Genomic DNA, 111545 nt, shown 5'->3' on the forward strand with positions numbered 1-111545 from the left:
TTTCTTATAATTATTATGGCTCCATTTAGTCACTATCACATACGGAATCGTTACCTGATGCCCATAAACTGAGCCGGTATTCTTGACTTGCCGATGCAATTTATCATCAAATATCATCGTTCCTCGGCAGTCAAACAAGTTCCTATTGATGATTTAATACAAATATCAACTTATTTTCATGTTATCACATAAAACTTCACTTTATTCTAACATTGGCTCTTCGGCTGTAATCACGAACCCTCACTTGTCAGCAGAATTTAAGCATTTTCTTAAATCAAAACTGGGAAAATAATATTTTCATGACATTCCTCAATTCCTGTTCTACCAGGTTCACAAAATTTCTCATCAAAATCGGCTACAGGTAAGTAATAAACGACAAAAGTATACAAAAAGACACGCTCCGCCCATAGCCCGTAATGCTAAAATAGCGCCAGCGCCCTCGCCGTCGGGAAATCCGCCGCCGCCGCCGGGTGGTCGGAAAATCGGCGGAGTGTCCCATCCAGGAATACCTAATCCATGATGAATCGAAGACGGCCCCGGCCCGATCCTCTGATAGAGGCTCATCAACACGTATCTCGTTGTGGACCATTTCGTTTTCCTCCACCGTAGTTTTTGCACCGACCTGAACGGGTTGGAAGATTACGATGTTCAGAAACCATTAAGGTCGTAATTGTATATTCGTTGAGTTAGGTTAGCCTTTCCATTCCATGAAGACTACTTTATAATTATTGGATGATAGGATGAGGTTTTGACTGTGTTGAACCTGTCCTACCTGTTCAGTGAACGAATATACAACGAATATACAATTACGATCTTAATGGTTTCTGAACATCGTTACCTTCCAACCCGTTCAGGTCGGTGCAAAAACTACGGTGGAGGAAAACGAAATGGTCCACAACGAGATACGTGTTGAACCTCTATCAGAGGATCGGACCGGGGCCGTCTTCGATTCATTATATGATGTCATTACCTGTCCTTTGTATCTATCCTCGGGACCAGCCAACAGTCATCCTGCCTTGTTCTAGACTAAAGGTCACCCTAATCATTCGAAACGGGGGGATGGGGGGAGAGCTCCATTGGATGCATTTCCCAGCATGAGCGGCTGAGTGCACTCAGAACACCCCCGTCCCAATGGGATGGTCTCAGCCGCTCAGGCGCATTCCAGCCTCCGCGATGCTGCCCTTTCAGCCCTTCGAATCGGCGCAATGTCTTGCTCCTACACCTGTACCTTACGGTTCAAAGCCCGAAGCTCTGGGCCTGCTGCTGAATGGTGACGAATAACTGAGGGTGACGATATCAGTGTAAGACTATTGTGCCTGTTGATGCCTGCCGGCCAAGCTGACTTACCGACCGTGAGTTCGTACCCTGACCATCCGACATACCATCAATCGCAACCATGCCATCATGACGTCTGGCATGACGTAAGCAATACAGCATACAGGAAATCGAAAATATGTGGATTCCTTTCGGTATTCGCTTTAACTTACATTACAGACATTCCCAAATGTTTCTGTAAAACTATAATATCTCCAAACCCAGTCTGGGAACTAGGAAGTGGAAAATTGCATCCTTATAAAGATAAAGTCGTGAAAATTACAATGGTGACAACGGCTGCTGGTACACACCAAGGCTCACACATTTTGGCATACAAAACGCATGGCCACATTGACTTTTTCTCTGCGGTTGTGTGCTGAGCATTGCTGTCCCGTGACGCCTCAATATAGCTCAGGAGACATTTAGCGAGAAAATATAATATAGCGGAATTCCATGCATAAAATCCACAGCCGAATCAAGAACGTAGAGTCAATAGGGGTACTTCGATTACTAAAGCAGGCACGTAGGAAGAAGGAGGATGAGTAATTTCCAAAAGAAATGTGTTGTTCTTCCACAATCTCTTCCTTTAAAGGAGGCATTAACCAAAGCATCCCCTTCTCCGATGTGCCGACAACCTGCATGTCAATGTTCTATGCAGTTTGTGCGATATTCTTGCTCAATAATGAGCTGCGGGGCAGAAAGCTTCTTAGGAAAGCTTAGAATAATCACCTCGACCCGTCAGTGAACGCTAAAACACGGCTGACCGGGAACGCGGCGGCACGGCGCCAGCCGCCGCGTGGTGCTAGTGTGCGCGTAACTAACGGGGAGACTTCAACGCCTGGCGCCGCCCCGAAAGGCTTCCGTTCAACCTCTCGCAGCAGGCTAGGTTTTCGTCCCAGATTTTTTTGATTGGTATCCTACGGCTTCAAACATGCCAGGGACCAATAAAATTTAGTAGTGAAGACGATTAAAAAAAAATCAAAATTCGACGATACACCCTAATATTTACCCCCCAGTCTAACTCGTCTCCGGACATGGGCGCGGGAACCGGGGGGGGGGGGCAGTGGGGGCAGCTTGCCCCCTAACTTTAGGGCCGTGGGGCGGTGCCCCCACAACTTTAAGACGGAATACCGCACTTTTTTGCAAATGTTTTCTTTTTTGTTGAAAAAGCCAAGGGATGAAAAATAAGTGGCCTAAAACCGGCGAGAAAACTAGATTTGGGGGTACCCTAGGTTGATCTCTATCATGGTGTGCCCCCCCCCCCCGCAGTCTGAAAGTAGTTCCCGTGCCCCTGTCTCCGGACTCCGGGCACGTAGCGACATGCGGTAAGCGGCGCAGTGGCGGATCCGGGGGGGGGGGGGGCAGGGGCCCGGGAACGATTTTCAAGTTGGGGGGGGGGGCGAGCCTAAAATGCCTGACATGATGCATATGAAACAGTGGCGTAGCTAGGAGTCTAAGGGGACACGTACCCTCCCCCCCCCATCGGGTTCAAAGGGACCCTCGGGTCCGAGGGGCCCTGCGGCGCCATTTGACCGCTGAGAGTTAACGATGGCCATATTTCTACTCAGAAGGGCCCCATGGGGCTCGTTAGAGCACCTCATGGACCCTAAATAGCCACACTAAGATCTCCATAAGGGCCCCACGCTGGCTTCTGAGGGCCTTTTGCAGACTTAAAGGGCCCCTCGGTGGTCTCCAAAGGCCCGTTACTGGCCTCTGAGAGTTCTTACCGGCCTATGAGGGGCCAGTTGTAGGGGCATTTCCCGCCTGAGATGGTCACACACTTATTTTTCTGCGGGCCCCATAACGGCAACTGTGGGGGCCCTCATCGGCGCCTATGAGGGCCCACACCGGTGCCTCTGAGCGTTTCACACCCCCAACTCTGAGTGCCTACACCAGTGCCTATCAAAGCCCTATGTCGGCGGCTCTGAGGACCCAACCAACACCTGCGCATCTAAAGGCCACCCACTGGTGACTTGAGGGCCCCACACCGGTGACTCTGAGCCCTGAGGGCCCCACCGGCGTCTGACAGTACCATGCCGGTCTCCAAGGACCCCACAGGACTTCTTCTGCCGGCCTAAGGGCCCCTTGCCGATCACTGAGAACCCCCTGCCGCCTTGTAGAGGGTTCGCGTCAGCAGCTCAAAAGACCCCACACCCGTCTGTAACGGCTCCACACCAGCGTCTATGAGGGCCCACAGCAACGCCTGTAAGGACCCTCACCGGCGCCTCTGAGAGAATCACACTAGCACCTCAGCGCCCACACCGGCACCTGCATAGTGCATGGCGGTCCCACACCATGATCAGTGCCTCTAAAGGCCCCTTACCGGCGGCTCTGAGGGCCCTTACGCCGGTGATTCTGAGGGTGCTACCGATAACTGAAGGCACCACATAAGCCCTTAGTGTCGCTGAGCTTTAATCCCATACCGGCCCTCCGAGGGCGCCACGTCAGTGCACTCATTGCCCCACACCCCTCCATCTCACCCGGAGCGGGTAAACTGTGTTATACCTATAGCAACGATTTTACCACTGTTGTACGTTATGTATTTCTCAAAGCTGACTCAAGCTGGTACAGTATAAAATCTGGCCTGCCAAACTTATGGCCAAGGTCAGGCCCAAATCAAAGCGGGATGACAATAGCAGATGTTGTCAAATCGACATTGTATCAGCAGAAACCATTCAGATGGCAAGGAAAATGCCGTGTGTTGATGTTTAGATGCATAAAAGAAACAAGAAGGAAAGAAGTCCGGAAAAGGGAGGAAAGATCTTTTCTCGCTGCCTCAATGTTGAGGGGGCGCCGCCCCCTCGGCTCCCAAGTTGGGGGGGGGGGGGCAAGCGCCCCCGCTGCCCCCCTGTTCCCGGGTCTATGCGGGGGGGGGGGGCAAAATGGGCATTTGCCCCCCCTCAAACGGCATAATTTTAACATTACGCCTATGGACGAGGCATGGAAAGAATCGATAACTTGTTATGGTTTGCCCCCCCCCCCCCAAAATAAAACTGAGCTGGATCCGCCTCTGAAGCGGCTTTCGAAAGAACGTCAAAATCATGAAAGAACTTCGGTAATTTTTAAGTCAGGTCAAAAGTCGGTTGGAGATCAGTTCATTCTTATCGATCAAGGCCAAATTTCGCCTATTGCATTTTACGGGAATTGGTGCATAGCTATTTCGGGAACGAATAGAGCTACCTACAGCGCCCATTTGAAAAATGTTGTTTTTTCGTCCTTTTTGCTTAGTGTGCTCACGCCTCACTGCTCAGATTTGACTCAGGATCAACGAGCAACAACCGTCAAAATCGACGTTTTATTCATTTTCCCGTAATTTTCCGTTTTAATCCGTTTCCGAATTCCGACGCCGCCAAAGATCCCCTCAACCCCTGATCCCGTCAAAGATCAATTGATTTTTTTGCGTCCAGTGAAGGTTTGAAAATTTGGCGTAGGGTATACCCAAGTCTGGCCTAAAAACGCCGAGTTGCATATATGAGTAGGTAAATCAAAATAGCGAAATGAGCCCCTAGTCTCCAGTGGAGACTAGGCACTGTCCTCGCGGTGCCAGGCCAGGACGTGGACTGGACATCGATAATTACGCCGCTTCTCAGCCCCCCCCCCTCCCTTGTCTCGGGAGGCCTTGCAAAAAAGTGCATTGTTTTCGCCGAGCTTCTATGTGAGTGAGAATGGATGGGTAAGCATAAATATGCATTATGCATGCATACTGATAGCTTTGTGGTTGCAGACACAGAAATACGTTTTCACTTGCACTAGGCATGTGTATTGTGTATTGTATATACTCGTACAATACAAGTCACAGTTGACATAAAGCATACCCATTCGGCATTCGTTACCTTCTGATAGCCATAAATACACTTAAATAGGCGTAATGTATTGCGTAGGTAGGTAGGTGTAGCGCCGGGCGTGAACACCACACCTACATGATGATACCTTCATCATGTAGGCACGTTCCTTCAAGTTTCCTATAACAACTCATTTCATATACCACATTGAACGCCTAAGAAACTAAAGCGTTTCGCTACACTGATGACGTGGCAATTGTTTCGTCCGTTTCGTGCCGCTCCAGATGACCCACTGGCGGATTAGGAGTTTCGTAAGCTTGCTGCCCATCGTCAATCTCTGCTGCTATTGCTGGAGGGTTGGGGTCTTCATAAATCTCCTGAACGGCACCCACCTCCGACGGCCCTGCCGGCGGGTTCGGATCCTCGTAGACCTGTTGGATGGCAGGCGTTTCCATGTTGTTCATCTCGATGTTGGCGGCGATGGCCGTCTCCTGGGGTCGATTCAGCAGCCCCTGGTCTGTGTAGGACGCCATCTTGCTCTTCGAGACGAACCGAGTGACCAGCGGGCTGATGGTGTCCTGGCGCAGATGAGACGTGCGCCGACATCCTGCAACAATCGCGGGTGAATTCAGCAAGATATTGAAAGCGTAGCCTCAGCGTTTCATTTCTCACCGGGGGTGAAAGCTTTAAGCTGAGACGTTTTCAAAGTTATGGTCCTGAGGAATTGTTTTTTATCAACATTCTTCTGCGTTCTGCAAGGCTCTTCGAACAATCATTCAGTATTCAATTTCTACATAAATGAATGATTTTCAAACCAGAAAGGAAACGAGATTGGTGGACGTATGCCGTCTTTTGACGGATCGAGAGAGATGATAAGCCACCAGACTTAGGTATATGTACATAGACCGGTGGGACATTGCACTTATAGGCACTCGTATTACCAGTGCCGTCATTCAGAAGTCACTTCTGGCTCACCTGGCAGCAGGGAGGTGCCGATGCCGACTAGAACGGTGACGACTGTGGCCAGCAGGCTGATGAGCAGGAACGACAGCGAGTACCAGCTGTCCAGCGGCGACCTGCGGCGCAAGTTGGCCTGTCAGTTGAGACCGCAACATGGGGTGGAGACGCTCGTCCAGTTTGCTTTCGCACGTGCGCATATTCACGTTAGAATGAATGTTTAAATATATCTATCACAATTCACAAGGTTCTGCGGTTGGCGCATGCTGTATAGTGCCATTTACTCTTGCTTGGGTGATGAGCTTGAGCTTAAGAGTGATGTTCGAGCCTCGAGGTCGTATTCGATGCGAGCATTTTTTAATTGGAAGAAAGGCCCTTCGTGCCGTTTCCATGCGGATTGTATCATTTTCTTATGAACTTGATGGTAGCAAAGTGACTTTTGGACACTTCAGCTTCTCTTACGCCAACGGCAAGCATAAGTCGGCAATGCTACTCCGTACCATACCAATGCCCACCTGTGACCGATGTAGTCGGTCGGACCAGGTGCACCGGTCTCATCCCCGCCGCTGATGTTGTAGCCGGTGCCGTTCGCGGTGCTGTCTGCCGCAGCGGCCAGCTGGATGTAGGTTCTGTAGGCCCCGCTGGTGACGTTGGTCGGTCCGAGGCAGCTGCTGTCGTTGGTGGGTACCGACAGCAGCTCGGCGTCGGGTACGGTGAACAGGGAGCCGACGGCCGTCCACAGCGCGAGGATCAGACCGAACAGGTAGCCGGTCACGGCGCCCTGTGGGTGCATAACGGGTCACATTTTGAGAAGAGCTACTAAAGCTCGTCTGGTTACTGTCGACGCCTCCAGGCACGTCGCTATGAGGGTGAAATGAATGCAAATTCATTCATAGTGGAAGTGTCAAGTGCCCTGGCAAAGAAGCATGTGAGTCACAGCGTGATAAGCAACAGGAAACTGTAGACGAAAGACGCCTTGGCGTGCAGTTCACAGACACTGATCAAGCATCAGGCATGTTCATGTTCAGACATCATTGCTAGACAAACATCGGGTGCATTGCAACGACTCCGTCCAGGAGTTCAGATTAGGACTGAACTAGTTATGGAAGGCAGGTCAAAACCAACAACCTTTAACCAGTCATTCAGGTATTCATGAGCGTGAAAAGTGCGACAGGCGTGTTGTGAAATGTGGACCATATTTAGTGCCGCCCGCCCCCCAGCGCTACCTGGTGCTTGTTTGGTCACCTCCCCAGCGCCACCTATTGGCTCTGTTTTAGGATGGAGCAGATTGCGGGTCAGATTCTGTGGACGGTGGCGCGCCTCTGGTGAGGAAGGTGTGAACCACAGGGCACACGTGGCACACTGACCCAGTTTTGCATCAGCTGATCGCCGCAATAAACCAGACGGTCATCGTGTTTGGGCCGTGGAGGTGCGCCGATTTAGCCGCATGATTTTGAAACTCGCAGATATAGCTCAATTTATTGTAACCAGAGCAGCATTCAGAGTGACTAAACCAATCAGGCGAATTAGTTTTCGTAACATTGGTGCCGAAACCGCCGGGAAAAGTGCTTTGAGTGATCGGTATGTCTCTGGAAGAGCTCAAGCGGGCGAGGACAGCGGCGCGTGGCTGGCTAAAAAGGGCCACAGTAAAGCTTGAATCTGTCATTGCTGATGAAGACAGTGATGGGGTAGCTATTCAGAGCTACCTGGATGATTTTGATCAGCGCCTGGCTAACTTGGACTCTGCTCAAGAAAAGCTAGAGCTAGTGCTTCATGATGATGAGCTTGAAAGTGACTTTGAGAAAGCAGCTGAGATCCGTGATGCTGCGCTTGGCATTAGGGTCAAAGCTGTAAGGCTTAAAGTAGCTCGTGAGAGAGACTCAGCTCAAAGTGACAATGGCAGTAGCTGTACTTCTCAAGTAAACCTGCCTAAGATCGAGTTGCCAAAGTTTGGTGGCGATGTGGTAGATTGGTCGACATTCTGGGACCAGTTCAGCGCCACTGTTGACCAGTCTGACTTGGCAACAGTCTCGAAGCTCGTGTATTTGAGATCTTTGCTCTATGGTGAAGCTAAGCAGGCGATAGATGGTCTTGCGGTGACTGCCACCAACTATGCGGTGGCCTGTGACATTCTCAAAGCAAGATTTGCCAGACCTGCTAAGGTTATTTTTGCTCATATCGAGAAGTCTCAATCTGGGCAGTGGTTCTGATCTTAAGCCCATTCAAGATGAACTCTTGGTGCATATTCGAAGCCTTGAGAGGCTTGGTGTCGGTGGTGAGAGGTACGGTGTAATACTTACCCCACTGGTACTGAGCCGTCTGCCCGAGGACTTCAGGATGGAATGGGCACGGGACTGTGAAGGAAGAGAGAGTGACTTGGACTACCTTCTGCAGTGTCTGAAGAATGAAATAAGCCGCAAGGAGAGATCTCAAGTGCTGGAGGGCAACAGTGTTTCTGTGCAGTCTGGGGCACAGACTCGGATCACCCCAGGGAGGAGAGGCAACAGGTCAGCAGCAGGTGCTGTGCCATCGGCAGCAGCCCTGCAGGCGACGACAGCTGCAGCAGGTGCTGTGCCATCGGCAGCAGCCCTGCAGGCGACGACAGCTCCAGTGGACAGATGTGGATTCTGCCAGAAACCCCACCATGTCTCAGCTAAGTGCAGGGGATTTCTGAAGCTAGGAGTGGGGAAAAGGCTCATGAGAGTAAAACAGTCAGGGCTGTGCTTTCAGTGCTTCAGTGCTGGTCATAGAGCCAGAGATTGCTCAGTCAGATGCGAGTGTTGTGGTGGCCGCCATCATGTTTTGTGCTGCTACAAGCAGCAAGGCCAGACTCAGGGTGATCAGGGTTCTACTGAATCCCACCGTCAGATGAGCAACAGTGCTGATGTGGGAGCTGTGAGTAGAGGAGTGTCTGATGTGTCACTCTCATGCAACACTGTGCAAAAGAAAGACTGTATTGTGCTGCCTACTGCTAGGGTCACCGTCATTGGGTCTCGGGGGCCAGTAGAGGCCACAGTTCTGTTTGATAGCGGATCTGATAGGACTTATGTGTCAGAGTCACTGGTACAGCGTGCCTCACCGAAGTGGACTGGGTCTGAGGACACATCGTATGTGGCTTTTGGTGGTAAGAAGTCATGTGTCTCACAGCAGAACACTTATGATGTGACAATGCAGAGTGCCTGTGGTGAAAAGGTGTCTGTCAAAGCTGTGTCAGTTCCTGTGATCTGTCAGCCCCTACAGAGACCTCGTGTGACTCAGGACGTATTGCAGCAGCTGGGCTTAGCTGGCATTGAGATGGCTGATGTGTACCAGAGTGACCGTGAAGTGTCTATTGATATCCTGATAGGATTGGATGTGTACTGGAGCCTAGTGAAACCTGGCATTGTTCGTGCTGTAGATGGCCTGGTAGCTCAGATGACTGTGTTTGGCTGGGTCATTTCTGGAGCTGTGGCTGGCAGTGGCGGCTCACTGTCTGGTGTGGGCTGCCAGCTTCTGACGTTAGGTGATGTGCACAGCACTTCACTCAGGAACCTCTGGTCTCTGGAAGGGGTAGGCATTGCTAAAGATGATGATGCCATGCCTGATGTTCTCGCCGAGTTCGAATCGTCTGTTCACATGAGGGAGGGACGCTATGAGGTAAAGTTACCCTGGAAACCTGGTGCAGTGGGTAAGCTTCAGGACAACCTCGCGTCTGCCAAGGCTCGGTTAGCGAGTCTCACACGTAAACTGTCAAAGGACCCTGGACTGTGTGACCGGTATAACAGCGCTCTGCGAGATATGGAGGAGGCTGGTGTGATCGCGGAGGTGCCTGCTGAGGAGATGTGTACCTCAAAGCCGACTTTCTACCTGCCACACAGACCGGTGGTCAAGGAGAGTAGTAGCTCCACGAAAGTCCGACCTGTTTTTGATGCATCGTCGTGCGGACCAAATGGCGTGTCCTTGAATGATTGTTTAGAGATAGGGCCATGCTTGCTCCCTGACCTGGTAGAAGTGCTTCTAAGGTTTAGGAGGTGGCCTGTGGCTGTGACAGGTGACATCACAAAGGCCTTTCTGCAGATATCCCTCTGCAAAGAGGATCAGGACACACACAGGTTTCTGTGGGAGCGTGACGGGGTTGTGCGCGTGATGAGGGCACAGAGAGTGATTTTTGGTGTGTGCAGCTCTCCATTTCTATTGAACGCTACCATACGCCACCACCTGTCTCACTACCCAGACTCTGCAGTGATCACAGAAATGCGTGAAAACTTCTATGTAGACGACCTGCTGTCAGGAGCAGACACAGAGCAGGAGGCCGCTGAGCTTCTGTCAAAGGCTCAGGAGGTGATGTCAGACGCCGGTATGACGCTCACTAAGTGTAGGACGAATAGCCCAGTGCTGTTCGAAAAGGCTCAGACTGTGATGGGGACAGGTCTGAACGAGAGCTGCAAAGTGCTTGGTGTGATGTGGCAGCCCACAGATGATGTGTTTACGTTTCAGGGCGTAACACTGCCTGATGATATCGTGCCCACGAAGCGAGTGGTGCTCAGTTTTGTAGCTCGTATGTTTGACCCTCTCGGCTTCGTCGGCCCGTTTGTGATGACCTTGAAATGTTTGTTTCAAGAGCTCTGGCAGTTGGGTCTACACTGGGACGAGCCGCTTCCTGAGATCTTCTCTGAGACCTTCAGCCGGTGGCTGAGGGAGCTGGAGCTGTTGAAAGAGTTCCAAGTGCCGCGCCGCTACTTCGAGACGGCGTGGAAGGGCACCCAGCGAGTGGAGCTGCTGGCTTTCTGCGATGCCTCGCCAAAAGGGTATGGTGCAGCCGTCTATATCCGTGTGCCCCTGGATGACGGCTCGTTTGATGTGACCCTGGTGATGGCGAAAAGTCGCGTGTCGCCTCTCAAGAAGCTCACGCTTCCTAGACTTGAGCTTTTGGGGTGTCTGGTGGGTGCCCGTCTGGTTGTGTTTGTCAGACGAGCTCTCCGCCTCCCGGAGGACACGCGCATTTCATGTTGGACAGACTCTATGATAGCGCTAGGGTGGATTCGAGCAAATCCACTAAAGTGGAAGCAGTTTATAGCGAACAGGGTCTCTGAAATCCAGAGCCTGACCAGCCCAGCGTGTTGGCAACACTGTGCAGGTGTGGATAACCCGGCTGATTTGACCACCAGAGGGGTGTCGGCCGAAGAGCTGGTCGGTTCTGATCTGTGGTTGTCTGGTCCGCAGTGGCTCTCCAGCCCAACAGGTCAACCTGTCGCAGCTGCGGAGCCGGAGCCAGAGGCGCCACGGCTACTGGGTGAGGAGGCTGTTCTGACAGCGACTACTCCGGCCCCGTGTTCGCTCGACTTCCAGCGCTGTGGATCCTTCTCCAAGGCGGTGCGCGTCACAGCCTGGGTGAGGAGGTTCATTCGGAACGCCAGGACGCCTGGTGCAGGCGCTCGAGGTAAGGGGCCCAGAACGCGGCAGAGTGCCGCTAAACGGCTTCAGCTGGAGTTAGACCCTGACGAGATTGTGCAAGCGAGACGTCAGCTGCTAGTCCTGGTACAGGGTGAGGCCTACCCGGACGAGCTGAGAGCACTGCGATCGGGCAGAGACGTCGCGAAAGGGTCGTGCCTGTACCGTCTCGTGCCATTTGTTGATGATGACGGACTGATCAGGGTGAACAGCAGACTGCAGATGTCTGATCTGTCCTACGACGAGGTTCATCCCGTCGTTCTGCCGACCTGTCACGTGTCGGAGCTGCTAGTCCGTGAGCAGCACTTGCTGATGCGACACGCTGGCGTGTCTGCCCTAATCAGCTCACTCAGAGGGTCGTATTGGATTTTCGGACTGCGACGCCTCGCAAAGAGAGTGAAAAGGGGATGTGTTCCATGTCAAAGGCAGGATACTCGAGCATGCAACGCGCCAGTGGCGCCGCTTCCGAAGTCGAGGGTGACTGAGGCACCCCCGTTTGCTGTCACCGGCATAGACTTCGCAGGGCCGGTGTTCTGTGTAGATGAGCCGCGCAAAAAGTTGTACGTGTGCCTGTTCACATGTGCGGTAACCAGGGCAGTGCATGTAGAGCTGGTAGACTCCCTGTCTTTAGAGGACTTCATGCTGGCGCTCAGGCGTTTTGCAGCCAGGAGGGGAATGCCTACTGAGATTTACTCCGATAATGCTGCGACGCTGAAGGGCGCTGATTCTCTCTTGCAGAGACAGTTCGGACATTTGGCACCGGCGTGGAAGTTTATCGTCCCACTGTCCCCCTGGTGGGGAGGATGGTGGGAAAGACTGATTAGGTCGGTTAAGTCGGGACTGAGAAAGGCGCTAGGTAAGCGCTGCCTGACGAGGATTGAGTTGGAGACGCTTCTCAGCGAGGTCGAGTCCTGCATAAACTCGCGTCCATTGGTCTATGCTGGTGATGATGCGGATGCGACCGAACCCTTGACTCCCAGTCACTTTCTGATAGGCAGGGGGTCCGGCTTTCAGCCGGGAGAGCAGTTAGATCCAGCTGCAGCAGCGCGACAGTCGCTGCCGGCTCGCGCCAGACTTCGTAAGGAGCGCATGGATCGGTTTTGGGAAGTTTGGTCGTCCGCCTACTTGCGTCAGTTACCCACTTCCGTTCGCCAATTCCGCCATCACGGTAGCTTGAGGGTAGGCTCAGTCGTTTTGATTCATGAGAAGAACGTTCCGCGCTTGATGTGGCCGGTTGGTGTGGTTGTGCGGCTGTATAAAGGGTCTGATGGTGTCGTACGATCCGCTGACCTACGTACAGCGAAGGGTGTCCGTACTCGCGCGATTCAGTGTCTCCACGATCTAGAGTGCGATTAGAGAGTGGAGCGTCTGGTTAGGCTTTCAGACAGAGTCGTCTCTCTTTCGTTGTAGTTAAGTGTATCCTTGTGTGTGTATACTGACCGGGTTTGTTGATCAGTTGTGTGCTAATGCACTCGTCATTTCTGGCCAAGCTGATGTGTTTCGCTATTTGATCTCTGTGTCATGATTGTTGCTAGGCCTAAAGTGTGTTGGAGTATCACGTATCGATGTTCTCTATACTCCAACGGGGCGGAGAATGTTGTGAAATGTGGACCATATTTAGTGCCGCCCGCCCCCCAGCGCTACCTGGTGCTTGTTTGGTCACCTCCCCAGCGCCACCTATTGGCTCTGTTTTAGGATGGAGCAGATTGCGGGTCAGATTCTGTGGACGGTGGCGCGCCTCTGGTGAGGAAGGTGTGAACCACAGGGCACACGTGGCACACTGACCCAGTTTTGCATCAGCTGATCGCCGCAATAAACCAGTTGACGGTCATCGTGTTTGGGCCGTGGAGGTGCGCCGATTTAGCCGCATGATTTTGAAACTCGCAGATATAGCTCAATTTATTGTAACCAGAGCAGCATTCAGAGTGACTAAACCAATCAGGCGAATTAGTTTTCGTAACAAGGCGCACGCCCGAGACAGATTGAAGGCGACACCAGAGCCATGCGCTCGATATTCGAGCCGCGAACGGCACAGAAAGTGACTAAAACACGCCCGTTATCTCAATATACCGTATTTCAGTGACCTGATAGTAGTGCGCATAATAGCCGTTTTCACGACGGGCTATCCGGTGAATGCACCTGATTCGACCAAATCTGCACTCATTTCTTTTACAGCAAATATCTTCATTTTGTGAATTTATTTCAGTGTTTTAATCGATGATGCTCTCTGGTAATATGACAAAGCAGGCATATAAGCAATTAGTGCAACCCTAGCTGATAGCTGCTAAGAGACACACTGAACCTAATTTGACCAAATCTGCACCTAATCTGCACCAAATGTGTACCAGATGGCCGTCGTGAAGACAGCTTATACCAACCTGAGCGCTGGAGAAGGGCACCAGCATGCCGAGGATGAGCAGGCCGAGCACGGGCCCGGCCGCCGCGCCGTAGACGGCCACCCAGGTCTGCAGGAGGCCCCCCTGGGCGCCCGTGACGGCAGCCAGACACAGGGCGCCGATCCCCAGCAGCACAGCTGGTGGGAAGAGGGGAGGGGGCGCAGCTAGGGTTAGGTGCCGTCTGCTAGAGAGTACTAGCAGCCAGACGCAGGGCGCCTATCCCCAGCAGTACGGCTGGTGGAAGAGGGGAGGGGGGGGCAGCTAGGGTTAGATGACGTCTGCTAGAGAGCTAGCAGCCAGACACAGTGCGCCGATCCCGAGTAGCACGGCTGGTGGGAAGAGGGGGGGGGGCGCAGCTAGGGTTAGATGACGTCTGCTAGAGAGCTAGCTACCAGACACAGTGCGCCGATCCCCAGCAGCACGGCTGGTGGGGGGAACACGGGTAGGGGCCAGGGGGTTAGATGGTGTCCATTGGAGATCCTTGGTGGCAGTAGGATGAGGAGGTAATTTGAGCCAGGACTCGGGAGGCCAGACTATGCATGTTGGTTCGAGAACATTGTTCGTCGTCCTGCATGCATTTCGCTAAAAATCCAAACGGCGTCATTGAGTTATGAACAATAAAATATTGAAATCTGAGCTTAATTGTTTACGTTAATGAGCGTTAACATAAATCGTTTATACAATGCTGCTCGCAAGGGGAGTCTTACATAAGGGCTAAGTGACACCCTACAGCTGCCCTATCCGCGCATGTCCTGGGCAATATATATTATATGTCTATGACATTACAATTGTCATGTTGGATATCTGACGCTGCTCGTCGACGTTTTGCGAGATGCTGTTTAGATTTTACTGCCATTCGCCTCATTGGCCGGTCATCCGACTGCTTACAGACGGATGCTTAAATGTGCTTATGGATGTTCTGGTCGTATTGCACTGAATATATGAAGAGGGATCGTATCGTAAGTCGATCGATGAAGTCGTGCAGAAACTGATCTCTTCTAGGGTCATGTTCACTGACATTTGCTGGAAAACTGCTCTCGTATATGCTATCATAAAAATGCGCCTTTGGGGTTACGGAGTTTTACCAAAACTTTGCAGCCCGACATTCTCATAAGTCATACGTAATGGAAACTCCATGAGCAGGGTGAACTGGGCTTGTGGTGTCGTACATCTTTCACACATATGCATGAACAATGAACACGTTCCGGCCGTCGGCGCGGTGCGGGGCGCACGGTCGACCAACTCACTGATGAGCCGGACGGCGCGGTGTCGCCACTCGTGGCGCACCCGGTCCGACGCCAGCTGGTCCCAGATGACAGCGGCCTGCGCGGCCAGCTGGGTGGGACCAGCGGCCAGCGCGCCGCCCAGCAGCGCGGCCAGAAGCAGGCCGGCCAGCCCGGGCAGGTAGCCCAGCCGGCGGCCGGCCCAGCGCAGCAGCAGCCCGTCGGCCGGCCAGTCGGCGGGCCAGCAGCCCGCCCAGCTGGCCAGCAGCGCCAGCGCGGCCAGCACGCACAGCGCCGTCATGCCCAGCATCAGCGACACGGAAACCAGCAGCGTGCTGCGGCAGCAGAGCAGAGTGGTAAGCGGGCTGTCACAGCGAGAGGTGAACGGCCGAGTATCATAGCGAGAAGCGTGGACTTAGGTACAAAGCGAGAGGGTACACGAGCTTCGGTTAGGAACCTGTCCATCGATGATGCAATCACTGGATGCACGGCGAATGAATGCTTCAGGGTCATCCTTGAGCCGGGATGTCCCAACAAGACTTGGACGGGGATTAAGAGCGATGCTTAATCAATTGTTGGCTGTTGCCAATGAGCTTCCGGCCGATAGCGTTTTGTTGAAAACAGCGCCGAGCTTACTGACAAGTTCATAGGCACTACCGTTTCTTCATCAGCTTTGAAGAGTTGGCAGTTTCTGCTCACTGCAGTCTATCTCGCAAGTCGCAGAAAAATCATGTTATACTGCACTGTTATCTGACCGGGCTGGCCACTCACGTCCTGGTCCTCTGCACGGTCCTCAGACTGGAGTACTGCTGCAGCATCTCCGGGTTCACCACAAACCAGTGTGTCCACATCATCGTGCTGCCGACCAATACGTTCAGTACGTTGTACCGCTCGAACGGGTTGAAGGAGAAGCTGGAAGTGTGAGAACGTGAGTCATTGCTTGAAGCTTCAGCAGCCGTTTTTTGAAGTACATGCCTACATAACTACATTTGGCTTCTCAGTAACGCCATTTCAACGTGATTGGTACATACAGCCATGGGAATTCGAGCTACACTGCACGGTTAGAACCCCAACCGTTAAAACTGATACCATTGCAACTTGCTAGACTACCACGATAGCCACCATCCAGTTATTTCAAGCCTCCTACCTACCTTCGATTTAGAAAAAATATCAGAATGTCTGATGACCTTACCGCAGCACGTCCAGCCGTCCCTGGTGTCCGCTGATGTTCAGCAGGTTCTTAAGTCCACCGACGCTGACGGCGCCCTGTATCGAAACGGCTGCCAGCCCGATAAACGTCACAGCAAAGTGGATGCTGTCCGCAAACAGTCTGTCCTCGGGCACGGCCTAGACGGAAACGAAATGCAAATTACACAGTGGTCTCACAGATTATGCGTGGTACAATGTAAAGGCCTGCGATGGTCATGCAAGACATTCAGTTGATCTTCATGTTCGGTAACGTTTTTCTTCCTTTGTCAAACCGTTACCATCTATGCCATGTTAGCAGCTCCCGCCATCATTCGGGTACACGATATCAACGTGGACATTTAGCATATGCGCGACCTCCCGTCTCCAGTTTTCACCAGCCCCGTTTAGAGCACATCTCACCATAGCAGCGTACGTGATGCCGATGGCTGCCGAGATGAGCAGCGCCGGGGTGCGGGTCAGGCCGGTGATGGCTGAGGTGACGATGGTGGCCGCCTGGAGGAGCACGGAGACGTGCACCACCGTCTGTAGCAGGGCCGCGACCGAGCCGACCGCGGGGCTGAGACGGTCGCCGTACCGCAGGCACAGGTACTGAGGGAGCGCGAGAGTGACGTTAGATAGGAGTGAGGAAACAGCGGGGCTCAGACGGTCGCCGTACCGCAGGCACAGGTACTGAGGGAGCGGGAGGGGCGTTAGAGAGAAGTCAGAAAACAGCGGGGCTGAGACGGTCACCGTACCGCAGACACAGGTACTGAGGGAACGAGAGGGGCACCGCGGGGCTCAGACGGTCACCGTACCGCAGACACAGGTACTGAGGGAGCGGGAGGGGCGTTAGAGGGAACCGGGAAGCGTGGCAAGGAGCAGGGCGGCTAGGCTGGCTGAAGTTAACCACAAATAACACTCAAGAAACGTCCTGAAAAGCTTATTTGTAATGTCGATTGGTGCCTCTAGGAGTGGCAAGCATCGCTTCCAAAGACATAGAAAATATAAGTTACTCTGCCCGTATCAATGCTAGAACTTTGGTCATTCTGGGGGGGGGGGGAGGGAGGGAACTGCAAACTTCATCTGAATATTTTATTTCTCAATGAAGATGATATTTCAATAGCAAGGCTAAAACAATTTACCTCGTGCACGCTGCCGACCTGTAGCCTGCTGAGTACCGGGATGAAGATGAAGGCGACTATGGGGCCGGCCACGATGCTGCCCACAGAGGTGAGGAGCCACGTGGCGCCATACTCGGCCACCTCGGCTGTCACACCTGCCGGGGGACGCGAAAGGCGGTGAGAAATACAGGAGGCTGGTGTAGATATCTACATAGGAACTATTCGGCAGAGTGACAAGTGTATGCATTAGGTAGATATCCAGAACGTTAGGTATAGGCGGTGCGCAAAGTTGTTTTCGATTTCGCACATCGCACGGTGCGTTATCTGCTCTTTTTTTCAAAAGCACGTAAGTAAACTTCATTACTGCTCAGCTCCAGCTTGAAGCTAACTCATGGACAGTGGCATAGCGTCATCGTGGACAGTGGCATAGCGTCATCGTCGTCAGTGTTTTTAGGTTTTCACCGGTTGCACGTACTGCACGTGCTGCAAGCAGCAATCAGCTGCTTGAGACGCGAACAGTTGATGTCTCTGATACATTTTGACGTCCACGAGTCCGTTCAAACCGGTTTCATCCAGATTCCAGCCTTCTCTAACCGGGCACAATCACTGCAGACCAGAGCGTCAGCTGCCTAGATAGTAGATACATCCAGACCACCTGGATGACGTGGTCGCTCTGGGTAGTAGGTCCTGGGGCAGTCGGCACTCCTTCGCCACATGCTTTGGGTGCCATATAGCCATCCGCCATCCACCATCCACCCGTTCGACAATTTCTTATTCTTGGCCAAAAATACCAATTTATTCTATATCCAACTTGCCTGCAGAAACGGATCGTTATTTAGGGCGAAGAGACTCTGAACGGTGAGCCTGGTAGCGTTCCCACTTATAGTGCGTTTGATTTAGATATCAAATGTTTTTAGCAGCGCAGATCGGTCAATATACCTAATCCCGCATGTTTTATTTAGACCTGCAAACTGCTAAAGCTGACACTTGACGGGTTCCGGACAAAAAGTCAAATGATAAAAGGTAAAAGGATGATTAGTCAACAGATATTACGTCAAAAGCAAGAAGTCAGAAATCTTAAAAGTCAACAGGTAAAAGGTCAACAAAGAGGAAAGTCAAAAGGCAAAAAGTCAAAAAGGATAAAACGTCAAAAGATAAAAAGTGAAATTGCCAAAAAGTCAATGAACAAAAAGTCAACTAGCATAGAAGTCAAAAGACAAAAAGTCAAATGGACATAAGGTCAAAAGACAAAAAGTAAAAACGGCAAAAAGTCAAATTACCAAAAAGTAAAAAGGACAAAAGTCGAACGACAAAAAGTGAACAGGACATAAAGTCAAAATCCAAGAATCCAAAAGGACAGAAAGTCAAAAGGACAAAAAGTCAAAAAGACATAGTCAAAGTCCAAAAAGTCAAAAGGACAAAAAATCAAAGGGACAAAAAGTCAAAAGGACAAAAAGTGAAGAGGACAAAGGTCAAAAGACGAAAAGTCAACAGGACATAAAGTCAAATTACGAAAAATCCAAAGGAAAAAAAAGCCAAAATCCAAAAACTCAAAAGGACAAGTCAAAGAGACAAAGTCAATGACACCTGAATCATCAGTCATTACATACATGAGATAACATTAACAAACAGCTGTACACAATTAAGCAGGATGCTGCACAATATAACCTGCATCATTGGACATTTATCGGGGTTACATGAGCACAGTAAATACGTATTTAGCCGCTAATTCGAATTAGGAACGCATTACCGACTCATGTAGCCACCTACTAGTACGAATCGGCGATCCGATCCGCGGTTACATGAGCAAAGCAAATACGTATCACGATCGGATTCACCGCTAATGCGAATCAGGAGCGTACTACCGACTCATGTATCCACCTGCTAATACGAATTGGCGGTCCGAACAAAATCCGCTGAGAAAGAGGCTTAGAAGCGAATAGGACCAAGATACGTATTACAGGAACTATTTCTTCGCAAAAAGGAACATTAAAATGCAAAATAATAGGTATTTTTTTCCATTTTCTTCTTTTGAAATAATATTTAAAAAAAATATGTCGGTATTTTGCCAAGTTTTCAACAATAAATATAGTGAAAACCAAATAGTAAATATCACATAATTTCAGTTGAAACATTTTTCTGACAGCACTACAGACGAATCAAGAGAGGCAATTGCCCAATGAGTCAAAGCAAGACAACTTTATGTTCAACTTTTTTTTGTTAAGTTAATTGAGAATGTTTTGAGCAGATTAAATGCAAAAAAGACATAAGATAATAAATTTTTAATTTAGTCACCTCTATTGCTACGGAAGTGCGCCACATTTGTATGCTATTCCGTTTGTAATGCGCATCGGGCCGAGAGCCAAACTAGATCCGTTTGACGTCACTGATACGAATTTGCTCATGTAGTCGGTGCACTGAATGCGTTCTTGGGGAGCTGATGCGAATTACCGTAGTGCGTATTTGGAACGGATCGCTCATGTAACCGAAACGTCCGAGGCACACGATTCGGGCCGTATTTCACAAGAACTATTCTTTGCTGACTGGAAGCGTCAAAATGCAAAATACTTAACAATTTTTTTATTGGCTGCCTCGTAGAAAATAGCAAAAAAAATGTTGGTATTTTGGTTTAGTCTTTGCATGTGAAATAAAATGAATGAAATATTTTGATAGATAATTTTTTTTCTGACCACCCTGCTGTCGCTGCATGGCGAATCAGTGCCCACTGACTTAAAACAAGAAAACTTTGTTTTCATTTTTTGATTTCATGTTAATTTTAAATGTTTTTGAGCCTATCAAATAATATAATTATTTAAAATTTAGCTCAGTCGTCCCGGTAAATGCCGCAACTGCGCCATGACTGTACGCTAATCCTATTCCGTTTGTGATGCGAATTACCGGCCGTCGAGGAGTCAGCCCGGGTGAGCCAAACAAGATCCGTTTGACGTAGATAAAACGAATTAGTCTCATGTAACCGGTGCCGTAGATCCGTTTGTGGGGAGCTGATGCGCATTAGCGTAGTGCGTATTTGGAACGGATCGCTCATGTAACCCCGGTAATTGAAGCGAGACTGCCTCCATTGCGCGACTGATGGGGATTCCCATGGCCCGCAACCGCGACTCAGCTGGTCACACGGGCATGCTTGGCTGAAATCTGACACACATCCGTTGACACTTACGTGCTAGGTGGGAGTTCGCTCGCATCGTAAGGTTGTCATGAGGCAGCGTTACATGATCCTTCGAGACAACTGGCTGTCCCAGGCGCAGTTTACTGCAATTGTTTCAACAAATATAGTAACCCGGAATGTTATCGATACGAAAGGTTCGCTTGTTCAAATTTCCTATATTGTGTAGGGAGACGTTTCTCATCAATTGATTCCGTCACGGGTTCTATTAGCGATTTCACACTTTTATTATAGTTCAAGCGTATTGTATGGTACAATTGGTACATTAGTAGAGCGCGTCGTTTCTTTTAGATAGGTGGAAGTTGGAACGAGAGGCAATTGTGTGATTGTCGGATTGTCCTGCCTTGAAAGGAACGCTCATATCAGCATCAACAGACAACAACCTGTTAATATTCATGGACTGCATACAATTAAGGTGACCAATTTTCATCGAAAGGTACGGACTGCATACAATTAAGGTGACCAATTTTCATCGAAATGTATAGGTCAATTAAGTTATCGAGATGCGATTGCTAAAAACACATTTTTTTTAGGACCTCGGAGCTGTGACGTCCAAAGAGAGGTGACAAGTATAGCGCATTGTGGCCACCAGTTACTATCCATCTCCTTCATCTTCGCCTCCGCTCTACGTCTCCTTATCGGAACTGCCCCCCCCCCCCCCCCGCCACCAGCAGGCACAGTACAGTACGCCAACTTTATAAAAATAAGTTTACATTCCCAATATACTTTTTAAAGCAAAGTAAAAATAGGTAGGAGCGTTCTTATCGGTAGTGTCGGGGCACGCACGGGGACGCGCCGAGACGCACTATGCGGTGCAGCCGGTGCCCAGCGGGCGGCGGCCGGGGATCAGGTGGCCCGGCGCGGGTCAGTCGCCGACCGGAGACGCGGGCTGCGGCGTACTTGTACCGACTTAGTTAACGACTGCTGTTAAAGACTACTTTTTGCTGTTGACTACATTTTGCGCATCAACTTTTCGCGCACCTATTAACTATTTGCTTGTTGACTTTTTGTTTGTTGACTTTTAGCGTGTTGACTTTTAAGCATGTTGACTTTTAGCGTGTTGACTTTTAGCATGTTGACCTTTCGCGTGTTGACTTTTAGCGTGTTGACTTTTAGGCGTGTTGACTTTTAGCGTCTTGACTTTTTGCGTGTTGACTTTTTGCGCGTTGACATTTTGCGTGTTGACTTTATGCGTGTTGACTTTTAGCGTGTTGACTTTTAGCGCGTTGACTTTTTGACATGTCGGCTTTTTGTCTATTTGACGTTATGTCTTTTGACTTCTTGCGTGTTGACTTTAAGCTTGTTGACTTCTGGCGTGTTGACTTTTTGGCAGGTTGACTTTTTGTTCATTTGACACTTTGTCCTTTGACTTCTTGCGATGTTGACTTTCTGTCTGTTGACTTAACCTTCGCCCCAGTGGGGGGGGGGGCATATGTTACCACCCTGTCGCGTTTTTCGCGTGTGAATAAAAAACCGCGGCGCGTAGCGCCGCGCCGCTTGGGGTAGCTTTTGGTACATCAATTTTGGACAATGTGTGAAATTTTTGACCCCAGGTCATGTCAGGTCAGGTCACCAGGTCAAGTTAACTGACCAAGCCTTAAAAAAAGTTTGCAATCATGTCCAGCCTGCAGTGTTTGTCAGAAAGGTTTTAAACTTGGTGGATTGCATGCTGTTATGGGATCCTACAATTTGTATATCTCGGATTTTTTATATCCGTGACCTAAGGTCAGGTCAGTGGCATGACCTTTCCATTACAAGTCAATGGAAAAAATGAAAATGCCTCTAGATCCGTGTGTACGCATAGGAACAGTCCAACTATTTCAGAATCACAATGATTTAGTCCACTCGTGATGACCAAGGTGTCATTTTTGCTGATAGCCTCTAGAAAGGTCATCCGAGGTCATTTGAGGCTACAAACAGTTTTTTGCCAATAACTCGCGATTGGAAAAGAGATAGAACGCTGGGGATGGTCTCATTGTGTTTGTCTTGTTGAGACGCATCGACTGATATGCAACATGACCTTTTCCAGTCAGGTCATGACCTTGACCTGAGGTCAAATTTTTAAGTTGACCTTTCAAGGTCAAATTATAGTTCATTCGACGCGTCTCGGTGAGAGGAACACGATCCTGGCAATGGAAATGTCGTGGCTTTTTGAAGTCGAAAGTTATTGTCGAAAAACATTTTTCGTAAAAACAGCTATTTTTGGAGTTTTTGCCCTCTGGAGGCTAAACCGTTGACCTGAGGACAATATTGATAATGACCTTTTCAAAAGAAGAGTTCAAAAGCTATCGATTGCTCTTCCATGCGTTTTTCTAGCTACCATAGTTCCTGAGATAGCGGCATGTTTTCTGAAAAATATAATGACAATTGGCAAATTTTGACCTTTGATGACCTCTGGTGACCCCAATATTGCTCTAAGGTGAAAAATGACAGAAATACTTTCAAACGTACGTATTGAGAGCTATCGACTGCTTTTTACCGCGTCTTTCTAGCCCTCTTAGTTTTTGAGTTAGAGGTGGGTGGTAGCATATGCCCCCTCTCACTAGGGCGAAGTTGGCCGAGACCGCCACTGGGGCGCGGGTTAATGTCCTTTGACTTTTTATCCGTTTACTTTTAACGTTTTGACTTTTCATCCGGGAATCGACACTTGACAGACAGTGGCATCCGGCTACAAACGTACAATGTAGGTACATGCATACATTTCCGCGCTATATAACACAACTCTGTTTTCAGCGTATTTTTTTTTTTATAAATTTAGCTCGAATGTTTGAATGGACGGATTGACAGAGCCGGAGCCCACGCTAAGCAGAGCTTGTTGCGTAGACCCCAACCCCTACCGTCCGATCGCGCAATTCCGGGTATCGGGAGAATTTAGATGCCAAAGTTTAACGTGCCCTTCAAAGCCGGACACGGCCTGCCCCACTCAACTGACTTCAACTGGCTGCGGCTGCTCCCACCAACCGCAGACCATCCCCGTCAGGAGTCTCAAATATCGAGCGCCGGAGCGTCTCGAACCCGGGCTCTCACTACCGGGAGCCCAATGCTCTACCAACTGAGCTACGGGACAGGTATATGTAGTAGCCTGGTGCGCCGTATTCCTGAGGGCACGCTGGACAGTGGACATCCTTGAGCTCCCCGCGGACGGACGGGGCCGTGGGCCGGACGCTCGACCAGTGCAGACGGTGACAGCTGCCGCCCGATCAGCCGACACATATGTATGACCACACGTCCCCGGAGACGAAATGGGCTGCATCACTGCATAGACGATACGGCGGTGGGCCGGCGAACTGTGGAGTAGCCGACCGCGTGCTGGACTGGCTGAGAAAATTTCATGGTAGCGTTTTTTTTTTTCGATGTAGTGTGGGACGTGGGCTCGCTATTTTATTTTGTTGTCCGTTCTATAACGGGAAAGATGCAGACTATGACCAGTTCTTGTTTCGAAACCGATTTCATTAGTATTCAAGGCGTGCGAGTGAACCCCAGTTGCGTGAGAAAAAGCAAGCCAGCCAGCGCACATTCGTGATTTACAGACACTTCAGGCTTCTGAAGTGTTGTCCTGGGTTGACTGACATACTACAATGCTCAGTTCGTTATTGATGAAGCTGTCTCTCCTCTTGTCACGTTATCGCCCTGGTGGCCACTTTGAAAGTTTGCGATCTGCCGCGATATCTTTCAAATGCAACGCACGTAACATAACAACAGCTCGTGCGAGGTACTACGCCACCGGTTCTCCACTGTCCGCAAGCACTGTGTGCACGGTCACAACACATCCCTCAGTGAACCGCGTGACTCACCTAGTGCGAACACCGCCGACATGAAGGTAGCCACGACGGAGATAGCTACCGACATTACGCTGGTATGGGCCGGAGCGTGACCGGGACTCTGACCGGGCGCTGGGCCGGGCCCCGAGGTCATCAGGGTCGCCTGGGGCCGGTGGCGCCGCCGCAGGCCGCGGTGCACACTGATGCTGAGCGTCACAATCAGGTACACCGCCAGAACAGTGTCGTCGATGGCGTGAATGAGCACCATGGTGGCTGGGTCCTGAGGAGTGCTATCGTCCGTTGGACGCCGCTGGATTTGGACGGGCTGTCACCGATCGCTGGCGATAATATTGCACACCATCACACTGGAAAAACGCACAACTCTGGAGGCTTTCACAGTTCCCGACTGCTGCGGCGGGCAGCGCTGGCGACACAACCACCAGAGTACCATCAACGGGGACCCGCCTCGCCCTCGCTCCGCGTCTTCACAACACCACTCCTGAGCCAACTCCCGCAGTGTTCGCTCACAGTCGCCCGACTGTCCTCAGAGGCCGGCTCGCGGCAGAGGACGCGCCTGCCACAGATCCCATCGCCGTGCACCGGCGGCCGACCAGCCCCGGCGGGCCGGCCCGCGAGGTGGCAACAGGCCCGCGACGGCTGACCCGTCTCATTATGCGGTGCCTACTGATGGGTCGAGGCTGGAGGGGCCCGGCCAGGGAAGGATGAGGCATGAGTTATAAGGAGAGTTTCAAGATATGATATTAAGCTGAATGGTACTTATATTAATGACCGTTATGATTAATGGTGACAGATTCATTTTAGAACTTGTTCATCTAAGCTGAACTTAGCAACGTACGAAATATATTGTCCATAGTTCGATCGATCGTGATAAGGAAATTACTTTTAATGATGTTTATATCAAATCAAATGTCTTTCCAGTCAGGATGGTCAACAATGCCTTTACGGGGTAGGTACTCGTATTGGCGCTATCACTTGCGCCGTTACCGGTCGGAATCAGTTCTAACGACACTCTTGTCAGCCCAGTGTTCCAATTTTCAGACTTTTTGGTGGCAAATCACACTTAATGGGGAAAATATTTTCATCCCTAAAATATAAATGGCCGACTTTACTTCATCTCTGAAAAAGTTTCATGTATTCCCAACAGCCAGTTTACATGTCACTTGACAGTTGATGCACCCACATCCTTTTGTTTTACACCCTGTCAAGATTCTGACATGAAATCCTGGTTTAGCAGTTGGCATACAAATTGGCATCACACCATTTTGCAACTATACTTCGGTTATTAATTTCCTTTTTTCTCATCCTAGGATTTTTTTCTTCATCGGCACACCCAACCAAAATCCAATTTTAGAACACTGTGTCAGCCGTTCTCCCGCGTCATTCGCAGCTTAGGAAATTGCATTGCTCAACAACTTGCTAATGATTTCTAAGTTTTTAAACGTCTCGGTCTCGGAACGGAATAATAGGTATACAGTTACATAGACAGCTTATTATTATCATTAGCCACACTTGGAGATCGATTGATCATTGAATGTGTTTTTAATAGGGAAAGGGATCCGAATCTGTCAACTCTTGCAAACGAATTCACATTCACAATAATCGATCGACTTTTAATTAAGCATGAGTTATGATCAATGCTCACTTAGTGCATTTTCTTAAGATAGATAGCTTATCTGTCAGTTAAGGAAGGCATGCGAGGTTTTCCGTTCCCGATCTGGTTCACTATCACACCCTGACGCAGGCACTTTTCGATACATTGGCCCGACGAGACGCTGGAAAGCAGTCTATTCTGTTTCGTCAGTGTCGGTATATGTGCGTGACTAGCAGTCGCGACAGGATGGGGCTGCAATGTATGTATATGTAATATGTATACGGCCAAAGGCGCTTTGCTTCGCGGTGGCATGCAAACCATGGCCACGTTGACCTGACCGGTCGACCTATCGGACCGTTGTCATGAGTCTTATTTCGTGTCTTATTGTAATGCTTTTGACTTTGTGTTTTATAACAGTCAGTAAACACTTTAGCTCTTGAATCGTGGACATCTGAGATGAATTCACCGACCACTTTTTGATCCCTACGAAGAATTTACGGAGTTGAAAATCGTGTTTCACGCATGCTTATGTGGCTATGAGCATGCTATGAGCCCTGACTTATGGTCATTATTTGTAACGCTTTTTACCGCATATGAGTTAGTTTTTACGCTGCTCCGATTCATATTCATCAAAGTAGAAACGTGAGTCATTTATTTACACAATAAGTACACAGTTGTTACAGTTTGCCTCCATGCAGTGGCTGGCGCCTGCGCGAGCCCCTTGCATGGGTCTGACACTGCTAAACGTTCCACTCTCGTAATGCGACGACGATTGCACCCACCGGCGGCGGCCTCTTCCGTTTCCATAAACGCAATACCCCACCATTTGAGCCCACGAAGTCATGCTATGCGGGGAATCTGTCCGCATCTAACAATTACCTCGAAGCACTATAATGATATGACAATCGTTATGCGATTGTAAGACACCCTGACAGTCCCGAGCACAAAGTACAGCTGCATATTGGAGCCAACGACTGATGAGAAGCCCCTTAATGTTCACAACGATTCACAAATGCGTCTCCCTTAGCCTCACACGAAACGTAAGCAACAAGTGTTCGTATAGCACCATCTCATCCTTATTCTCGCGTTTTGAGCTCGTGGTCGCTGGAGCTCTGTACGTGAGACTGCGATCGATGCATCCGCTGGCCTATGCTTACGGTGCGAACCGTCACCAGCTTTGGCGCTCTGGATGACTGAACAGACTGCGCTCGTTTCAGAGATTTCTCATCAGTCCTCGGCTCGAAAATCAGCTGTGGTGCGTGCTCTAACTTTTCCTCAGGGGTTTCTGGATCCATATCCAGGTCGCCGAGTCCGTTTCTCATCTCCGTCTCCGGCTCCGGGTGGGGCTCCGGCTTTCTCTGGATTTCCAGGTCCGACTCTGGCTGCTTCGGGTCCGGCTGACGCTCGACCGTTTCCGTCTTTATTTCCAGCCTCCTCTCGGGGGTTGCCGTCCGCGACCGGGTCATTGTTTCCCCGTTCATCTCTCCGTTTAGCGCCAGCCGCGGTACCGCTGAGGCCGTGCCGTTCGTCGTGCCGTTCGTCCTGGCCGCCTCGAAGAGCGCCAGGTTGTTCAGCTTGGTCTCCGTGGCGCGCAGCACGTCCAGCTCCTGATCAGAGTCGGTGGTGCCACCCTGCTGCTGTCGCATTGAGCGCCGCGACAGGGACGGCTCCGGCTCAAAGTCCAGACCGTTGCTCGGGTCGTCCTCGCTCGGCATGTTGCGGCACTCCTTGTACTTTCGGATCAGGAAGGAGACGATCTCCGAGTTGCCGCCCATTCTGGCGTCGTCTAGGGGAACGTTACCCCAGCGGTCCTGGAGGGAGAACAAAATGTAGGGGGTAAGTCGGCTGTGCTTTTATTGTGTGCGTTAGATAATATTCCGGTCATGCAATATTTAGTTGTTATGATCGTAACGCATTTGAGTAAGTATCGAAGCAAAGGGGACCATGTGCTGACTTCTTAATTAAATACGTGATAGCAATGTTGGGAACTTGTGAGGCTGCGCTGCTACAATAACATTTCGAATGACATGAAATCTTGGTGTAGGTATCACAATCTTCCGTCAAGAAGATGTTAAAACTGTGGATATTGAATGATTTCAAAACGTTGTCGTTTCCTAAAAACTCGTATCTAGCGTACCTTGGGGTCGACGAGTACGTTGCACTTTTCGACCAGGAACTTGACGACCTTGAGGTGACCCTCTGCCGAGGCCAGGTGCAGCGCCGTGCGCCCGTCGTAATCGCCGTCGTTCAGGTTCACCTCCATCATGCTGCAGGGGTGAGTTGAATGTGTTAATTTCAAACGTTGTGCGTCAATAGCCGTGCTAAGTGTATGCCGCCGCGCGGCGCATCGGTAATTAAAATTTTGCCGCAAGGTGGCACTGGTAGTGAGCGCCTGAATGTATACTGTACCGCACAACACTGGAGGTCGCGCGACTGATTCGCGCTATTAGCTAATGTAAACAGTTACTTCTTCTGCTCCTAGGTAACATCAACACTCTCTTTTTTTTTACAAAACTACACTTCAATTCAGTTATTTTTGCATAATAAGCTAGTAAAGACTAGGTAAAGTGAAGCGTAAAATACTTTTGCAATGTAAAATGAATGTCGAGTTTGTTTCGCATCACTCCCGAACCGTACCAGTATCGGCGGATGGCGGTGAGATCGCCGGCGGCCGCCGCGAACAGCACCCTGTACAGAATGTCGGCCCGTTTCTCGGCGCATGTCCGCCGTGGGTCCAGCTTGGGCGTGCTGGCCGACATGTTGTCAAAGTGGTGGAAGTTGAACTTCTGGATCAGCTCCTGTGGGCAGGCAGGCGTAGATGATCAGCGGGTTAATTGTATGAGAAGGGTTGCATGAATGTGATATATTACGCACATTTTTATCATATTTGGTTTAGATAATGGTTACATGCATAGTGAACGCATTATCATGATTTTATGAAAATTTTCATAAGATAAATTTCATAAGATGTATACAGAGGTCTATGGATCGATCTTCCATGTAACTGGTGACAATTGACCGTTTCTATGTGTGACGCTTGGTTGACTGCAAACGAACATAAAGCATGAATTAACTGAATAATTGAAAGCCCATTCACACCTTGACCTATTTGAGCAGATTATCAGATTTAAGCTGTGAGGTGCGTATTACCTTGCAGAACTTGACGCCTCTGACTGAGTTGCCCATGGCGTCGAGACGAGGCGAGTAGAGCGCGAATCCCACCACGTTAGGGATGACGACGATAATGATACCAGAGACACCCGACTTGGCCGGTACACCGCACTGGAGAACACAAACCAAACGGATGTCAACACTCGTCATGGTATAAGGCGATTTACACTATAAATATAGTGTCATGGTAACAAATCTTATGAATCCCGTCATTTATGATAAACCAAAACTACTCATATGTTTATAGTTGTCAGTTGGCTGAGTAGGCATTAAGTAGGTTGACTGCGCAGCTTGTTACACAAAATCAATATCACGGATAAGTTGGCGTTGAGTACAAACTTCCTTGCCGCGCACGCACTCTCCTTAATATCGCGTTAGGTAAACATTTACGTTTTCGCGGGTAACGACCTGTGACGAACCTTGAATGCGAACTGTCCGCTGTAGTCGTACATGCCGCAGCTATGCATCAGACAGAGCGTGTTCCGCACGGCCTCCGGGTCCAGCACGGCCTCGCCGGTGATGGGACACACCCCTCCGTTGGCCAGAGTCCCGGCGATAACGGCGGCAGACTCGCACGTCACCTCCAGAGAGCACATCTGACGGCACGCAAGACAACGTAGGTGATGTGGAATGGGTGTTGTGGTGAGACGAGTTAGACTAGAGTCAACTGGGCCATAGATGAGATATTCATGGTAGGGTTATAGAAAAGTCGGCTTTGTATCAACCCAAGCCCCTGTGGCGCGATTGGCGATATTCTAATTAATAGCAGCGTATCATTGTAATTATGCAATTAAGCATGGCGTTTAAATACATTCAGCAGTACTCAAGTCCTGAATGTAAAACTGACAAAGGCCAGGACTGCGCATTGCAGACCCTGGCACCGGTCTTCGCCCTGCTATCTGATCAGAGGGCTCTAGGAATTCTAAAGGGGATATGGGTCGACGCCCCGATCTACGCGTCAGTTCGGCGACCCTGAGAGCTCCGTCAAGGGTCGTCACATGTCGTCAAGGGCGATTGCATGGCGATCGCCGTAGTTCGGTTGAAGACGGACGGCACTTGGTGAAAGCAGTGAGGCGGCGAGCAGTGCGCGAGGCGTTAATTTCGGGAAGGGAAGGATCGATATTGGGAGACTAAGGTGCGTTATAGGAATGGGTCGTGCATATGATGTGCATTAATTAGTGATTCTCGAGGGGATATGCAGATGCATGGTTAGCACACCTTAATTACAAATGAAGTGCATAAGATGTTTAATTGAGACAGCATACATGTCGACTTCCTAACCGACCTGGAAGTAGAAGTCGAGCGTGCTGACGAGGTCAATGTTCTGGTTGGCGAAGCAGCCGTACTCGCGCATGAAGTAAGCCAGCGCGAAGTTCCTGTCGGCCGCCTGCCTCTCTGACAGGAAGATGGCGTTGTTGAAGCCCAGGTACTCGCCGCCCGTCATCTTCTTGTACTTCTTGAAGATGTAGTCGAACCGGTCGGCAATGTCCAACTCCGGCTGGAACATTACAGCAGGTGCAAGGTTGGTCAGCAAAACTTTGTTTTTCGAAGTTAACTTCAAGGGATGCTTTATTACCCTAAAGACAAAATTAATGGTGATCTTGTGTCTCTTTCGGAATTATTAGAGTGATTCCTAAGCGACTCACCCTAAGCAGAGTGGAGACCATGATAGCCCCCGAGTTGATCATCGGGTTGTGTGGCTTGTTGTTGTTGTCGAGGCACAGTTCGTTGAAGCTGCGACCACTCGGCTCCTGGCCCACATACCTGGTAACGCAGACATAGTGTTTGTTATGGTACAGGGCGTTCCCTTGACACAATCCGGCCATTTTCTTTTTTAATGAGTCAAGGATGTTAATTACATGCATTTAATAGCAAAATGTAAAATGAATTATTGTTTTTATCATTCTCCCAGCAGTCAGCAGTGTGGCCAAATTGGTGATGTTGCGGGGAAAGTCACCCCTAATGAAAAGTATAATGACATCCTCAGAAATTTTAAAATTACATCATCACCACGTTTTTGTCGTGAAAGCATACCTAGTGTAGGAATAAAGACTAAAAATGTTCCAATGTACGATTCGCACCGTCTGTATGTATGTATGTATGTATGTATTGACGATCAAGAGCAATCCACAATCGGCGTGGCGATTACACTCCGAGTCCGAGCGTTAGCGCGCCTTGTAGGCATTGTAGCGCCGTCCAAACACCGTCATACTCGTATTGTCGCGCTTGCAATGTTGTTTTTGTTACATCTTTAATGACAATATTTGGAGTTTTTTTTTGTACTTTCCACCAGAACTTGATGTCAGGTATAGTTTTTCCACATTACCTGTAAAAACTGCACCTAAAATGAGGCTGAAGACGAGTTTTTTTTTTTTAAAGACATCCTCGTACGACTTTTTAAATACATCCTCCCCCTAACGCTAAACCAATTTGGCCACACTGGTCAGCCAGCACCCACTTGTGAACGAAGTCGGGTCCGTTGTCGGCGCAGGCGATGGCGTATCCGATGGGCTTGCTGACCGACTGGATGGTGAAGGGGACCTCGACGTCGCCGACCGAGTAGCGCTGTCCATCGATGGTGCACAGCGAGACGCCCCACAGCTCTGCATCCACCCTGTCCAACTGCGGGATGTAGCAAGCCGCCTGTAAGGGCGGCCAGTCAGTGGGGAGGTGCGGCGCTACGTACAAGACTATATTTTTATTTTTCATATTTAAGAATTTGTAAAATACACACGCAGACCAATTAGAGTTTTATAAAAATTCACAGCTTCATCGTTAGAGAGTTACGCCAATAAACACTAAACACGTACTTTGCCGTCCTGGAACTCTTGGCAGGTTTCGTATATTTCCTCGATGTGCGCGCAGAATGTCTCGAACTGTGGAATCACCATCTCTCCTGTCAGCGCCTTGTTGACGATGTCGATGTTGTCCATAATCATCCTGGATTGGAAGAAGTGTGGCATTAGTGAAGTGAATAGTCATATTGCGTACGGTTCCAAATGTAGTTCGCTCGGTGTATCGCTATCCCTCGATGATCATAATAACGACAAGGCAGCTGATAAATCATCACCCATAAGATATACGGAACTTGCACTTGGATTAACGTGCCATCTGGGGATACAAATAGAAGCAGTGTGCCAATTGTAAATGGGATAACTACGAGCGATAATGAAAATGTTATCGTTGCTTGTACGACACTTTTATGAAGCTAGCTCCGCAAAAGCTCTCCGAAAAGCTTCTCGACCAGGCTAGCACTCAGCTGCGCACCCTTTGAAGATGTCCTCGTCGAAGCAGAGGCCGTTGTTGGACCAGAATCGCGAGTCTCTGGCGCACGAGGACTGCACGCTGAGAATGGAGCGCTTCATTTCTGTGAGGCGCGGGTCTGTCTGGCGCAGACCCACGGCTGCCAGCGCCTGAGACAGTCACACGCAGGTAGCGAGGTGTGAGCTGAGTACACTGGCCAAGCGTCTCGACAAAAGAAATGGTTGACCATCATTTACAATTGATGGGAATACGTATATTCCAAGGAACAATAATAACTGAAGCATTTTACTTTTTCATAAAAAAGTTAGCAATGGGCTGGGCATTTTATGGTAAAAACGGCGGTATACGCTTGGAGTGTGTCATTCTGAGATATTGTGAGAACAACATACCTCCAGGAATTTAGTGACGTTTACTCGTCCGGAATCGTCAGAGGCGCGGTACATTTCGCACAACTTGTCCTCCACGTGGGACAATGTGTGCCGGTTTTGCCTGCCGGACGCAAGAGGAACAAGGCATGCTCGTTGGCGACAAATACAACATCTGAGCGCAAAAAAGCACACGAAATAATAGCGAACGGTTTAAGCAAATTATTCTCTCTTTTCCTGTTCCTCCTTTCTCCTCTTTCTTTTCTCACCCTTTCTGTTTGATGCGCTGCAGCTTGGACTCCATGTCGATGTTCATTCTCACGGGTGGCGTGGTCTTTCGCTCCACGGTTGATGTCTTTCGGGAGGACGACTCCAAGAAGAGTGACGACCATGATAGCGATTCCTGTTGGCAATAAAGAATTGTCTTGTCCTCAGTGACGGCGGAACGTGAAGGTGATTTCTAAGAAAAAGTCAAAATAAAGCTGCAGACATAATGCAATGTATGTAGCTTTTTGTATGTAAGCCAGTTGTGTTGGTGGGTGTCAAAATGCTGTGTTAATTGCTGTGTTAAAAAAGCGGACTTCAAACTTTTTGGAAGCTATGCAGGTTTTTTATTTGAAATGTAATGTTTGACTAAAAGCGTGCGCCTTTGCCCAGCATCAAAATCACCAGTTCGGACCACGTCTACATTTGTTGAACTGCAATATTGCTATAGATCTCGTGCATTGGTCAAACCAACTTGCGAGGGATGTCAAAAGATAAACAGTCAAGACGATTTAATGTGAACTGTGCGAAGCGTGAATCCGCTTGATCGATCCTTTTGTAACTTCTTATTTGGTGAAAGAAACTTCGGTGTAAACTAAACGAAGTGGAAAACTGAAAATGACCTGAAAATGACACTAAAATCAGGAGTTTTAGTTTGATAAATTTTTAGTGTATTATGTAAGCATTACAATAACGGTACCTTAACAGCTTCGATCGCTTACAAGTGGCCCCAATTTTGCTTTGCAGGGTTAATACTTGATAGTATCAGCCTACTTTCCAATAAAACCCGTTGAGCAAGCTATATAAGCCTGTCCTTTCACAAGGGGTCACAAATATGTAGTGCTGCGTTCGATCAGAGCTCGTAAGCATGCCAGTGATGTCGCCTGAATCTGAACGACGTACGACACGCGATATCGGGAGCGCGGACACGATGACAGCCAGTCTCAGATCACCTGATACATGGTTATGGATGAAGCGCTGCTCGTTTGCGGCTGTCACAGACTCTGATGTTGGTACGTGTCCTGCATTTAATGAACGCTATAGACCATGGCCCGTGAATAGTCCATTAGAAACATCCCCATGAGAAACATTCACAGCGAGTGTAATAGCTTTATTACGAGCGAGCGAGCGAAGCGAGTCTTTTCAATATAAGGGGAAAATCTCAGTATGAGCGGCCCGGCCCGGCCCGGCCTGTAACGCTTTTGAGAGGCTTATATCTCAGCAACCGCTGGACCGATTGGCATGCGGTCTTTTTTGCTGAGTAGCCCCATCCCTTCTACCCCGTAATTGACTACTTTTGATACACCTCAGTGACCGTCGTGGCACGTGTCACGTGAAAAGTCAAGGGTGTTCAAGCTGTCCTGCAAAAGTAGTGATTTTGAGAGGCCCATATCTCAGCAGCCGCTTGGGCGGTTGACTTGCGGTGATTTTTGTAGGGTAGCAGCATCCCTTCTAACAAAAATAGGATACTCTCGATGCATGTGGGTCACCCCCAGCGCACGTGCAAAATACAACAATAAGAGGTGTCAAATTTGTTCCCATTTTAATATCTCGGTAATTACTGGGGCGATTTCGCTGACACTTGGCATACAGGTAGGCACCCACCAGGCAATGCATTCCCATGTGTTGCGGTTAGGGTGCTACTGCACGTGCGCACGTGCAGGGGGCGCTTCCAGATCTCGAGAACGGCTGGGCCGATTGCGCTCAAATTTGGTACACGGTTGGGGACCAGTTAGTAGGGTGCCGTGCAAAAGTCAGTTTGGACCCCGTTTGCACGTGCGCACGTGCAGAATGCCGCTTCCAGATCTCAGGAACGGCTGGGTCGATTGCGTTCAAATTTGGTACACCGCTAGCGACCGGTTAGAGGGGTGCTTTGCGCAAGCCCGCTGGATGTACCCTCTCGCCCTTCCGCACGTGCAGGGCTCACTATCTCGCTCGCTCGTTCTTCGCCCAAAAGGCGTTTTACTGGTTTGATAGAAAAATATTTCAGCCTTTTCACTTGCAATTAGAAATGAGACACTAAGACGCGTTTTGTCTTGACAGATATTTTTACCTTCTCACCGATTATGATGCATGTACAGTAAAAAAATCAAATATGAAGGAAACTGTAGTTGGTGGCTAGTGCTAACAAGCTTTAAACTGCTACTGCTCAAACAATACAGGCACGGTACGCATGTATATCCTTCTTTAATATAACTTCTATAAGCAAAGTTGTGGGCTCGCCCTATCGAATGCTCTTCTAGCCTTTCTCTACATATATGTTTGATGCAACAGCAGAGCGTCTGACACTCATCGCCCACGTCCTATGGGACAGGCTCTACTACACGCTGTTATTCAATTCAATTAGGCACCGTGTAAAAAGCAGCACGGTGATCCTATCGGAACGTTCCACAAACATGCTCTGTGATTTTAGTGCCCACAAAAACCGGCCTCTACTCAGTGAGGCCCCGACCTGCCATGAACGTTGAAATAACTACACCGATGCGATGTACAGAAACACGGAATGAGGCACTCTTAATTAAGTTTAGTCAACCATGTCACTTATAAGCATGAGTGAGTGCCTACATATATAACTGTTAATGAATTGGCTGCACTCTAGGCTATATTCTGCGGGAATGGGGACAACGCATTTAATTAGACGACTTGGTTAGGTACTGCTGTATTACTAATATATGTAGAATGGTAAGTAAAGAATTTCGTGAAAAATGAAGTCGTTTTGCATCAGTTAGAAATAAACCATTCCGAAAGAAAGATGCAAAATAAACGCGAAAGACTTCAAAATGCGTCCATGTATTTCTCATTTATTTATCTGGCTCCATCTCAAATAAAATTTGTTATCAAATGTGGGATTATCTCCTCATAACTTAACCCGCGCCCCACTGGGGGTGGGGCTATTCTTGGGCTATTCATAGCCCCCTCTCGTTTTTCTGCAATAACTTCTAAACCGCTGAACGTATCGACGCCAAACTTTCAGTACCTTTGGCTGCATCGATTTAACACATTGTGTCAAAATATGAACTTCGTAGCTACCATGGATCGGCCGAAAATGACGTCAGAGTGACGTCATGCTCGGCCGATTTAGACGCAAAACATTGAACCACGGCAATCGCTCTCAAGAGCTCAGTGTTTAAGCCAGATCCAATTTCTTTACATGAAATGACTCAGAATAGACTGCGTTATGAAACTGCTATCTCAGAATTTCAAATGTTTGAAAATTTCGAAAATTAAATTTACTTAAATTCAAAATTTATATATTTATCTTCTTTCAAAAAGTTGACTTAACAAAAAAACGAAATATATGTGACAGAACACATGCTTATGATATACTCTAGCAAGCTGTGGCTAGATATCTTTAACAGTAGCCAAGTTATACACATTATAGCAAATATTTCACAATTATAAATTTTTTAAATCAATTTTTCAGTACGGGTTCGACATCGTACACCAATATAAATAACACCATCGTGTTCCTGAGCTCAAACTTCATCCGATTAACACCTTTTTTGTTGAAAAATGAAACTAAAAATGACCTTTTAATTTTGACCTGAAAGTGGCCGTCCTAAGCTAAATTCAACTCATAATGACCTCGAATGACAAACGACATCGAATTGGAAATCTATGGCCTAAATGGACCATAAAACATGTGTCACGTGACTAATGCATGATATAAGATTTCTGTGACCTGTGATGACCTGACCCTGACCTGAAAATCAAAGTGCAAGTTTGGTACCCTCAGGGTATATAAAGCATCTGTTCTCGTGTGTGTAAACCAAAAATGAGCCTGGTATGGCTTGTACCAAAATGTGAACAAGCCAAACATCGATAATTTTTACTTTGACCTGACCTGTGACGTCATCGGTGACCTCGAGGTAAATGAAATTATGTTTCGCATGACAGTTTTTCCGGGTATATCAGACGCCGTTTGAATTTTGACGATTGGCACAGTAGTTGGGGCATTCCACGATAGATCGACCAAAGCCGTACACCCTCATATTTTATTTTTTGCTTAAAATTGGTCTAATGGGTTGTTATGGGCCAGGGCCTCGGCTAAGGAATTTTGACTGGTGGGCCACTTGGGCAGCGACATGGACTGACCTTCGTAGCCATAGCCCATCCCCCCCCCACAATTTTCGATTTCTCCCCAGATTTCGGCCACTTTATTCTGCAAAAAAACGTCAGGATGGCATTAAAAAATGTAAAAAACGGGGCTCGACCCCCCCCCCCCCCGACTCTTCAGAGAGAGCCACAACCCTCTCAGCGGTGATACTCCGGCAGTGCACATAAAATGGCACAAGTATGCACAAAAATTGACGCAGATTATAAAACTTTGGACGATAACTTACGGCCGGTCGGATGTTAAAAATCAGCGAGCCCTGAGTGGATCGCTCGCCGACTAGTCGGAGATTCGGAAGCGGTCGGAAGAGATCGGGCGTTGTCAGGTGGATCGGGAGGAATTGTGAACAGCACGAGTGCAACTTTATATATAAAGTGGGTTGTAGCAGGAACCCCAAAAGAGGGTTGTAGCAGCAACCCCAACATCTCTGAAAATGATCATTAAGCCTATTGGTGTCGCATGGAAAAGAATTATCTCAAAAGCCCAAGCGCACTGCGCGTGAGTGCGCAACCCTAACATTTTCTTTAAAAAAAGTTATGTAGGTACACTTCTGGTGAACAGTGTCACAAACTTCCGATTTGTCTTGGGTGTCTGAGTGGAAAATTCTAGCCACCCAAAATGTGAGAGTGGAAAATTATCCGTTCTTATTCTTGAGTGTCGCCTTCAGCCCAAATGAGAAATTTTTGGAACGGTGACTGTGAACGGTTCGAAATTCGTCCGACTGGTCAGATGTGTGACTGCAAGCATCATACCGGTCGTGAAGACGCATAAAGCCGAATTTTGGTACACGAATGTGCACGAATATGCAAGTCATCTTATGTCGCGGACCGATGTGGGATCTTTCTTCCACGGTCTTGGCATTTCGCAGACCAGTCGGTGTCCACCGCGTGACTTTTACGGTTCATCACGACCGCCACGAATATTTCATGAAAAATGAAAATTTCGTGGCCGTTAGCCGAATTTATAATAAACGAACATGATCGCCAAACAGCAGGGCATATTTTAACATACTGACTGCGTCCCATTTTGGGACGCAGCCCCCTGCCTTTGGGACGTAGCCCTCGCGAAATTTGGACCACTGCGTCCCACACTGAAATGCCACGGTTTCAGCCGAAAAGTGCGAGCAAAAATAAGTAATATGCCTCGGTGTTTTACTGTGTAAAAGATGTTGGCTTTCCGATTGCTTTGTGCCCTGATTTACTATGTACCTAAGCACATACATGCCCTCTCCAGTCCTTGTGCCCTGCCCTACCCTTGGTCATACACCTTATTATGTTCTTCCCTACTATACCCCTAAGATATGTGCCCTGCCCAGTGCCCTGTCCTTAGGTCTTGTACCTTGCCCTGTCCTTTCTTCAGGCCCTGTGCCCCGCTCTGCCCTGCCCTCAAACACGATACTTTATATATTCTGCCTGGAAATTTGATGCGCTGCCTTCCCGTCTTTTGGCCCCGTGCCCTGCCCTACCCTAGTTTGGGGCCCCTGCCCTTCTCTGCCCTCAAGCCTTGTGACACGTCCTGCCATCAGACCCCGTGCCGCTGCCTTGTCTTCAGGTACTGTGCCCTGCCCTGCCATCAGGCCTTGTGCCTTCCTATGTCCTCATGCCCCGGCCCCGCGCCCATCCTCGAGCCTAATGCCTTGCCCTGCCTCAGGCCCTGTCCTGTCATGTTCTGCTTCCAGGCCTCATGTGCATTGCCCTGCCCTTAGACCCTGTGCCCTATTCTGCCATTAAGCCTTATGCGTTATATCGCCCTCAGGCCCGTGCCCTGCCTCGCCCTAAGTTGCTGTGCTCTGCCCTGTCGTCAGGCCTTGTGCCGTCCCATGCCATGAGACCCTGTCTCCTACTCTGCCCTCAAGCCCTGTATTCTGCATTGCCCTAAGGTCTCGTGTCCCATGCCCGCTCTCAGGCGCTGTGCCCTGCCCTGTCATCAGGCCCTGTGGTGTCTCCCGCCCTCAGGTCCCGTGCCGTTTCCCGTCCTCATGCCCCGTGCCCTTACCTGTCCTCAGAACCCGTGCTTTGTTCTGCCTTCATGCCCTGAGCCTTGCACTGCCCTCAGGCCCCATACCCTGGCCCTGTTTCACCGGTGATAGCAGCACGCTGCTATTACACGTGTCAATTTGGGTTTCCATGGAGACATCAACAGGCCCATTGCTCAAACACTACCACAAGTATGACGTCAGCTCGCGGAATTTGATAGCAGCGTCCGTGAAACACCGCCCACGTCTTGTCATACCTTCGGGGCCCGAAGGTATGACAAGACGTGGGCGGTGTTTCGGGCCTTGTGCCATACCTACCTGTGTCTTATGTCTTGCTCTACCTTGGCTTTAGGTACTATTTCTTGCCCTGCTCTGAGATCCTGCGTGTTGCCCTGCCACCAGGTGTGTTGATCATCAGGTGTTCTAAGGCCCTGTGTCTTACACTGCTCTCCGGCCTTGTGTAATGATAGCCTCAGACCCGCGCCTTGCCTTGCCCTCGGACCCTGCATCCTACCCAGCCCTCAAGTATCCGTCTTATCTTAGCTTCATGGCCTGTGCCTGCCCTGTCCTTAGGGCTCAGACTCTGTGTCCTGCCCTTCCCTAAAGTCCTGTTTAGAGATGTCAAGTTGGAGCCCGCAGGCCCGGAGTCTGGCCCAAAATCCGGCCCTACAGGGCTTTTGCATGCACAGTGGATTGTATCATTGTTTTGAGGTACCTCATCGAAACGCATCGACTGATATGCGACATGATCTATCTTGGTCACGAAATGACCTTAATGTGAGGTCAAGTTCTGACCTTGACATTTCGAGGTAAAAATGAGAGAAGAACGATCGTGCAAACGAAAATTCTCTGCCTTTTTTTAGTTCAAAAGCTTTTCATGAAACCTATATTGACAAAAATTGTAATTTTACCCGTTTTTGGCTATGGATCCTTAACCGTTGATCTGAACTCAATTCTGACGAAATATTGACGAAAGAGCTGTTCAAGATATATCGATTGCTTTTCTCCTATCGATTGCGCCCTCCTAGCTATCATAGTTTTTGAGACACCGGCACGTTTTCCGAAAAAAAATATCGCATCATTGCGAAGTTTGACATTTGATGGCATACGGTCAGATCAGGGCCGTCATGGCCGTCTGGCCATAGGAGGATATAGAGGGGGCCACGGGGCCATGCTCCCCCCCCCCCCAAAGCGCCCGGAAATGGCACAAAATCGACACATTTCTGGGCATAATAATTAAACAAAGGAACTTCCATTGGGAAAAGTTTGGGTTATATTACGTGATAGGCAGTAAGGAAGCGAAATCCGAAGCATCCAAAGCATCCGTTCATCCAAAGCATTAATCTATGATGGATTTTTTATGTAGCTTTAAAATCCGATGATTTCTTGTCACAAAGTGGGTACTGGTTGACCTTACGTCATCTAATTTTTTCAAACACATAGTATCTTCAATGCAAATTGGCAATGTTTCACACGTCAACCTCTATTTTGAATCGATTGATAAGGGTGAAAAACGCATGAAGAGACGTATGTATCACATTTTAATCATGTGCATATTCATTTTTATTCTCTAAGCATAGGTACAATTTGGTGCGTCAAGGGAGGTCAAACACGCCCAACGCCGTTCAGGAAAACGAGTGACTAACAACAATATAAATGTCATTAAATCGCCGGTCCGCCCTTTGAATGCGGATAAAGAACGCACTACGACTGGGCGAATTTCGAGACTGGCCAAAAGCAATCACAGCCCGCTCCCAATATCCCGCTTGCAGTGCCCCTCCACCAGCACAGTACACAATGTATCTGTATGTACATTATCTCACTTGCATTATATACTATTTCGCTTGCAATGTGCCCTTTCCGATCAAAGCGTGTGCCCTATGCCACCTTTGGGACGCAGTGAAAAATCCTTAAAATATGCCCTGCCAAACAGTCGCCGAGTCGCCGCCGACATGTCGCTGCGTGCGTCGACTTGTTGCCAAGGCATCGCCGACTATTCGCAACAGATTCGCCATTCATTCGCGATGTTCGCCGAAACATTGATCAGCTTCGACCTGCGCACGATTAGGGGGGCCCCACCCGTTTTCTGCAAATCGGGCTCTGTCGGCGAACTGTTCGCCTCTGTCGGTAAACTGTTCGTCGATTTCCTACACACACGACGTGATTCGGCGACAGGGTCGTGGCCAAAATTCGGCAGCATTAATATCGCTTGCAGACTTCAATCGGCTGGAAGTCGCCGACACTACCTCTAGTTTGACTCTGGCTCGTGTCTATCGGCCAGCCGTCTGAGATCGCTCGCAGGCTTAAGGCCGTGTTACACTGCCGAATTTTGGTCACGACCCTGTCGCCGAATCACGTCGTGTAGGAAATCGGCGAACAGTTCAACGACAGAGGCGAACAGTTCGCCGACAGAGCCCGATTTGCAGAAAACGGGTGGGGGCCCCCCTAATCGTGCGCGGGTCAAAGCTGATCCATGATTCGGCGAACATCGCGAATGAATGGCGAATCTGTTGCGAATAGTCGGCGATACCTTGGCAACAAGTCGGCGCACGCAGCGACATGTCGGCGGCGACTCGGCAACTGTTTGGCGATCATGTTCGTTTATTATAAGTTCGGCGAACGGCCACGAAATTTTCATTTTTCATGAAATATTCGTGGTGGTCGTGACGAACCGTAAAAGTCGCGCGGTGGACACCGACTGGTCTGCGAAATGGCAAGACATTGGAGGAAAGATCCCGAATCGGTCCGCGACATAGGATGACTTGCATATTCGTGCACATTCGTGTACCAAAATTCGGCAGTGTAACAAGGGCTTTATCCCCGACCGTCTGAACTGGTCTGTTCTTCCACTTTTTACCCCAAGAGGATATTGCAAACAATAGGTTGAAGTTTTTTCACAAGAATATGTTTCACCGATGGGTACTTTACAGCCTGAAAATGTACGAAAAGATCTGCTAGTTCAATTTGAAATGTGAAAACTTATTTTTCGGAAAATTACTGGTGGGCCAAATCTTTGAGGCTGGTGGGCCATTTCGGGTCACTGGTGGGCCATTTGGCCCACCAGTTAACATGTTAGCCGAGGCCCTGTTATGGGCGGGGAAGCCAGCTGTGCCAGTGGCGGCGGATTCGATTTTGGCGTGGGGGGGCAAGATCCCAGTCGAGATGATGTCATAGGCGGATCCAGAAAGGCGTTTTCAACGCTGTAAGAGACATACCCCCCCAAAAAAGTGTCCAAAATCCAAAAAACTCCTCGGATTTCGATTCTTTACGGACTTACTGCTGAACAGCATAAAACAAAATAAAATCCTGATAAAAGTGTTATTATTAGGAAACATAAGGTACGTTTTGTCGATTTCGGGCGATGCAGGGGCCAGGGGGAGGGGGAGTAAATATTTGCTTTAAATGCCCGCTCCCTGGATCCGCCAGTGGACGATGTAACACTTTTCGTATTGCTGTATTAGAAAAAAAGCTCCAATGGGAAAAATTGTGCCATAACCCGATCGCATATCAGATGTTGAAGAACGGTGCCAAACCTTTTGAAGTAGGCGCGCGCTATTCTTTGCAATGAGGTAACTCGTTACCATTTCCTCTGTTCATTTTACGTTCGATTTCCGTTTAACCTTCCTTTAAAAAGTATTTCTGAGACAGATATCAACTGAAACTAGCTCACAGCGGGAGGAGACCGCTCAAACATTCAAAGACAGTCGGTCGCATCTAAACATATTGGGACAGCGATCCGCCAGGAACCCTCCCCAAGGCAGTAATTCGCCAAATAAGCTCACCGAGACGGGCTGTCTCGATGGGTTTATACAGTAAGCCTACAGCAAGGCTTAACTAAGGCCCAAACGCTCGTCAAGCTGGGAACGGAGGGTGAGGGAGCGCGGCGGCGGGCTGAGGTGAAGGAACGGTGGACTGGAACGGGAATCCAGAAGCTCTGGGTGGGGCGTTTCTTTATTAGGGCTTTAGGGTGTGCTGACTGCGGTAAGGTCCAAATTATCACACCAAATTTTGCCACGACATCTACCGGTTCAGGCACTCGAGAATCAGTGGCCAGTAATATCTGCAAAGACGAAGCATTTCCAACCCAGCTTCAGCCTGGTGTCAGGGCGCCTCAGGTGGCTTTAATTACAGTTGCACATACCAAACGACCTCAGTGCAGCCAGTCTGTGGCCGAAACCATTCGGAACAGACTTCAACGAAAAGTGAGACCAGGTTAGTGCTATCGTTAAGTGCCATTATAGACTTGGGCCCCGTTGGCTTGACCCACTGGAAGGTGGTATTATCGGACGCTGCGGGGCATACTCATTTTTCCAAAATGCCTTAGATTTTGCTTTCGTGTTCATAGGCGGCGGAACGGGGAGGGCACCGGGGCACCGCGCCCCCCTTTGATTTTGGCATTTTAACGTTAGCCCTATGGGCGTTGCATGGAAAGAATGGGACCAAAAGTCGGCAGTGCCCCCCCCCCCCTTAATTGAAGGTGTTCCGCCGCTACTGTTCGTGTTTGATGCTCTTTATTCTATAGCCAGCCTTTAGACAGAGGGGGGAGGGGCACTAATGATCAGTGCCCTAACCCTCAAAAGTTTCCATCATTAATTTTTACTTTTTTAATAGTGAAAACTGAAATAAAGCGGATACTGAACTGTGAACATCCAGTTTTAACACTGGCCCCACACAAGCCTCCGAATGCCCAAAGCAGATCTATGATGACTGGCCTTTGGGTGCCATACCATACCGTGCATTGGTCAATGTGGTCAATGCGTACGACCGTGACTTATTATGAGCGCTCATCAGTCCTAACTACCCGCAAGCGAATGGCTAGCCCTTCCGTCTCCACTCGCTTGCGATTTGGCATTTATGTAGGTACAAAATAGCGGCAAACGACCACTGAAGGTATGAGTTGCGTCTCTTGCACACTTAAAATATCTCTAAATCGAATCTAAAAAGACAAAAAATGATATAAAGCGGAAATGGTTAGCATTTACACATATTCAAAAGGCACCGTTGGACAAACTGTAGGAGCGCATAGCTGCAATATCAGGTTATGTAAATTTTCCCCATGTTTAGGGCACAAATTATGGAGGGGCAAGAATATACGTTTGCCCCTCCTTCAAAAGTTTCTTAGGGGACGATGCCTCCTCTGCCACCCCGTATCTGTCGCCCCTGTAAGCGGTCACTGAAGGCCTGGGTTGCCGCTGCGTCACGTTGACGCTTATAATGCCTCCAAAACTAGGTTGAAGAGAGGAAAACTTCAATTGAACGCGAACGCTTGCCATTTAAGAAAGGCAACGTATGAAAGTATATGGGCATCTGGTTACATCTTCAGATGATCGAACAGAATAATCAGGTATATGGTTTCTTGTCTATGCTTTGTCACAAATTATGGGGGGGGGGGGCAAAAAGATACTTTTGCCCCCCCACGATTTTGCCAGGGGGGGCAGCTGCCCCCCCTGCCCCCCGAATCCGCCGCCCCTGAGCTGTGCCAAGGATTTTTTTCTTCGAACACCGGTTTCCGAGATATAGCCTCAGGCAATTCCTGGAGGTCACGCTGCAACCCTATGTTTGGCGGCTTATAACTCAGAAACTATTGGTTTTCAATGGTAAAAACTTTATACGGTTCAACTCGCAATCAACCAGCAAGCGTTTTGGCTATCTCGGATTTTCGATTTTTGAAAATTTTGATCACGTGACATCTTGATCTTTTTTTCGAAGAGTGACCTTGATATTTTCCCAACTGAAAGTCGCAATTTTGTCTGATGACGATTAAAGCCTTATCAATTGTCATTCATATGCGACAATAAAAAAGTGGCTTTCGGCCTGCATTGACCTGAGATGGTCATTTTTATGACCTGTCCATTATTACGAGCGGGAGCGACAGCGAGATCTCGAGACTAAAGCAAGATAGCGACAAGTGGTAAACGATACAGGATTCACACGGATAAGGTCTACAATTTTTACTGAGGTCATTTTCAGGTCAGGTCAAAGATGACGTCACAGGGGTAAAAAGGAAGTTAAAATAGTTTTGGCTGTACCTTTTGATCTAATAAAGAAAGAGACGTAGAATAGGCACCAATCCGTTTGCTTTCGCCTAGCGCCAGTTCGTTTTGAATTTCGATACCGATGACCTGAGGTCAGGTCAATTTCTTTTCACCCTATTATAAGTCAATTGGGGAAAAATCAGCTCCCTTATTTTTACACTAAAACGCGTCGGAATTGCCTGATATACCATGAGTGACTCCATATGCGACTAACTTTGACTACCTTGAGACATTTTTTTGCTCTTGGTCAACTGTGACGTTGCTCTTGGATCATGTGACGTCATTAAAGGTCACCAAATGTTTTTTTTTTGCTAATAACTCCTTACAGGTTTGAGATGCAGCCGCACGGATAGGCTCATTGTGTTCAGCTCGTCAAGGCCCATCGAATGATATATATGATGACCTTAAGGTCACGTGACCTAAGGTCAACTTTTGACCTTGACCTTTCGAGGTCAACATACACATGTTTCGATGCGGATCGACGAGAGGATCACGATGGTGCTATTAGTTTGTTCCTAGCTGGGATACTTCGAAAGTTATTCGAGAAAAACTTCATATATATGTAGTGCCGCCATTTAGACTTTCTTTTTACCCCTGTGACGTCATCTTTGACCTGACCTGAAAATGACCTGAGTAAAAATTGTAGACCTTATCCATGTGTACCCTACGCCGTTCACCGCTTGTCGCTATCTTGCTTTGTTCTCGAGATCTCGCTGTCGCTCCCGCTCGTAATAATGGGAAGGTCATAAAAATGACCTGACCTGAGGTCAACGCAGGCCGAAAGCCACATTTTTTATTATCGCATATGAATGACAATTGATAAGGCTTTAATCGTCATCAGACAAAATTGCGACTTTCAGTTGGGAAAATATCAAGGTCACTCTTCGAAAAAAAGATCAAGATGTCACGTGATCAAAATTTTCAAAAATCGAAAATCCGAGATAGCCAAAACGTTTGCTGGTTGATTGCAAGTTGAACCATATCAAGTTTTTACCATAGAAAACCAATAGTTTCTGAGTTATAAGCCGCCAAACATAGGGTTGCAGCGTGACCTCCAGGAACTGCCCGAGGCTATATCTCGGAAACCGTTGTTCGAAGAAAAAAATCCTTGCCACAGCTGGGTTACCCGCCCATCACAACCCATTAGACCAATTTTAAGCAAAAAATAAAATATGCGGGTGTAAATTTTAAGTTTTTTTTTTGGTCGATCTATCGTGGAATGCCCCAGTTTCAGAGGGAGGGGGCTATGAATAGCCCCCCCCCCCCTGTAGGGCGCGTTATACGCAGGTGGGGCGCGGTTAATAGGTATATATATGTAAGCTCAACCGAGGTGAAACAGACAGCTAACAAAGCGGAGTCAAAACAATTATTTGATATAAGACCATCACCACATTTCCTAAGAAAGCTGTTGAGGGTATGTGCATTCTTTGTTGGGAAGAGTGAAAGCATTGACATTGTGTCAAAAAGCTCAGAATCACATTTTCAATTGCGTTTGTTGGGCGGACATCCACTCATACACAAAGCATGCATGATACACTTATAAGCATGCCACAAAGTCCTTCCACAAGCATTTTCAAAAACCAAACAGCTTTGTTACATTTTTAACTTTCGCTTGATTTAATGCCTTTTAAAAAATTCCAACAACGTAGCTCATCATGAATGCAAAATAATATCCGGTTTTGATGCGAATTGTTGTTTGTTTTTATTCATGGAACATTTCAAATTACATCCTTTTCCGGAAATAAACGGCTGATAGTCTTTGATATTTTTTCGTAGGTCATACGCCTACCTAAGAGATTAGGTGAACAATCATCCGTAATTTAAGTGTTTTGCCTTCGAGGCAAATTTTATTTTCCCGGATTATACCGCTCAGTCCTAAAGTTGTCTCGTTTATATGTAGATTCATTCACTACAATTTGGACTGAAACGTTACAAAAAAGATCTTCATTATAATCTAGGCATCAAGCAAAACATTTTTTGTCAATTCTACGCTCATTTTCTGTAATATAGTTTGTTTTGAAGTGTTTTCGAGTGCTCGAGCAAAAACGCGAAGGCATGCATGCTGAAAAATTAAATGTTAGACGTGTAACGGTGGGGTCACGATTTAACCTACCGCGTCTTTGGAGCATGACTGGCAGGAGCGTGCATACATACCGATATGTGTGGAATGTCCACGCACCCAGCCACTGGGAGCTCCCCAGCCTGCGGACAAAGGTGTATGGTGCAACACGCGACTGCCAGCGGCCGACAACGCAAAGTGAAATTGATCATCAGCAGGCCAGAGGAACTCGTAATAAGCCATTAGACAGCCGTGCAGGTCACCATCATAATGTATCTGACTTTCAGGAGCTTCTCGTATTTCATGCGAATTTTATCCGCGACAATGCCAAATTTTCTTACTGCAGAGTGCAGATAGCTTTATATCATTCGTAAGCAGTTAAAAATGTTAGCTAGAACTACGTTGTTTTTAGGGTTGTAGCGACCGTATTTTCTTCATTTTTGTTTATATGTATGTACATTGTACATTACGAAATCGGTGGTGCATTTTATCGCTGCCCCAAAATATTATTTTTAAATATTGCTTAACTTCCTGAGGGAAAAATGTTACCTGATATCGGAAATCTTATATGTTCAAACGACTGCAACCCTCTTAGCTATATTTTCTGGCATTTATTCCAGTGATTTTGCTTTTAACATTATTTACTTTATTTATCCTGGCAAAACTGAAATCGTCTTTACAAGACCCACCTACAGTAATGCTCATGCGGACTGCGGATGTTTTATGCTTAGTTTAGTCGGTTACTTAGAAGGTCTTCTAAAAGTAAGGACGCGCTCTTGTCTATATGCCGTGTTTTTATCTAAAGCTTAATAAGTCACCGATATCTCAAACCAATCTCATCAACTTTCAATGCTTAAAACGTCATGGCCGTTTCAAAACTTTACGTAGAAGAGACTACTGTCGATGCTAGTCGGTGACTTAATTGTCTGACTGAAACCCTTCAGCTCGATAGATTTGATTTCCGTTGTTGGCATTTCAGTCGTTAAAAAGACAAGCCCGTAACGTAGCGTCTCCGTTTGGCTTTGCTAGCGGACTTGCATCTTCCGAAAAAGCAGGACGAACCGAAGCATACGACCCTGCGCAGTGCACCCATGGATCGGCACGCATGCAAGGGATTACACGCACACTCATTCATGGCCGTCTCAAGAAAACCTTTTTTACAGGCTATGTGAGCATTTCTTTTTCTTGCTTTTGGTCATTACAGATATATCGTCATTTCAATGTGAATGAAAAACTTCAATTGGCACCTTTCTGTCATTCATGCTATCCGAAAATGGGAGCAAACCGGATGATATTTGAGTCTCTTTTAAATAGAAATTCTAAACAGCGAGCTTTGTTTGACATTTATCCAGCTTTTGACCGCAGGAGTAGGCATAATGAAATGCCTATTTTTCATCACTTATTTCTTCTAAACTAAACATAAAAAGCATCCAATCGCTTATCACTAGCTAAAAATAGGGAGTCATGATTTTGTGCAGGTGGGTCTGAAGATCCTGCTCATGGTACCATACTTCTTCGTGAAGACTTGCAATTATCAGTTTATAAACGGGGTAAGGCAGTCAGTCTATCTACGACTAGGAGTCTAGTATTCTAGTACAACGTCCAGCAAAAAGCATGCATTTTACTGAGGATCAATTCGCCCTAGATCAAGATCCTTTTAGTTGGAAAATCTTCCACCATGACTCAGTGATAAATTGACGACGAACATTTTTATTATTATTTTTATCTAGCAATATTTTCAACGACACGAAGGTCGATGGTTCGCTGCACCTGGCGCAGGACACGCTGCGGTGCGCGGCGGACCCAAGACGACCCCAGACTGACCTGCCGACTGAGCTGCCAGCGGAGCTGCATGCGCGAGTTGGACGGCCGACGCCCCATGCGCGGACCTCCCTCACCCTCCGGAGGGACCGGCGAGGGCTCTCGCTCGTCCTGCTCCTGGCTGCCGTTCGTGTCGCCATTGGAGAGGGCCCGCGACAGGCACGGCTCGCCGACCTCTGCGTCGCGGGGCTGGACCATGTTGGGGCTGGGGTCGGACTCTGGCGCGGATTAGTCCTCTCAGTCGAGCCAGCGACTGGGACCGCTGCCGCTCCCGAGACTGCCGTCCCCGCGAGTGAGCCTCGGGGGGCCGTAGGGCCGCCACGCGACTAAACTACACGCCCCGCCCCCTACGGACCGGCCCCCGCTCTCCACCAATCAGAAACCGCCACTCTGACACCAGACGCAGCCGTGTCAAGTGACGCCAGGCGACACTGTCATTGCCAAGCACGCGACTGATCCCTGCCCCCCCCCCCCCCACTACCCTCGGCCCCTTTCCCTGAACCCCGCCCCGTGAAACCCCCACATCCGAGTCGTGTCTCAGTATCGTGCCGTCTCGGGGCGGAGAGGGTCGAATTACCTCGTTTGCCACCCAGGGAGCTCTGACTCTGTATCTCGGAATGCCAGTACCACGTGGGCAATGTTGAGGTTATAACGACGTTGAGCCCATCGCCTGGCGACTGCGGTGGCGTGATGTCCGAGCACTCAGTCATGGGGAGCGCGGTGACTTCCAGAATGTCAAGATTGCAACGGACTGTGAGGTCGCGCAAATGGGAACAGATGGGGTGACTTTGAACTTTGTGTTGTTGACCCGGAGGGAAATTCGAGAATTGAGTTTTTACTTTTCACAATAAATCACAATGCTCCACCACATATCGTCACTTGCATACACTTGTTTTCCGAAAATGTTTGTCAATTAGCAGGGAAGCGCATGTGTTGCCAGCTCCACAATTTAATTTTGCGATACTTCCAAGTCTAGCGTAACTCGAATTATCAGTTCGGTCGCATCAATTTATTTTCAACGTTGTTTGTATGTACAACGGACGATCTTCTGTAAATATGTGTCAAAAAGAATCTAGAAAATTTCCGATTCTTAGGCGTTTTCGACAACTTCTCGATTGGCAGGATGGCTGAAGAACTTTTTAAGAACCTTATCGTCTGAACTTAAGACGAGCCAATGCTCAACTAATACGCTGTTCCATAGTTGACATAAGAGACGAGGCGCAAGCCCTTCATGAGAATCGTGCCCTGATGGCTTGTCTAAAGCAAGGATCTTTTCGCCGTATGTAGATCGTTTGCTTACCAACGTGCAGACCGTTTTCGTGGCCAAATCCTAACAATCAACCCTTTTCTGTCTGAACTTAGCATTCGATGTTATTTCTTTTAGGTTTTATTTTTTGCCTTTCCTTGACCTGGCCTGAAATAAGACGGGAACACGTTTTCCAAATCCCATCCTGCCTCATGCTTTTGAAAGAATCCTGGCAGCCAGCCAATGTCAGAATCAATTGTCTCTTACGTTTTAAATGATTAACACTGAAGTTCATTTGAGCATAAGGTGTTACAAATAAAGACAGAAAAGCCCAGTGTGTGGCCCGTTGTACCCTTAAAAGTGACTTAACCCTATTCCTGGCGGGGGGGGCCTCAGGAGCCCCCCCCTGAGGTTTTTTGGTTATTTCTCCCAAACGCGTTGAGCTAGGAAGCTCAAATTTTCTGACTTTTCCTAAAAGGCTTCTACGCAACATGTCTGAAAATTTTGAGTTGATCTGACCTCAGGTCAGGTCACCAGAGGCGGTTTGGTGACCCTACCTCAGAAAAGTTTGCAATCACGCCAGAGCTAGAGTTTTTGACCGATCAATTTCTTCTCTTCAGGGTTTAGTTAGGGTACCAGTATGTGCAATTTGTATATCTCGGAATTTTGATATCGGTGACCTAAGGTCAGGTCAATTTCGCGACCTCCCCATTATAAGTCAATGGGGGAAAAATCAACTCCCTGCTTTTACCACTAAAACGGGTCGGAATGGCCCCATATACCATACATGACTTCATATACGATCAACCTTCACTACCTTGAGGTCTGTTTTGCTGTTGGGCAGCTGTGAGGTCATGTGACGTCATCAAAGGTCACCAAAGGTTTTTGGCCAATAACTCCGTACAGGAACAAGATACAGACGCGTGGATGGTCTCATTGTGTTCAGCTCGTCAAGACGCATCGAATGATATACATGATGACCTCGAGGTCACGTGACCTGAGGTCAACCTTTGACCTTGACCTTTCGAGGTCAACATATATATCATTCGATGCGGATTGACGAGAGGATCACGATGATGCCCTTAGTTTGTTCCTATCTTGACTAATTCGAAAGTTATTCGAGAAAAACTCTCTCCATATCTAGCGCCGCCATTTTGACTTTTTCGACCCCTGTGACGTCATCTTTGACCTGACCTGAAAATGACCTTAGTAAAAATTGTAGATCTTGGCCGTGCGTATCCGATGCCGTTTACCGCTTGTCGCTATCTTGCTTCGTTCTCGAGATCTCAGGGGGGGGGGCCGAATCGGCCCCCCCCCCGCCAGTTTCTTGTCCCGGCGGAGCCCGCCAGGAATAGGGTTAAGAAATTTAAAACCATTCCTATGCAGCATGCTTCACAATACGGCTAGCAGCCAGTAGGTTTGCATAATCTAAAAATATCTAATGTCGCTGTTTTCAGCGCACTTTGTGACACAAGATTTGCAAGGTTCAGTTGTGAGACTTACAAATAAAGGGCCCTTGAGGTCAGGTCAGGTTAAATAAATAAAATCTTATGTCTAAAAAAACGGGAATGACGAATGTCCTTCACCTTAACGTCATCATCACGCCTGAGTAGCGTGACTCGGCGACTCGGGAGCTTCATGACTCGTCCGCTGGTTCGTCGCCGATACAATCTGAACAGGGTGGCAGCAGCCGCTACCGCCTGCGGCCCTTAGCGACAGTGACCCGCGGCAATTGACATTCAGGCACCGGTCGGGCTCCCGTCCACCCTCTTTTCAGCGCCCCTATCACGGCCATCGCTGACGCTCTCTGTCACTGGTGAACGATCGTCCAGCGTTATTTACGATGGTGCGCACCATTCCTGGAATTCAGAGTGGCCGACCTCGTCAAGGATTGGAGAAACAAACTGGTGTTAGATGACATTGCACTTTTGAAGTTTTTCTGTATTTTTCTTAATTTTATGTGGTTACGTACCAGATAGGTACGTACGATAGGTACTGAAACACCTATAGGTTGCAGCTGACTTGAAGTAACCATGAGTTGCTCACTACAGAAAGTAATAAGAAGTGTCGCTTTAGTCCTCGTTCCGGGGCAGCATACCGGTGACATGACTGGGACAGCGCGTCCTGAATTGCATGTGGGCCGATGCCGTTTGACTTGTAAACATAGTGCTGTTAGTGACCGCTGCTCGCTAGTGACAAGACGTGGACATCGAATTTGTCAGATGGTCAATGTGTGATCCCTGTGAAAGTGTTTAGTGAAGCATTCATCTGTTGCTTGAATGCGAGCAATTGGCAAACCGGTCGCTGGAAAGATCATAAACAAGACTGAACAATGGCATTGAATCTCCAAAAGCGCAAGCTGCCTTATATAACACCTTGTTGTATAAAACATCCTTCAAATAGGCCGCGAGTACGTTCACTTCAGGCCATCTGATCACCACCCTACCTTGAGGTCACAATTGCCCCGTAAATCGATCCCCTGCTATCAGCCATCTCTCGCGCAGGGGTCGAGTTCCTGGACTATAGGCCCCCGAACGGGAGCCCCAATACGGAGTGCACTACGTCGGGGTCACAGCCAGGTAGTATGTACAGTCCACAGCATAAGTAATGTGCGGTTTCAGTCCTAGGTATGTTCTGCTTCTGAAGCTTAGGAATGATTGGCCAGACCACAATGAAACTTTGAATGTAGCTAACCTGCATCGTTACTCTTGCAGCTGCAACTTCATCTATTGACGTCTTCTTTTCGATCACTCCGCATTAAAAAATAGCCAGTCAAAGCCATCTGTTGAGATTGGTAAAACCACACATTACTTTAGCGGTGGGCTGTACATACGCGAGAGGAACAGCCAGTGTGGTCGTCACTTGAGCGTTTAAGCGTCGTGTCGCGGTTGGCCGCTGCCGTCATCGTTAGCAATGGTGAGGATTTCAATAACAGCCCTTACATCAGTCCACGTGCAGTGGGGGACATGGTGTCAGGTACTCGCTTTAGCGGTAAAGACGGTGTATTGGTTAAGGACCGTGATTGAATCTCCAACGCAGTCCTTCTAGTCCTTCCGAAAAGTGCTCTGCCATGCAAGCTCTTGGACTGTGATACTGTGATAGGTATATGACCTGGAGGCTGGAAGCAGACCGCAACTATTTAAACCTTTTAAATATTCAATTTGACCCTAAATCTGGGTTTGGTTCAGCTTGCTGTGAGTTATATTCCGACTAAAAACCAGACTGAAAATGACTTGGATCGTTCATTTTTTTTTTTGCATACTGGACCCTGGTGCAACTAACATTCAATATTTCAAGCATGCGAATTTATTGACGCTTGGTGTAATAATGCAGCTAGAACTTCTGCAAATGCGCTAGGCCTAACGGCTGTTGAAATGTATGGAGGATAAAAACACGATTAGGGCGCCGTACTAGTAAAATAGTATAAGACACTCACGTTTAGGACTTTACACGATATGGCGCAAATAACTCTTTTATCGCCTACGGCCTATCGCAGCATTCTAAACAGATGGAACGGGAGCGAATCCAACAACAACAACAACAACAACAACAACGACAACAACAACAACAAGATAATAGCAATAATAATAACAATAATCGACTAAAAAATCCACACCCTCAGTCACGAGCTGAAGTTTTCCATGCCTGGAGCAAGGCGTTCGTCTGGATGCGAGATCCTAGCGCCTCTGCTAGGAATGTCAGCACTCCTAGCACATATATGTATCAATATCAAGATATGTACTTGGCAGCCAGTCAGCACGGTTGTCCTCCCGACATGGAAAAATGTGCACTGTGCCCACTGCCCTCGTTCTTATCCATATTATACTTTCCAGTATAGTGAAGACGCAAGTTCATCACACCACCGTTAACCCTCGCCCGCACATGCTATTTCCCCATCCTAGAACGCACATGGGGGGGGGGGTGGTTGCCACCCCCCCCGCGCCATTTCGTTCCTGTTGGAGATAGAGCTTAGCAGTAAAGACCAAAAAGATTCTTTGGGAAGAGACGAATCCAATGATACCCAGTTTTACCTTCTCAGGTCAGTCATTGACCTTCCAGGTCAGGTCAAACTAAAAAATATTGCTGTTTTGGGTCACCGTTAGATATCAAGTGCGCTGCTTATCAAATACCGATGACGATGCTGTTTTCTGGTGCCAAGCCAGCTAGAACCTCTTTGTCACACTACCCGACCAGAATTTTGCTGCTGAGGTCATTTCAGGTCAAGTTAGGTCAAGGTCAATTATATGTGTTTGTATGTCTGTGTGTGTCTGTGTGTATACTGATGTGTGCACCAATTGTTTTTGGGTCCATATTACATGAAATAATGATCTGAGAAGCTTTTACCAAAAATGCAGTCAAAAAACTTCACAAAAAGTAAATTCAGCTTGCCTAAAACGCAATTATCTTAGATGACCTAGGTTGACCTTGACCCTGACCTTGACCCCTGTACATCGTCGAACAACATGTTCCATGATAGGTGGGAGGTAAGACTGGCAAAAAAGGCCGAAATCAGGGTGTCAAAAGCTCACAAGGCCCATGGCAAGCGAAAGATGTTGAGAATTGGCCATTTGGGTCATGACATGACCTGAAAAACAAGGTCATATCTCCGAAACCAAAAACCACAGAAACTTGAAATTTTCAGTGGACATCAAGAAAGGATAGAGGAGCAGCTATACAAAAAATCAGCCTTCTAGCTCTAAAAATGTTGAGTGCAGAGCAGAAAGACTACCTGGGGGGGGGGGGGGGGGTGGCAACCACCCCCCCCCCCATGTGCGGGCGAGGGTTAAAGTTATATCATCTGCAGCAGTACCACGGTGTAGGTGCCGAAGCCGACCGTGACGGAGAGCAGCAGGCGGCTGTTGATGTTCAGCAGACCAGGCACGCTCAGCGCCGGCCGCAGCAGCTCCACCAGACGGACCAGCTGGTCCGCCCAGGCGCCGGCCGGCGCGGCGCGCAGCAGCAGCTCGGCCGGCCGGCGCGCGGCCTCCTCCAGCCGCTGGCCGGCCCAGCACAGCGCCGCGCCGTGGCCCAGCGCCTGCACCAGCGTGCCCAGCAGCTGGGCCAGCACCAGCGGGTCCTGGCCGGCGCCGGCCGCCCGCCGCGCGCTGCCGATCGTCACCAGGCTGGCGGCCAGCACGAACCAGCTCAGGGTGATGAGCAGCGCCGGCAGGGCCAGCACCGAGTTGAAGGCGTCCACGGCGCTGACAGCGGCGCAGTAGCGGCTGTGCAGCGCCCGCAGCCGTGCCGGCGAGGGCCCAGACTCCTCGGTCAGGGTGGCAGCCGCGGGAGCTGCGGGGACCGTCAGGAGAGCGACTTGCACGCCAGGAGTACGGAGCACCTTTCGAGCAGGTGCAGGCGATAGGTCGATTGCTGATAGCGAGCCGTTGAGACCGTCTTGATGCTTCGGGCCCGTTAGCTGAGGCTTGCAGGCCAGCAAATTTTCAATGTTAGTGCTGATTGTTTCAAAAGCCTGGGTGATAGCCTTGGTGAAAAGTGTGGCGACCGCTAGAAGGGAGGCATCTCTGAGCATGCTGACTCCGAAATACGATCTGATGATTATCCAGGTGACCGTATCACCGCCGGTGGAAAACGCGCCGCCGATATGCACCGCTTTCCATGTCTGGATCGCAAACTCAAAGAGTAGCAGAAAGCCGGGAATCACTCCATATCTGTACACTGAAAGAAAAAATGACACCAAATGGGGGGTAGGGTGACTCTGCCAAAAAGTCCGCCCCACAGGGGTGTCAAAACAACTCCCTTTTGGAGCATCATAACACTGCAATATGGTGTCCATAAACGCCGTTTCTTGGCGCACGTGGACTCCATATTTCGGAGTTCGGATGCCCAAAAAAAGTTTTTTTGACACCCCTGTGGGGCGGACTTTTTGGCATGTTCCCGTAAATAGAGTCAAGACTCCCTTAGGACTCTTTCTTTTTGGGGTTATATGATGCCCCAAAAGAGACTCTTTTGATACCCCTGTGGGGCGGACTTTTTGGCATATCACTTTACATGGAGTCACGACATAACCGAGAGATACTCCAAACGTTTTTTTTTTCTCGGAAGTTCCCAGGTGAGACTTCAATGCCTCCATCCGGTTTTAGATTCGACTCCAAGATTGGAGTCAAATCCATATGGCCACGCGTCTGAAAATCTTAGGCTTTATTATTTACAGCATGAGTCTTTCCACATAGTTTTAGCCGCTAAAGCATTATCACACAATCACCTTACATCATACAGAAGTTGTGATGGCCCTGGTTTATACCACAAGCTGCCAAACTCGTAAAAATTATTAAAGAAAGACAAGATTCCTCAAACCTTCATAGAAAGAGCGGAAAGTTTGACCCGAAAAAAGGCTGTGACAGTTAACGACATCTATGAGAAAAGTTAAAACTAGCAGTACCAGCCGATGCCAGCGCCACCTTTATGACATCCGTTTAAGGGAGTCATAGAGGAGTCCGAAACTTTACTTAGGGGGTATACTTTTTCCGTTTAGACGGTTAAACATTCCCGTGATGAGGCGTAACACTTTAGTTAGAAAGGCGTATATTTTCAGCGATGTATTAAGTAGCAGATCTTCAAAAGAATGCCGTATCATCAAAGGTAATTTTCAAAAGGGAGTCGTAGGTCATTGGGGATCATTCAACAGGGAGTCGTATGCACCAAAAGGAGACCTTGAAAAGGAATTCATACATTTGAACTAAGGCGTCCTGTATTATTTAAGACGAAACGTACTTTTTTAAAGGGATTCGTACATTTCCAATAGGGAATCGAACATCTTTAAAAGGGAATTGCACATTTTTAAAGAGACTCGCACATGTTCAAAAGGGAGTCGCTCATTTTCAATAGATTCCCACAGTTTCAAAAGAGAGTCACTTATTTTCAAAGGAAAGTCATATATTTTTAAAAGAGAGTCATCTTTCTTTGATCATGAGTCGAACATTTTGACAAGAGAGTAAAACACCGTTTCTGGGAGTCAAATGTGTAAAAGGAGTCTCGACTCCATGTTAAATGAGTGTATAATGTGGAGTCGAGACACCTCATTTCCAACGTGACTCTCATAAAAAGGTTTCTTACTCCCTTGCCAAAATGCACGACTCCTTTTTTGAGATAGACACTCCCCAACAAAGGCGTCAAGTATCCCTCTTTTGGTGTCGAACACCCTCGCAGAACTCACTGATCCGATTTAAGGGTATCATGACCCTCTCAGGAGGACACCATATTTTGACGTCGTCGGAAACTGACGCCAAAAGATGGGGCGATGACCATACATTTTGGAGTCGGACACCAAAATTTAAGCACTCAGACTCCGAAATATGGAGTCGTCGTGGAGGTGGGGTGTCAAAATTTTTATCAGTGTATAGGCCGGATATATCGTTGATGTTGCAAAACAGCAGGGCCTCGTCAAATTTCTGGAATGCCATCGCCAGCTTCTTGCCTCGCAAGAAAATACTCCATGTTGATATAATTAAGGTCAAGTTCAAAACACCATCCAGCGAAAATGACATGAAGGAATTGTTGAAATGGTACATTTTGGCCGAGTAGGTGGACATCCAGAAGGCGGCGAAGGTGGTGACGGCAGCCGCATTGATCAGGCCCAGGGCTGCCGGCACTGAACACCACCCGAAGACGACTCTGCGGCGACCGCAGACGGCCCCAGACAGGGGCAGAACGCCGGTGAGGACGCCAACCAGCCTCCACGGGACGGGCAGAAGGCGCAGAACAGACGTCTTCCCCGGTGCCGCCGCCACCGGCGCCATCGTTACCGCCGGCCGACCGCCGCTTCCGGACGCCGTCAGAGAAATGAACAGCGCCCGACGGTCACGGGATGGCGGCATGGCCCCGTTCACACGGAACGGGGTACACGGTGTGGGCGCCTGCCTGAATGGCGGCAGTGGAGCCATCGTTAGCGGTGGTTAACGGAAATCGACAACGTGGACGCGTCGCTGCATTCAGAAGTGTTTGTCGGGCTGTCACCTGATCGCATAATGATCCCGATAGGTATCGCTACTTGTCAGCCGATATGCATCATTCAGATCAGCGCGAGCGCTGTGTGTTTACCTACCTCTCAATACAAGTGCGCATCTGTAGGACGAACTTTGTTTTCTGATATTCAGGCGAAGGTATTCAGTGGTAGTTGAAAGGGCCCAGAATAGCTATCATACATCTAACTTTTGTTGGACGTGTAACACGGTCGTCATTCGCCAATGAACATGCATGCTACACGTGAGCGCGACTGAATGAAGGCGCGTATTTCGCCTGACGTATACTCTGATGAATTATCGTCAGTGGCCACGCATCAGCCTCAATAAGGAACTCGGTCCTAAAGTTGCGCGGGAGGGACAGCAGGAGCCATCGGCAGCAGCGACGAACTGAGCAAGGAAAGCCACATCGGACGTCATGGTACGTCTATTACAGGGTCCTCACGATCTATGTGGTCCTGATCAAGTGCGGTCCATGTAATTTGATACGACCGCTGGTCATGCCACCGATAGATTGCAAAGGGGCGTGCCGCCTCCTTCTATGCAGCGTGCGTGGAACGGGCGCAGCGACTGGGGATGAACAGCGATCTGTCCGGTGTGTTTGACAGGTTTGATAAATGTTTGGTTTGCTAACAACTCTGCAAATTGTAGGCAGGCCCCCAACGCCGTCTTACAGAGACTGAGGTTTGTTCGTACCGTTTTCCGGAAATGGTTTGCAGCTCCCCCGAAGTTTTATGATAATTCCGGAAAATCAAAATAAACCTTTATCGTAGTGGGAACTGAAGAAATGCATGGATAATTAGTGATCTCATCACTGAGAAGTCAGAATCAACCGTCGATGCTCCAACGACAGCATCACCCAAAACTAAAACCAAATAAAAAACATAAGTAGACTTTTAAATAAATATATTGCATTCATCTCATTCATTGCATTAATCTAGTGCATTTTCCGTTTACTTTTGTTGCGTTTTCGAATACGTTTGCCGAGCTTAGCACCTAGGGAGGTATGTTACTTAGTTTTCAGGTTTCGAGATCACCGAGGAACTGCCCCAGTGCCAAAAAGCCGTTCAAAAAATTCATTGATTCGAACTGCGCTTTTAGTCCTTGATTTATATGCCTGATGGAGTTGAACGGAGTGACTGAGCTACCTTCCGCAGAAGCCGAATTGAACTCGATCTGGTTCCGGCCAGTTCGGACCGGTTTGCACAGAGGACGTGTCCGAGGCGAGCACATGGGGTCGGCTCGTGCCCGTATCGGTGGGGTCCCTGCGGGGTCGGTGACTCGGACCGGCCGTCACCGACAGCACCGCCCGGCGAACGGACCTCGGCCGGCCGACCATACCGCCCCTGTTCACCGCACCGCACTCCACTTTGGGCACGCGCCGCTGCCTCTGTTATACGCAAACCGCAGTCTCCGCCCCAGCCCAGACATGGCACGGCCTGTATTGTACCCAGGCGCCGGCTGTGCAGGCCGTTCTCTATTACACGACCTTCACTGCAAGTGCAATGTATGCCCACATGGCATAGTTTGTCCTCCTGGCCGGCAAGATCCCCGTCTCGCCTCGCTCCCGGCGCCGTCTTGTCGCAGTTAGATATACGGGAGTCTCGTGCCGTGTCTCCCCACTCTGTGGTGGACGGAACATTCTAGATCGACAGACCGTGCAACATAACAACAGTAAAGAGCGTCTGTCCCCCCCCCCTTCCGGGAAAAGACTGAATCATTGCACTATGAGGACCAAGCTTCTCAGATCCAGACCACGTCAAATGTCAGGTCGTCAGAGGTCATCAAAGGTTAAATGATTTTCGCGATTTTGACATTTTTGGACAAGCAGGTTCCTAACTCGCGAACTACATATAAATGTGAGCTACAGAACAGCGAAAAAACGAGAGCCTTTTCAAAGCTCTTTTACCGTTTTGTCAGATTTGACCTAAAGCCGATGGTTTTCCACGGCCCACAAAGCCTGCAGCTGTGAACGGGCACAGCTCTTGTATCTACGATTTTACCGCGTCGTGCTTCTCTCGCCGAGACGTGTCAAGCTTCAATTCAATTGAACTGTAATTTGTCCAATGTCAATTTAACCCGCGCGGGGCTGGGGTCTCCAGCCGAACGCGCGGGGCTGGGGGGGGGGGGTAAATTTTACCCCCCCTGTTATCTCCCGAACTAATGGTCCGATTTGGAAAATTCAAACGCCAATCGAAAGCTCTCATCACGAACTACTAAAAACATGTACTTAATTTAAAGTTTGAGGTCAAGGTCAAGGTCAGGTCAAGGGTACAAATTGCAAGTTTCTACAGTATCGGCCTTGCACCGTAGTTGCCGAAGAATGGAGTCATGGGCTGAGACTGATCGCCCAAAACGTGTTCTTAGGCTACCAAGACAATATTCGTTGCATACAATATCATTCAGAGGTCAAGGTCAAGGTCAGGTCAGGTCAGGTCAGGTCACCAAAAAACAAAATATAGAAAAGGGCATGTGCGACACATGTTTTATGGGTCATTTTACTCATAGAATTCAATAGGCACACTCAATAAGTGATATGGACCACCTCTGGATGAATTTCAGGTCGAGGTCAGGTCAAGGTCAGGTCAAGTGAGGTCAAATTTTGAAGTTGGTTGTTAAGGCCTAAAAAGGTGTCTATCTGATGCAGTTTTTCACGGCGAATCGAATGGTGCTATTTTTGTTTCCGTACGAGGTCTAGAACTTCCAAAAAAAGTCATTTTTCAAAAATTTTGTGTGTCGTGACGTCATAAAATTTTGAATAACTCCCACATTTTTGAACCGATTCTTCTAAAATTTAGTATGTAGGTGCACATAGACCACTTCTCTGACATATATTCCGGTTTTTTAGATAGACTCAAAATTTTGGATTTTATAATGATTTTCCCAAAAAAGTCAGTTTTTTGAAAAAAATTTAGGCCAAAATCCAAAATTTTCAAAAAACCGAGATAGCCATTTTATAGACAAAGTAAAATTACGTATAACCTTTTTTGTTACGTCTTGATTCCTTTAAAAATGAAGATGTTAGCGGCGTTTGAACTTTTGCCGTTTTTGAGGCGAAAATGGCGAACATGACGTCACTAAAACGTCAATTTCTCAAAAAAATTCCGACGGATTTCGCTCAAATTTTCAGGGAACGTGTCAAATTGATGTAAGAAAAGGTACTAAAAGTTTGGCGGCGCTGCGCGCCGCCGTTTTTGAGATATCGCAAAAATTCGCGAGGGGGGGTAAAATTTACCCCCCCCCCAGCCCCGCGCGGGTTAAGGAAGGACCTAGGACAAGGTCATGACCTGACCGAGTAAGGTCATTCAGCGTATTAGTCGAACGTAGGTATAATGTGTACTGGGCTGAACGCATAAATTTTTTTTTTTCATCGCTTTCGGCTTCAGCACGTCTACCGAAAGCTGCCCAAAAGCTACTGAGGAGATTTTTCGTGACCTAACGTAACTCAAGGGTGCGAGATGGGGTTACGGGTGCTATTTCCCAATTCCTAGCAGTTGATATTTATCGAATAAATGAATAACGATGCTTGAGTGTTTTACGTGACTTGGTTCAAGAAAAACGCAATTTTATTTGCTCCCATCGACTTGGTATGGAGAGGCCGCAAAGCCTCAGGTCACTTATAAAAAAAAATCCGAGATAAACGTTTCGTATACGAGATAAACGTTTTCCGAAATAAACGGCACATCCTGTTACCACCACCAATGGCTTAGAGTTTCAAAACAATCGTTCAGTCGTTGTAGATATGCCCGAAGGCGAGCATCTACTTTCTTTCTGCTGAGGTCACTTAAAGTGATCTGGTGACCTGACCCTGAATGACTTTGTCTGAAGGTTTCACAACAGGTACGGTAACATTGTATTATAAGGTGTGCCGAAGACGATGGCGCGACGTTCTGCCTATAGGCATAGCGAAAAACGAGATAAGGGCGCAGGATTGCCTGTTTTCGAATGCCGCCACCAGCATATATTGTTACCGTGTCCCATGGGCAAATGGACCCGAGGAACAACGAGAATGCAGGGGGAATAATACCCGTTAACACGAATTGGGTAGCGATTGATCTCACTGTTTGAGGCTTTGGTGGAACCTAAGATGATCTCGATGATCAGACCGGAGCCCCTCACCTCACAGTTCGCCTGGCGCCAGGATCTGCGACGCAGTGGGGACACATGGGACCAAGGCCGTTTACAAGGGGCCGGGCAGCCTCCGCCTGGGGGCACGGCACCGCACCATATACACGGCCGTGTAATAGGAGACAACTTCTGCCAGTTCCTTGCACAATCACGCTTTAGAGTAATGCGAGAAATGGGTAAACATGCCAGTCAAGCTCAGCATCGCACACCCCTTCATTATTTGTTGATGGTCGCTGGCCAAGTAGATGCTGATGCTTCTCGAAGATTACACATGACCGTACCCAGCAACTGCATCGTTGGGTTGTCCGGGTAGCGGGTAGCTGTCATGGGTAGCTGCGCAGCTCTCAGGGGCCTAGTAAAATCAACAGTTCCAGGGAGGCTGGTTAGAGGCAGAAGGATCAGCGCTGGGACATCTCACGCTACTGATGAATGTCGAGCTCATTTGGTGAGGGTCATGACCAGCAGACGGCGTCTCTGCCCCCAATTTCCCTGATGGCACTAGTACGCACCAGTCTAGGGAGGCGGAAAATTCTGGCGCATCTATGCAGCATCCTGGTACTAAAGTCAGCTGGAACGGATGACACGTTCCATGCGCCTGAACTAATGCAGCTGGTGCGAACTTGCAGTGCCCTCGCTCTCGCGGGGTAATTGATTTATAATGCATTTAGCTGCAGTAGGGCTTTTAGATGTGTGTCTTCTTCACAGAACACAGGCTCCGTACTCTTTCCAAACAAGCATACCTACCTAAGCCTTTTTGTGATTGGATTTGTTCGCAGTTCGTAACAATCACACATGCTCAGACTTTTAGTGCATCTGCCTGCAGGAGTGACAATGCCCCGGTAATGTGTTGCAGCGTATTGCAATGTTGGGGGCCCACTCGCACTCCAAGGAGGTCAGTTATATAACGCGCCATACACGGATCCTAGCTGGCCCCAAGTGAATGTTTGCGATCCCATCTGTGCCTTGGGGTGGACGGAGCACGCCTGCCTTCAAATCAGACCAGAAAAAACGACATCGCCTGGGACTAAATAGATGATGTATTCCAACATACGCCACCGGCGCGCACCGCTCAGCGACACAAAACGACTCCATCTCTCCCCCGCAGCTCGCTGTGACGAAACTAGAGATCCGACCGACCGACTCGCCACCCAACGAAACAAAAACGTTTCACGTAACCGATAGGGTCAGAAATAATAATTCAATATAATGCAGGGATGAAGTCAACAAGGCCGCGCCGATGACGGCGGCGGGCAGGCCGCGATGAAGTGCGTGCTGCGTCTGACAGCGCTCTTAACATTACAGGGGTGCCTACATAAATACAACATGCAGAAAACCACATCATTCGTCCATTTCTCGCACCCTCCAAGCATGTTGAGCCATGACTAATTGCGAAGGCCACTGGGCTCGGATGCGACAGGCAGTGCGTCGCATCACGTCGCCCCTACGGAGCGCCGGTCAGCCAGTCTCTCTCCCGTTTGTACACAGCGTCAGGTCCCAACAGCTCGCGGCGCGCGCCGCCGACGGCTCGGCGCCGCCCCGTGACGCGCTGTAGTCTCACTTCTTCAGCGAGTCCATCCCGGACAGAATGTTGCCGAGCACGTCGGCAGGAGGTCGCGGCGGGGTTGACGCCGATGCGCCGCCCTCCACACGAGCGCGCTTGGCCGGCGTCGAGTCGCCGTCTGCCGGCCGCCGCTTGTGCGCCGGGCTGGCGTGCCCGGTCGCCGGCGGACGACTCTTGTGACCGCTGCTGTGGCTGCTACTCGACGACTCGGGCCGGGGACGGTGTGAGCCGCCGTCCGAGCGCGAGTGCTTCGAGGAGTGGCCGTGCGAGTCAGACCGGCGATGCTTGGCAGCCGGACTGTCTGTGTCGGTTTTGTGCTTGGATACAGGGCTGCCACTGTCAGTTCGGTGCTTCGAAGCAGGGCTACTGCTGTCTGCACGGACCTTTGAGACGGGGCTACCACTATCCACCCGGTGTTTTGTGGAAGGGCTGCCACTGTCGTTTCGGTGTTGAGAAGCGGGGCTGCCGTCTGCCCGATGTTTTGAGACTGGACTGCCGCTATCCGAGGGACGCTTGACAGGACTGTCGACGGGCGTTGCCGGAGACGCTGGGACAGGACTACCGCCATCCGGTCTCGCCTGTTCCAAAGAGTCCGATTGCGACTGTGTCCGACTTCTACCACTCGACGGAGAGCGCGGACTGGGCGGGTCGTTCGCCGGCAGCGGGGGCGGTCGCTCGGCAGCTGCCGCCGACGACACGGTCTCCTGTGACGTGGCACTCTCGGTCGGCTGTGACACCGGCGTCGGACTAGCAGGGGGAGACACCGGTCGGTCAGGGACACCGCCAGACTCGTCTCCAGCCGCCGGGGAGGACGGAGAAGAGTCTGAGCTCGATGAAGACGAGGATGAGGAGCTGGAGGAGCTGCTGGAGCTGTCGGAGCTCGTCGAAATACTCCGCTGCCGACGTGGTTCAGAGGTAGGCACCGAAGCCTCGCCACGAGTCGCCTCAGGAACATTGGCAGTGCTGGACTCCGGCGGGGCGATAGATGCACTGTCAGCAGTGACGGTTTCTTGTGACTGCGCAGAGGAAGATGAACTACCCGAGCTGGGCTTCGTTTCCTCGTCAGTGCCAGCAGGCTCTTTCTTGACTGAATCAGCTGAAGAAGTCGTCGTCTCCGGTGCCTCACTAGCGACAGCCTTCGGCGCGTCTGATGGCTCTTTCTTGGGAACTTTGGTTCCCTCTTCGTCCGTCAAAGCCTTTTTCGTGGAAGACGGAGTAGAGGGCGTCTTTGCTTTCTCAGTTGAGTCGGCAGGTGGCGCCTTCTTCGGCGTATGGGTAGGCGCACTAGTCTTCGCATGCTCGACAGAAATCACCGTCTTCGAATCGCCCGAGTGGGCCTTCGATTTTTCCGCTTCTGAAGAAGCATGCTTTGACTTATGGCTGTGCTCAGAGGATGATTTGTTTTTCTCCGACGACTCTGCTGAGTGCGATTTGGTCTTGTGAGCCGGACTGGCAGTGGAGCTCTTTTCAGAGTGGCCAGAGTGTGACTTGGACTTCAGCGGTGTGCTCGAAGAATGGCTCTTCGACTTCGACTCCGTTTTGTCCGACGTTTTCGACTTTTCAGCAGCCCCCGAGCTGTGCGACTTGCTCTTTTCGCTCTTCTCGCTCCTGTCGCCTTTGGAGTCGGACGAGTGGCTGCGCGGCTTCTCGCCCTTGTCGGTGGAGTGTTTGGAGGAGCCGTGACTGGAAGGTTTGGCCGGGCTGTCGGTGCGCGAGGCGCGGTGTCGCTCGCCATTCGCCGGCTGGCGCGGCTTCATCGACACGTGCGCGCGGCCCGGGTCCCAGTCCTTGTCCTTCTCCTTATGTTTCTTCTTCTTCTTGTGCGGAGTGGCCGGCGTGGATGGCGTCGGCGCCGGCTGCGCCTCGGACTTCTCCTTTTCCTTCTCCGGGTCCTCCGGAGGGTAGTACTGCTTCAATCGAACGTGCCACGCTGAAAAACAGAAGGCACATCGTAATACAGAGGTAAGGCCAGCATTTCGTATACAAATGAGGCATGCGTCTGTGCCAGTTACTACCAGAGTAAATATTAACGCAAAGACAATTCCAAAACGTCAAACAAGTTCCCGAAAACAAAAAAGGCTGCCCAAACGTCCGAAAAATTGTGATTTTTTTGCGAAATCTCATCATTTCCTATCATATCGATCCATCAAAGTTCGCGTTCCCATTAGACACTCGGCACGCTACCACTGGTATGGCGTAGTGAGCATCATCCCTGGCCTGAGTATATTCTTTGATGAGTACATTCTTATAACAGCATGGCCGGTTAGATGAACAGCACAAGCGCTGAACCTTACCGACGCTGCAGACGGCGGTGACGGTGCGGAACTGGTGGATGATGTTCCTCGGCAGGAAGTAGATGTCGTTATCCGTGAGCCGGATACGCGAGTAGCGCACGCCATCTCTGCGCATCTGGTTCAGCTTGGCGTCCTCCACCCAGTAGATGGTCTGCGGACATAAGACATTTTCAGCAAGGTGGGTATTATTTACGATTGTTCCCCGTCTGTAAATACCGGGGCCGAGCGACAGGCATACAAGGGAGACTCTGGCCTCTGGGGATAAGCCGGATTTCTGATTTCTCACTTCGAAATTTTATACATGTACGGAGAAGCGCGAAATAGTTGAAAGCTGGCACACTAATGCGTTCTAAGAATTCCATTTACTTTTTCTATTTTCCACGGACAATTTGCTCTCGACAGCAATTAAACAATAATATTATATCGCCATTAATCACAGCAGAGCGCCTGCTGAAACATTCATGGATGCTCGCAACACCAAATGCGCGTTTCAAGTGACTCCAGATTTGATAAGCTCCGGGCAGTAAGTACAGATTTAGCCCGTTTAATTAACTCCCGACGTCTAATTCGGAGAACGACTGCCCTAAAGAGACGGTTGATGCCGTCTCATCTGGGACAACCTGTTACTACAGATATCACACCACTCCACACGGGATTAAGGCTAACACAATGTCTCGCCTGGATCATTATTTGTATTAACATTAAATGTCCGTCCGTGTTCCCACAGTTTTTCAGGACATTTTAAACATAGTAGAGTTGTACACGGCAGTAATGTAAACACAAATTTCCACACAGATGTACACGGCAAGGTGCCAACGTACGGTAACATACACTACATGGCGCACAGCAAGGCACAGAGTACACACTACACATTACACAGTATACGCGATCCGTGATACTATCCCTGAGCAAGTGAGCTGGTATGGTTCACGCGTTTTTGCACCTAAGTTTTTTCCTGAATTCTTTTTCTGACGCTGTTTGTGTAGTTTCTATTGGAAGTCGATTCCATTCAGTTGCGGCTCGGTACGGGAAAGATCGTTGTGTCATAGACAGACGCACTTTTGGAAGGTGGAGCCGATTGGTACATGCCAGGCGGGTCACTCGAGTGGTTATGTCTGATCTTTGGTGAAACATCCTTTTTAGAGCTTTGGGGGCGTCGCAGTTATTGGACTGAGAAGTTGATGACACCCGACACACAGACCAATAATGCTGTCTCAGATACGCTGCCTCACCTCGACTATGCACAGACTGATGACTGTTACCTAAGACACATACTAACACGATGCCAAACTGAGACGAATAGAGTAATTTACGCCGCCGCCCTTGATAGACACAGCTATCACGCTGTCTCGCCCACGGCCCAAGACACACAGACTGACACGCTACATCATCCGACGCACAGACTGACACGCTGTCTAGTCTGAGACGCACAGACTGACACGATGTCTAGTCTGAGACGCACAGACTGACACGATGTCTCGCCCAAGATACAGCTCGCCCTATCTGGATAACCGGAGACACAGACTGATACACTCCTTACCTGGGACATGGGTGGCTCGTGCAGGTCCAGCTGTAACTTCTCCACTATAGTGTTGAAGTCCGACGCCTGGAACGCCACCACGTCCTTGGTGACGCGGTTGTGCTTGTACTTTTCGCCGCAGTGGACCGCCTTCAGAATACCTGCGCGGTAAAACAAACACAGGTCAGAGAACGCAAGGAAAACATTAGGAAGCCGACCGTCAATAGCGGCTGATGATGTTCGAATCATTGACGATGTGGGAAACGCTTTTTTTGTAACCGGTGTCGCATACGGGGAGAGGGTAATCTTAGGAGCGAGAACTAACAGGCAATGTTGAAAAACAGACCTCAAGACCGATTTCCATAGCCTGTCGACTTTGAACCACAAAAACCTCGGCAATCCGTCAGTCGCCACCTTCGACCAAAGTCCTGCTCATTTAACGATCCTTCCGTCTGCTCCCGCTAACCGCCCTTGGAGATACGTACCGACGGCTGCCGTGGTGAGCCGGTCTAGCCCGTGACCCACGTGGTCCGCGTGAGCCCGGGTCCGGTCCTCGAACAGGATCTCGCGCGCCTCAGAGATGCGCGGCAGGTACTGCAGATTGCGCAGCTCGTTGATACCCGCGTTGCTGAAGAACAAGGTGACATAACATCAGGACAGGACGAACAGTCGTCGGCAGAATCGACTCTTGCACCAGCCTCGAGCGCGCTACCATGATAACCAAGAGAACAAATGATTCATCATATAAACTAGGGTGATTCCACGGACTCATATTTTAGCAACACGCAACACCGCATCCCTATGATCAATGCTGCACTCAGTAATTACCATTACGTAAGCGTTGCCTTTATTTAAGTTGCAACACACAACATTAAACCCCTAACATGGCCGGACTGTACTATAACTGTTACATACATCAATGTTTACCGAATTCGCTCCACAAATCTGATGTCGGAATGTCTGAGTCACCGTCACTGTTACGTCAGCTTATCGTGGACTGGTAGCAAATACCACTGGCGTGCCCTTACATCAGACTGGGAACACCTCACACCAGATATTGACAGGGCAGTCGCTCAGAAAGACTCATGGCGAGGGGACCGTAGAGGCGACAAAATCGGATAATATTTCAGCTGACGGTCGATGCTGCGATTTGGACAGGGATTACGTCATAACTGACTCAGGTCGTGACAGCATGGTTGGATTTATCGGATTCCACCCACGCAAGTCACCTCTCTGCGTTCTTCAGGGGGTAATCCCCTGTGGCAGATGACATCCCCTGTGTGCCACAGGTAAATCACGCGCTCCCCACTCTTTCACGTCCCCCCACTCACCGTTTCCGCTTGAAGGGGCTCTTGCCGAGCTCGATGGTGGGTATGAGCTGCTCGCCGGGCCGCACCCACAGGATGGGCCCGTCGTTGGAGAGGCGCGGGTCCATGTCCTGCAGCGCCGACATCGGTCCCCAGGGCATCACCGCGTGCAGGAACGGGTTGCGCTCGAACAGCTCCAGCACCTCCGGGTAGTATCCGCCGCACTCCTCGTGCACAGTGCCCACCAGACTGATGTGGTCCAGCGGGCCGTACCGGTACGTGCCGCGCGCGTAGTGCTTGTGCACCTGACGACCAGACACAGGAAAGTCGTCAGGGACAGTTACAAATTAAGCCCGCTTTAATTACATATTTAGGAGTTTGCAGCAAGGCTTCCAAGTATTCTCAAACATTCATGCTGCGTCAATATGCAATTTTCAAGTTATACACATCCGAAATTATTCCCTTGCATAATACTGTTGATGTACTACATCGAAGTCATTCAAAGTCGGATGAACATTCCAGTACAAAAGGCGGGGCGGCGAGAACGTTGGTTGTGTAACCACTTGGTTGTCATGGAAACTATGGCAGCGGGAGTCATGGACCTTCGTCACAATGACGAATGGAAGTGTGTCACGCTTCGCGTGACAGCTGCTGCTTTTCAGCCCACTAACACTGTAAGTAATTTGAGGGTAAAGTTCAATATCAAGTTTCAGCAATGTAAAATGCACCGCAGCTCTCAAGGATGAGGCCAAACTGCTCCCTGTTTGAAGTGATCAACGAATCTCTAGCGAAGTATTCCTCGGGTAAAAAGTGACTGAAGCGAAAGTACAAAGCTTTAACAGTGGACTCAATATCGTCCTTCAATGGCACAGCGAATGATTTGAGCTGCTAATGCGCAGTAGTTGTGTAAAATACTGCACAAGTTCGTGACAGTGTGCGCAACTAAAGCCATCAGTAGCTATTAACAGCCTTTCCGTCCCATGTACCCCACAAACTTTACCAACACCCACACTAGTTCGAGCCGTGTTGGCGAGCCCACCTGTTCGACATAGGATGCCATGGTCTGCGTCTCGATGTCCGCCTTGTTGCTGCTGCCGATGATGCCGTTCTTGACGGTGATGTTGGGGTGAGTCTCGCCCATGTGGTCGAGCAGGTCGGGCAGGTAGTGGGCGGCGTCGTGCACAATGCCCATCACGTGGCGCGCCCAGCCGTGCCGATCTTCGGCAAACACCTCCTGTACAAACAGTGGGGCAGACGTCAGCGTACGGTAACGGTGTATACATCAAGGGCCACGCCCCAGCGGGCAGCTCGGGCCGATAGGGTCATACAATTACGCCGGGTCATTCCGCCATATACCTAACGGCGGTGACGGGCAAGTAAGAGCTATTTTTTTCTAGCAGAAAGGGCAGATATTGAAATGATCGATATACATCACTCATATGATAGAGGGGCTGCTTAACAAAACCTACAACCCAGTAGTTTTAAACTTTTGTTTGCTGTTGCGAAATAAGCAGATTCTGTTGTGTCATAAAGCTTGAGAAATGAAACTGGCAGCTCTAATGGCATCATTTAAAAACAAAAACACTCCATTTCATTTTTAAAAAAGAAATAAGTAAGAAAAAATAGCTAAACAAGTTCATAACTATGGAACTCAAATTGAGTGTCATGAAAACCACAATGGCAAGCCCTTGGATTATGAACTCAACTGCTTTTCTTCCCTTCCTGACAGAAGGTTACAACTGTAAAGCCACTGACCTGGAAGTACTCATTGACCAGTTGCTGCGTCTGCTCCTTATCTAACCCCGCGATCTGGTCCTGGTACATGTGCACCACGGAGGCTCCGCCGTTCGGGTCCACCTCCACGTGCATATAGCGGCCGAACTTGTACTTCTCCAGTCCGTGCGTGGTGTAATTGGAGGCCAGCGGCCGCGACACGCCGCCTGACAGCCGGTCCTTGTCACGCCGACACTGCACACCGATACTGTAGCGCTTCAGCCGGCTCCTGTCGTGACACCGGCGGCAGCCCTTGTCGCGGTCGCGGCGGTGGTCCTTCTTCCGCTGGCTGTCCCGGTGCCGGTCGGAGGAGGATGAGGTACCGTTGATGTGCACTGGGTGTTTGTGTTCAGGCTTTGGTGCATCACATGCTCCGAACAGGTCGACAGGTTTCATCTCCTGCTTGGGGTGGTAGCCGACGGAGGGGCGGTCGGGCGTGGCGGCCGGTCGCTCGGGCGTGGCGGCGGGCCGCTCGGGGGTGGCGGCGGCCGGCTGCGCCGCAGATTCGGAAACCGACTCCCTGCGGTGGCTGGTGGGCGGCTTGTGCGGGTGCGCCGTCTTCACATGACACTCTCTCTGGCCGGCGGCCGGCGGCGGCGGCGGCGCCTCGGCCGGCTCCTGTTTGACGCGCGCGTCCTGGCGCAGCTCCTGCTCGCTCTCGGCGCTGAAGCGGCGCAGGTCGCTCAGCACCGCCTGCTGGAAGCCGCCGTTCACGGCCGACTCCTGCGGGGCGGCCTGCGGCGGCCGGCCGTCGCCGTGCGGTCCCATGGCGTGACGTCCCTCGGACGGGAACGGCCGCGCCGTCGAGTCGCCTGACGGCCGACTGTCGCTCAGCATCTCCTCGCGTCTCACATCGCCCAGTCGGGCAGGGAACAGCTTGCTCACAGAACTCTTCCGCCTGGCAGCGTGCTCTGACTTGCTAGATGCTCTCTTCTGGGTATTGCTTGTTTTGCATTCAGGGCTAGATGTTTCCATTAGACTTGAGTCTGAAAAGAAAAGTCAGATTATTTAAAAAAAGATTGGGCACACACCTATGCACCTGAGCCCACTTATGACAAATATAAAAAATGGCTCTAAACATGATGAGAACTATTATAAAGCTTAACAGGAAAAATAATACAGTCAATCAGCACACCAAACTTTGAACACAAGTTTCCTGAATGTGTTAGGTAAAATGTACACAAGTAACAACACAGCCATAATATGGCTAGCATTATTGTCATTTGCTCACAGAAAAAAATGCAGGAAACTGGAAATATCTAAGTGATACTGAGATCCCAAGCTACATCTAGGTCAACTATAGCTGCAAAGCTGCAACTATGGCTGCAACTTTGCTTTCACATCAAAGCAGGAGACATGAATGTCTGTTTCCAAGGCAAGTAGTCTCACATATTTATAATCTCATTTATTCACATAGTCTTGACATGCACTGCAAAGTGGCTTCTCATTGTGACAGTTTACAGTATGACATATATCAATTTTAATAGTATGGTTTCTCTTCTGACATTAAGTAGTGATCGAACAGACATCCAATGCTGATTTACTTGTGTAAGAAGCAACCATGGACTGTGGTATGGTCCTGTGCAGGTTTCAGGTCAAGCAGTAAAGGGCCCTCAGTGGCAAAACTTGACTACAGTACAGTGCTATGTGTATTATGTAACTGTTCACTTGCACCAGGTGTTGTTGGTGTCAGGCAGGTGCTAGGATTCCTTTATGAAACATTTTTTTTTAATTTAGTTGGTGAGTACTCCATTTGATACCACTGTGGCATTTGCCACAGATGGACAAGTGTTTAAGCCAGCTTCTACACTCTATTTGATGCGTTCTTCGGTAAGAGAGCTGGCATTGTTCACTCAGGCTGGTGCAGCTTGTCACACTTCCATACAAATGTGGTCAGTGTTGGAGGAACTAAGCCAGTGTGTGGTGCAATGCAGATTGCAGATTTACTGAGGAGTGGTGCAGACCACAGTGTATCTGTCCAGTCTGCAGACAAAGTATGGAGCAGTGTTGCCTGTTGGGCCCCAACCATGCAGAAAGAACTGCTGTGCTAAAGCATCACTGTCAAAGAAAATGATGATGATGATAGGAGATACAGTGGCATCAGCCTGATGAAAATTTGACCTGTATTGATTTCTATATTTGATATACTTTCTATTTGATATTGATTGATCGATAAGTGGCAAGGAACAGAACTCGGATTTGACAATTCCGAAAGTCTGTACATAACGCTCAGTACTGTAAAAAGGCCTTGGCATTTGTTGAGGTAACTGTTATAAGTGGATACACCAACATTCATGCAACTATGTACCTATTACCTAAGTTCTCTAGCATGACGAGACAAACAACAAATGTGACACATCACGCTGATTTGGTCACAGGAACAAGGGAGAAGCACATCGCCAAAAACCCTCCACAAAACAATGAATTTTAGTGTATCTCACCTGCCGAAGAAATACCCGACTGGAGCATTGATTATTGAAATCAAACCGTATGGAATTCACGCCCGTTCACATCATCCAAATCATCATGGCAGCGGAGCGCCACGAAATGCAACGTAAACGACGCACTTACGGGGCTGCCATCTTGGAAGCATTTGTATTGATCCACTTAAACGTTTCGTGATTGGTCCAGGACGAAAAAGTCGAAGAGCAATTGGTCAGCCAAACTCCGATTCGACCAATCAGAAGGTTGCTAACATAAACAGATTTTGGTGACGTCATAATAATGCTTTTGATCAAGGATCGAGTTATATTTCTTAAAAGACTGCAATTTTTTATGTCAACACTTTTGGATAAATCTCATTTACGAAGAGTTCGCACCACTTTCATTGTTTATCTGAGTCGAAACGGATCAAATGTATCAATTTTCTTTCAATAAATAAGAACTCAACCGTTGCAATCAAAGATATTCGCAGCTACAGCCTACAGTTACAAATAATAGCCTTGGTTACAACCTACCTACAACGCTGCAGTGCGGTGTTGATAATGGTGAATAAGGTGTGCCATGCACATTGCCGTGTTAATCATAAAATTCTCTTTCAGAGGCTTTCAGAGAGAGGTGTTCCTTATGTGTACCAGATTGCTTGCGTTCTGGTACCAAGTGCAAGAAATGGTCATTAAATGGGGATCCACTTTTTCGGAAAAGTTTAAAGTGTCCAATGGTGTCCGGCAGGGAGGTATCTTGTCACCTCCCCTTTTCAACGTGTTTATAGATGAGTTGTCTAGCAGATTAAAGGGACACTCCCACCTTAACATTAGTTTTGAGTTGAGATAGCCAAATTGGTGGCCATGGCCTGCAAATACCGGTTTGGGCACTCACAACATCGACAAATGCTTTAATTCGGAGATATGGAATTTCCAACTTGCAGTTTTCGGATTCTAAGGGGCTAGTGCATTGGTATGCCCCCTTAGAATTTGTGACGTCAGCGGAGATCTAACGATTTTTAAATCTTTTACTAAAACGTTTGGTAGCACGCGGTGGTATATGCTGCTTTGCGCGCAACAAATGCCGCACTTTCAAATAAAGTCGCTAGGAACAGCGGAGATCCCAAAAAGTAAACAAAAGTAAAAGTCTAATATCTTGAAAACCGGTGAATATTTTTCGATGAAATTTGGTAGATATTCGTTTTCGCTCTTTCTGAACCGAGCGACATCACTTTCGTGCCAATTCATTAACTTTTTTGAAGGTGGGAGGGTCCCTTTAAATGAAATGGGCATAGGTTGTCTGATAGGTCGGAAATTGGTCAATCACTTGATGTATGCTGATGATGTGGTGCTTATCTCTCCATCAAGTGCAGGGATGCAAAAACTGTTGAATGTTTGCCATGAATTTGGTATAGCAAATGATGTTGTGTATTATAGTTCAAAAAGTGTTGCAATGTCATGTAGATCGAAAGGGATGAGGAATGTCAAAATACCTGATTTTATGTTAGGGCCCATGCCGTTAGTATGTGTTGATAAAGTTAAATATCTTGGGCATATCATAGAGGAAGACATGACTGATGATCTAGATATTGCCAATCAGAACAGAGGTTTATTTCAGTTGGGCAAACTAGACCTTTGGAATCAAAATATGGAGGCATCAAAAGATTGATTCCTTATGCCCATATTTGGGCATAAATGCAGACCATTTCTAACTTACCAATCACATAAAAATAAGAGAGTGTTCCAAGAAGGAGCATGCCTGATCTTGAACAGAAAAGCTGGAACTATCTCCTAAGCAAAATAACATTGCTCCTATCATAACAATTTGAATTATATAGGTAGTGAAAGGCAATCAAGGAATTGATTCACTTTAAACAGATAATCATAATATTGATTCCCCATCAGCTGGCTAATCATTATTTTGATTCACAGGTAATGTTAAGAGATAGGCAACAATGACTTGCAGGAATACATCATTTATCTTGCTATTATTCTCATTTAGTGGTATCCTCAGCACCACAACAGATACCTTTAGCATTGTAGTACTATACCTTCACTACATTTGATAACAATTCACAATTTTTAAATGTCAAGAATACAAAATCTGAAGCAACAGGTAAAAACCATATAATAAATATAAAAGCACTACAACAATGATAATTAGGGGTTTGAAAATTTCAATTTGCCATTTTACACAAATACTGATTGCTTAGTATGTGATTCATGATACAGAAATAACATACAGTGTGATTTCCTCAAAACAGCTTTTACGTGATGGACAGTGGCTCTGTCTTTTTCCCATTCACAAGGCCAAAGGGACAATTTCTTAGTTTTGAGGTAACACTTTTTGGAAACCTACCACATTTTTCTACCTTTTTAAAGAAAAATCTCACCGTCATGGGCCTTTTTTCAACCGTAACGATACATTTGAAGTCAAAAGTGTACCCAAATGAATCAAAAAATTGATTCCATGCCCATATTTGGTCATGGCTCCTCCCACCAGAATCAAATTATTGATGCCTCCATATTTTGATTCCAAAAGTCTAGTTTGCCCAACTGATTTGTCAGAGGGAATATGATCATAAGGATGTTTCACATGTGTACTGTAGATGTCAAACTGAAACTATTTGAGACTTACTGTTCATCGATGTACTGTGCACACCTGTGGTGGAACTATAGGAAGGCAACTATGAATCGACTCATTGTGAGCTATCACAACCTTCTTAAACGACTTATCGGGTTATCTAAATTTGAGAGTACGAGTATGACATGTGCATATTTTAGAGTGCTGAATTGTGAAAGCGTGTTCAGGAAACTTATTTATAAGTTCCTGAGAAGACTTGAAGAGAGCCCCAATAGCATCATTGAATCAATCAATTCAGGGGATCTCCGTTTCAGATCAAAACTGAGACGTTTTTGGCTCAGTAAGCTCTATTGTCATGCTGTGCTACATTGAATGTGCATCGACTGAGAGTGTGCCTTAACCGATGTTTGTTGTTGTTCATCCATCATCCATCTGGTACATCCATCATCAACTCATAGCAATGGACTGTTAGTCTGAAATACAAATCTATCTATCTATCTATCTATCTATCTATCTATTGCCTGAAATTTTGGTCTGAAATTCATTTATCAGGGATACATGAGCAAAGTAAATGCCTAAAGCAAACATATTTCAATGCTGAGCGACTAAGAAAATCCATTATGATACATATTTAATTGCTTATACCTACATTTAGGGCCTAAATATCATCATGGGCAGGGCACTAACGAGTCATAATTGATAATGGGATGCATGGCAAAAGCATGGAACATTGTAATGTGGATACCTATGTGACCAAGAGGATTGAGGAAGCCCAGTACTAGGCTGTTATAGGGCATTTAGGCTTGACAATGGGTGCCTAGGTGTGTAATGATAAACATATATTACTTATGTGAATTGTGGGTTTATTGGCATCTACGCAGCTCAGTCTGCAGTCAGCACCAGTCACTGGTCCCAGTCCTGTCTGCAACAAGTATTCAGTAGCATGGTCCTCAATTAGAGTTGTAACTGCTCTGCTGGTTCATCTCAAGCTCATAAAGGACCTAAAATTCAGCACGTAGAGTCGTAGACAGACAATATTTTTATTTAGCTTGTGATGTCTTATCTAGGCACAATCAAGGCACAATCACAGTCGAAAGCGTGGATAGATGAGTAGGGGTCAGTTCAAGCTATTGATCCACATCTACCAACTTTGACAGTTGTTCCTCTTTTCAGGTCATAAGGAATATCCCATTTAGGAAATAACTGCTGGTATGAAATGGCCCTGATAACATCTTCTGCTCGAATTTTCAGTAGTCAATCCCTTTCAAGATGTGAGTACTTTCAGCAGTTTGTGCCATATCTACACCTCAAACTTTGTGGGTGTGAAATCCTGCATTTTTTTTTGCATCCTAGTTGACTGCTTAAAGTTAGACTGCAATTTGAATCTATTATGTTACTGCTCTTAATAAATGTCAATGGCCTACACAATACCTAATTCATGAGAAAATTGAGTATTTCTTCCTGTGAAGAATTTAGAAATAGATTTTATGCAAAAAGTTACCTCCATCAGGGGTGTGTGACTACCTGATCCAGCTATTCCCACACCAACACAAGTTTGAAACACTTGGAATATTTTCAGATTTGTTGCATCGATGTGCTTCTAGTGCCAGCTCACCACTTACATCTGGGTAAGTTACTTTATAGTTACACAGATTTGTCGGTTGTCACAGCTGTGCTAACAACTTTTTGTCTTTTCTGCGATTTGTGACAAAAATTATGACTCAATGCAGTGATTTGCATACAGTATTGGCATCTAAGAAAATCGAGGGTGTCCATAAAAGTACCTACCATTGACCCTTCCACACCACTGCTGTCATCACTGTCATCTTCTTTGTGTACATCACAGGGCTGAGGAGCACAAAGTTGTGGTATCCAGCAATGGCTCCACAATCGTCTGCTGGCATCCAGAACAGGATTTTCCCTACGAATGCTCAAAGGTGAGAACTCACCACTTGCGATTATTCGTCCATTTTAGAACGATTCATCCATGGGAAAAATGACTTGTAGCAAAGCAGACATTAACTCGTTCAGAATTAGCTGAAGATCTATTTTTAGAAGTGAGACACTATTTAACTATTGTTTTCGTGGTTTTCGTCCGTCGCGCATTACCGATGTATCGATGTTACCTACTTGCTCGGAGACTCCAGCCTAATCGTAACATGTGTGTTGCGCTGAATACTGCTGATGTGGTCTGGCGTCAGTGTGACGACCCTTCACCGCCGTTCGCAGCCTCTGCCGGCGGAGGAGAGCCTGGCGGACCAGACGGCGCTGCGGGCTCCCTTCACCGACGCGTTGGACGCCTCCCTGCAGGGGGTGCAGCGCTACAAACACATGTTTGTGCGGCGCTCCGACAAACAGGTCCGCGAGGAGCTCATGAAGCTGACGCACACCAACAAACACATCTGGTTCCCACAGTAAGTAATGCATCCTTGAATCTAACAAAGGTAAAAAATAATATCACTGAAAGAGAGGACAACGTATTAGGCGGATTATTTCCCGAATCATCGTCAATCAGTCGCTAATTGGCTGAACTTTTAAGGTATACCTGCTCTCTTCGTGTTCTTAATTATGTAGCAAATATTTATCAAATAAGTGAATATAATTTATCCCAACGCGTCCTAATTCATCACAGTCTAATACTACCTTCCCTTCTTTCAGTACTGGAGTCAAGTATAGGAAGAAGAACCCTCCCAGAGATCGCGAGTACATGTGAAATGTTGCTGTATAAAATCTGTTGCGTGTGATCATTACTTGCAGTGATTATAATAGGGTGTAATATACACAAAAATGTACGACGAATGCATTTAAACTCAGCTTGTCGGTGAAAGCGATGAAAAGATATTGCGTGAATGAGTAATAATTGCGTCTGTATTTCAACTGAATCAGTCGAATATATCACCCGGCGCCGGCTTTTCAGCAGCACGCCGCAACACATAGTTGTCACTGTCACACCCAAAACGGCATCGTCAGCCGCCACGGTCTAAATCCCGGCGCACGGGGGTGAACTTCATCTCATTAGACGGTTCTGGAACAAAACATAAGGGCCGTTACAGGATTGGGGGTATACCGACAAGCTGTTCCTGGTAGTCGCGAGTGGGACATAACGTTGGTGTACTGATGGATTTGGGATAAATGCGGGCAACCCAATGCTGGGTTAATTCTATTAATCAAGATACTTACTTAAAGGTAGTGTGCCAGCTTTCCTGGACCGTATGGAGTTAATGGCCCAGATAAGGAGAACCGGATTTTTAGAACTTATCCATACCTTCAAAACTCATGGAAACGTCTTAAATTCTTCAAATTTTGAGTACCCCAGTGCGAAATTCGCCCCGACGGGTTGTCGGTCGTACCCCAACCACATTTCACACCACTATGAACAATAAATGCACACACTGAAATCGCTATTACCGATATGCTCATCCAATCAAGTTTCGATAAACCCGTTCATCATCATCTCCTGCGGTTTCGAACACGCCTGTTAGGTGGCTTCTGATGCTCGTCGAGGTCGGAATTTCCAAATACGCGTGGTGCGTCGGGCCGCGCGCTCTGACTTCGGCCAAGAAAAATGCGTCAGCTGATCATTGTCATTTCTGCCACTTGCGTGTGGTGAAATGGGGTCATAACTTATAAGACGGCTTTTTCATATCAATTATTTTACATAAAATCATATTTCAAACCATAAATAATGTTCGACAGCCAAATAAAAGAAACAATACCAATACGGGCTTACAGTTTAAGGCTCGACATTGTGTTGTCTACGATTAGACAGCTGATAACTCATTCCCGTACGTCGTATGGTCGTAACACTGCATATTTACGTCTGGACAACGAGTTGCGTTGGAGAGGCCGGAAATAGTGGCGATTTCAGGACCGCAAGAATGGACCGTCATTGGAATGATTCTTTTTTAAACCGTGCACTGTTTTCGGCCGGAATTTAATAGTTACTACAAAATATTTTGTAATTACGTTTCTTACAAGAATGAATGCCATCAGGGCTAAATTTCTAATACTATTGCATTTTGTCAAGAAGCATATAGTGCTGTTATATTGCAGTTTTAGCGCGTTTGTTACAAAATATGAAGCGAATAAGCGTCAGTGTAATTCATCAACAGAGTGCCCGAAGTTACCTAACTTGAGGGAAAGCTATGCTAATTGCTCTTGTCCATCCACTAAAATTTATTAAATATTTTGCTTTGTGTATTCCAAAAGGAGAGGGAACTATTCCATTTGTGCCTTCATGTCAGAATTGAAGGTGGATCATTAAATTTTCAACGCAGTTTACAAACAAGCATTTGGTCTTTCTCGTTTATAAGCAGTGGCTAAGAAAAGGTTGATCAATCCTGAAGTTCAGTCATCGTACCTCAACTTGGCAGCAAGATCCCCCAAGGACAGAGGATTTATTGTATACATGTCCTGTAAATCAAAACAAACAAGCATTTGGTCTTTCTCGTATATAAGCAGTGGCTAACAAAAGATTGATCAATCCTGAAGTTCAGTCATCATAGCTCAACTTGGCAGCAAGATCCCCCAAGGACAGAGGATATATTGTAAACCTGTCCTGTTAATCAAAACATTTTTGTGCCTTCAAAGGCTTAAGTTATCTGTGGTGTGTTCGGAGTTAGGCTATATGGCTGTTTTTGTTGTACATATGTTTATGTGGAGATTGAATATAACTGTGACCCTGTGCTTGTTTGTATACTTACGGTCAAACAGGGAACAGCACATTCACATAACATACTCACCTAGCACCTAACTCATAGCTGTACCCTGCAGGATCTGTACTTGTTCATGTCTCGAGCATTAACAAAGCACTAAAGTAGCTTAGTAATCATTCCCCACATTTTCTGAGCATCTAACATGACATACAGCAGTGCAGAGCAGCTTCAGAGAAGAAACACTTTAAATGCACAGACTCACACCAGCCACCCAATGAGCCAGTTCCTCAGTTGACTGTTTCCCTGGACACAGCTTGGCAATGTGAGCTAACTTTTGGCAAGTTGAAGGTTAGCAGGTAAGATTGAGTTAGGGTGAGTAGTGAGTACCTACCTATAACTGGGTGCTACTGCCATGCAGGTCTTGGGTAGGCTGCAAATATGTGTGATGATTGAGGTTAGGTCAGCTGTCATGTTAGTCAGGTTCAGGTATGCTCATTGCTCAGGTCACATTTTTATGGACATTTGGCAAATTAAAAAACTAACAATCTGATCTAAGCTAACCCGACTAAACATACACAACTACTGACTATAGGAACTGAGCACCTACCTACTTGTGCCTACATCTCATACCATGTCAAAGTAGAGTTCCTTGGTGGAAGATTACCCTCAGTACTTTTTATCCCAGCCCTGTGAAGAAAACTAATACTTCTAAGCTCTGAGTCACTGCTGGCCATCCACAGGAAGAAACACTGAGACTGAGAGCTTTGCCATTGTATATTGGACCAATAATGACTATCACGAATGACTATGAACACATAATATGATCACATCGTTGCATGGATTGTCACATTAACAATTTTACTACAATCCTTTTTTCAAGAAATACAGTGATGATGATTAACATCAAAATCAACATAAAGTGGATTTAGTGATCCAAGCTTTCTCCTCCAGTAGCAATGGAATGATCACATGTTTCATTTGCCAGACACTGAGTACCTGATGCACATTACAATCTGCATAGCATCTAAGCATAGTAAAACTGCCCAAGTCCATTCATTCTAGATTTTAACTTGATAGTTAGCACTAATTTATCTTGCTGTTGTAAGTTATCATTCAATATTCATACCAATACATCAATATGCACTCATCGATTCAACATTTTCTGGCATGATCCTGCTCAGCGTGCTCTTCAGTATTGCTCCAAGGTCTGCAATATTATAGCTTGTTTTTGGACAATAAGCTCTTATAATTTTATTTTTTCTTGCTGATATATGAGCCCGATCAACTTGCGTTTATCAACCAAAATTTCATAACTTGTTCAACTTGATATTGATATTGCTCAGTAATCAGGACCTCTGTCAGCCTCCTGGATACTTCAGATTGTTTTCAGTCAACATGCTTCTTAAATATGATATAAGTCAATCTTAAGGGGTTCAAAACATCCAACAAAACGACGTACAAGAGCAAGAAAACCGCCAGATAAACTAAAAAATGGCCTTGGAACAGAGCCAAGTGGTGCTCCATTTGTTTGTTTACAATGATTGTAGTGCTGATGCATTTTTAGGACTCTGAACGTCGGCTTATAAAAAAATGAAACGTTTTCACAAAAGTTGTAAGGCAAGTAATATTTATCTGAAAGAACTAAAATATTCAAAAGCCAAACACTATGAAATACATGAATCGGAACGAAAAAGTAACCCAAAAATCCAGCCTAATCACCGGCTCCTAAAACTGCAACACAATCAGCACTTTTCCCCGCAACTCGTTGTCCAGACGTAAATATGCCGTAACACTATAATGACCTTTGCTTATTGTCACAAGTGCGCCGCATTCGCAATTGTTGCCCGACGCCTGTTTGCAGGTGTGCCCACTACAGTTGTTATACATATCTAAAAACCGAAAAACTTTTAGGCGAAAAAGGCACTATTCCAGGCCCATTTTTGATTTTTTTGCGATATTAGGTAAAAACAGAAGCTTCTTATCCTAGGAAAAATAAAATGGGAAATCTTTCAAAGGTGGCACACTACCTTTAATTTTCAAATGCATGTTGGTTATATTATTTGAGCAGAGACTTATGAGTAAGGGTGGCACTTCATGCCTTAAACTAGGTTTATATGCATTTCCTTGAACATCCACATTAACCACAGTATAATTCAAGTGAGATCAGTCATAGCTCGGCCAGTCAACCACCAGATCCTATTCGATCTTTTATACTGAATCGTTGGGCATTTGTAAAATGATCGTGGTCCTTCGATACTGTACGTAACATTCGCAGTAACTTTTAACAAAACGAACCCCATGATATTTCGTCTGTCTTACTTAACGTAAACCTTTTCAGACGCATCGTTATCTTAATACTCACCAGGCGAGTAAGATCGACACATTCTGAGAACTGCTGCACCTCCTTGGCGCACTTCAAACTCTGCTTGGGGTTGTCCGAGTAGCAGTTCATAACGCGCTCCTGGGAACAAATAGCCAACCATTAAACTCAGATACCGATATCAGGGTATAGAGGGAGTGGATATACAGTGGAGGGATTGGCTTGGCATGTTATTCCACCATGTGTCCCAAATACGACCTCTCAGAGAGCATGATGCACTTCAACTTTCGCATCAATTCTAACAGCAAGCAGGTCATTTCCCTCCGCTCACCGCAGTGTACTCCGGCGTCACCCGACCCTCACCTGGCCGTCCTGGCAGATGGGCGTGGTCGAGGCCTTGAGGAAGAGTCCCTGCACCTCGGCCAGGGTGCGGTGGAACGCCTCCGTGGTCAGGCCGTGCTGCTCGGCGTGACGCTTCTCCATATCATTGATCTTGTCGCGCCACGTCTGCTCCATCTTGCGCAGCTCGGCGTCCTTCTCTTCACGCAGCTTCATCAACGAGATGTAGGCCTCCTCCGAGTAGCGACCCGGCGCCGGCGGAGGGGGAGGCAGAGTGCGCCGCTCCGGCATCACCGGGGCGGCCGGCGGCGGGGGAGGCGGCGGGGGCGCTACCGGTGCTGGGGGAGGCGGCGGCGGCGGCGGCGGAGGCGGAGGGGCCGCCTTTGACTCCTCACGGGACTTTGGCTCTTCGGATGACTGGTTTTGAAGCTCATTACGGATCCGGTGAACCACAGAATCAGATATCTGAAAATGATGATTGTTACTTTTTTTGGCTCAGGTAGGCACAAGTACATACATGAAAATGAAATATCATACATGGATGAACACATGAGTTAGGTGGTTGCCTATTTCAGCAGAAAATAATCACATTTTCACCACATACTAATGCTCTTTAAAAAGTCTTCAGCAAATAATTGACTTCCATTGATTCAACAAAGGCAACTCATATTTCACACCTTGATTACACCTGTTGGCTCTTCATTTGAAACACTAATTCGCCTTGTACTTGTTGTGCCTCCCATGGTGGCTCCACCTGCACACTGTAACAGAACATTTTATATTAGCCATATACATACTTTGCCTAATTGTCTTTTTGTTACAACTTGAATTGACTGTCTGAATTGACTATATCACTGTCCTGTAGCCCTGTTTTAGTTAGTGTAGAGCAGCAAAAGCTGGACCCTTTGTGGCAAAAGTCTCTTGGGTTGCTTTGATGCTCAGTAGGTACCTATATAAAAAAACTCCCAGCAGTGACAACTGACAAGGATGCTTTTTTGTTGTGGTAGACACCCTGACCTAGATATAGGTATATTGGTGGTGGCAGCACCAAACAGATGAAGCCAGTTTAATGGAGCAGGTCTTGTCTGATGTCCAGCTTTGTTGGAATGCTTGACAGCATCCAAATCCAAATTCTCCCAATTATCTAGAATAGGTATTAGATATTCTGGTCTAAGGTCAGTTTTAGCAGCAGAAAAACAAACTGCTGCAACATTCTTTATTCCTAAAATGAAAATATACCCATAAATTTTATCATTAAAAAATAGCTGCTAGCATTTAGTGTCAGGTTGCATTAACTTTAAGAACCAAATTGTCACATTTTAAGCTTATAGGGCATAGGCCATAGAACTCAGGAGTATTACCTACAACCTGAACCATTGCAACCAATAACACAATGGTTTGCTTTCTTGGTTCGATAAGGACAAAACAGTCAGGTTTGCCTAACAAAACATGGCAGTCAATGGTATACTTTTCAGAGTTTCGAGAGTACATAGCATCTATTTTCATTTAACTAATGGAAAAAAATTCGATTTTGATCCCCATTGGGCATTGAGGAGCCTCTTTCAATGCGAAATTACGTAGAATTGTGTATTTTACATAAATAATAAATTACGTAGACTGTTCTACAAAACTTTCACATTGAAAAAGGCTCCTCAATGAGGGTCGAAATATTTGCCATCATTTAAATAAAAATACGCGGTATTTGCTACATATGACTCTTGAAACTCTGAAAAGTAGGTATACCATTACAATTAATTTATCTACCTGAGTAAAAGTCTATGACTTTAAAGTCCAGCTTAAAACATGGCAGGTACTTTTGATACTCACAGAATGGAGGGAATTTAGTAAATGATACAATACTTTACTTAAAAACCTCAAAATACAGAAAATAAATGGATTTGATCGCACTGGAAGACTTGTGCGTCATATTTTGCCTGAAGAGCGCCAGTTAAGTGAAAACAAACTTTTTAATATAGATCGTTATATGACATTTCTTTTTTACTTTGGGATTTTCATAAGAAATAAGAGAAAAACTTTTTCTTTTTTTGATTGCGTTCAATTGAACAAAAGCAGGCGAAAGACATCACGTTTTTTCAAGTTCATTAATTTTTATCGTGTTGGTGTGGTATGGTATCTTTTTCTATTTTATGGACTTTTCTCCAAGCTTACGAAAAATATATTACACTTTCTAGCGAATTTCTTTATAACTTCTCGTTTTTTCCCTACCCTGCCATTGTATGCATTGTTGGATTGCATATTTACGTCTGGACAACGAGTTGCGGGGAAAAGTGCTGATTTTGTTGCTGTTTTAGGAGCCGGTGATTAGGCTGGATTTTGGGGTTACTTTTTCGTTCCGATTTATGTATTTCATAGTGTTTGGCTTTTGAATATTTTAGTTCTTTCAGATAAATATTAATTGCCTTACAAATTTTGTAAAAACGTTTCATTTTTTATAAGCCGATCTTCAGAGTCCTAAAAATACATCAGCACTACAATCATTGTAAACAAACAAATGGAGAGCACCACTTGGCTCCGAAGGCGCCTGGTTGTTTCCGTACTCTTGTACGTCGTATTGTTGGATGTTTTGAATCCCTTAATTGACTTATATCATATTTAAGAAGCATGTGACTGAAAACAATCCGAAGTATCCAGGAGGCTGACAGAGGTCCTGACTCCTGAACAATATCAATATTGATATCAAGTTGAACTTAAAGTTATGAAATTTTGGTTGATAAACACAAGTTGATCGGGCTCATCAGCAAGAAAAAGTAAAATTTAAAGAGCTTATTTGCCGAAAACAAGCTATAATTTGCAGGTCTTGGAGCAATACTGAAGATCGCGCTGAGCAGGATCATGCCAGAAAATGACTGATGAGCGCATATTGATGTATTGGTACAGAACCTCGAACTGGCGCACGAGGGCCACCAAGGTGTGGAAAAATCAAAGAAGCTCCTGCGGGCTTGCGTGTGGTTCCCGGGTATGGACACACTCATGGAGGAAAAGGTGTCGGGCTGCATTGCCTGTCAGGCCACAGTCTACAAGCCCACCAGAGACCCACTCTGCCCCAGCGCATTACCTGAAAGGCCATGGCAGAAAGTGTCGGCGGACTTCTGGGGCCCGCTGAGCAATGGAGAGTACCTTCTAGTGGTCATAGACGACTACAGCAGATTCCCAGAAGTGGAGATCACCAGCAGCACCAGCGGACAAGCAGCCATCCCCCTAATCGACAAGATCTTCGCCACGCACGGCATGCCAGAAACGGTGAGAACGGACGGAGGACCGCCTTTCAATGGCCATGAGTTCGCCGCCTACGCCCGCTGGGCTGGCTTCAAGCATCAGAAAACGACGCCAGAGGACCCTGAGGCCAACGGCCTAGTGGAAAACTTCATGAAGGCAATCAAGAAAACTTGGCACACGGCACGGGTTGAACACAAGAACCCGAAGCAAGAGCTCTACAAGCTCCTAAGACAGTACAGAGCGACGCCGCACACTAGCACGGGACGGCCACCGGCTGAACTTCTGTTCAACAGGACATACCGTGCTCGTCTACCAGCCACCTGGACTAAGAGGCCAACACAACCGTCGCACGACGACCAGAGCGTGCGAGACGCACACCAGAAAGCAAAACAAACCCAAAAGGCGTACAAGGACCGCCCAGCCAACGTGACCCCCCACAACATCAGACGGGGGGACACCGTCCTCCTCCTGGGGCAGAGGAGCAAAACAGCGTCTCGGTACGACCCCCTACCGTACACGGTAACCAGCGCACGAGGCACACGGATCACAGCAGCTCGGGGACAGCAGACCGTCACCAGAGACGCCCAAAAGTTCAAGCGGGTCTGCCTACCATCACGGCCACCCACCTACAGACAGCACCGCTACCCGCTGGACCGCTATCACGACGAAGGGCCGTCCCTGGGACCAGTCGCACCAGTCAGTCAGGACCGTGCTGGGAGCACACCGGGAGCACATCGGGCACCCGGGACACTTACCTCTCCCGCTCCTCCATCGGCGGCGGGCACCGCCACCTCTGGGCCCGTCGTAGGCGTGACACCCACCCCCGATCCCGTCGCCGGACACCAGCAAACGCACGATCCCCCGGCTGCGGGGCGCCCAAAAAGGCGTACCCGCCCGCCGGCCTACTGGTCCGACTACGTTCCCCACTGAAAACATGCGACCACGAACCGCTGTTTGCGTCCGTGTCGTGATGTGAACCACCTACCACTCATCGCGTGCCATACAAACGCACTTGTTGTCGCGCGCTCATGCGTGATACGAGCGATACTGCGCTATCTTTTTGTTCGTTGTTCGCGCTCGTGAGTGATACGAGCGATACCGCGTCATCGTGTTGATCGCCGGTCGCCGGTGATACGAGCGATACTGCGTCATTTTTTTGTTCGTTGATCGCGCTCGTGAGTGATACGAGCGATACCGCGTCATCGTGTTGATCGCCGGTCGCCGGTGATACGAGCGATACTGCGTCATTTTTTTGTTCGTTGATCGCGCTCGTGAGTGATACGAGCGATACCGCGTCATCGTGTTGATCGCCGGTCGCCGGTGATACGAGCGATACTGCGTAATTTTTTTTGTTCGTTGATCGCGCTCGTGAGTGGGATACTGCGTCATCGTGTTGATCGCCGGTTCGCGAGTGAGCGACCAAGTCAATTATCATTTTGCTAAGCACTACCGTATGTTATGTTGGCACTGCGCTGCTGGGCCCCTCTTCCCGCTTTTGGGCGCAAGGGAGAGATGTAAAGATGTAACGATTGGCACTGTGATTTGCTCTGTCTAATGCGCAGCATCTCTCGGCTTACAGGGTTGTGTTGGCCTCAAGATCGGCAGTCTGACTGAATAAAGACTAAGACAGAAGGAAGCACTCCAGGTTTTTTACAATAACCATAGCTTACAACAGCAAGATAAATTTGTGCTAATTATCAAGTTAAAAATATAGAATGAATGGACTTTGGCAGCTTTACTATGCTTAGATGCTATGCAGATTGTAATGTGCATCAGGTACTCAGTGTCTGGCAAATGAAACATGCGATCATTCCATTGCTACTGGAGGAGAAAGCTTGGATCACTAAATCCACTTTATGTTGATTTTGAAGTTAATCATTACTGTATTTCTTGAAAAAAGGATTGTTATAAAATTGTCAATGATAGTGATCATATAATGTGTTCATAGTCATTCGTGATAGTGATTGTTGGTCCAATATACAATGGCAAAGCTCTCAGTCTCAGCGTTTCTTCCTGTGGATGGCCAGCAGTGACTCGAGCTTAGAAGTATTAGTTTTCTTCACAGGGCTGGGATAAAAAGTACTGAGGGTAATCTTCCACCAAGGAACTCTACTTTGACATGGTATGAGATGTAGGCACAAGTAGGTAGGTGCTTAGTTCCTATAGTCAGCAGTTGTGTAGGTTTAGTCGGGTTAGCTTAGATCAAGATTGAGCTTAGATTAGGTTATGTTAGTTTTTTAATTTGCCAAGTGTCCATAAAAATGTGACCTGAGCAATGAGCATACCTGAATAATCCGACAGCTGACCTAACCTCAATCATCACACATATTTGCAACCTACCCAAGACCTGCATAGCAGTAGCACCCAGTTATAGGTAGGTACTCACCCTAACTCAATCTTACCTGCTAACCTTCAACTTGCCAATAGTTAGCTCACCTTGCCAAGCTGCATCCAGGGAAACAGTCAACTGAGGAACTGGCTCATTGGGTGGCTGGTGAGTCTGTGCATTTAAAGTGCTTCTTCTCTGAAGCTGCTCTGCACTGCTGTATGTCATGTTAGATGCTCAGAAAATGTGGGAAATGATTACTAAGCTACTTTAGTGCTTTATTAATGCTCGAGACATGAACAAGTACAGATCCTGCAGGGTACAGTTATGAGTTAGGTGCTAGGTGAGTATGTTATGTGAATGTGCTGTTCCCTGTTTGACCAAAGTAAGTATACAAACAAGCACAGGGTCACAGTTATATTCAATATCCACATAAACATACAACAAAAACGGCCATATAGCCTCACTCCGAACACACCACAAAGAACTTAAGCCTTTGCAGGCACAAAAATGCTTTGATTTACAGGACAGGTATACAATATATCCTCTGTTCTTGGGGATCTTGCTGCCAAGTTGAGGTACGATGACTGAACTTCAGGATTGATCAACCTTTTCTTCTTAGCCACTGCTTATGTACGAGAAAGACCAAATGCTTGTTTGTAAACTGCCTTGAAAATTTAATGATCTACCTTCAATTCAGACATGAAGGCACAAATAAAATAGTTCCCTCTCCTTTTGGAATACACAAAGCAAAATATTTAATAACTTCTAGTGGATGGACAAGAGCAATTATCATATCTTCCCCACAAGTTAACTTCTGACACTGATGAATTACACAGTGTAGGTATATGAATTACACTGGCGCTTATTCGCTTCATATTTTGTAACAATCGCGCTAAAACTGCAATATAACAGCACTATATGCTTCTTGACAAAATGCAAAAGTAGTAAAAATTTAGCGCTGATGGCATTCATTCTTGGTGGAAACGTAATTACAAAATATTTTGTAGTAACTATTAAATTCCCGCCGAAAACAGTGCGCGGTTTAAAAAAGAATCATTCCAATGACGGTCCATTCTTGCGGTCCTGAGATCGCCACTATTTCCGGCCTCTCCAACGCAACTCGTTGTCCAGACGTAAATATGCTGTTGGATTCCAGGACAAATCTTCGTATGGCATTTCTTCGTCGCGCAATTCTTCGTCCGCATTTCTTCGTCCGCAAATCTTCGTCGGCGCATTTATTCGTGTCGCATAACTTCGTCTCGCATTTCTTCGTAAGCGCAAATATTCGTAGCGCATTTTTTCGTATCCGCATTTCTTCGTACGCGCATTTCTTCGTCAAGCATTTTTTCGTCCACGCATTTCTTCGTCTACGCAAATCTTCGTCCGCATTTCTTCGTCCACGCAAATCTTCGTCTGCGCATATCTTCGTCCGCAAATCTTCGTCCCCGCAAATCTTCGTCCGCAAATCTTCGTCCGCATTTTTTCGTCCACGCATTTCTTCGTCTACGCAAATCTTCGTCCGCATTTCTTCGTCCACGCAAATCTTCGTCCGCAAAACTTCGTCCGCAAATCTTCGTCCGCAAATCTTCGTCCGCATTTTTCGTCCACGCATTTCTTCGTCCACGCAAATCTTCTTCCGCAAATCTTTGTCTGCGCATATTTTCGTCCGCAAACCTTTGTCTCCGCTATCTTCGTCTCCGCAAACATTCGTCCACAAATGTGGTTCAATAAAACCATGAAGAAATATCAGACCATCAAGTGATTGACGAATTTAATGCATGGAATGGATGATCGAAACTTTTGAAGTCAGGTAGATGAGGTCTGTCAGGTGAAGCTATTGTATTTGGGAGCCGAGAATCGAAACATTCCATATCATTTGTGTCCCGGACATTCTTTTTTCGCGGTCGATGAATGACAATATAATCGCGATTGTACCCTCGCCGGCATAGGCGGCGGAACGGCGAGGGCACCGGGTCCGGGGCACCGTTCCCCTCTTTAATTTTGGCCTTTTAACAGTAGCCCTATGGGCGTTGCATGGAAAGAATGGGACTAAAAGTCGGCAGTGCTGTGCCCCCCCCCCCTAATTGAAGGTGTTCCGCCGCTACTGCTCGCCGGACCTATTTGTTTTCTACATACACGTCGGCCGAGGGGGGGGCGGGTACGACCCCCCCCCATCGCCGTTTCGCCACTGGTGGAGCTAGCGCGTCGCGGAAAAAACGAGCGTGTGCGCCGTTACGAGACGCAGAGATTAATACCCGATTTTAAGGCCTTCTAGGTCAGGGGTCGGCTTACGGCCCGCGGACCGGATCCGGCCAGGAGGGTGACGGTTGGATCCGGCCCGCGACCATCTGACGTCCTGCCCGCGGCTGATATCGACTTACGTCGTGTTCCGGCCCGCGGTTCCTTCAGAAATCGACTCCGATATAAAAGTGACTTAAATGTGCTTTGGCACAATAGTTCTTCCTTCGCACACTTCATGAGTTTATAAACACCATTTGCGGGTGTTTTTTGTCTAATTCTACTTCTAGACAAAACTTGTGCGGGCCGGACGTCAGATGGTCGCGGGCCGGATCCAACCGTCACCCTCCTGGCCGGATCCGGCCCGCGGGCTGTAAGCCGACCCCTGACCTAGAAGGCCTTAAAATCGGGTATTAATCTCTGCGTCTCGTAACGGCGCACACGCTCGTTTTTTCCGCGACGCGCTAGCTCCACCAGTGGCGAAACGGCGATGGGGGGGGGTCGTACCCGCCCCCCCCTCGGCCGACGTGTATGTAGAAAACAAATAGGTCCGGCGAGCAGTAGCGGCGGAACACCTTCAATTAGGGGGGGGGGGGGCACGGCACTGCCGACTTTTAGTCCCATTCTTTCCATGCAACGCCCATAGGGCTACTGTTAAAAGGCCAAAATTAAAGAGGGGAACGGTGCCCCGGTGGCCGGTGCCCTCCCCGTTCCGCCGCCTATGCCGGCGAGGGTACAAGAGATTATATTGTCATTCATCGACCGCAAAAAAAGAATGTCCGGGACACAAATGATATGGAATGTTTCAATTCTCGGCTCCCAAATACAATAGCTTCACCTGACAGGCCTCATCTACCTGACATCAAAAGTTTCGATCATCCATTCCATGCATTAAATTCGTCAATCACTTGATGGTCTGATATTTCTTCATGGTTTTATTGAACCACATTTGTGGACGAATGTTTGCGGAGACGAAGATAGCGGAGACAAAGGTTTGCGGACGAAAATATGCGCAGACAAAGATTTGCGGACGAAGATTTGCGTGGACGAAGAAATGTGTGGACGAAAAATGCGGACGAAGATTTGCGGACGAAGATTTGCGGACGAAGTTTTGCGGACGAAGATTTGCGGACGAAGATTTGCCGGGACGAAGATTTGCGTGGACGAAGAAATGCGGACGAAGATTTGCGTAGACGAAGAAATGCGTGGACGAAAAAATGCGGACGAAGATTTGCGGAGACGAAGATTTGCGGACGAAGATATGCGCAGACGAAGATTTGCGTGGACGAAAAAATGCGGACGAAGATTTGCATAGACGAAGAAATGCGTGGACGAAAAAATGCTTGACGAAGAAATGCGCGTACGAAGAAATGCGGATACGAAAAAATGCGCTACGAATATTTGCACTTACGAAGAAATGCGAGACGAAGTTATGCGACACGAATAAATGCGCCGACGAAGATTTGCGGACGAAGAAATGCGGACGAGGAATTGCGCGACGAAGAATTGCCATACGAAGATTTGTCCGGTTACGCATTGTTGTTTCAATTCACGGAGCCATTCCTATGTCAGAGCAAAAGGCGGGTAATTAAATTGGTTAAATTGCCCAAATTGCCTATATATGGCCTTGGTTAAATTGGAAAAAATTATTGTAATGAGGTAGGGTACTGTACTATTTATTGGTCTCAAAATAAGGGCCCAGGAGTTCTCTATATTGATATACCGTGGGCCCAGGGCCCAGGCGACCTGTAGTCAGTAGCGGCGGAACACCTTCAATTTGAATTAAGGGGGACACTGCCGACTTCAACAGTAACTTCTGGTCCCATTCAAATTCTATCCATGCAACGCCCATAGGGCTAATGTTAAAATGCCAAAATCAAAGGAGGGCACGCCACGGTGCCCCGGTGCCCTCCCCGTTCCGCCGCCTATGCCTGTATTTTGGATGGGATGCAGTGAATACCCTCACCCTCGCCACGACTCAAGTGGGGGTGGCACTGGGTATTTTTGCTGTAAAAACAGGCTTCCTAATGTGCAAGATTCTTACAGATGTGTGACAGCATGCTACATGACAGTAGAGTCTAATATCTGCCTGAGCGAAGCCGAAGGGTATCAACTGAAATAGATCCAAAACCTATAAAATATAAATCTAAATTGAGTCTGATCTGTATTCCTAAAACAAAAAGGTACTGCTTCAGTTGCGTTAGATAGGTAAATGTTAGCGATACTTGAGCTCAAGCTGAGGTCCATGCTGTTTTGAATGCTTGAATGTAGGGTATTACCTACTACTCAAGCAGAAAGCTGAGACAGAAGATAAATGGTTAGCTATTGAAAAAAAGGTTATTCTATTTCAACAGCTTGTCTCTGTCTGATTTGTTTTTTTATTTTGTGTTGCTCCTGCTAAGTGCTATTTGAAGATGCTGTTGTATCATGTGTGGACTGTGATTGCATTATGACCAAGACCACTATTTGTTCTCAGGATGGCCTCAATACATCAGCTGTCAGCTAAAACCTCACACAGCTTGTCTATAGGGCAAGTTGTGACGTCTGTGTTCAGCGTGGTGAAGGAACTCGTCGAAAATGCTCTGGATGCAGGTGCCTCATCTGTTGATGTTCGTTTGGTAAGGAGTGATTACACACAGGACTGATATTTTAGCCCGCGCCGGGCCGGTGCTCTGAGATTCCGCGCCGGGCCGCGGGGGGTGTCTGAACACCCCCCCCCCTTCTAACTCGGCTCCTGGGCCACGTAGCGACACGCGGTAAGTGGCAATCGAAAGAACGTCAAAATTAAGGACGAAAACACTTGGGTCATTTTTTGGGTCAGGTCAAAGGTCAGGTCACCAGAGGTCAGCAAAGGTAAAATGTTGACTATTTCAACATTTTGGAAACTGCCAACGGTTATCTCGGGAACCGATAGAGCTACAGCGCCGCAAAAAAGCGCATTCGATAGCCCTTTTACAGACCTTTCTGAGTAATGGTCTCAGATTTGACCTCAGGTCAACGGTTTAGCCTCCAGAGGGCAAAAACTCCCAAAATAGCCGTTTTTACGAAAAACGTTTTTTCGGCAATAACTTTTGACTCAAAAGAGCTATGACATTACTTTTGCCAGCATCGTGTTCCTCTTGTCGAGACGCGTGGAATGAACTATAATTTGACCTTGAAAGGTCAACTTGAAAATTTGACCTCAGGTCAAGGTCATGACCTGACCGGAAAAGGTCATGTTGCATATCAGTCGATCCGTAACGTCGAGCCGAACACATCTAAGGCGTTTTCAGCGCTCTATCACGCCTCTATCAGAAGTTATAATCGAAAAAACTGTTTTTCGTGACCTGAGATGACCTCGGGGACATAACGAGGGGTCACAATTGCCATTTTCTGGTTCAGTGTGTCTATTTTACCTACATCTCGATGTTTGAGAGTGTCTAGAATAGCGTTCGTGCAAAACAGACGCTTTTCAATTTTCTCCCATTGACTTATAATGGAGAGGCAGCAAAATTGACCTGACCTTAGGTCACCGATATCAAAATTCCGAGATATACATTTTATAAGTTTCAAGGCAATCGTTCAGTCGGTGTAGCTATGACGAGCATTCTTATTTTTTTCTGAGGTGAGGTCACTTGGCGTGATCTGGTGACCTGACCTAAGGTGACCTGGGTCTGAAATTTTCACAACATGTGCGGAAAAGATGCACGAACAGGTGTGCCAAAAACGGCTGCGAAAAACCGCAAGGGGGGGGGGGGTGTTCAAACACACACCCCCCCCCCCCCGGCCCGGCGCGGGTTAGGCAAAGCTGAGCCCCATTCCTAAAAAAAAGCTTAAGGTAACTGGTTCTGCATTTCCTTCAAAATGTACCTATTTATCAGTCACCTGTTTCTCCAATCTCCTATCCCCATTTTGAACAGTGAAGACTGAGATGCACACCAACAAAAACAGCCAAGACATCAGGTACCTCAAACTGAATTCATCAGGGCGTTGGGCTGCTAAACCCACCGAGACAGGCTGCAGTGTCTCTGTGGACTCACTTTGTGGCTGCTGTCTGCATTTAGTCTGCACCCCACTGTCTCGGTTTAACTCTCAGTCTCGCCCGTATTGACCTGTTTGCAGCGTCTTACATATGAGCGGGGGTGGAGGCCGGGGGGTGGCTCCGTTGGACCCCTCACAGTCGTTCTGTGCCCTGATCGAGCTATAGCGTTGTGGAAAAAAGAGCATGCTGCCTGTGACGAGAGAAAGTGGATGCCGATTTTTTAACCCTCGCCGGCACAGGGGGGGGGGGTTGATGCAACCCCCCCCCCTGAGGTTTTTCGCGAATAACTCGCGTAAAAAGCGGCCGATCGCGACGAAACTTTCAGTATCCTCGCATTGATCAATTTTACACCTACCCTGAAAATTTCATGACCCTGACCCCAATGACCTTTGACCTGTGACCTCTTTTCTGTGACCATGTTTGGCCGAAATCGCGGTTCGGCGCATGTCGGCTCGCATTAGCCGCGCGTTTGCAAGCTTTTCGTGGTTTCAAACGTTCAAACATGTGATTTGATGTTGCTCCCATGCATTAGGGTGGGTGTCAAGGTCACCTGAAGGTCAGGTCAGGTCATTGACCTTTTGTGACCTCGGGTGACCTCGGTTCACTTTTTCGAGTTTTACATGTTTCTAGGCTAGTTTTTGGAGCTGAATTCGAATTTAGCAACCATTTGAACATTTACGAAGTAGTTTTGGTGCCTTCGTAACATGTTACGAAGCTGTCAGAGGCGGGTGACACGTATTACGAATACCCGTCACAACCCCTACCGGTTGACCTGACCTGACCTGACCCGACCTTGTCTAAATGCTTCAAGACATCATCTCTGATCAAAACTAACACGATATTCGTGATCAGCACCCCGGAAAACCACATAGCAGCCACACTTTACGACTTTCTAACAGGTCCCGATTTTCCCGGTTTTCGGGTCATTGATCTGACCTGAAAGGTCACCCGATGACCTAGGACCTTAAAATTGGGTATCATCGGCTTCCTCTCGTGACGGGCAACACGCTCGTTTTTTTCCGCGAAGCTCTAGCTCGATCAGGGGCCAAACGCGAGGGGGGGTCGTACCAACCCCCCCCCCCCCCTTGTGCCGTCGAAGGACTCAAAATGGCCTGTGCCGGCGAGGGTTAAGGCCTAGGTCATTGGTTTACCTTTAGGGCTCAGGTCAAATAATAACTCAAAAGTCGGGAAAATCGGGACCTGCTGAAACATCGGTAAGTGAGGCGTTATGGGGAATTTGGGGTCCTGATTACGAATTTCATGTTAGTTTTGATCAACAATGATTGCATTTGGGGTAGGTAGGGTCAGAACTCAGGCGAACCAGGAGTAGGCCTCTTGCGTCATAAACCTGGTGTCAAACACCACTGGTGGCTTCGTAACATGTTACGTAGGCACCAAAAATACTTCTCAAATGTTCAAATGGATGTTGAATTCGAAATCAGCTCAAAAAAACACATTGGAAACATCTAAAACTTGAAAAAATTAACCAAGGTCGTCTAAGGCAATGATCTTTGCCTGAGGCTTCACATGACCATGACACCCAACATAATGAATAAAAACATAACTCATATGTTGGTGCATTTACAACCACACAAAAAAAAACTGGGAAGGCATGGATAATGTGTGATAACATACGCTGAATCGCTATTACGGCCTTACTTCTCGAGAAACGGATCACATGACAGGTCAAAGTTCATTTTGGTCAGGATCATGACATGTTCAGGGTAGGAGAAGAATTGATGAACTCGAGGGGACTGAAACTTTCGTCGCGATCCACCCCTTCTTGTGCGAGTTATTCGCGAAAAAAACGAGGGGGTCCGTTCCACTTTCCCTTTAAGTGCGAGGGTTTGTTGGCCGCTCGCGGTCCCAGACAGCGGCTCGGTGGGTGGTGAGTTATTGGATAATGGATGATCCACACAGGTAATGCTGTTTGTTAGATTTTGAAGGGTCGCTATCACTAGGCTACGTGTGCCTGCCGCCTTCATTTTGATAATTGGAATGACATGCTGAATCGATTGGTGCCACTTTGTTCGCAATGAGCGTGGTAGATGCTGAATTATGGAACAGCTGCGGACCGTAAAAAGCGGATTATTAGCTGGATTTTAGCTTTTCCCGTAATACTCTCATCTCTTGTGATACCAAAAAAATGTTTATTTTGTTTTACTGTTACTGATGTAAAACGTCTTTCAGGACGATTATGGATTGGAAAAGATTGAGGTACGAGACAACGGCAGTGGCCTGACACCCGAGGACACGGCTGTGATGGCCCAGGCCCATTACACATCGAAAATACAGGACCTAAATGACATGGGTAAGATGCGCATTGCACAACTGCCAGTGCACTATCCAGTCATCTAATAAATTGTAACCAGTGAATGTACGATTTTGTACATATCTACGTTTTCAACAAGAGCCTTGAAAGTAAACTAAATCAAAGCAATCACAAGCGCCGGAACCAGTCGTACCCAATGCTTTTGCACGAATTAATGCCACAATTCCTCTCTGTCAGGCTCGCTGGGTTCGTTCGGGTTCCGCGGCGAGGCGCTGTCGGCGGTGTGCGCCTGCTGTCAGGTGACAGTGGCCACTCGCACGGCGTCTGAACAGGCCGGCCGACTGGTGACGCTGGACGCCAGCGGTGCGATCACGGCGCAGAGGCCGGTGGCGCGCGCACAGGGTGAGGACAAGGACCCAGGGAGGTGGGGAGACGGAATGGATGGGCTAGGAAGAGTCCCGAGACCGGGGGATAGTGGTTAACCTTTCATTTTCATCAGGTTGGTTTCATTTCATCAGGTTTTTCATTTCAATGATGGATATGTAATGTGCGAGAAGCAAGGGATTGTAAATAAGCCGTCTGACCATCGGCATTGCTCATTTACCAGTTCGTCACCATTCTATTGCTCTATATTCTGTATTTGTTTTGATGAACTCAGTTCTCAGTATTTTTCGTTTTCCATCCACTATCTCAGCGATAAATGCGCGAACGACTATCCTGTCTCAATCCACCAACCCTGAACGCCCAGCCCGCAGGATCACGAGCCACGAGTCACTGACACGTCCCTGCGCCACAGGCACCACGGTGACGGCGTCGTCGCTGTTCAGCCGTCAGCCGGTGCGGCGCCAGCTGTACGGCAGCGCCAGGAAGCGGAAGGAGGACCTGCGCGCTGTGGAAGCCCTCCTCTCGGCCATCGCCGTCAGCCGCCCGGCCCTGAGACTGGCGCTGCACCATAACGGCTGTCAGCTGATTAATAAGGTGGGTGGCGCTGTGGCGGGGGCAACAGGGCTCACGAAGAAACGCTAGGAAAGGGTGACATGGCAGACTGAGCTGGCTGAGTATGTTGAATTTCGAGCGGTTGTGCCTGCAGTGATGCGTTCAATCACTTAATTGATCAGGAGCTAAGCGCTATCCGTTTTGCTAAACTTGAACCTTTTCCACGTATGCGGTCTCGTGAACTTTAAGGCATTTTATGACTATCCCGGTTGGGCCATGCAGGGCAAGCTTTGTTTGTCTTTAGTTCTAACTCGAAACCCACTCAAATGAAGTGTTCGAACGGCATTTATTCAAAGATAGCACTACATTATCGTGATTGACCCGTGTCATTGTCCACACCCTCAGGTCCGGCCACGTAGTTTATTGACGATCTAAAACGCTTAGCTGTCCATGATGACTAACGCGCCCATTCATCCTCAGGCGCCGTGCGACTCGAACCGGTCTGCGGCCCTCCAGGTGCTGAAGTCAGAGGCAGCCCGCCAGCTGCGGCCCCTGTCGCTCAAAGATGAAACGGTGCGTTCCAGACAGCTGACATTTTCCCCGTCTTCTGATCCTAAATCAGTCGCTACATATCGCTGTGCGGCATTACGGAAAGTACTATCACTGCTTATGAGAGGTTGATACTATGAAACTGTACTATGAGAAGTTGATGTGCGTCTCATTATTGACCGGTATCGCTTATGTCCTGAACCTGTCTGCAGATATCGGTGGAGGCTCTCCTCCCGTCACCGGACACCTCTCCTAAAATCGCCGGGAGATCCACTGGGGACCAGTGCTTCGTCATCGTCAACGGCCGGGTCGTCACCTTCAAGAGGGTGGAAAAGGTGGGACTAGCTACTGTTAAGGCCGCCCCACACCGGACCTTGCATGCGGGTTGCGAGTTTTTGGGTTTTCGGGTTTCCTCAAAATCAAATAATGCAAGTTAAGCTGAGTGACCCACACTACCATCGAACAAGCGAGTCTGCATGTTTTTACCTTGCGAGCCACCTTGCATCGCATTCCAAAAGCTGATTTTGAGTCAACTTTCGATTTTCCTCGCTGCGAGGTCTGCGAGTTCTGCGAGGTTTGCGGGTTTTTCGTTGAAGTCGAATTTAGGTTCGTTGCGCTGGTTTTGCGACTAATATGTAATTTTTTGAAGATGTACCGGCTTCACTGCATTCATGAAGTTACCATAAGGGAACGGTCTAATCACTCTATGAATTAGTATTATGCCCGCAAACTCAAAACCCGCAAACTCGCAACCCGCATGCGAGGTCCGGTGTGGGGCGGCCATTACATGTAAATTCACAGCGGATCTGTCGCTGCTTGTGAAATTGTGAACTTTGGTAGGATCTAGGCTTCATTGTCACTCGTCAGTCGTCATTATCTTTTCTCATCATCTCTGCATTAAGTGTGCCATGACTGTCTTTATTTCGAGTAATGCAATGTTTTACCGGGTCTCGCAATACTCACGATTTCCCGATTGTTCTTCCCTTCTACTGTCCAGCTGCTGCGGGACCAGTTTTCGTCGTTCCACGGCCTGAGTCCGACCAGGACGCCGGTGTCCGTGGTGCTGATCACCGTGCCGCCCGACCAGCTGGATGTCAACCTGGAGCCCAACAAGACGCGGCTGCTGCTCCTCTGTGAGGTAGCGACAGGGAATCGGAGATATTTCCGGCGGGACATGGATGAAAACGTGTTTTTATGAAAATAGTACGCATAAACTGAAGTACTTCCTGACTTCATAAGTCATGTTCATGTATGATCACGAAGCAGCGGTGTTCGGTCATGATTGTAAGGTACTTGGAACTTACCTATTTATTTGTCTTCAGAAAAATATTCAGTTCAAAAATAATCGTCGTGCGCCAGCTCTCATCTCGACATCACAGTTAGATGCTGTCCCTTTTCACAGGAGAAGCTGTTGACTCTCTTAGAGTCCGGTCTGGCGGAGTTTTACCGTCATCAGGAGGTTTCCGAACCTACAGCGGACCCGTCTGCAAACTCCTCCGACCGGCCTCTCATCACGGCGACGCAAGAGGCGAAAACTGGCACGGCGATGGTTCCGGGGCCGGCGCCAGGAAACACGTCAGTGGCCGCACCTCAGCTCACCGAGGCTGAATCGATCCCACCGCCGACTACCGTTGAGGAAAGCCTTGGTGAAACTCAGTGCCGAGAGGCCGAGGCGCAGGCACACGCGGATAAACCCGTCAGCAATGACCGGACAATCACTGTGAAAGACGCCGTGAATCCTCTAAGAGATGTGACGAACGTCACAGAACCCGTAGCTGCAACTGTAACACATCCTGTGACGGTACCTGTGGAGACCGTGACGACCCCCGTGACGGCAGAGTCACACCCCGTGACGGCCGTGTCACAGCCCAGTAGACCCGTGACGGAGGGAGACGGTGTGCCGGAGCTGGGTGACATCGAGTGGGAGGGCTCGTCGGAGAGCCTGTTTGGTGACAATTTTCTCGGAGTGGACGGTGGCGATGGGGACACGGGTCCGCCTCCGGCTGATGAAGAGGAGGGATCTGCAGAGGAGAGTTTCGGGCCGATGAGGTATATCGGGGCCCGCCCGGACGCCTGGGCCACCGGCCGGCTTCTCGACTCGCAGGGAGATGTTATAGAGGTGAGTTGCGTAATGGGACGCCTGCAGAGTGCAGAGTGATGTGAATTTTAGTTATTACGTTCAATGGCTCGCGCGAATGGCACCATCACATCCACTCTGACGGCCCAGTTTTTTTTTAACCTTTCTCATTTATTTATATGGCGTGCTCTAAATGTTCTTAACTTCTTGATCACATCTACGAGTTCCTATAGTTCGGGTGAAGTCTATCTTTGCATGCCCTAGCTCGTTGTTGCGTCAAACTTATTGCTTCTCTTCCCCTGCCCTCAGCCGACAAAGCTGATAACAGCACACGGAGAGCCAGCCTCCAAGCGGCCCAAGATCCAGCCGTCCATTCGCGAGGCCTTCAGCTCCGTCGGTCGACCACCGTTCACCGCCAACGGTCCGCCTAACTCTACCTCCGCCGCGACTGTGGGCGGCACAAACGGTCGAACTGGCCCTGACGCCACCCCGGCGGCAGGTGGCGGCGCAGTCGCTGATAAGCCTGCCGCTGCCGCCCCGAAGTCGCCGCCGGCGAAGCGCCCTCGTCCGGCCGCGCCCGGGGAGCCAGAATACGAACCAGTGGCCTCACAGGTGGTCCGTCGAGCCGGCACCGCCTTCCACTACTACTGCAAGGACATGAGGCGCAAATGTGAGCTCGCCAAACGCTGCAGAGTGCAGAGACAGCGGGTGCATGTGACTGACGGGTGCATGCGAGGGATTTATTTTGAATTCGATGGATTAGTTCGAGAATGAGATGTTTACGGTCTAAAAATAATGTGTCTCGAGTTTAATGCGATCACCTCGAATAACCATCAACAAAGACCAAAAGGCATGCTAATCAGTGATTTATTTTCGTACTTCGTTCCAACTTCGCCCTCCCCTTCTCAGACCTGTCGCTGGACCCGACGATAGACATCGGTAAGCTAAGCGCGGCCCTGGCGGACGGCTGGAAGGCTGCCCTTCCCTCCGTCAGACGGCAGTTCGAGGACATGGCGCGAGAAGACGAGAAGCGGTACAAGGAGGACGTCAGGTGAGGAACGGGTCATGGAGGGGAGGGTAGGCGACGTGTGTGCTGTTCTCGTAGGGCCATGTAAATAGGTTATGATCGGCTAAGGTGTGTCTCGTCTGAGGGAGTGTCCTTTGTTTAGCTGACTGGCTCTGGTTAAATGTTCAAGTAGTTTTTTTTTCGCATGCAACGTGTTTCGCTAAGCTTCGGTCTTTTATTTGTGTGCAAAGGTTCAATGGAAGCTGGATTGTTCAACGCTTCTTCTCTACCGTCCCCAGGAAGGCAAAGCTGGCAGAGATGATCTGCACCCCTCAGCGAACCATCACTGACTTCTGTCGAGTGGACACGGCGCTACGGCGGATGGTAGCGCCTCTTACCCCTGAGGCCAGGGCCAGTCGGCCCAGGAGGCGCTCAAAAACCATGTCAGTGCGCGGCATGGAGGAGCAAATCCGTCGGCTGGAGGCGGGAGAGAGGCCGGACGGGTGAGTGGCATGCGAATGGGAATCTGTAAAATGTTTAGTATCTTCGAGGACCTCTAGGTAGGTTACGGTGAAATGTGTCCATGGAAACTATCACAAGATGTATCTGAAGATGATTTTGTGAACTACGAAGTCTGACGCAGCTGCCTTCATTCCAGGTGTGCGGCCACGGGCGATCTCCGGGTCATCGGGCCGGTGGAGTCGCACCACGCCTGGGTGGTGTACCGCTCCTCCCAGCTGGTGCTGGTGAACCCTCTGCGCCTCTCGGAGATGGCCACCCTCTCCCGCCTGCTGTCCACCTTCCATTTCCCCTGCCGACCTCTCTCCCCTCCACTACCGCTCACTAGCGCCGCGCTCGGCGCCGCCGCGCACTCCACACTCTGCGCGCTGCCGCGAGATGGCAGTCGTGTCGCGGACGTCCGTCTAGAGGCGAACGGGTTTGGTGTGGAGGTGGCCGGTGATTCGGCGCGGCTGGTGGCGGTGACCGACTGTATGGAGTTTTACGGTGCCCCGGATCTGGTGGAGGTGCTAAGGAAGGTGTCGGAGGGAGCGGAGACGGTGGAGGACAGCCGACCTGCCAGGGCCGTCAGCTGGCTGCGGGTGAGGCGGAAATCCGGGGACGTGCTGGGGTAGGAATTAGGAAAGGAGGGACAGAAGGGAATAGTCACTTCAGTTCAGCACGATGTAGCACATTTTTTAGCTCAGAGTTGTATCATTTATCAGTTCGATCACGGAGGGCCCTGTTTCATGACACGACGCTACAGTGCGCTAAACGTATCGCTGAATTGGGTTTCCATGAAAACATCGAACACGGACGCCAGAGCATTATGAGCGTCCGACTTTGTTGATATTTCCATGGAAACCCAATGCTGCGATACGCGTAGCGCTTTGTAGCGTCGGGTCCTCCACAAATAACTCGCCGCAGCTGCGGTGGAACATTTTTCATCGTTTCCTGACCCCTGACCCCAAAGGGTTACCCTGACCCCATCCCTGACCCGGACTATCTGAGGATGGAGCAGCAATGACCTGACCTGACCCCCGTCCCCGACAGGCGGAGGCGGTGAGGATCTCTCAGGGTGGCGGAGCACGCATGTCCCGTGAGGAGGTAGACTCGCTGGTCCACGACACGCCCGACCTCGACGGTAACTGCTTCCACGGACGGCCGCTAGGGGCGCCACTGTATGATCTGGTCACCTGATATGAGCGGCTGCCTGAGGCGGCACTGCGCTGTGGTCACGTGACACGATTGCCGGCAGTGATGCGGCCACGGGATCTGGTCAGTTGTGATATTTGTTTTTCTACAATATTGTTTGGAATACAGGAGTGAGTGTTTTGTATTTAGATATTTTTTATTCGAGATGGACAGAGCGCATTCCGGTTCTCTCGCGATTATTCGCAGCGTCATCACCACAAGATCAGTCGATTATTGTATTAGATGCTCTATTGGCAATTCGAGCCGGCTATTACGCAGAAATGTTGATCGACATTTTAGCTTTTTTTTTTAAAGTGCATCTGCAAGGCGGGCTCGTCCTGTTTTCAAGAATATTAACCCGCGCCGTACTGGGGGGGGGGGGGGGGGCGTTTTAACGCCCGCCTCCTCAGGTTTTTCGCGAATATCACCTGGTACACCTGTTCTGATGCACCTTTTCCACACATATGAAAATTTCAGACCCAGGTCATTCAAGGTCAGGTCACCAGGTCACGTCAAATGACCTTACCTCAGAAAAAGTTAAAAGGCTCGCTATAGCTACACCGACTGAACGATCACTTTGAACGTGAAACTTTCAGCGATTGATGAGTATAACAGTATGTATAAAATGTATATTTCGGATTTTTGTATCTGTGATCTAAGGTCAGGTCAATTTTGCGACCACTCCATTATCATCAATGGGAGTCAATGGGAGAAAATTGAAATGCACCTCTCTCGGACGAATGTCGTTCAAAACCCTCTCAAACATCGGTTCGTAGGTAAGCATGACACACTGAATCGGAAAAATGCACCTGTGACGCGTCTGTGTACCCCTGAGGTCATCTCAGGTCATGAACGGTCACCAGTAGTTGTTGGCTATAACTTTTGATAGAGACATGCTAGACGATGAAAACAGTGAAAACACCTCAGATGTGTTCAGCTGGACGATACCGATTATCGACTGATGTGCAACACGACTCTTTCCGGTCAGGTCATGACCTTGACCTGAGATCAAATTTTCAAAATGACATTTCAAGATCCAACGTTTGGCGTCTGATTGGGTTGGACTTAGCGGGAAAAGGGAGCGTTTTGACTTTTGATATTCACGAGAAGCCGATGACACTAGAGACCTAGACTATGGTCTCTGATTTAGACCTAATACGACCAGACATATATGGTGGAGCATGTTGTCTTGACGTGATAGGTCCCCACTTCCCAATATCATTCTTCATGTTGTGTTTCGAAATATGTATGCAAAAGATTGCGAAATTTTGGCCCGGCCTTCGTACTCTGGTGAATGGTGATATTCGTGAAAAGTAGTGATATTCGTGCAAAAAAGGCCTAGAGAGTTGTATCGACCCCCTTGCGTCGACGAGTTTTAAAAATAACCGAAGAAAACCAAACATCTACGTCATAGAGCAAACTTCCCATTCAATACTCAATGAGGGGCCATTGCTCTCTGACAGTCGCTTTCAGTTTGACCCGAGGCCCTCGTGGTTGTGCCCGACAGGAAACTGCCAAGCTCCAACAAGCCAGTATTATGAGTTCGACGAAGGCATTTGTTACGGGTTCGACGCGTCTGACGACCGACGTCACGACTTGTTGTATGTCTTCCTTCTGCCATGCGTAGTAAGATACACAAACAGTCTTCTGCAGCACCCGATCGGGTGTGACCATCGATAGTCACATCATTGTAGGCGGTGTTCGGCTCGAGAATGGGCCATCACGCGGTCTGAACGGCGGCGGCGGAAACAGTGGTCACCCCACACCATACGTCATCACTCGCAGTGACGTATGTTGTGTGGAGGGGGAGGGAGGGGAGGGGTTGTCGTCTGAATGACTAGCGCACTCGCCTACGTTCGATTTCAGATAGTTTGTACGCAGTTCAGACGTCATTTGTTGACTTTTTGCTTGCATTGCCGATGTAACGTCTGCGTGGCTATAATTTGTGTAATGGGCGCCACCATTCGCAGTGGTGTTTTTGTTGATGTGACTTTCGTTCAAAAGAGGCACAGCAGATCCATCCCTTACCATCTGCAGCGCATAGATGATAAACGAAACCTATCCTCAGGTCAGTCAGATAGCCGATAAAGCAAAAGATCATGTTCCGACGGAAATAAGTTTGGTTTTAACTCTTCTAAACGGTGGGTTAGAACTAGAACAACATTACAACGCTCAGCTTTTTTGCACAGCTCCCACGATGCCGCTTGCCGTGCCCGCCGCCAAGATTGTAGCGGTCCGCGCCGCCGCCGCCCGGTGATGATCGGCTGATGACCCAAAGGGAGTCTGGAGATCGCGTGCGGCCAGTCAAAACAAAACAGTGCCATTACACGATAAAAGAAGCTATGGAGTTACGCATAGCCCGGGTGCCGTATTTGTAGGGATAAAACGGCGACCAATGTATCCTTGCCATTTGCAAAGCGGCAACCAGTTTCCACAGTCCACATACCTACCAATTCAAAGTTGCCGGCATCTATGTAACTAAGTACCAAGATTACTTACTAAGTACGGCTCTCGCGAGATTAAGCGGTAGGTTTTGCTCTTTTACATTTCCGGTTATATCTCAGAAACTAATCGATCTACGATGAAGCCATTTTAAATGATCATGGCAGGCTTGTGAACGAACAAGTCTATCGCATCTTCAATACTCAAAAGCCGGACCTATTGGTTTTCTACATACGCGCCGGCTGAGGAGGAGGGCGGGCACGACCCCCCTCGCCGTTTCGCCCCTGGTGGAGCTAGCGCGTCGCGGAAAAAACGAGCGTGTGCGCCGTTACAAGACACAGAGACTCATACCCGATTTTAAGGTCCTAGGTCAACCGGTGACCTCTGAGGTAAGGTCAAGTGCCCAGGGTACGGTTCCGTTTTTGGTGAATATTGAATAACTTCGCAGAAAAACGGCCGCAGAGCCGCTATTTTGGCAGCATCGTGTTCGCCTCACTCAGGCGAGTCGAATGATATACTTTTTGTTTGGATGAGGTCAACTTAGGGTGTTGACCTCAGGTCACGGTCAGGTCAGCGCCCCCAGATCAGGATTCAGGAAGTTGGTCGAAGGAGGTCATGTCGCATATCATTCGATTCGGTAGGTTTTCCCGAGTCCATTGGTGGCTTTCCTGACTCGCTATCTAATTTGATCGGGAGTTATTGACGAAAAATTAACCCGCGCCCAGATGGGGTCTGCCGAGCAACGCGGTCTGATGGGGGGGGGGCCATTTTGGCCCCCCCCCCCCTCAGATCTTGAGAACCACGCAACATAGCGACAAGCGGTAAACGGTGTTGGATAGCCCCAACGGGGAACTACCTTGTGACCCAATTTCATTGACCTCGGTCAAACCGATGACGTCACAGGTCAGGTCAAAGGTCGAATTTTCACCGTTTACAGGCATTTCAAGAAATGCGTTGTAAAATCGAGTAAAATGCATTTCATTGAAAACCATCGATGGGGAACTGTTCTTCAAACACATATTTTGCTATTTGAGGTCACTGATACCAGGTCAGGTCACAGAGGTCAGGTCACTGGGGGGTCACAATATGAAAGTGTCGTGTGATACATGTTTTATGGTCCATTTTACATGACAAATGCGATTATGTGGGTCAGACAGACTTTAGGGCCAGCTTAGGTCACGTTTTGGTCAAGGTCAGATCAAGGTCAGGTCAAGGTCAGGTCAAATTAGGTCAAATTTCAAAGTTGATATTTTTGCATAAAATGGGTATCGATTCGATGCAGCTCGTCACGGGGAGTTCAATGGTGGTCTCCGTTTTGCGCTACGAGGTCTAGAATTGCTAAAAATTGAGTTCAAAAATATGACGTCATCAATTTTTAACAGTTTTGTCGCTATAACTTGGCCAAAAAAAGAGGTATCGATCTAAAATTTGGTATGTATATCGAAGAGCGCAGGGACTATCACATATATTCCGGTTTTTTCGAAATTCGAAAAAAAATTTGAAAATTTTTTGAGTTTTTCTAAAAAAATCAATTTTTTTGATTTTTGGGGGTCAAAATCCCAAAATTTCGAAAATCCGAGATAGCAGTTTTCTAGCGCCGTCTTTTCTCTACACAACCACATAAAGAACTTTAAAATTGCTTGTTAACTGTAGAATTGGTGAGCGTTTCAAGATGTCATGTTTTTGGCTCATTTTTACTCGAACATGACCTCAGTTTGACCTCAATAACTCCTGACCTGAGGTGACCTGTGACTTGAAATTTTGTGTGAATGTGTCAAATTGATGCCCGGTAAGGTACCCAAAATTTGGCGGCGCTGCGCGCCGCCGTTTTCTCGCTATTTAAGAAAAACCACAGGGGGGGGCCAAAATGCCCCCCCCCCATCAGGGCGCGGGTTAATATGACCCCAATGACATCATAAATGACGTCACGCAAGGTCAACATTGCAAAAGTGACGCATGTGGCCTTGCAAGGAGTGCATCAAATCACGATTCTGTGTGCTTGAGATAGTTGGAGATCGTTCCCGGCACCAGAATAGCAGTTCTCATTTTTCTCCATTGACTTATAATGGTGAGGTCACGAAAATGGCCTGACCTCATATGACCTTTAGGAAAAATCTGAGATGTACGTACAAGTTGTGAGACTCGTAATGGATATTAGATCCTGCAAGTTTTATTTCCCTGTGAAAGCTCCTCTGGCAGTGAGGGCGTTGCGAAGTTGGGACATCTGAAGACCCTGCAGAGGTTCACTTATGACATCATAGGTCAGTGACCTGACCTGACCTGACCCAAAAACACGGTTGGTGTCAAAAGATCCGGCTTGAATCAAAGGTCAGGTACGCCAAGTTTCAGCTCTCTAGCGCCAGCGTGTTCGGAGCTATCGCGAAAAAATCCTATGGGAGGAGGGCGGCATCGCCCCCCCCCCCCCCTCGGCCGACGACCAAGATATAGCCTGAAGTATACTAAATTTCATAGGTGCAAAACCTGCCGCTAAAATCCGCGAGACCTGTACATGAATATGTACAAGGCGCTAGAGAGTAGGGACCACTACCATTTATCTCCGAGGAAGTTATCTCTGACGTCATCGCTAACACATTTTCCTATTCTCTCGTTCGTCATCAGCAGCATGGACAGTGAACACAAGTCAATGCGGCTTTCCCATACATCACAACATGCTAGGTTTGTAACATGATAAATGAGACTGAACTGCTGAACTGGTTCAGCTGGTGACCAAGGTCTGTATTTCACGGACACCGTCCGCGGGGCCGGCTGCCCATCGTTCACTGCAGTGCTCAATAAACCTCCTCGCTCAGGCTCGCCGTCAATAGTTCCACTATAGGACGGCATATTGCATGTTGACGCCGCTTATAACAAACTTTGACATGAATTATTTCAAGTGCGCAACTCGAATGGCTGCACCGGTAGGTAGTGGATACCTAATGTTTAACCCTCGCCCGTAAACGGCGATCTGCCACCTTCGCCCATGCAGGGGGGGGGGGGGTTGGTGCGACCCTCCCCCTTGGCGTTTGAAAACGGAGCGTCGTAGAGCTTAGCGGAAAAGACCAACGGATTGCTCTCGCCGAGATCTCGCGATTGGTGGTATATTTTTTGGTCTTAGGTCAACATTTGACCTACTTTTGACCGGTCAAAGGTCAAATTTTCGGAAAAATAGACTTTTTCAAATTTTCCGCGGCGATTGCGGCAAAACGGTGGGAGATATCGACTTGAAACCTTCACTATCGTGTTCCTTGATCAATTCTCTATCGTTTGGTATGTATTTCGTTTCCCTAGCTCTAAAAATGGCGCGTTGGGAGCGCCGGAAGTCGGCAAGGTCACAGTCGGCGGCAGAAATTCGAAAAATCAAAATTTAAATTTTTGAAATCTGATTGTATTTTTGGATTTGGGATGTCCATTTGCTCCCTATAGAAGCTAATATTGCTGCATATTCCCATTGAGGTGACAAGAATTAGCAAAATAGTGGTTCGGGCGCTTTTCAAAAATAGTACCGGACGCTGTTCCTCTTGTGACGTCATAGCTCCGTGACCTGACCTGACCCGGTCAAGTTTCTTATACCATATGATAGCCAATACTTGCCCCAACATGCATGGGAAGTTTCATCACGATCCATCAACCGATGTCCGTACCACCGGCAGGAAACCTCGGGCGTTGGCACTCAGTTTGTGAAAATCCGGCCGGAGGCTGTTCCCTTTGTGACGTCATAACTCCGTGACCTGACATGACCCGGTCAAATTTTTTTATCAAAAGATGCGCAAGGTTTGCCCCATAAGGTACCCAAAATTTGGCGGCGCTGCGCGCCGCCGTTTTTGCACTATTTCCGAAAAACCTCAGGGGGGGGGGGGTTGCACCAACCCCCCCCCCTACATGGGCGAGGGTTAAGCAGCTCCGGTCATATGCGGGCTTTAATGACGTCAAACCTTGTACAAGGTTTGACCTCGCATTTCAACTTCGCATTTCCAGCGGTTCACTTGCACAGGACTGTCGTTTATAACATAACGGGAAAGAACGCTTTTATGCAGGAGTTTAGGAAATTTAATCGTTGCGTTGAGCATATTCTAGACGGCTTTGAGGGAAACAGTCAACATTCAGTCATAGTGCATAGCCAGCCATTGACAAAAATGTCAATGCAAAAGCGGTCCAATATGCGGTCATGTGGCCGAAGCAATCAGCTGCTGATCTTGTGATCCAAAGGACAAGGCCAGGTAGCGATGTATTATTTGGACCACACGGTCTGGATATTGGTGTACTCGGGGCTCCACCACCGTCTCTAGATGGGGGGATCCGACCCCAAAAAAACGCCCGCCTTTATACATTAAGCTGAATTACGGTAATGAGCACCGCACGCGACCCACGATAGCGAAGCCCCTGTTTATAGCAATAGGCTACTGGCAAATCTTTGTTTCATTACTTTAGCACGATAAATATTATGTCTGTAGTAGGTGTTCAAAACCGTCTCGTCGGAATCAACGGGTATATAAGAGGCGGTTTACGGTTTGCTTGCTAATGTAAAAGACGCGTCAATATACATGGTTAAATCGTGTCGACATCGTCGATACGCCTTACAGCCCGCCCCAAATGCCGATTCGATCTGGCCTGTACCGGGAGTATTGCCACCGAGCGATGGCCAAGTCATAGACCTTTCTTTATCCTAGGCCATGCCGATAGGGAGCAAATAGCGAGCGCCGAAACGGCTCGAAACGGGCTCTTATCACTACGTGTTGGTCGGCTCTGGATGCGGACACAATATCCCAGCTATTGAAGGCTTACTCACTCTTCTTGTAAGAATCGGTTCCGGGCTCATATGAATCATTAGCCATTATCTTACTCCGTACGATTTACTTCAGAATGATGTTCCACTTTTCAATGGCAATCAGTTGGCTGGGGTGGTAGGCTGTGCCGCATCTGCCGCATCACATGGGCTGAGTTCACAGTTTAATGCGTGATAAACGGCGCATCTTAACGTTCCTGCTAATATATAGCTTCTGAGGAGTGGAACCAGTGGAACATCATTCTGTAGTCAACTACACTGGTGGATCCGGAAAGGCGGTATTGGACGCTGCGGGGGGGGGGGGGCACACCCCGAAGAAAAGTTTTTCCAATGTCCAAAAATTCCTCGGATTTCGAGTCCTTAGTCTGACGCACCCCTGCGCAATTTAAAGCAAACTTTTTCTGATCAAAGTTGTTACTTGTTTTGTTTTATTATTCTCGAAAAAACACAAACTTTAGTTGATTTTGGGCGCCTTTTCCCCAAATGCCACCCCCCCCCCCCCCCACCCGCTTGGATCCGTCAGTGGTCAACTGTTGGGTACAAACCTCAAGGAATTCGGATAGCATCAGGCATCCTTGCCAAAAAGGCTAGTTGACAGGGAAACGGCAACTATGCATACAGCTCACAGAAGTGATTTGACTGTATAAACCAGGGGTCGGCAAATGGTGGGGCATGCCCCCTTTGGGGGTAATGGCGCCCTTCGGTGGGGGGTAATGAGGGCCTCTGAGAAAGCCTCATCTTTTTTTTAGAATTAATGGCTCCCTTGATGGGACAAACATCGCAACTGTTGTGCCCCAGG

General features: G+C 48.2%; 7 protein-coding genes across 22 annotated transcripts; 3 read left to right on the forward strand and 4 right to left on the reverse strand.

The window, feature by feature from the left end:
• Positions 1–5115: 5115 nt before the first annotated feature.
• Positions 5116–24899, reverse strand: LOC122392809 (sodium-coupled monocarboxylate transporter 1-like). Its single transcript, XM_043388091.1, has 10 exons — positions 24390–24899; positions 17433–17566; positions 16711–16899; positions 16295–16449; positions 15874–16014; positions 15127–15437; positions 13862–14016; positions 6569–6834; positions 6072–6172; positions 5116–5703 (listed from the first exon to the last, which is right to left on the reverse strand). The coding sequence occupies exons 1-10, from the start codon at positions 24622–24624 to the stop codon at positions 5333–5335; spliced, it is 2058 nt and encodes a 685-aa protein (XP_043244026.1). The 5' UTR covers positions 24625–24899; the 3' UTR covers positions 5116–5332.
• Positions 8250–13312, forward strand: LOC122392808. Its single transcript, XM_043388090.1, has 2 exons — positions 8250–10840; positions 11256–13312. Exons 1-2 carry the CDS (start codon positions 8391–8393, stop codon positions 11341–11343), a joined length of 2538 nt encoding a protein of 845 aa, XP_043244025.1. The 5' UTR covers positions 8250–8390; the 3' UTR covers positions 11344–13312.
• A 1704-nt stretch (positions 24900–26603) lies between the features above and the next one.
• On the reverse strand, positions 26604–49382 carry LOC122392807 (glutaminase liver isoform, mitochondrial-like). Of its 5 annotated transcripts, none has more exons than XM_043388084.1 (14): positions 49040–49358; positions 47311–47358; positions 33038–33171; positions 32793–32892; positions 32407–32552; positions 31950–32079; positions 31598–31782; positions 30786–30903; positions 30425–30637; positions 29559–29735; positions 29119–29250; positions 28606–28766; positions 28106–28235; positions 26604–27779 (listed from the first exon to the last, which is right to left on the reverse strand). In XM_043388084.1, the coding sequence occupies exons 1-14, from the start codon at positions 49232–49234 to the stop codon at positions 27045–27047; spliced, it is 2604 nt and encodes an 867-aa protein (XP_043244019.1). In that variant the 5' UTR covers positions 49235–49358; the 3' UTR covers positions 26604–27044. The 5 variants fall into 5 exon arrangements, with proteins under 5 accessions (XP_043244019.1, XP_043244020.1, XP_043244021.1 ...); XM_043388085.1 differs by having other exon boundaries at positions 31598–31761; positions 49040–49342; XM_043388086.1 differs by lacking the exon at positions 47311–47358 and having other exon boundaries at positions 49040–49382.
• Positions 49383–63403: 14021 nt separating this feature from the next.
• Positions 63404–73454, reverse strand: LOC122392805. 3 transcript variants are annotated; one of them, XM_043388081.1, is made up of 8 exons: positions 73285–73454; positions 70826–71829; positions 70110–70304; positions 69095–69375; positions 68249–68391; positions 67785–67924; positions 66245–66395; positions 63404–65880 (listed from the first exon to the last, which is right to left on the reverse strand). In XM_043388081.1, the coding sequence occupies exons 1-8, from the start codon at positions 73310–73312 to the stop codon at positions 63944–63946; spliced, it is 3879 nt and encodes a 1292-aa protein (XP_043244016.1). In that variant the 5' UTR covers positions 73313–73454; the 3' UTR covers positions 63404–63943. The 3 variants fall into 3 exon arrangements, with proteins under 3 accessions (XP_043244016.1, XP_043244017.1, XP_043244018.1); XM_043388082.1 differs by having other exon boundaries at positions 73159–73369; XM_043388083.1 differs by lacking the exon at positions 73285–73454 and adding an exon at positions 73239–73244.
• Positions 73455–73627: 173 nt separating this feature from the next.
• LOC122392811 (39S ribosomal protein L42, mitochondrial-like) lies at positions 73628–78645 on the forward strand. 9 transcript variants are annotated; one of them, XM_043388097.1, is made up of 6 exons: positions 73628–73654; positions 77024–77121; positions 77430–77478; positions 77697–77787; positions 78080–78264; positions 78509–78645. In XM_043388097.1, the coding sequence occupies exons 2-6, from the start codon at positions 77067–77069 to the stop codon at positions 78561–78563; spliced, it is 435 nt and encodes a 144-aa protein (XP_043244032.1). In that variant the 5' UTR covers positions 73628–73654; positions 77024–77066; the 3' UTR covers positions 78564–78645. The 9 variants fall into 9 exon arrangements, with proteins under 9 accessions (XP_043244032.1, XP_043244030.1, XP_043244029.1 ...); XM_043388095.1 differs by lacking the exon at positions 73628–73654 and adding an exon at positions 73787–73830; XM_043388094.1 differs by lacking the exon at positions 73628–73654 and adding an exon at positions 73797–73839.
• A 53-nt stretch (positions 78646–78698) lies between these two features.
• LOC122392810 (MICOS complex subunit MIC19-like) lies at positions 78699–85135 on the reverse strand. 2 transcript variants are annotated; one of them, XM_043388092.1, is made up of 5 exons: positions 84992–85135; positions 83842–83925; positions 83189–83629; positions 82868–82966; positions 78699–78875 (listed from the first exon to the last, which is right to left on the reverse strand). In XM_043388092.1, exons 2-5 carry the CDS (start codon positions 83905–83907, stop codon positions 78858–78860), a joined length of 624 nt encoding a protein of 207 aa, XP_043244027.1. In that variant the 5' UTR covers positions 83908–83925; positions 84992–85135; the 3' UTR covers positions 78699–78857. The 2 variants fall into 2 exon arrangements, with proteins under 2 accessions (XP_043244027.1, XP_043244028.1); XM_043388093.1 differs by having other exon boundaries at positions 84929–85106.
• A 7262-nt stretch (positions 85136–92397) lies between these two features.
• LOC122392812 lies at positions 92398–103533 on the forward strand. Its single transcript, XM_043388103.1, has 14 exons — positions 92398–92548; positions 93445–93586; positions 97180–97300; positions 97499–97663; positions 98058–98239; positions 98678–98770; positions 98959–99081; positions 99744–99884; positions 100149–100865; positions 101133–101493; positions 101733–101874; positions 102129–102332; positions 102488–102929; positions 103381–103533. The coding sequence occupies exons 2-14, from the start codon at positions 93446–93448 to the stop codon at positions 103525–103527; spliced, it is 2979 nt and encodes a 992-aa protein (XP_043244038.1). The 5' UTR covers positions 92398–92548; position 93445; the 3' UTR covers positions 103528–103533.
• Positions 103534–111545: the final 8012 nt, after the last annotated feature.

The sequence above is a fragment of the Amphibalanus amphitrite genome, unplaced genomic scaffold (assembly GCF_019059575.1).
Source record: "Amphibalanus amphitrite isolate SeventyFive unplaced genomic scaffold, NRLGWU_Aamphi_draft 000502F_arrow, whole genome shotgun sequence".
NCBI lineage: Eukaryota > Metazoa > Arthropoda > Thecostraca > Balanomorpha > Balanidae > Amphibalanus > Amphibalanus amphitrite.

What these genes read in the sequence shown, in the direction of transcription:
- LOC122392808 (XM_043388090.1), top strand. Translation starts at nt 8,391, where the DNA reads ATGGAATGGGCACGGGACTGTGAAGGAAGAGAGAGTGACTTGGACTAC. An exon ending in TGCGATGCCTCGCCAAAAGG is followed by an intron (nt 10,841 to 11,255) that starts GTATGGTGCAGC and finishes TCTGGTCCGCAG; the next exon opens with TGGCTCTCCAGCCCAACAGG.
- LOC122392809 (XM_043388091.1), bottom strand. Translation starts at nt 24,624, where the DNA reads ATGGTGCTCATTCACGCCATCGACGACACTGTTCTGGCGGTGTACCTG. An exon ending in GCATCACGTACGCTGCTATG is followed by an intron (nt 16,450 to 16,710) that starts GTGAGATGTGCT and finishes GTTTCCGTCTAG; the next exon opens with GCCGTGCCCGAGGACAGACT. An exon ending in GGACGGCTGGACGTGCTGCG is followed by an intron (nt 16,015 to 16,294) that starts GTAAGGTCATCA and finishes TCACACTTCCAG; the next exon opens with CTTCTCCTTCAACCCGTTCG.
- LOC122392807 (XM_043388084.1), bottom strand. Translation starts at nt 49,234, where the DNA reads ATGGTCCAGCCCCGCGACGCAGAGGTCGGCGAGCCGTGCCTGTCGCGG. An exon ending in GACGAGGACATCTTCAAAGG is followed by an intron (nt 32,080 to 32,406) that starts GTGCGCAGCTGA and finishes CTTCCAATCCAG; the next exon opens with GATGATTATGGACAACATCG. An exon ending in CGCTCGACTTCTACTTCCAG is followed by an intron (nt 29,736 to 30,424) that starts GTCGGTTAGGAA and finishes GCGTGCCGTCAG; the next exon opens with ATGTGCTCTCTGGAGGTGAC.
- LOC122392805 (XM_043388081.1), bottom strand. Translation starts at nt 73,312, where the DNA reads ATGCTCCAGTCGGGTATTTCTTCGGCAG. An exon ending in GTCGGGTATTTCTTCGGCAG is followed by an intron (nt 71,830 to 73,284) that starts GTGAGATACACT and finishes TTTTCTTTTCAG; the next exon opens with ACTCAAGTCTAATGGAAACA. An exon ending in CACCGCCGTCTGCAGCGTCG is followed by an intron (nt 65,881 to 66,244) that starts GTAAGGTTCAGC and finishes TCTGTTTTTCAG; the next exon opens with CGTGGCACGTTCGATTGAAG.
- LOC122392811 (XM_043388097.1), top strand. Translation starts at nt 77,067, where the DNA reads ATGGCCCTGATAACATCTTCTGCTCGAATTTTCAGTAGTCAATCCCTT. An exon ending in TAGTCAATCCCTTTCAAGAT is followed by an intron (nt 77,122 to 77,429) that starts GTGAGTACTTTC and finishes GAATATTTTCAG; the next exon opens with ATTTGTTGCATCGATGTGCT. An exon ending in AGCTCACCACTTACATCTGG is followed by an intron (nt 77,479 to 77,696) that starts GTAAGTTACTTT and finishes TGTACATCACAG; the next exon opens with GGCTGAGGAGCACAAAGTTG.
- LOC122392810 (XM_043388092.1), bottom strand. Translation starts at nt 83,907, where the DNA reads ATGGGAGGCACAACAAGTACAAGGCGAATTAGTGTTTCAAATGAAGAG. An exon ending in AGCCAACAGGTGTAATCAAG is followed by an intron (nt 83,630 to 83,841) that starts GTGTGAAATATG and finishes CATCATTTTCAG; the next exon opens with ATATCTGATTCTGTGGTTCA. An exon ending in CCATCTGCCAGGACGGCCAG is followed by an intron (nt 82,967 to 83,188) that starts GTGAGGGTCGGG and finishes ATTTGTTCCCAG; the next exon opens with GAGCGCGTTATGAACTGCTA.
- LOC122392812 (XM_043388103.1), top strand. Translation starts at nt 93,446, where the DNA reads ATGGCCTCAATACATCAGCTGTCAGCTAAAACCTCACACAGCTTGTCT. An exon ending in GGCTGCTGCTCCTCTGTGAG is followed by an intron (nt 99,885 to 100,148) that starts GTAGCGACAGGG and finishes CCCTTTTCACAG; the next exon opens with GAGAAGCTGTTGACTCTCTT. An exon ending in GGGCCGTCAGCTGGCTGCGG is followed by an intron (nt 102,930 to 103,380) that starts GTGAGGCGGAAA and finishes CGTCCCCGACAG; the next exon opens with GCGGAGGCGGTGAGGATCTC.